The sequence below is a fragment of the Salvelinus alpinus genome, chromosome 33 (assembly GCF_045679555.1).
Source record: "Salvelinus alpinus chromosome 33, SLU_Salpinus.1, whole genome shotgun sequence".
NCBI classification, from domain to species: Eukaryota; Metazoa; Chordata; class Actinopteri; order Salmoniformes; family Salmonidae; genus Salvelinus; species Salvelinus alpinus.
Window position 1 is genome coordinate 17387983 of NC_092118.1, and position 144179 is coordinate 17532161.

General features: G+C 42.4%; 1 protein-coding gene across 2 annotated transcripts; it reads left to right on the forward strand.

Annotated features, from left to right (window-relative positions):
• The first annotated feature begins 22693 nt into the window (after positions 1-22693).
• Positions 22694-105038, forward strand: LOC139562949 (polypeptide N-acetylgalactosaminyltransferase 18-like). Of its 2 annotated transcripts, none has more exons than XM_071381143.1 (11): positions 22694-23348; positions 60754-60949; positions 61699-61865; positions 72175-72358; positions 73588-73785; positions 74270-74384; positions 82875-83060; positions 86064-86201; positions 88272-88367; positions 100121-100285; positions 104343-105038. In XM_071381143.1, exons 1-11 carry the CDS (start codon positions 23111-23113, stop codon positions 104487-104489), a joined length of 1830 nt encoding a protein of 609 aa, XP_071237244.1. In that variant the 5' UTR covers positions 22694-23110; the 3' UTR covers positions 104490-105038. The 2 variants fall into 2 exon arrangements, with proteins under 2 accessions (XP_071237244.1, XP_071237245.1); XM_071381144.1 differs by having other exon boundaries at positions 22830-23348; positions 61810-61865.
• The last annotated feature ends 39141 nt before the right edge of the window (positions 105039-144179 follow it).

Here is a 144179-nt window from a genome sequence, read left to right on the forward strand (position 1 = left end):
GATTAGGCCTACAGATGACTTGTTACTTGTTACTTACCGAGGCCCTTATTCTATAGTTTATGTAACCTAGCACCATGTACAACTATGGCTGACAGCCACTGAAGATCTTTGGCTGACATGAATGGGGTTCTTTTCAGACTTTTCAGGATGGTTTTGATCAGTGTTTACTCCTTGACTCCACCACTTCACTACATAATTCCCTTTTGGTCCCATATATTACCGTCTCCTGTTCAGTTCATAATGTCTATAATACTATCTTCTGGCATTAAATGATGTGTGCGACGCTGATGTGTGATAAGATCTAATGAATTAGCCGTCCCACCTCCTGCACTTGCATACATTTATAGAGAGAAGAACAAAACGACAACACACACAGTGATGTCCTCATTTGATTCCTCCGTGATGACATCTGTCCCCTGTGTTGCTGGAGCTTTTTCAATAATGCAGGTTTGTCGTTCCGCCTCAAAACACACACTCACATACACTAATACGTCAGTGAGTGACAGGAATCACAATGTGATTGACAGGGTAAACATGATGCGCTCGGTGCTCCGTAACAAAGCTGGCAGACGTCAAGGCGTCCAGATGGGCTCGCACAGTCCCCCTGGAGAGAGGATGTCAAGACTAGTTAGCATTTAACAATCCAGGCCCAACACCTGCTGCTACTGCTCATCCAATGATCTTCACTAACTACCCCATCAACTAGCAGAGGGCTTGTCATGTTATACATCACTCTGCATTTGGTCATACCTGCCATTGGAAACGGGGAAGCAGAAGATAAGAACCCACTGGGTACAGACATCAGTTCAACGTCCATTTTGGATTTACATTTGGTTGAGTTGTCAACTAATGTGAATTCAACGAGAATTCACCATGACATTGGATTTAGGTAAAAAATTGGGTGAAGAAAAGGCAAAATGCCCTTATGTTGATGACTTATTGCAAATCCAGTCAGTTTTCCACGTTGATTCAAAGTCATCACATTTAGTTGTTTTTGCTGAAATGACGTGGAAACAATGTTGATTGAACCAGTTTTTTTCAGTGGGAAGTGACCTATGTCTATTCCTAATGAATCGTGATCTTCACTACAGTTACCCCTTTGTCGTCTAGCTACCTCACAAGAAATCCATCTGCCATGAGGAGGGAGCAACTCCGTGTCTCCCAAGAGGGTAGACTTTAACTTTGCTCTGAGACAGTTTGTTTTGTGACCTCAATTTGCACTGCTTGAGCAAATGTTCCTTGTCTAAATAGGTTTGACATTTCAAAGAAATGTGTGTTTATTCTGTCAAAGGGACCTCGTAGAATGGGTTTGTTAAAGCCTCGACATGAAACAAATGCAGACTTCCATAACTGACATATGGCCATTCTACTTCAGAAGATACACTTGATAACTAAGATTCACTTCATGGGTTCATGCATGCAGTCGGCTATCCTCCAAAGTCTGTCTCTACTCCTCTCTACCCCTATCCACATGTAAAGTATACTGTATTACCTCAATTACCTCAATTACCTCAACTACCTCGTACCCCTGCACATTGACTCGGTACTGACTCCTTGTGTATAGCCTCGTTATTGTTTTTATTGTGTTACTATTTCCTTTTTTTATTTTACAAATATTTGTCTTACTTTTTAATTAACTCTGCACTGTTGGGAATGAGCTCATAAGTAAGAATTTCATTGTAAAGTCTATACCTGTTGTATTCAGTGCATGTGACCAATATTTTGATTTGAAAAGGTCTTGTATAGCTACCAAAATGTATCAGATTCAGTTAGTAGCAAAAATCAGAATCAGGTATCATACAATGCCTAATATACACATGATACTGTCAATGTTGTTCACAGTGCTTGACTTGGACTGAAATAGGTTCTGGTACTCATTTTTGGTGCAGGTACTGTTTATATTTAGGGGCAAGAGCTCAACAGTACTTTTGTGCTAATATTCTATAGGAGGAACAGGAGCTCAAGCAGTAGAACATTTGAGGTGCCGGTGAGCTCTGGTGAGCTCCTGCCCAAGTCAAGCACTGGTTGTTCAATTAAATAATATCCCCCACGCACAGGGGCCAGAACACTAATAATCTGTTGATGTAATTCTATCCCTGCTCATGGGTCTATCTTTGTGTTCATAATTCAGAGACTCAAAAAGCATCCATCTAATGGGCTAAATCATTAAATTGTCGAGAGGTCGGAGCCAGGAGAATCTTCACAATTGATTTTCTTCTCAAGTGTTCCTGCTATGCCTGTACTTAGATGCTATTACCGCTCAAACCCATAGGCTATTAGATTATCAAAGACCATGGTGACCTGATCAGGAAATACAGTACATTTCTCAGGAAAATACTAATGTTGTTCAAACCTCCTATAGGCGCTTGGTTACGATATGTATCCTCAAAATTGAATTTTCCTTTAGAATCGCATTTAAATATACTCACCTGTTACATCTACTCCTGCCATGCCCTCTACTGCTCATCCTGTGTCTCCTTGACCTGCCGCCACTCCCCCAGTGCTCTCTTCCTCTCTCTCTCTGTGTGTGTGTGTGTGTGTGTGTGTGTGTGTGTGTGTGTGTGTGTGTGTGTGTGTGTGTGTGTGTGTGTGTGTGTGTGTGTGTGTGTGTGTGTGTGTGTGTGTGTGTGTGTGTGTGTGTGTGTGTGTGTGTGTGTGATTGTGTGGGCAGAGACAGGTGTGCTGGAGTCGGAGCAGATCTCCACCAGCTGCAACTTGTTCCATAATCAAGACCTCTACAAATACTCAGCCCTGCCACTTCCACGGTGCCAGATCGTAGCCTCTACTCCGTCAGTCTGCATTTTAGTCATTGGCTCACGCATAGATCCTGTTTTCATGCTGTGCCCGTTTTCCCTTGCCTGACACTGTTCTCTCTCCGCTACAGTTCCGTCCGCTCTGACTCTGGTCCCTGTCTCCAGCCCCACGACTCGTCAGTCCTGCCACTCTGCCCAGAACACCCACTCCACTGCTTCCTTGGATTCTGCTCCGGACCTACTTACCCAGCCCCAACTCCTCTTGCTCCAGCCTTAGCCTCAGAACCTGGCTTCCTGCAACCCGCCCAAGCTTCGCCTGGCCTGCACCCCATCTTTCCCCTGCTTTTCAATAAATAACCTTGGATACCTTATCCCAATCTCCTCGTCTGAGTCTGCTCTTGGGTTCACCTGCTCCGCTCTGCGTAACACTCACCATTGCTACTGGGTGTTCAGACAAAGTGTTCTCTTCACACACTGATTTGTAAAAGCCTCACTTCAGGGACAGAGTTTCCTTTCGAGTCCTTGTTCTCTGCTGCCCACAGAGAACATGGAGATAAGTGACAGTAACAAATTGATATGAGAGATGAAGTGGCAGACACAAGGACAGGCAGGCGAGCGGCAAGCACCGACTGGTAGGCTGCCCTAAAAGCTTTTGTTTCAAAAAGGCCTGTTGCAGAGTTCTTGGTCACAGTTCTTAAGCTTTACAAATCAAATTAAATCAAATCAAATTTTATTTGTCACATACACATGGTTAGCAGATGTTAATGCGAGTGTAGCGAAATGCTTGTGCTTCTAGTTCCGACAATGCAGTAATAACCAACGAGTAATCTAACCTAACAATTCCACAACTACTACCTTATACACACAAGTGTAAAGGGATAAAGAATATGTACATAAAGATATATGAATGAGTGATGGTACAGAACGGCATAGGCAAGATGCAGTAGATGGTATAGAGAACAGTATATACATATGAGATGAGTAATGTAGGGTATGTAAACATAAAGTGGCATAGTTTAAAGTGGCTAGTGATACATGTATTACATAAAGATGGCAAGATGCTGTAGATGATATAGAGTACAGTATATACATATACATATGAGATGAGTAATGTAGGGTATGTAAACATTATATTAAGTGGCATTGTTTAAAGTGGCTAGTGATACATTTTTACATACATTTCCATCAATTCCCATTATTAAAGTGGCTGGAGTTGAGTCAGTATGTTGGCAGCAGCCACTAAATGTTAGTGGTGGCTGTTTAACAGTTAGTGGTGGCTGTTTAACAGATGGCCTTGAGATAGAAGCTGTTTTTCAGTCTCTCGGTCCCTGCTTTGATGCACCTGTACTGACCTCGCCTTCTGGATGATAGCGGGGTGAACAGGCAGGGGCTCGGGTGGTTGTTGTCCTTGATGATCTTTATGGCCTTCCTGTGACATCGGGTGGTGTAGGTGTCCTGGAGGGCAGGTAGTTTGCCCCCGGTGATGCGTTGTGCAGACCTCACTACCCTCTGGAGAGCCTTACGGTTGTGGGCGGAGCAGTTGCCGTACCAGGCGGTGATACAGCCCGACAGGATGCTCTCGATTGTGCATCTGTAGAAGTTTGTGAGTGCTTTTGGTGACAAGCCAAATTTCTTCAGCCTCCTGAGGTTGAAGAGGCGCTGCTACGCCTTCTTCACCACGCCGTCTGTGTGGGTGGACCATTTCAGTTTGTCCATGATGTGTACACCGAGGAACTTAAAACTTACTACCCTCTCCACTACTGTCCGTCGATGTGGATGGGGGGGTGCTCCCTCTGCTGTTTCCTGAAGTCCACAAGCATCTCCTTTGTTTTGTTGACGTTGAGTGTGAGGTTATTTTCCTGACACCACACTCCGAGGGCCCTCACCTCCTCCCTGTAGGCCGTCTCGTCGTTGTTGGTAATCAAGCCTACCACTGTAGTGTCGTCCGCAAACTTGATGATTGAGTTGGAGGCGTGCATGGCCACGCAGTCGTGGGTGAACAGGGAGTACAGGAGAGGGCTGAGAACGCACCCTTGTGGGCCCCAGTGTTGAGGATCAGCGGGGTGGAGATGTTGTTACCTACCCTCACCACCTGGGGGCGGCCCGTCAGGAAGTCCAGTACCCAGTTGCACAGGGCGGGGTCGAGACCCAGGGTCTCGAGCTTGATGACGAGTTTGGAGGGTACTATGGTGTTAAATGCTGAGCTGTAGTCGATGAACAGCATTCTCACATAGGTATTCCTCTTGTCCAGATGGGTTAGGGCAGTGTGCAGTGGGGTTGCGTTTCCGTCGTCTGTGGACCTATTGGGTCGGTAAGCAAATTGGAGTGGGTCTAGGGTGTCAGGTAGGGTGGAGGTGATATGGTCCTTGACTAGTCTTTCAAAGCACTTCATGATGACGGAAGTGAGTGCTACGGGGCGGTAGTCGTTTAGCTCAGTTACCTTAGCTTTCTTGGGAACAGGAACAATGGTGGCCCTCTTGAAGCATGTGGGAACAGCAGACTGGGATAAGGATTGATTGAATATGTCCGTAAACACACCAGCCAGCTGGTCTGCGCATGCTCTGAGAACACGGCTGGGAATGCCGTCTGGACCTGCAGCCTTGCGAGGGTTAACACGTTTAAATGTTTTACTCACCTCGGCTGCAGTGAAGGAGAGCCCGCAGGTTTTGGTAGCGGGCCGCGCCAGTGGCACTGTATTGTCCTCAAAGCGAGCAAAAAAGTTATTTAGTCTGTCTGGGAGCAAGACATCCTGGTCCGCGACGGGGCTGGTTTTCTTTTTGTAATCCGTGATTGACTGTAGACCCTGCCACATACCTCTTTTGTCTGAGCTGTTGAATTGCAACTCTACTTTGTCTCTATACTGGCACTTAGCTTGTTTGATTGCCTTGCGGAGGGAATAGCTACACTGTTTGTATTCGGTCATGTTTCCGGTCACCTTGCCCTGGTTAAAAGCAGTGGTTCGCGCTTTCAGTTTCGTGCGGATGCTGCCATCAATCCACGGTTTCTGGTTTGGGAATGTTTTAATCGTTGCTGTGGGTATAACGTCTCCGATGCACTTTCTAATGAACTCGCTCACCGAATCAGCGTATTCGTCACTGTTGTTGTTGGACGCAATGCGGAACATATCCCAATCCACGTGATCGAAGCAGTCTTAAAGCGTGGAATCAGATTGGTCGGACCAGCGTTGAACAGACCTGAGCGCGGGAGCCTCTTGTTTTAGTTTCTGTTTGTAGGCTGGAAGCAACAAAATGGAGTCGTGGTCAGCTTTTCCGAAAGGAGGGCGGGGGAGGGCCTTAAATGCGTCACAGAAGTTAGAATAACAATGATCCAGGGTTTTACCAGCCCTGGTAGCACAATCGATATGCTGATAGAATTTAGGGAGTCTTGTTTTCAGATTAGCCTTGTTAAAATACCCAGCTACAATGAATGCTTTCCACAATATGTAAAGAGCTTTTCAACAGCAAGCTAGCTACTCACCATACCGTGGTGATTACAAAGACACACAGTCAAGATAAATGAGTATCATCTGTAGTATTGTCAAACATATGAATATGCTATATTGATCGTATATGTATGTATGTTATTCGTTTTATAGGTCTAGGGAGAAATAAAAACATAAACATAAAAACAAGTTCCGCTGAGAAGGATCTGAGTCACGGTGAATGCAGCAATGACAGTGAGGTACAGCTGTATTAGAACAATTTTACATTTACCCTGACCCCTGGGTGCCTAGAAATGACTGTGGTAAGATTTAGGAGTGAAATAGGGCAAAAGTGACCAGGGGCTTGGAAGATCACTCTCAAATAGGCCTAGAGTACAATATCTAGTATAAATGTAATTCCCCCTTGCAGAGATGATGATGCATTAGGACAGATGCAGCGGTGTTCCTTTCCTGTCTAAATGTCTCTACTCTATAGAAAAACCCCATGCAGTCATTATCACTGACATGATGACCTATCTCCTAAAGAGATCCTCTTGACGATGGTAATTTCCTCAGATGAGGATGAGAGGTCAGGGACTGAGGATCATGGGAGGTCAGGAATTAGACCCTGATCTACTCTGACCACATGATGCCTGGCTGCTCCTTGCACTGCTGATACGTGACTCACTGCTCACCCTGACATGTGAGCGAAAATGTGAGAGGCAAAAGTACATTCAAGAGCAGACTGTGTCCTCTCCTCAGAGTATTGTCAGTGCTCTTCTTACTGTATACACCAGAGAAATGGAGTGGAATTGCTGCCTCCACCTGTAACTCTAACTGAAAAAGTTGGGCAAATGAATTTTCTCCCGGGTGTTAGTCCACTACTGTTATCATGTTATTATTGCTACTTTCTGGTTACTGGGAGAGAGCAGAGCAGAATTTGTACAACATTTGGGAACGCAAATTTCGCATTAACTCATAAAGGGCCATAAACGGTAAAGACCTGCAGTATCAGCAGGAACCACACGCTATAAGTACAGCACTATCTATACATAACATTCCAGTAGCATAGAACTGACATGCAGCTGTCTCGATGCGTCGTTGGCTGGTTACTCGAAGTCTGTTGATCAGGAGGAGAGTTCATTGGATTGGATTAGAATAATTGATTAAACCAAAGCTGTACTTGACAAGCGTTATCAATTGGTTGTTTTTCCTCAGCATAAAAAAGCAGATTAAGGTCAAATAAATACTTCACCCATCCAGCACAGATTAATAACTGGACAAGCATCTTTATATATCTATGTGGGACGAACGAAGTGTGCAGTTGTTCCTACATGATGCAAAGCGACATTCAGTACTAAAACGCCTCAGAGATAAATTGCAGTTTATTTGCCAAGACTTTAGTTTTATTTTGTTTCTATTACAAGAGACCCCTATGATGTATTTAACATTAACATTGCTAAACATGTGCCCTCAGCAAGCGAAGCTTTCTCCTATTTTCTAACCTCATGGATGTAACTTATGTCTCATACTGTAGTTCAAGAACAATGTTTCTCCAAGTCAAAATTATTTGCTTTTCTACTTCATTCAAGCAGACTGTGGTTTGCTTCACAACCCAGGGTATTTTTAAGGATAATCCTGTCAGGTTTAGCCTGGCATCATGTCAACAGACTGGTAGCTAGTGTTATCTCTCTCTCTCTCTCTCTCTCTCTCTCTCTCTCTCTCTCTCTCTCTCTCTCTCTCTCTCTCTCTCTCTCTCTCTCTCTCTCTCTCTCTCTCTCTCTCTCTCTCTCTCTCTCTCTCTCTCTCTCTCTCTCTCTCTCTCTCTCTCTCTCTCTCTCTCTCTCTCTCTCTCTCTCTCTCTCTCTCTCTCTCTCTCTCTCTCTCTCTCTCTCTCTCTCTCTCTCTCTCTCTCTCTCTCCCCTATATCTGGGAGGGCTTCAAAAATGTTCAACTCATTCAACTGTTGGATTAGGGACTTTATGAAATGAAGGAAATTAAAGAGACCATTATGATTCAATGTCCTTTGCTGCAGCATTGTCTCACTAACTCGAGCACAGTGATAAGTTATCCTTATTTGACTCCTGGCTGCCTGCAGAGAGAAAGGCCCCAGACTTTTGTTCCAGGGGACCCAACTGTGCCTGTTAATCTTATTACCTCTCAAATCCCCTTTAACATCACAGACGATTCTCTTCACATTTTTATTTTCCTGCCTGTTGTTTCTCCTTGTTTCCTGATTATTTTCCACAATCTGAAGCAATTATTTTTAAAGGCTCACATCTGGCCCCACTGAGCTTTCCCAGCATGCAGCATGATGAGAAAATTAAAACATGTCCCCTGCTAACTCCCCCTCGTTGGTGACCTACAGTGTCTGTTCCTCCTGTCTGAAGGCCTCTGTTTCCCTCCATTCTCTGTGCTCATTTATTGTGAATTTATCTGATGCCAGCGAAGTCAGAAGAGACTGGCCAAGGGCAGGAAATGTAATATCCCTGTTCCACCTTAATCTCATCTGTGACCACCCATCGGACGGGTCAACAGAATGGGGCACAGACAGTAATGAAAAACAAACAGACATTCTCCTCTGGGTCCATTTACAGCTTAGAACAAGATGACGTAAAATTCTGCGCTCTGCCTCTGATATTATTATAGACGTATGACTTGCATGTGAATTTTGAATAAAAAAAACATATCTCTAAACACTGCAACATCAGTTTAGAAGTTTGCCAGGCTTCCAAAATACAAATACACACACACCACACACACTGAGCTATACTGTCCAAAGAAGAAATTGGAGTCCATCCCCCAAAGACCTACCATGAAGACCAATAAAACTGCTCAGCTATTCAAACACCCTACACAGATCTCTTTCAAAGTGTTAGGGAAGATACTGTATGAAGTCAATTAGTTATAGTTATATATGCCAAACGCAGCGCTGTAATCCCTGCAGACGCACAAAAGGTACACAGAGCACCTGCCTCCTTCCTGTTGCCTTTAAGTTTTGCACGCTGTAATAAGCTGTGAGCTCATTAATGTGGAGCTGTGTGTTTGTGTTTACTATTGAGAGGATCCATTTCAAATTTTTAAAATCCCCTAGTCCACTCTTAATAATTAATATGCACAATGTGGAGACATTTAGAAAAATGACTCAAGCTCCTTGAGGTTATTTATTTCATCTTTGCCTGTGGCCTATAAACTGTGTGGATTGTTCATGCATGCAGAGAGGGGATTAAAAGCATGAATCCCATGAATTATTCCACGAATCACCCGACCACCACATTCCCTAGCTAAGAATCAATCGGTTGATTACTAGAGGGACTCATGGGACCCCAGAGCTTCCATCACAGTGTAGGGGATGCCATAACCCATAATGAATCTGTATGAATCCTATCAGAGTATTGATCATGGAGATTGGTCATCACTGAACATTTTCTGACATGATAACGGAGTATGAGTGTTCTCTGGGGCTCAGACGAAGGAGGGTGCCTGCAGACCAGCAGCCAGAGGAAAACATTTACATCAGCATTGTTCACATCAGTGGGACTTATCAAGTATCGTATTGTCAATAGTGTAATAAGTACGCAATTGTAATACTTGAGTAAAAGTAAAGATACCTTCATAGAAAATGACTCAAGTAAAAGTGAAAGTCACCCAGTAAAAGTCTAAAAGTATTTGGTTTTAAATATTGTTAAGTATCAAAAGTATTTTTTTATTTTGTATTATTTAACCTTTATTCAACTAGGCAAGTCAGTTAAGAACAAATTCTTATTTACAATGACGGCCTACCAAAAGGCAAAAGGCCTCCTGCGGGTCGGGGGCTAGGATTAAAAATAAATCAAATAAAAATATAGCTCAAAACATACATTACGACAAGAGAGACAACACAATAATACATAGAGACCTGAGACAACAACATAGCATGGCAGCAACACATGACAACACAGCATGGTAGCAACACAACAGGACAACAACATGGTAGCAACACAGCACAAAACAGGGTACAAACATTATTGGGCACAGACAACAGCACAAAGGGCAAGAATGTAGAGACAACAATACATCACGCAAAGCAGCCACAACTGTCAGTAAGAGTGTCCATGATTGAGTCTTTGAATGAAGAGATTAAGATAATGTTAAGAGAATTAAGTTCTCATGTTCTTTAACTAATTAAATTAAATTACTCAGTCTGCTATATCAGGATATGTAGGATACTGATAGAAATAAAAACAGACAGAGGCCCAGTCTACAATAGTCAAATGTTTATTTACGGGAACGTTCTGCCTATCATGTCCTGTACATTGGTCTATATACCTCACATTTTGTCATAAATGTCCCTCCTCCTCTCAGAAACAATGACAATATAGTTCACAAGTCTTCCTGTCATACATTGTCTGCCACCTGTTATACAATTTACTACAAGCCCAAGGTCTCTCCCCTCCCTGGGTGGGGACAGAATGTCCTGTAAGGAACACAGTAGTAGAGCTTGTCTGTCGATAGCTCCTCTTATCTCATACATTGTCTCACACTTGCACCCTGCTTACATACTAAAAAGGATCAAAAAGTCATTGTCCTAATTCTGACTAAAACTACACACATCAGATTTATAGAGGTATGATTCTAATAAATGTCATACAATCATACAATGACAGGGTAGTTTTAGTTATAGTTCTACGTTCAATGTATACATCATTTAGTCATTATTCATGAAAATCCCATAACAGATAAAAATGTCAATTTTGAGTGTTTGTTTGCAGCTTGTTCCAGTCGCTAGCTGCAGTGAACTGAAAAGACGAGCAACCCAGGGGTGTGTGTGCTTTGGGGACCTTTAACAAAATGTGACTGGCAGAACGGGTGTTGTATGTGGAGGATGAGGGCTGCAGTATATATCTCAGATAGGGGGGAGTGAGGCCTAAGACGGTTTTATAAATAAGCATCAACCAGTGGGTCTTGCGACGGGTATACAGAGATGACCAGTTTACAGAGGAGTATAGAGTGCAGTGATATGTCCTATAAGGAACATAGGTGGCAAATCTGATGTTCGAATGGTAAAGAACATCTAGCCGCTCGAGAGCACCCTTACCTGACGATCTATAAATTACTACAAATCTAGCATGGGTAGAATGGTCATCTGAATCAGGGTTAGTTTGGCAGCTGGGGTGAAAGAGGAGTGATTACGATAGAGGAAACCAAGTCTAGATTTAACTTTAGCCTGCAGCTTTGATATGTGCTGAGAGAAGGACAGTGTACCGTCTAGCCATACTCCCAAGTACTTGTATGAGGTGACTACCTCAAGCTCTAAACCCTCAGAGGTAGTAATCACACCTGTGGGGAGAGGGGAATTCTTCTTACCAAACCACATTACCTTTGTTTTGGAGGTGTCCAGAACAAGGTTAAGGGCAGAGAAAGCTTGTTGGACACTAATCAAAGGCAGTGGTGACATCATTGAGGATATTTAAGGTTGCAGTGACACATCCGTAACCTGATCAGAAATCAGATTGCATACCAGAGAGAATACTATAGACATCAAGAAAGCCAGTCAGTTGATGATTGACATGTTTTTCCAACACTTTTGTTAAACAGGGCAAAATAGAAATAGGCCTATAACAGTTAGGATCAGCTTGATCTCCCCCTTTAAATAAAGGACAAACCGTGGCTGCCTTCCAAGCAATGGGAACCTCCCCAGAGAGGAGAGACAGGTTAAAAAGGTCAGAGATAGGCTTGGCGATTATAGGGGCAGCAACCTTAAAGAAGAAAAGCTCTAAACCATCTGAACCAGATGTTTTATTGGGGTCAAGTTTAAGGAGCTCCTTCAGCACCTCGGACTCAGTGACTGCCTGCAGGGAGAAACTTTGTAGCGGGGCAGGGGAAGAAGAGGGAGGAGCATCGGGGCTAGTCCCATTAGAAGGGGTGGGAGATCAGGAAATGTTGGAGGCATGGCTGAGTCAAATAGGAATCCTGACTTAATGAAGTGGTTATTAAAAAGCCCAGCCATGTGCTTCGTCAGTAACAACCACATCATCAACTTTAAGGGACATGGGCAGCTGTGAGGAGGAGGGTTTATTCTCCAGGTCTTTAACCGTTTTCCAGAACTTCTTGGGTTTAGACCCACAGAGAGAGAACTGCTCCTTAAAGTAACTAACTTTGGCCCTCCGGATAGCTTGAATGAACTTATTTCTCATTTGCCTGAACGAGAGCCAGTCAGCCTGAGTATGCGTGTGCCAAGCCTTTTCGCCAAATGCAATTCTTGAGGTGGAGTAACTCTGCATGATCACGGTCGCACCAGGGGCTGAATCTGTTTTTAATTCTCATTTTCTTCATGGGGCGTGTTTAAAAAAAATATTACTGAAAATATCAAAAAAGAAGGGCCAAGCGTCTTCGACAGAGGGGATCAACCATTTTACAGAGGCCAGTTCATGGAAGGAAGGCTTGCTCATTAAACATTTTTAGCAAGCGTCTATGACAAATCAGGACAGGTAATTTCACTGAGCAGCCATTACGAACGCAGGCTGTAAAACAGTGATCACTAAGGTTATTACATAAAACACCAGACTGATACCTATCAGGATTATTTGTGGGGATAACATTGAGGAGAGTAGCCTTTTCTGGGTGTTTGGAGTCGTACTTTGTGGGATTGGTAATAATCTGAGAAAGATTTAGCAAGTCCCATTGCTTTAGGACTTGATCAGGTGGTTTAAACATGTCCCAGTTTAGGTCACCTAGCAGGACAAATTCACACTTAGTGTAAGGGGCCAGGAGAGAGCTTAGGGCTGGAAGGGTACAGGCCGGGGCTGATGGAGGACGATAACACCCAGCAACAGTCAACGAAGAGCTTTTTGAAAGTTTAATGCTTAAAACCAGCAAATCAAATTGTTTGGGGACAGACTTTGTGGAGACAACTGAGCACTGAAGGTGATCCTTGTTAAAGATTCCCACTCCCCCAAGATCTGTCTTGCTGAACAAGGTTATAACCAGAAAGGTTAACATCATTATTCAAAACATTCTTTCTTAATATATTTTTTTCTTGTGCATTTTGATATTTGCCTCATGACTCCTGCATGCTTTGTTGACTATGAACTTTCTTGTTTACCCAACTGTGGGACAGAATATGTTTGTTCCCACACTCGGGATTCTGACTCTCTATTGGTTACACAGACTTTTGGCCTTCCATCCTTTTCTAATCACCTCTCGCCGGGTTTGTTTTCATGTTACCTGATGAAATTGCTGTATAATATGATCTTGTTGCCATATAATGCACATTCAAATGTCATAAATCAACACTGCAGAGCTCTCCCTGTCCTCTGCCGTGCCTTGATTGTATTACTGTTGATGATATCTGGAAATGTGCATGTACACCCTGGCCCATCTACTGTTGCTAGCCCCAATTCTGACTTGTGCTCTGATATCTGTTTCACAGACTTGTGCTCTCGTAAAAGCCTGGGTTTTCTGCACGTTAACACTAGAAACGTATTACCTAAAATGGATAAATTGAAAGTGTAGGTTCACAGCTCCAATCCAGATGCGTTGGTCATTACTGAGACGTGGTTAACGACTTGGGGATAGCCATTGTAAGTTCAGAGTCAATCGCCCCAACAGTGCCTGTGTGCTGGAGGCGAACGAAAGCTCGGTAGAGAGGGGGGAGTGCGGTGGGGGTACCTGTACAAGACAGGGGGAGACAACCCGGGCAGACGGTGAACAGATCACCAGGTGGAATCCAAGCAGCAGTGCAGAAGGCAACAGGAGTAGGTGTTACACCCACTTGGGAGAAGCTTTTATTTCTGGAGGCAGATTTATTGTAGAAAATTCCAGTGGATGGTCTCTGAACAGGAGGGGGCTTCAAGGCCTCTGGATTTGGGTGGGGTAGCCTGCCATTTGTTGGCCTCAAAGGCTTCGACACCTCTCACTTCACACCTCTGCACTAATTGAAGTTGTATCTGGTCCGTCTGGTCTGTCTCAGTTCCAGGTTGGATGGTGTATTAATCCTTCCAGGTAATGATGTCCATAAATTAGGTTGTAGGTTTGGAGTTTTGATCTGGAGTGAAGGTTATGCTGTGGAGGGTAGCCTTAAGCTCTCAGAGTGATTAAGTTGATCTAACTCAAAATCTATATTTTTGTAAAAAACATGTTGAAAAATGTGAGAGCTCACATGCAGCTGTGTATCTCTCTCTCTCCCTCCACCTCTGAAGTAAATGTAATTGCCAAAATATACTTAAGTATCAAAAGTAAAAGTTCAAATCATTTCTAATTCCTTATATTAAGCAAACCAGACGTCAACATTTTTTATTTATTTACAGATAGCCAGGGACACATTCCAACACTCAGACATAATTTACAAATGAAGCATTTGTGTTTAGTAGAAGGGCCTTGGTCAGGGAGGTGACTAAGAACCTGATGGTCACTCTGACAGAGCTCCAGAGTTCCTCTGTGGAGATAGGACAACCTTCTGGAAGGTCTCTTCAGCACTCCACCAATCAGGTCTTTATGGTAGAGTGGCCAGAAGGAAGCCACTCCTCATAAAATGCACATGACAGCCCGCTTGGAGTTTGCCAAAAGGGACCTAAAGGACTCTCAGATGATGAGAAACAAGATTCTCTGGTCTGATGAAACCAAGATTGAACTCTTTGGCCTGAATGCAAAGCGTCACGTCTGGAGGAAACCTGGCACCATCCCTACGGTGAAGCATGGTGGTGGCAGCATCATGCTGTGGGGATGTTTTTCAGTGGCAGGGACTGCGAGACAAGTCAAGATCAAGGGAAAGATGAACGGAGCAAAGTACAGAGAGATCCTTGATGAAAACCTGCTCTAGAGCCCTCAGAACCTCATACTGGGGCGAAGGTTCACCTTCCCACAGGACAATGACCCTAAGCACACAGCCAAGACAAGGCAGGAGTAACTTCAGGACAAGTCTCTGAATGTCCTTGAGCGGCCCAGTCAGAGCCCGGACTTGAACCCTATCGACATCTCTGGAGAGACCTGAAAATAGCTGTGCAGCGATACTCAACATCTAACCTGACAGAGCTTGAGAGGATCTGCAGAGAAGAATGGGAGAAACTCCCCAAATAACGGTGTGCCAAGCTTGTAGCGCCATACCCAAGAAGACCCAAGGCTGTAATCGCTGAGTAAAGGGTCTGAAAATTGATGTAAATGTGATATTTCCATTTTTTTATTTTTTTAGGCAATTTTTTTTTACAAATCTGTTTGTGCTCTGTTATTATTGGGTATTTTGTGTAGATTGATGGGGGGGGGGGGGGACAATTAAATTAATTTAGAATAAGTCTGTAATGTCACAAAATGTGGAAAAAGTCATTTCCGAATGCACTGTACCCCAAAAAACTACTTACTTAAGTACTTTACACCACTGCATAATGTAGTTTGACAAGCATAGTTTATTTAAGTACAGTTCTGTGTCTTGCAAGACTTTAGTTTTGTAATATTCCTCTCTAGCAAGTTTTTGCAGAGAGGAAATTAATTTCAAGCCAGAGACACTATGGGTTGAGTCACATCCATGTTTGTAGGCTATAGTTCAGATTGCATCCTTGGTACTTAGACAATAGACATAAAACTCCCTACATCCATTCACAGTGAATTGTTGTTCTCTCTGTAATGTAAAGGTCAGACTCTATAAATATACAGCACCCACTCCAGTGTAAGGTATGTTGATTAATGGACCCTGTCTCTACTGACTTAGGGCAGTTTCTCTGGACCCCTGCAAAGTCCGGGTCCCTGTCGGGCCTGGGAGGCTGCTAGTGCTAGTTGCTGCAAAACTAGGCCTACTAGCTTCCACCTGCGATGGTGTTTCGTCAAACGAGGACAAGGGGGTAGCTTTGCTGATGTGGCAATTTGGCACGAGGTTGATCAGATAAAGCTTTTTTTGCGACGTATTTGTGCACCTCTTGGTCTTGACTATTATTTATCCATCTTGAACAATTCACTCACTCTCCATCCGAGTCCGATCCGATTCACCTAACTTTTTTGAACTTGATAGGCAATTAGGTGATGAGGCCGAGGCGGGCTGCCGCCGGCGTCGTTGTGAAATAGGCTAATTACATTAATGAAAACTATATTGTCTGACTCACCTACTGTAGATTGGACAACACAATAACTCTGCTTGCTACATGTGGAAATTAAAAAGGAGAGTTACTGTCAAAATTATTTATAAGAAATATACAGTATCAAGGCACAAGGCGAGACCCAAATGCAGACACAGGAGGCAGATGGTTGGTGTCTTACAATGTTTATTAATCCAAAGGGGTAGGCAAGAGAATGGTCATGGACAGGCAAAAAGGTCAAAACCAGATCAGAGTCCAGGAGGTACAGAGTGGCAGACATGCTCGTGGTCAAGGCAGGCAGAATGGTCAGGCAGGCGGGTACAAAGTCCAGAAACAGGCAAGAGTTAAAACCGGTAGGACTAGAAAAAGGAGAATGCAAAAAGCAGGAGAACGGGAAAAACGCTGGTTGACTTGGAAACATACAAGACACCTGGAGGGGGTGGAGACAATCACAAGGACAGGTGAAACAGATCAGAGTGTGACAATACAGTATATATACAATTTAGACAGAGGTGTGAGATGACAGGCGCATGAGCCCCAAGCTTAATGACAACACACTGCTCTGTCACTGTGGAAGCAAGGTTTCCATGGTTGGCATCCTCTGCCATTATTATACCTGTAGTCAGAGATTGTTTGAGGATACTTTGACCACAACATGTGAGATAATCCTATGTTGGGAAATGCAGGCATCTACTGTATGCACTGTCAGGACTAGATGTAGTGGGTTAAAGTGGATGGAGTATATTTGCGTCAGCAGCATGGGCTGGAATAAGCATAAAACTATTCAGACTATAGCACTCTCACGATTTAATGGCCTCAAAACCTAAGGGCCATCTGTCAGCCATGTCTGTCATCAGAGTGATTAAAGACAGAGAATATCATATTAATAATATTCTGGTCTAAACCCAAGGAGAGTTGCCATCTGCTTTCTATACACTTTGATTAAAAAGCTAATTCCATAACTTGAAGCAGGAGAGCTTAAGGCCAGTTCTGTACCTTGCGACGAACTGTGCAGGGTTAGAACTTGGTTAAAAAGCACTTCAACTGACCTGGAAATATCCAAGTCAATGTTTTTTAGGACAGTCTGAAAACTCCAAGATTTCCAAGACACATACTGTAGTGTAGATCGTTATGGCAAGGTTAAATGAATGGAATGGAGGCTGGGCTGGAGTGGTGGGGTTGACATTAATTCTGATGTAAGTGATCCCATTAGAATCACATTTGAACATAGAGGGCATTGTTATTTAAATATATTTAATAATCAAGATGGGATCCATTTGTTTTCCATTCCCCCTTCCCTGTGTAAGCCCTGAGGTGACGTGACAAACAACCACTGGTCTCCTATGCTGCTCCATCTCATCAGCTTCACTCTCATGGGAGAATGAGTCAGGCCCTTATACAGTATGATCAGAGCCAGATGAAAATAAGCGCTGCCATTTTACATCACACCCAGGTAGCCCTACAAACCGCTGCCTCCACACTGTAGTAAATCACAGATGTGCAGTGGGATGTATGCCTGTTAGCTGGGAGGAATGGACCACACTGATCATACTGTATAAGGGCCTAACTCATTCTCCCATGAGAGTGAAGCTGATGAGATGGAGCAGCATAGGAGACCAGTGGTTGTTTGTCACGTCACCTCAGGGCTTACACAGGGAAGGGGGAATGGAAAACAAATGGATCCCATCTTGATTATTAAATATGCTTAAATAACACTGCCCTCTATGTTCAAATGTGATTCTAATGGGATTATAAAGGAATACATTTGATATCAAATGGTAAGCAGATGGTATTACATCTTCTAATTGTGTTTGCATAATGTCTTCCCCTACTGATCCTTACAAATTTCCCATCAATGCAATTGTTAAAGCTTTTTAATTCCCACAGATGCTGAGGCTGCTTGGTGCTCTCTACTTGTGACATCCTCTCTCTAATCAAGTTTGTAATCGAGGCCAGCCACACAGGCGTCCAGTAATTCATTCTGTTCTGAAGAGGCAGGGACTGTGAGTGTCCCACAACGAAGGTTGAGAGGGCACCCGCCACCTCCCTGCTGTGACATAAATATGTTTGGTCAAACTCCTTAAGCAGTGCAGACGTCTGTCAGGGGCAAAGATCTGTCATAATTATCCGCCTTTAATCCGGTGTTGAAAACACAACTGGCCTGCTGGGGCAACATTCCCTGCCTCTCTTTCATCACATCTATTGTGAGTCTGGCCCTGCTGCCGTCTTTGACTGGTGCTTGTGATGACTAAGACACTGAGTGCAAATGACCCTCTAGCTCTCCTTCAGATCATATTGAGAAATGTAATTTTAGGTTGAATGCTGATACCAGACTTTGATACTGCCATTTATGCCCATTAGGAATCCTGAGGGAGAGGAGGCTTAGAAACCCGGTGCTTTAGCAATAGGGAGCTACACAAAAGTAATGTTCTGGTCACACTGCAACAAACCTCACAAGAGGACCATGGGGCCAGCGGGATTTATGAATACAATGTATAGAGTGGACTGACCTGTAAAAAGGTATAAATTAGTTCCTCTTGATTGGCGACAGGAAAAGTGCTGTTGGAAGCTGCTGGTATCAGAGGAACACTTGAGGCATTACACAGATGTCGCTCATCTCTAAAAGCAGCCAGCATGAAGAGCGAATCAGAATGGGATTTGGGAACGTTTTGTTCCAACTGGCACACAAACAGAAAATCCATTGGCCCCACTGCACCAAGAACATTATATTCCAGCAGATATGAGGATTACAGCATGGTGCTTTGGACTGAGATTTTTACAAAACCCTCGCCACTCTGACGAGGTTCTGTGGAACAAGACCGGCTTTCTGCTGTGCCCCTTAATTAAGTCTCCACTCTCTCCCACAGCTGCAGTGTGCTTGGCACTTACAAAACTGGCACTGAAGCCATTCACAAAGGGCCTGCACTCTGGGCAGACGCAAATACCAATTTTCAAAATTCTAATTTCATACGACTAGACGATTTGAATTCCATTAACGGCGTCACAACAAAAGGGAGGCCCAGAAAGGCAATTAGTGTACAGTGGGGCGTGTCATTCAGGAAGGAGGATGCATTGTTGGGGTGGAGGATGAGGAATGAAGGGACGTGACGGAAGAGGTGCAGCGTCCCCAACCTTTACCTTTATTAGCCTTTCACCTCTGACCAATGTCATATACATAAAGGTTGGATATACAGTGCATTCTGAAAGTACTCAGACCCCTTGACTTTTTCCACATTTTGTTACGTTACAGCATTTTTCTAAAATTGATTAAATTGTTTTTTCCCTTCATCAATCTACACACAATACCCCATAATGGCAAAACAGATTTTTAGACATTTTTGCAAATGTATTAAAAATAAAAAACTGAAATATGACATTTACAAAACTATTCAGACCCTTTACTCAGTACTTTGTTGAAGCACCTTTGGCAGCGGTTACAGCCTCGAGTCTTCTTGGGTATGACGCCACAAGCTTGGCACACCTGTATTTGTGGAGTTTCTCCCGTTAATCTCTGTAGATCCTCTCAAGCTCTGTCAGGTTGGATGGGGAGCGTCTCTGCACAGCTACTTTCGGGTCTCTCCAGAGATGTTCGATCGGGTTCAAGTCCGGGCTCTGGCTGGGCCACTCAAGGACATTCAGAGACTTGTCCCGAAGCCACTCCTGCATTGTCTTGGCTGTGTGCTTAGGGTTGTTGGCATGTTGGAAGGTGAACCTTTGTCCCTAGTCTGAGGTCCTGAGCAGGTTTTCTTCAAGGATCTCTCTGTACTTTGCTCTGTTCATCTTTACCTCGATACTGACTTGGCTCGCAGTCCCTGCCGCTGAAAAACATCCCCACAGCATGATGCTGCCATCACCATGCTTCACCGTATGGATGGTGCCAGGTTTCCTCCAGACGTGACGCTTGACATTCAGGCCAAAGAGTTCAATCTTGGTTTCATCAGACCAGAGAATCTTGTTTCTCATGGTCTTAGAGTCTTTAGGTCCCTTTTGGCGAACTCCAAACGGGCTGTCATGTGCCTTTTACTGAGGAGTGGCTTCCGTCTGGCGACTCTACCATACAGGCCTGATTGGTGGAGTGCTGCAGAGATGGTCGTCCTTCTGGAAGGTTCTCCCATCTCCACAGAGGAACTCTGGATCTCTTTTAGAGTGACAATCAGGTTCTTGGTCTCCTACCTGACCAAGTCCCTTCTCTCCCGATTGCTCAGTTTGGTGGGGCGGCCAGCTCTAGGGAGAGTCTTGGTGGTTCCAAACTTCTTCCATTTAAGGATGATGGAGGCCACTGTGTTCTTGGGAACATTCAATTCTGCAGAAATGTTTTGGTACGCTTCCGCAGATCTGTGCCTCGACACAATACTGTCTCAGAGCTCTAGCACAATTCCTTCGACTTCCTGGCTTGGTTTTTGCTCTGACATGCACTGTCAACTGTGGGACCTTGTATAGACAGGTGTGTGCCTTTCCAAATCATGTACAAACAGTTGAATATACCACAGGTATACCCCAATCAAGTTGTAGAAACATCTCAAGGATGATCAATGGAAACAGGAAGCGCCTGAGATCAATTTCAAGTCTCATAGCAAAGGGTCTGAATACTTACAGTATGTAAATAAGGTATTTCTGTTTATTATTTGTAATAAATTAGCAAACTTTTCTAAAAACCTGTTTCACTTTGTCATTATGGGGTACTGTGTGTAGATTTATTTTTATTGAATCCATTTTAGAATAAGGCTGTAACGTAGCAAAATGTGGAAAAAGTCAAGGGGTCTGAATATTTTGCGAATGCACTGTCGATAGATGAGTCTCGTAGAAAAAGACAATGCAAAACCATGCATCAATGAATCGCTGTGGTGCTGAATATGTTATCTTTGCTTTACTGTAAAACCATTACCTTACAAAATAATGACGCCATATTGTTCAAGCGCTGAATCACTTGTTAGAGGGGAGGAAATAATGCCTTTCCACCAGTACATTTGCATTCCTACGAGGCATAAAACCAAAGTCTCAATGTTCCACTGAACTCACGCTGGCATCAGAGATCAATAGCCTTCTCAACCTTACAATATAATATTGCATATCCATCTTCCATGATGCCCCCCATTGAACGGCTGCTGAGATGTTTCAGTGCTTATTGTCGTTTTTAGGCCTGAAGAGGTGAAATCGTTTTTAGGCCTGAGGGTTGACATTTCTCTCATGCTTTCATGTTCCAGAGGAATACAGGGGGAGAGGGATCAAGGCCCTATCTGATGCACACAGCAGGAGCAGCTGGGCACACTGGGTTCCCTCCAGAAGGAGCCACTGTGCATGATGGGGTCAGTTCTAAGACCATTGAAGGAAGAACTGGGCCAAATGCTTTCACCATGGTCCCCACTCAAACAGTTGTAGCCTGTTTCAAGTAGGCTTCTCACTCAGGGACACCTAAATGCACACAGCAAAGATAGATTCTGTGCCATTGTGCAATGAAATATGTTGTGCATGCAGGGAAAATGTGTATTCTAAGCGACTTTGATTATAATAATAATGATGATGAAAATGTGTTTCAGCACCTTATTGTTTTGTTTGGCCGTCTGTTTGTCGACTCCACTGTGTCCTTACATAGCGGAACTGTGACGATCAATGGAAATGTAGTAATTGGGTTGTCCAGTGTTCCTCTCTTTGGAGAGAGAATAGGCTTCATCTAGGAGCAACAAGCAGGACACTGTTATGAGATAAACATGTTCATTTTCTAACATGAACCTCTCCTGTCGAACTGATGAAGTAGTGTGTACAAACACTTATAATACACCTTACCATTTAGGTCCCAGTGTCTCTATCTTGTGGCTTGATAAAGTATTGCAAGTGATCTCTCACGCTCTTCTTCAGTGCCACATCCATTGGAAACAAAGTTGAATGTTCAATTTGCAGGGAGACGCGATTAAAAAAATAGGTCAATAATTTATTTGGATACAAAAACCATTAGGTGTCAACCATTACCATAAGCAATATGGGTATACTTTTATCACAAGAACAACACATGACATACCAACATACCAACTGAGTTTTTTTCTCCAAGCCAGTCAGTCTGATTGTCTGTAAAGGTGGCAATATTTAATATGCTGTCATCTCTAGGATATGTTTACTAGGCCTACTCTTAGTATGTGACAGGTTGCAGATGACAAGAATGCATGTGACAAGAAATAATTATTTGACAAGAATGTAAATGTCACATTTCACAATGTAAATTGTATAGGTTTAATCTATTCCTTGATTGGAAAACAGTAAAGTCAAACTTCAGTCATTGTATGACTTATTGGACTGTGCAGTAGCCTACCTTTATGTCAAAATAGGAACATCTTGAAACAATTACAGTTAATAATTGCTGCGACATTTTAAATTAGTAATTACTATCTATTAATTATTAGCGCAATTGAAAACCTTCACAATAAAACGCCCCCACATTCTAATCTAAATGGATAATTGTGGAAGTGAATGCACAGTAGCCTATTACACAATTTCACTATTGTATCTCATTGGACAGCGGTTAAACGCATGTTCCACACGCCTTCTGTCTGTCGGTGAAATCGCGACTGGTGTGGACTTGCAAATGAAGCGAAATAGGGAACGTTCGTCACCAAGACAATAACCTTTACTTTCCAACGTCTGAGATTTTTTCCCATTTTTGACCTACCTATTTGGATTAAATCATAGCCTTCTGCGCGTGAAGGCAGAGTGCGGTTATTGGATCCGGAGGCGCTGGTTGCCCGCATTTGCAGAACGAATTGCATCGTTGTGGAGTTGTAGTAATTTATCCAGGTTGCTCTCAAGTGACGCGCATAGCACATTCTAGGATTTTGGTGGGCGACAGTCGCACTCGTCCTCTGGTGTACTGAATTTCGTTGGCTGTATGGAGGGATGTCGGGATGGCTTGCACCAGGAGAACCAAAACTTTGGTGTCTACATGCGTGATCTTGAGTGGCATGACCAACATCGTGTGTCTGCTCTATGTTGGATGGGTCACTAATTATATCGCGAATGTATACATCAAAGTCCCCATGCCTGTCCCAGAGAAAAAGTTAGAAGGCGACAAGAAGGGGGACACCCTACGGATCATAGAAAGACTTGATCGACTTGAGAATGTGGTCAACCAGCACATACAAGGTAAAGTAACCACCACACTGAGCAAGTATCCTTTTACTTACTGTTTGATAGATTCTGAGTTGCATATGTTCAATTGCATTGAATGTATGGTTTGCGATGTATTAATGATATCGACCTATGTGAATTAGCCTATATCTCCAAACTCAGCAAATAATGACATTGTTGATTTATAACATAAGATGACCCTAACATTTTCCTTTGTGAATAATGTGACCAACATTTGTCATCTCCTTACTTTGAGTGGTCTGTCTGTCTGGACCATGTGACAGAAAGGGAAAAGGACAATGAGATCATTGCAAAAGCCATTTATTCTCTCTGGAGGCAAAATTCCTAGTAGTCTATGTATTATAATTGGAGCAGTGTTGGTGAACTTAATTGCTTCTCCCACAGCGTGAAATATACATATAGTAAATGTGTAGCTGCAGTTATACTCAACCTCATTGTTTGCTGTCTCACATGCTGAAGCTTAAAACCTTATTTTTCAAAACCCGAGTCTGTCTCCTTATACATTTTGGCATAATTGTCTATTTTTTTTGCATCTGCTCATCAGGTGTATTATGACTGCCTATTGTGACACTTGAAGTTTGTTTTTCTGTTAGGCCAATAGTCTCATGAAAACTGTAGTGTAGACTGTGAATGTGAAAACTAGCCCAGCGTACTGTACGTATCTGCTACAATGTCATCTATTTTGAGCTTTAAAACTCAATGTCAAATGTACTGGGACTACATTTTGAAGGATGTTATGTCAATGTAATACGGCACACACAGTATAGACTCTACCCAAACAGAGGTTGGTCTGTTTTCCCCAGACATAGTGTTGGAGATACTGTTGAACTTGCAGTGAGTGAATTTCCACAGACATATTTTTTTTATACTGTTCTTTATAGTATTATCTGACAAGCTCAAATGCTACAGAATGGGGCCATTAATTCAATTAATCTAATGGGAATCTGATCTAAAAAAAAACATTGAATATCCTTTTGACTTTGGATTCCTCTTGTGTTCTTGGGAATGTCTGGAATTCCCTTCTCAAATTCCTTCATGCTTTGCCCCTCGCTACAGCATACAGTTACTCCATACTCATACTGTAATTCTCTCCCTCCCTTTCTGTGTCATGATTTGAGCTTCACTCTTGTCAACACAAGAGAATAATGTTAACCAGGCTCTGATTTGACAGTTAGAGTATGAGTTACAGAGAGACACCCATCCCTAGGTCACGGGCAGAGGTGGACTTCACTGAGCTGTGAGGCACCGTACATAGTCAAGCCTGGCTGGCCAGTTGTGGTGCCAAGACTACATTTCACTATTTGGCACTGACAGAGAGCAGCCTGTTGAACAGCGCTCTGTACGTTTTCTGTGTAAGAGTGTCTGCCTAACTGTCTTATCTCCTCAGGAAATGTTTGGACTATTTGTGTTACTCAAAAGGGGAAATATCGCATTAGGTCAGATTGTAAAGATCAATTCAATGTGGCACAGAACACGGCTGGAAGGACAGAATGCCTTCTGTCTATAGCACTATACTGTATGGAAGGAGGGTGGACTGATAAAACATGCACTGTAACTCAGCTGTACATGCATGTTGATTTGGAATGTATCATCACTCAGCCTATTAGAGATGGGCCTCAGGTTTGAGAGAGGTTTGAAGACACGGTTTGAAGACCGGCATAAAAAAATGTGGATTCCTTTTGTAGAATAGTAAACTAGGAAGACTACTACTCAGAACACATCTAGAGTTTGCTGTCCCTGTAACTGTCACACGATGTACTGACGCACAAATGCACACGTGTGTGCGCGCGCACACACACACACGCACACACATACTTTTGTTTTACTATCCTTGTGGGGACCAACAAATGTATTCCCATTCAAAATCCTATTTTCCCTAACCCTAAATCTAACCCTAACTCCTAAACCTCTAACCCTGACCTTAATTCTATCCCTAATCCTTATTGTAACCATAAACCTAGCCGCTAAGCCTAAAATAGCATTTTTCCTCGTGGGGACTGGCGAAATGTCCCCACTTGTTTGATTTTTCTTGTTTTACTATCCTTGTGAGGACTTCTGGTCCCCGGTGAACATTTTCACCGGTACACAGTAGGCGTGGTATCACCATGTTGGACACAGACAGTCTCTTAAAATGTGTCTGACTGATGTCACCTCCATACTCAATATAATAAGGCTTGAAAACTCCTCATATCAGTATTTGATGATAGAGGGCAGTGGTCTGCATTTGTCTAAAGAGCGCATAAGGCACTGCACACAACCCTTGATTTGTATTAAGCACAGTCACTGAATAAGGCTCGGCTGGGTAGCTGAAAAGTCCACACACGCCCACCATAAGTGCTGTTACTGCACTCTACAGCTTTCCTCGTGCTCCCAAAAGCCTTCATACTGTAAATGCATGTGTGTGAGGGTGCTGCTGTACTAAATGGACAACAACTTACATAGTCCTCTATTAATAAATACGCTGCAATTACACTTGTTTACCCTGAACACATTTAGTATGTGACAACCAAATATGGACAGTGTTCTTGTACAGAGACATAGAAATTAGAGGATGACCGATTAATCGGCATGGCTGATTTAATTAGGGCCGATTTCAAGTTTTCATAACAATCGGTAATCATCATTTTTGGACACCGATTATGGCCGATTACATTGCATTCCACAAGGAAACTGCGTGGCAGGCTGACCACCTGTTAAGCTAGTGTAGCAAGGAGCCAAGGTAAGTTGCTAGCTAGCATTAAACTTATCTTATAAAAAACAATACATCTTCACATAATCACTAGTTAACTAAACATGGTTGATGATATTACTAGGTTAACTAGCTTGTCCTGCATTGCATATAATCAATGCGGTGCCTGTTAATTTATCATTGAATCACAGCCTACTCCGCCAAACGGGATGATATAACAAGAGCGCATTCGCGAAAAAAGCACAATCGTTGTAAGAATGTACCTAACCATAAACATCAATGCCTTTTTTAAAATCAATACACAGAAGTATATATTTTTAAACCTGCATATTAAGTTGAAAAAATTCATGTTAGCAGGCAATATTAACTGCTATTGTGTCACTTCTCTTGTGTTCATTGAACGCAGAGTCAGGGTATATGCAACAGTTTGGGCCGCCTGGCTCGTTGCGAACTAATTTGCCAGATTTGTACATAATTATGACATAACATTGAAGGTTGCGCTATGTAACAGCAATATTTAGACTTAGGGTTGCCACCAGTTAGATAAAATATGGAGCGGTTCCGTATTTCACTGAAAGAATAAACATTTTGATTTCAAAATGATAGTTTACGGATTTGACCATATTAATGACCAAAGGCTTGTATTTCTGTGTTTATTATATTATAATTAAGTCTATGATTTGATATTTGATAGAGCAGTCTGACTGAGCGGTGGTAGGGAGCAGCAGGCTCGTAAGCATTCATTCAAACTTTACTGTGTTTGCCAGCAGCTCTTAGCAATACTTGAGTCACAGCGCTGTTTATGATTTCAGGCCTATCAACTCTTGAGATTAGGCAGGCAATACTAAAGTGCCTATTAGAACATCCAATAGTCAAAGGTATATGAAATACAAATGGTATAGAGAGAAATAGTCATAATTCCTATAATAACTACAACCTAAAACTTCTTAACTGGGAATATTGAAGAACTGGGAATATTGAACCACCAGCTTTCATATGTTCTGAGCAAGGAACTTAAACGTTAGCTTTTTTTACATGGCACATATTGCACTTTTACTTTCTTCTCCAACACTGTGTTTTGCATTATTTAAACATGTTTCATTATATATTTGAGACGAAATAGATTTTATTTATGTATTATATTAAGTTAAAATAAGTGTTCATTGTTCATTCAGTATTGTTGTAATTGTCAATATTACAAATATATACTGTATATATAAAAATCGTCCGATTTTAATCGGTATCGGCTTTTTTTGGTCCTCCAATAATCGGTATCGGCGTTGAAAAATCATAATCGGGCGACCTCTAATAGAATTCACTCAGAATGATGATGTTTGTATTGTAAGTGGGATGTGTCTTTCCTCCTGCAATGTGTTTACCTGGCTTTTTATGAGCCTACCAGCGCTCACATTTTGAGCTGTTCAAGAGTGTTCCTCTACACAGGTAACTGCGAATTCACTTGAGAGGTCTTCCTGAGTTATCAAAAAGGGAATATGAATTTAGACATGACAGAACTCAAAGGAGTTTTCTTCCGTAAAGTACAGCTGTGCCTCAGAGACTTTACTATAGATCTCCCCTCTGAACATGAGGAAAGCAAAGACAAAGTATGGGTGTATTTAATGGTGATTGTTTTTGTGAGAAGGCAGTGGTCCTCTGGTTTATTTTACCTTGGGGGCTGTATATTACCCCTGGGGATAACTCATGCTATGTTGCTGATTCAGAGGGAGATGATGATGCTATTTGATTGGAAGGCCTCAATCAAATCAACCTGTCAAATCAATTGAAAAGCCCTCTAAATCACAATGAGTGTTTACTCTTGAGAAGAGGAGCGAGAGAGGGGACGTGTGTGTGTGTGTGTGTGTTATACACTCCTTGCTGGAGGGCAGGTAATAAATGTTGTATAATGGAAGAAGACAGCCGGTGGTTTTATCTTTTTGCATGGTTTTGGCTACAGAGCACTTATCTGCCTTGTTGCTTCCACTAAAATATCACCCCCCGTGTTCTGCCATGCCAAGTCAGTTTGCCCCAACATCCTTTCAATTAAATATTGAATGACATAATGGCTGCAAGAGGCAGCAGGCGTTGACCAAGTGTCATAATAATACATGATGCTTAACTTGCTGAATATATGTTGAATATGGATTGCAAACAAATGGTTCTCTTGATCTAACATCTAACAGGCCGTGTTCAGCTGATCTGCTGACTGTTGGGAAGCTACCCAAAATATTAATCAAATCATTGGCGATGCCAGGTTACTTTTGTTTTTCTAAACGTTACTTAATGCATCAAAGACTAACACGCAACCCAAACCGGCTGCGCAAATTTATTTTGTCCCCCTACACCAAACGCAATCACGACACGCAGGTTAAAATATCAAAACAAACTCTGAACCAATTACATTAATTTGGGAACAGGTCGAAAAGCAATAAACATGTATGGCAATTTAGCTAGTTAGCTTGCACTTGCTAGCTAATTTGTCCTATTGCGCTAGCTTGCTGTTGCTAGCAAATTTGTCCTGGGATATAAACATTGAATTGTTATTTTACCTGAAATGCACAAGGTCCTCTACTCCGACAATTAATCCACACATAAAACGGCCAACCGAATCGTTTCTAGTCATCTCTCCTCCTTCCAGGCTTTTTCATCTTTGAACTTATATGGTGATTGGCATCTACATTTTCATAGTATTACCACGACAACCGGCAAAACATTTAGTCTTTCAATCACCCACGTGGGTATAACCAATGAGGAGATGGCACGTGGGTACCTGCTTCTATAAACCAATGAGGAGATGGGAGAAGCAGGACTTCCAGCGCCGATCTGCGTCAGTAATAGAAATGACTTCTATTTTAGCCCTTGGCAACGCAGACCAACCACTCCAAAACTATAGTTTGTTAACAATACATTTGTGGTCATTTTTCCAACAATTGTTCACAGACAGATTATTTCACTTATAATTCACTATCACAATTCCAGTGGGTCAGAAGTTTACATGCACTAAGTTGACTGTGCATTTAAACAGCTTGGGAAATTCCAGAAAATGATGTCATGGCTTTAGAAGCTTCTGATAGGCTAATTGACATAATTTGAGTCAATTGGAGGTGTACCTGCGGATTTATTTCAAGACCTACCTTCAAATTCAGTGCCTCTTTGCTTGACATCATGGGAAAATCAAAAGAAATCAGCCAAGACCTCCGAAAATAAATTGTAGACCTCCACAAGTCTGGTTCATCCTTCGGAGCAATTTCCAAACGCCTGAAGATACCACGTTCATCTGTTCAAACAATACTACGCAAGTATAAACACCATGGAACCACACTGTCGTCATACATCTCGGGAAGGAGACGCGTTCTGTCTCCTAGAGATGAACGTACTTTGGTGCGAAAAATGCAAATCAATCCCAAAACAACAGCAAAGGACCTTGTGAAGATGCTGGAGGACACAGGTACAAAAGTATCTACAGTGGGTAGAAGAAGTATTTGATACACTGCCGATTTTGCAGGTTTTCCTACTTACAAAGCATGTAGAGGTCTGGGGCATGGGGCACCTCGTGGGGCATCAATGATCATGAGGAAGGTGAGGGATCAGCCCAGAACTACACGGCAGGACCTGGTCAATGACCTGAAGAAAGCTGGGACCACAATCTCAAAGAAAACCATTAGTAACACACTACGCCGTCATGGATTAAAATCCTGCAGCGCACGCAAGTTCCCCATGCTCAAGCCAGCGCATGTCCAGGCCCATCTGAAGTTTGCCAATGACCATCTGGATGATCCAGAGGAGGAATGGGAGAAGGTCATGTGGTCTGATGAGACAAATAGAGCTTTTTGGTCTAAACTCCACTCGCCGTGTTTGGAGGAAGAAGAAGGATGAGTACAACCCCAAGAACACCATCCCAACCGTGAAGCATGGAGGTGGAAACATCATTCTTTGGAGATGCTTTTCTGCAAAGGGGACAGGACAACTGCACCGTATTGAGGGGAGGATGGATGGGGCCATGTATCGCGAGATCTTGGCCAACAACCTCCTTCCCTCAGTAAGAGCATTGACGATGGGTCGTGGCTGGGTCTTCCAGCATGACAACGACCCGAAACACACAGCCAGGGCAACTAAGGAGTGGCTCCGTAAGAAGCATCTCAAGGTCCTGGAGTGGCCTAGCCAGTCTCCAGACCTGAACCCAATAGAAAATCTTTGGAGGGAGCTGAAAGTCCGTAATGCCCACAGCGACAGCCCTGAAACCTGAAGGATTTGGAGAAGGTCTGTATGGAGGAGTGGGCCAAAATCCCTGCTGCAGTGTGTGCAAACCTGGTCAAGAACTACAGGAAACGTATGATCTCTGTAATTGCAAACAAAGGTTTCTTTACCAAATATTAAGTTCTGCTTTTCTGATGTATCAAATACTTATGTCATGCAATAAAATGCAAATTAATTACTTAAAAATCATACAATATGATTTTCTGGATTTTTGTTTTAGATTCCGTCTCTCACAGTTGAAGTGTACCTATGATAAAAATTACAGACCTCTACATGCTTTGTAAGTAGGAAACACTGCCGATTTTGCAGGTTATCAAATACTTGTTCTCCCCACTGTATATCCACAGTAAAACGAGTCCTATATTGACATAACCTGAAAGTCCGCTCAGCAAGGAAGAAGCCACTGTTCCAAAACCGCCATAAAAAAGCCAGACTACGGTTCGCAACTGCACATGGGGACAAAGATCGTACTTCATGGAGAAATGTCCTCTGGTCTGAAGAAACAAAAATCAAAATGTTTGCCCGAAATGACCATCGTTATGTTTTGGAGGGAAAAGGGGGACGCTTGCAAGCTAAAGAACACCATCCCAACCGTGAAGCATGGGGGTGGCAGCATCATGTTGTGGGGGTGCTTTGCTGCAGGAGGGACTGGTGCACTTCACAAAATAGATGGCATCATGAGGGAGGAAAATTGTCGATATATTGAAGCAACATCTCAAGACATCAGTCAGGACGTTAAAGCTTGGTCGCAAATGGGTCATCCAAATGGACAATGACCCCAAGCATACTTCCAAAGTTGTGGCAAAATGGCTTAAGGACAACAAAGTCAAGGTATTGGAGTGACCATCACAAAGCCCTGACCTCAATCCTATAGAACATTTGTGGACAGAACTGATAAAGCGTGTGCGAGCAAGGAGGCCTACAAACCTGACTCAGTTACACCAGCTCTGTCAGGAGGAATGGGCTAAAATTCACACAACTTATTGTGGGAAGCTTGTGGAAGGGTACCCGAAACGTTTGACCCAAGTTAAACAATTTAAAGGCAATGCTACCAAATACTAATTGAGTGTATGTAAACTTCTGACCCACTGGGAATGTGATGAAAGAAATAAAAGCTGATATCATTCTCTCTACAATTTTTCTGACATTTCACATTCTTAAAATAAAGTGGTGATCCTAACTGACCTAAGACAGGGAATTTTTACTCGGATTAAATGTCAGGAATTGTGAAAAACGGAGTTTAAATATATTTGGCTAAGGTGTATGTAAACTTCCGACTTCAACTGGAAGTACCCTGCTTTGCACTGACAGTCTTTATGTACTATAAAGGGACCAATGAATATCCTAATTTCAGAGCAGAATGCAGAAATGCTGTAACCCTTTTCCCTCAAAGGGAAGTGGAGATACAGTATCTCATTCTCCCATGCTTCCTTTTAACTCTCAGAATGCCTCTTAGCAACTCCCACAGTTAATTACCTTTGCAGGCTATGGAATGGTAGAAGCTGGGTGTCAGGGTAACATTGGTGCCATGGTAATAGAGTAGAAATGTTGTCATTTCTTTACAGAGTACAGCCTCAATATATGTAGTGGTTTTGGGATTGACAATTTACTGGAATGACAATTAAGATCTACCAATCCAAAGGGAATGTGGTGTCAGTGAACGTGTGCTGAAGCAGGGGTGGAGTGTGAGAGTGTGGAAAGGGAGTCTCCAGAACGTTGATTTGCTTTACCAGTAATGGAACGATTATTGAGTTACAGAGAAACAAATGCACTGGAGGATGATTGCTAATGAAAACAATTAATTACCTTGAATCCAGAGGGCAAACGCATCATGAAGAAAATCAAAATAAATTAGAAATTGTAACCTCCCTTGCAAGTATTTCAGTTCAAAGAGTGTCCCTTGACAATTTACTCTAAACTGGAAACTATTTATGGCACTTTTTCAAGGCTGCTGTTCCATGTTTATTTGAATTAACTGATAAAATTGTGTCTTCATGTAATTGTTGTTAGTCACTACTGTGATTCTGAGGTAGATTTATGTCTAATTTCTGGAGGAGGTTATTTTTTACAGTTTACTCCGTATCTGCTAAAATATCTAGAAAGCAACGTACAGATAATTCAGAACAGCGTTTAGAAGTGTCCCACTGAAACAAAAGCGTTTGACAGCCCTCTCTGGCTATACCATGATTAAGATGGTCCCATGCAGACTCTGCCTCTCCTCTATACCCCACCATCATCCCAAGCAATTTGTCTCAGTCCCTCATATCTGCCCGGTCTATTTGCTAAGTGCACACATGGGCACAAAGACAGCTTGTGTTCCACCAGACAGGCTGTTTAGGGAAGACTCATCTCCATGTGGCGAAACGAGAAAGCTGAGTGAAGGTGACAGTAACTTAGACAAATTGGAGTGCTTTGTTTTTACATGCTAGATTGTCTACCCATATTCGTCTGCCATCCTATTTACTTCATAATTCATGCCTCTGAGTAAGAAAGTAACATTTTGGTTTGAGCAGAAAAAGCCCTTTATTTCTGGAGTTCTACAGTCTTTCTAGTTTTCTAATACTGTATTATTCTTTGATGTATTGATTTATGAGTAGGACTGTTTTCTCATAGAGCAGGAAACATACCAGGATGTACTACACAGGGGAAATGCACAAACTCATTTTCTTATTTAGGAATTCATACAGAAACTCGGTGGTGCAAATCGAGGTCGTGCAGAGCATAGCACACTCGATGACTGCATTCGAAAACAGGTCTGGAGAAATTTACAGATGTAGGATCTTAATTTGAGCCATTTCGCGACAGCAGGAAAATAATCCTGCAGCAACAGGAAATGTAAGTATTATGTGGATTATAATGAATGTACATTTTTGTAGGGGTTGATGCATTTTTAAAAGGGAAAATCATGTCTGAAATTTTCAATTTTCAATTACAAACTTCAGAAGCCTTTTTAAACCTTAAATACACTACATTTCCTGCATTTCAGGAAGGTTCAACTGCAACACAGTCAAATTAAGATCCTATATCTGTAATGAAGATATCTTATTCCGTAGGTAGTGTGTGCAGGTTAAGACATTTAAGGTAGGGTATCGCTGGACTCTATTGGCAAAGAGGAAAAGAAGAGTTGTTCTTATTGCATGCCTTATTTCTCTATGCCTCTGCACCTCTCCCTGATGAATCAGCAGACTACAGTTGTAGGATCTTAATTTGATCACCCTGTTGCAGGAGAACTTTCAAACGTAGTGTATTTGAGGTTTAAAAAGGCTTCTGAAGTTTGACATTTCAGACTGAATTTACCCTTGTGAAAAATGTATCAACCTCTACAAAAATGTATATTAATTATAATCCACATAATAATTCACATTTCCTGTTGCTGCAGGATATTTTAACCACTGTAGGAAACTCAAATGAATATCCTACATCTGTATCCTGCTGAAGGTTGGTGTAAACCGTGGATTGATAACCCAGAGACTGAAGGAAGTGAGACAGAGAGAGATGATGACGGGAAGGAAGGAAGAAACTCAGCAGGAGGCTGCATCACCAGTGGCCTGCCTGAGGATTCATCACTGTTAACCCTAATTGGGATGTTAATCAAAATGCATGTCTCATGTCCCTTACTCACTGGCTCCCAGGGCTTATAAAACATTAATAATCCATCACTGATCCAGAAGTGAACTGAATGGACCTAACTATCATACTGTGGGTCATTGTGTGTTATTCTGTGATAGTCTCACAGCTACGCATGTGGCAATGAATAACTATTGAGGTTGTTGCTATGTCATTGTTGTTGAACCGTCAGTGAGTGAAACAACTCCCTCCTGCGTCAGTGTTCTTATTACGGAGTGTACTGAGTGGAGAGGCTTTCTAACTTATACTAACTATTGAGTGAATGAAGCAGCTAATTACAGAGGAGACACTTTTTTGCTCCCATATCTTGAGCAGGGGATTTTAATTAGCGGCAATGGGACCTAATTGCTAGTTAATTAGAGGGAATGAAGAACCTGTGAGGAGCTAGAGTATAGGCCCAATCAGCCAGAGTTGAACATTCCCTGAACCTGACAGAAATTAGCGCTCCATTGCAGACTGGCATTTGTGCTGATGTATTGGGAGAGAGTGCTACTAAGGCATCTCATACCCACAGGATGTTGAAAATCAGCCTCAATTATCACCATGTCTCATTTGATAATTTTTACCCTGGAACTTAATTACTTCGTGCCGCTAAATTCTCCTGTTATCTAATTGTTTTTCAGTATTCCTCACAAACCACCTGACGGCAACACACACACCACACAGGTTTATTGTCAGATGTTCATTAAAATCAGTACAGCAATTAGCATCTGGCCACTTTTGTCCACTGGGCTGCAACACGTCCTGTTATTGATAATAGTTATCACCAATCCATATAATCACAATCTGCCCTGTGCGTATTAAAGACATGCCGTCGTGTTTTCCTATAGTGCACATTAATACTACCAGTTATAGTAATGTGCCTTTCTGTGTAGGCTATCTTTATATTTATTCATTCATCATTATATTGAACATATTGCAAGTACAGTAGGGCTGTGGGGGTCATGAAATTGTCAGACGGTGATTGTCAAGTAAATAACTGCCGGTCTCACGGCAATTGACTGTTAATTAACATAAACACATTTAGCATCTCCTTGCTTCCACGCATAGCGCCCAAGCTACTGATGCGACCTTTGGAACATCTACATTTTAAAAAGTCTAATCCATTTAATATAGCCTACACATCACAATACATCCATGATTTATTTTAGACCGGTCTAAAGAAACATGATATGAAGAAAATATTTATTTCAGAAGAACAGTATAGCATACTGAGTTGTCCTTATATTAGGCCCTGATATGGCTATGGCTGTGGGCTACACTAGTTAATTTAGCAACAAGCGTTGCTTAGATTCCACATTATTTTTATTATTTTATAGTATGAAGAATACAATTGAACATAGCTGAATAAAATTTAAAATATATTTTCTCCAAACGATTTCCAAAGAAGTGCATGCAATTCTGTGTTGAGCGGTTCAAAAAAAAATAGGTCCTCACATATGCTTAATATCAAGCTATTTATGCAACTTTAGTTGTGATATAAACTTTGGGCTATATATTTAGATTTTTAATACATTCTAAAGCTGCATGATGCAACTCTAATGATGATTTGAAAACATTCTCATGAAAGGCATGAGCTGTGATTTGTTTCTTGTGCAGGCTGCACAAACTTCATCAATCACTCATTCACAATTTGACAAGCACTTGATAATATTCTCAACAGACCATGAATTTCCCAGCAGCATCCCCCTTGTGTGGCCATAATGCCCTTGGGCTGAATATAACAATTATAATTCCCTTCACCCGGCTGTGGCACTCCAAAGCGCCTCTCACTCACGTGACTCTCTCATATCTCAATTATTTGCCAATGCCCGTCACATTATCAGGTCCTTCTCACAGGAATCTCAGGTAAGAAGTAGGCTACAAGTGAAGACACATTGGAGACGCAACTGTGCGCATCCCTCTTATCGAGGTCAGAGGCGCATATTGAAGATGTTAGAAGAACTAGGCTTACCGAACAGCTAAAGCACTAGCCTCCCCAATAGTACAAAAGTTGACCTATTCTATTGGTCAACTTGTCCTTCTGTGCAATAAATAAATATTCCAAACATACTCTGGGACAGTTGTGGGATGCAATAGATACCAAATTAATACAACCACTCCCATAATTTTTTTTAAAGAAATTAGGCTGATGCAACAGATTACAACATTTGACTTAAAATGTTGATAAACAATTAGGCTATTTCTTCACATTATAAATGCAGCAATGCGTACACGGCAGTAGGCTATACGCGCGAATGTTCCAAAATGCAATCAATTAGCAGGAAAACACTGTTCTCAAAAGTGACTGCAAATGCATACGTAACATGCAACAATTTCAAAGACTTTACTGAGTGACAGTTTAAATAAGGAAATCAGTCAACTGATATAAATTCACAAGGCCCTAATCTATGGATTTCACATGACTGGGCAGGGATGCACCCTTGGCAGATGGGCCCACCCACTGGGGAGCCAGGCCCAGCCAATCAGAATGAGTTTTTCCCCACAAAAGGACTTCATTGCAGACACAAATACTCACTTTAGTTGTGATTCAAAATGTATTAAACATATAGGCCTATGGACTAAGCTACATGAGGTGTGCGACTGGGATTTTTTTTAAAGTAGCAAAAAAAAGGCATGCACTGTTTCTTGCCTTACTACACACACTGGGAATCATTCACAGCGATAATACATCATTCACAAGTATTGTCACCCATCAGATGATTCTTAACTTATTGTTGTCTTTTCATATTCTCAATAATATATGTGTGAAATTGGTTTTGATTTAGAATAGACCATTATCATGCTCCTGTCTCGAAACATGCACTTAAATAGCGAATGGAGGACACTTTTCCCATGGTTCATTTTCATGCCAGCCAGGAAGGCTATGCTCCTGTTGTTATTAAGCAAAGCAATCTGCTTTAATATTAGGATAAATAAATATAGTAGGCTTAGCCTATAGAAAGCTGATGGGTTCCTCCTCTTTCTAAAAGAGGCCATCAACTGTTTTCTCACACAATTGCATAGCCTATAGAAATGTTGCGCAACATGAGCTCATATGCTCTCATGAAGTGTTTGATTCGATTTTTTGAAAACATTTGCATTGATGTCAGAGTGATTAGAGGGACAATAGAGTGCTGAGTACCAGGCAGTTAGCAAGTTTGGTAGGTTACTAATGACCATCAGCAGCATCAGCGCTTGGAGAAGCCTAGTTACCATGACTAAATGGTCTTGTGGAATTTGACTGCGGTCATGACTCGTGACGCCGGTTTGGTGGTAATACGATCAACGAAACAGCCCTAATCCCAAGCATGTTCAACTGTCACTGGGCATTAGTGATGTCCATCATTAGCCATACTACTGTAGTTGTTAATGATGTGGGCATATAGACATGTTGTAGTAAAACTAGTAATGACTAAAGGATATCTTGTTGTATGATTGCAGTCTAGATGTGAAGTTGTCATATACTGAAAGGGAATGTAAGATAGCACCCTTCTGTCTGTTTCAAGGCCAGACGAGACAGTTGCAGGTGAAGACAAAGAGTCATTCTGGCCTCTGCATCAGGAGTTTTGGCTGAAGCCAAAAACATTTGCAAGCAATGATGTTCTTTGAAATGCTGTTACAGTGGTAAAAGCATGCAGGTACAAAGACTAGAAATGATGATTTGTTTTGAAGCCAGAGGAGTGTGCACGGTTCGGTTGAAACCCATTGAGTGCACCCGCTGTTGTTTTTTTGTTGTAAACCACAGACGACTCAAAAGATTAACTTTGAACAGATGTTATTATGAGGGGGAAATCATCCATGCCTGCACTATCAAACCTCTCCATTCCTGCCAGTGGGCGGAGGGCAGCGGTTTAGTCATCTCTGTCTCATCGACTGACTAATCTCGTATGGAAGAACAGAGCTGTAGAAGCATACAGTGGCCTATCAAGACACTCCTATCAAAATTAAGCGTAGCTCACTCAAGAGACTGTTGTCTTGAAACAAAACGCTGGATTGGGTTTAATAGTTGTGTTTTAAAGATTTTTTTAAGCAGTTTCCCAGGAACGGTTCAGGTATGCTTCAAGGCAAGCCCCTAATCTGCTCTGAACAGAAAGAAGACCCAATGATGTGTAAACCTTCCCACTGTGTTAACTTTGCCACCTGTGTCGGTGTGTTTCGCCTCTGGCATTACCATGTAGGCGCGTCTTGTAACCTTTGAATCGAGAGAAAATTGCTTCAAAGAATATCAACCACTCTCATTATCCCATCCTCTTTTGATAACTTCATTCACCTTACATCAGAGAGAAACCCTAATTATTTTCACTTTAAGTTGTGACATTAGCATGAAAGATAGTAGCTTTAAATTCTAATTTTAAGAGAATGATAATGTATTTACCCTCAAAGTTCAACTCCCTCTTCTCTCCAGTTGAAATTGAAAGCCCCGTGTGACATTTGCATTAGCATACGTCAGATGCGAGGACAGATAGCAGCCTGTCCTCTGCTGTTTCAGTAAACTCTTAGACTCGGGGTGAAGGTGTCAGATGCCTCATGTTGAAGACCACAGCCTGGAGGAGGAGAGCCCTTTTATACGTCTGTTTTCACAGGGACCCAATACAGAGATTTCTGTCTTTCTGTAACTGTAGGGCGTGATGCTAGGTGAAGTTATCAGGCCCTTTGAAGCTCAGAGCTTGCACCTGAGTTGCATCAGTGTCGCAGGGGACATTTTCCACATTGGCTACAGCAGGTGCATCAGCAGAAACAATGTGGGGGTATTTATCATACACAATATTCAGGAGTATAAAATGTTTTCTGTTTTTAAATGTTAAAGGTCTCTTCAACTTGTCAACACTGGTTAAGTCCTGTCCACCTCTCTAGAGCTGTCACTATGTCACTGCAGGCCATACCTGAAGGAATGCCCAGAGATATGAGTGGTGTTCTGAAACATGGTATCTCTACTCCTGAATTAGTCTGAGTGATGTATTACTTGTTCCCACAACTGCCTCTGACACACAGGCATCACACGTGTGTGCTCAATTAACATGAGGTTTTTGTACATTTGAGAGGCATTGATCTGTAAACCTCATTACTGATATCTTTAGCATGTGTGGTTTCTATATTCCACTTCCTCATGAAACCTTCACCTTCTGCAGGCGTTGTTTTTGTTTTTAAACCCTCATCTGTGAATGTTTGGATCTCAAAGAGCTGCTATTCTTTCTATTGATTTAGAATCAAGGCCATCAGCTTGTATAGAGAAGTAGCCCACGCCAGTCAGAGGCTGAAGTGGAGCCAGAATCTTTGGTCATAAAATGAGTTTATGCCAGGAGTGCTCTGCCAGCCTCTCTCCTCTGCCTCTCTGTTCCGCCTCCTCACTGCACAAGTGCAAGCCATCAAATATTCACTGCTGCCTTTAGAATGCAAATGCAAAGTGTTAAAATAGATCCAATATGTTTTAAGGTGGTGATACTGGAAGGAATGAAGTCATTACACATTCTCCCAAAAGATACTTAATGTTGTTTGCATTCGCATCTGACTAACTCCACTGAATTGTGTACAGAACTCTCATGAACTCAGGTTGAGCATTCCAACAGCGGTAGTGTTGGCTCGCTGCAGTCTGATTCTGTTGGACCCACAAGGCTCCTTAAAATGGTAGTGGTGCATTCATCAAAGAGGATAGCCTGAAGTGTATGATGTGCATCAGCTAGTACTTCTCACACTCATGACATGACCCCTCAGATCTCAGGTCACAGGTTCAGCCTCATTAGCTACTCCCGCTCTCTATCAGTTATTCAATAAATTCCCTAAACCGCAATTATTCAGATAAATATCTATGTGAAGACAAATAGCACGCCGTGGAGAAGACTAGAGGAATGTTAACAACAATCCTGATGCAGGTATTACTTTCTAAAGTTAGTTCCACACAGTGTATTGTATTGGCTTATTACATGTTTATATCAACTCTGACAACAATTCCCCATTGTAGAAAGGATAGTACAGTATTGCTCTGTAATAAAATAACTATTTGTCTGATACATCTGCCGCAGAGGGACAAGAGTGAGCCATGGAAATAAAAAAGCTAAAAACAAATTAGCTCCCTATTTAAAAATGAGATGGAGAACAAGCTACGTTGTGGGTGAAATTACAAGATTATGTTATAATACTGTTATTGCATCAAATGGTTGTTTGATGCAATATAATAGGGTTCTTAGAACTATGTTGTGTCTGTGTGAACTGAGAGGAGCTTTTGAGATAAGGGTATCTGGAGCTGACAATTGATTTATGCCATAGAATGAGTTGGTGTTTCTGTACTGCGAAGTACCAGGGACAAGATCAGAGCCTTGTCTTAGGGGACAAACTCTGTGCAATAAGAACAGTCTTCATAGCAAATGCTATCTGTCTGGGGGATATTCCTTTCTCATATATCAAGTCTCACCTTGTGACCCATTCCACACATCTGTCGTTTGTCATGTAGACTAAGGGGGTGTATCTTTGCCATATAAAAGCTTTTGGTATTCTTTGTGTCGGAGCTCTCAACGAATCATCTAAGGCTGGTTCGTCGACCAGCCATCGTTATTGCAGGGCACTCAAGTCATTCACTTGTGTGTGTGTGACCTGCTCTCCTTATTAATAAGTGAATAAAGATTTAGTTTAAGTATAACTCTGACTTGTGTGATAAGTTTGTCTCTCCTCATTTGATAATAAAGAAATAACCACTATAGCTATGAAGGAAAAATACTGGAGTTTTGGTGCAAGTACAGCCAACTAGTGCAAAACTAATATTGCGATATATTCAAACTGATACGATACAATATATTGTAAAAAATAATATCCTGATATTTAACTGTATAAATGTTTTCCCCCATATCTAGTAATAACTCTACAGCAGACATGCAAATAATGCCTATTTAGTAACAAGATATTCTTTCTTCGGTCACAGCTTTGAATGTCTTCATGCTATGGTTGGAGAATATTGTCCTGGCACCAGCAGCTTGAGAAGAACAGAAAAGAGAATGGTCTTGAATTAAAAGGCTACAGGGCATTGTGTGTTACTTCTGAAAGCTCTAAATGGATGCTTCTGAGCTGCCTTTCATAAAATCCCAATTTGAAGCTTTGGAAAACAGATATTCTGACAAAACATGATATGAGGGATATAGCCACCAGGCAGGGCTTTGTCAGTCTGGCACAGAGGGCAATGGTAGCCATCAGCGGCCAACCGCTCTGTCTGACCTTAGGTGTTAGCGAAGCTGCACAGCGAAAACCTTCCCTCATGTGCTGTAGTGGGGCATCTGCGGAGCGGTGATAAGGAGTGGACTGTTTAATTTTTTCCCTCACTGCAGACAGTTTCAAGTCCATTAAATCTCTCTCATAGCACTTTCTGGAATTTAAGTTAGGGCAATTGTTTGGTTCAGAATTTATGAATTTGCAACCCCAGTCGTGATAGAACATGTTGTGAAATGATACCTGGGTTTATTGTCATAAACCCTTCAAACAGTAAGGTAAGCATGGATGTGCTTTACTCTGATTACAGAATTATTGAACATCTAAGCATTTCTTCCTTTCACTGTGCTATATATGCCAGGAGACTGCCATTTTCTTTGAATTAGAGCTACAGTTTAAACTTAATCTTATCACATCTGAGTATCGGTGTTACTGCCAATTCCACATCCTCTAGGCAATTTCAATTCATCAAGTTCACCTCACATGGGAGTTTTACTTCGTTTAATGATTTTGAAGGTAACACTTCTTTTAATAGTATAGGAATGATGGCTCTAGTGTTTTCTATGCCAGGAGACAGAAACAGCATAGATGTGTGTGATGTAGAATGCTTTTTTTTCTCCAAAATGCAGAGACTTCTAGGGACTACATCGTGTCAAAGGTCTCATCAATGAATTAGACTGTAAACCGTAGGTGATTCACCTTAAAGTCAACAATTGAAATGCATTTCCTCCTTGGTTATCTATTGTTCTATTGTTTTCTTGAGACGGAGGTTGTGGATTAATATTTTTAATTGAACCTTTTTAACTAGGCAAGTCAGTTAAGAACAAATTCTTATTTACAATGACAGCCTACCAGGAAACAGTGAGTTAACTGCCTTGTTCAGGGGCAGAACAACAGATTTTTACCATGTCAGCTCGGGGATTCGATCCAGCAACCTGTGTGTTACTGGCCCAACGCTTTAACCACTAGGCTACCTGCCACCCAATATAAGCCTGTTGTTTTCATAACTGTTCACAAACTATTCAGCACTCCCATAATCCAATGCCGCATTCACGTGCTAGTCGCAACTAGGAAACTCGTACATTTCCGACTTGCTAACAGGTTGTAGTTATACATGTGCCGTGTTCAACCAGTTAGCAAGTTGGACATTTCGTAGTTTCCTACGCACATGAACGCGGCATTAACTTGTGGTCCATGCAGCTGCTGTTCCCTGTTGTGATACACTCTAAAGAATGAGAATTTGTTGTGTCTGAGAAACTTTGCTAAGTAGAGAGGCCAAACCCACCAGTTTTGAGAGAAATAAAAGCGCTCTGCTGTAGCAAGGTTGGTGAATGGTAATTATCACAAATGAGAAAGCTTTTACCTTGCCATAAATATTTAGAAAGGAAAAACATCTATGGAAAAAAAATACAAGACATCTGAATGCAGATCTTTGTAGCCTCGTTGAGTTGCCTTCCACCCCAGGCAAACAAAGCGTAATGGTGTTTTTCTGGTACACATAATGCAGTCAGCCAAGCACTTCTCCCTCTGAGAGGAGCCTTAAGCTCCCTGCTGGATGTCTGTCTCCGCAGCACGCAGACTGACTACGCTCAGCAGCCCTGAGCCCCCCAGTCAGTCAGGCCCTGTTTACAGGCCAGTCTCATCCAGTCACCCCCAGCCTCCTCCCTCTTCCTTCCTGCTTCAGCCACTTTCTTGCTGTTCCAGCCTCCCCCAGTCCCCTTCAGTCTTCCTCAGCCTCACCCAGTCTCCTCCAGTCCTGCTCCCTCTGGTTAGAGATCTAAAAGCTTCTGGAGAGGAGGGGAACTGGACCTCATTGAGAAGGGAATGGGGGTAATGGAAGTACTCATGGGTCCACCGGTCCTGTCACAGGGTTTCCACAGTCACCAGAACGCTCCTTAAAGAGGCTCTGTGGTAGAGGGGAGGGGGCAGGTTCATTCTGAGATGGGTAACCATTTCAATCCTGCTCTCCTTGTGCCCATATTACTCCCCCAGAGAGATTGGGAGGATGTGGAGACAGGACTCAAGAGAAAGCTGTTTATTTTCAGACTGCAGTCTAACTGGAGTGGAATGTAAGTGATGAATAAAGGAAAGGGGAGGACAATAGATAACAACAGTTGACTGACTTTCCCTTCACTTCCATTCAGTTGTTTGTCATTTTTCATCATGCATCTATTCTGTCAATGCGTGGGAGGAAAAGGCTGTGACTGTATTTGAGCTGGAGAATAGAAAGATGGTGGACATTTCTTGCTGTTTGCATGTGGGATGGTACGGTACAGAAAATACATCTTATAATAGGGAGGCTCACCATCTATTTTGTATTATTCCCAGGCTCCCATCTTGATGTCTTGAATTTGGTTGGCAGCATGTTTCCATCATGTACCCTTATGGGAGACTTCTTGGGTTCTGGGGCTTGTTTTCCACCTTCAATGGCTGGTGACACATTCAGCCAGCTGGTTCAGTTAAGGAGGCTCTGCCATTAAACAACAACAACACTACTACCTCAGGCTATCATTCCACCCATCCCATCTCTCCCTGATGCAGCACCCCTGTTCACACCGGCAGCAGAACAGAGGAGGCTGGTTCAGTAGAGCTGGGTTAGCAGAATATAATGCCAGACAAATAAATCACATGCTTACTGTACTTCCATCAACTCTGTGCTTTGGTGAAGAAGGGCGGTGTACGTGTGATTCTAGCCTCTACCACAGTGTCATCTATTCCATTCAGAGTTAGGTGCTTATGTTCCTAGGCAAAAGCCAAGCACCAAGCGAGCAGCAGCTTATCTGATTGAAGTACTTGCAAAAGGCTCAGGCTGCACTGACCTGTGCCAGATTCCCATCAACATTCCCTCAGTAAAAATCTGAGCGCTCCCAACTTGAATAATTCATTGAAAACCAACACCAGCTGGAATAACTGTGATGTTATGATGATGAGAGATCCCAGTGATTGGGCCTGCAATCGAAATCTATGTGGACATAGTGTTCTAGCATATAGGCCAGTGAAGTCTGTTTTTAGATGCAGTGAGAAACAACTCAAGTTCAGGTGCACATCACAAGTGGTGGGTGTGACATCTGTAGAATGGCTGTTTAAAAAATATGTAACACAGCAGATAGAAGAAACCTTGAGTCTTCTCAAGTTCCTTTTCACTTTATCTACTGGTGTCTAAATGAGTCTTCTCAAGTTCCTTTTCACTTTATCTACTGGTGTCTAAATGAGTCTTCTCAAGTTCCTTTTCACTTTATCTACTGGTGTCTTCATGGATTGGAGCATGTTTTAGAGATTTTAGATTTTTTGTTCTTTCTGTTCAAAATTTTCTTTAGAAAATATTATGTATCATTTGCTTGATACAATAATTAAGATGTAGTTATGGTTTAGATATCATGGCAGACATGCAGACCCATTATTTGAACAATGTCACTCTCACAAAAAGTTATCTTGCACTTAGATTAACTTTGCTTAAGCAGGCTCCTTTGCAAAATCTTTGTATTATCTTATCTCAGTATTATCTCTGTGATAGAAATATCTAACTTATTAACCTGCATGGCTTTGATCCAAGTTGATGGAAATTCATGTTCTGTAATGGATCAAGTACCATAATGCTGTACTTATCATCGATTTTGACCAGATAACTCTCTATTATCATCAGACAGATCTCATTTCATTTGGCTCAGCCAAGTATTTATTTCCTGAATCTTGTGATCCAATCTAAAAGGGAAGGGAAGGCGAAATGTTATGGGCATGATAATCATTTTCTGTCTCTTTCCAGCTTCAGAGTCTTGTTACCATATTGGAAAATATTCAAAATGCTTAGGGAGGCACATCACGCATCTTTTTCTCTTTCTCTCTCCCTCTCTTTTTCTCTTTCTCTTTCTCTCTGAATGTTATGGTGTGACATTCAGATTTATGTTCTAAATTTTGAAAAAGTGTTGAATTACAATACTTAATTTGTGGCAGAGGAGAAACATTTTCAATTTAGGTGGTGAACAATCAAGGCAAGTAATAGCTTACTGGAAATCAATGTAATCCAACATTAAGGCGCACACACTAGAACTTAATTTGATACAAAGCAAATGTGAGCCATGTTGACTTTTTATAGGTCTTTCATTGAGGAATATTCAGTGCGTCCCTAGAGCTTATTGTATGTCATTGGTGTAATTGCTCTAGCCCTGCCAAACTTGTTAGCTGAGTGATGTGCTGTGAGTCCGACTGTCCGGCAACTGAGGACATTAAATCAGATAGATGATTCCCAACAGGCTAGTATAGATCTGAGCAAATGAGACACAGGATCATTTACATAAGAAATTAGTCTTTTGGGGGATATGCCTGTCCCATAAAGTTAGCAGTGTTTCTTGATACCCCTCTAGGTTTGCAGTTTTGTGGAGTAGCCAAAGGAAATGAGAGTTTAAAATGTAACCACACTTCCATGCTAATTTGCACTCACTAAAGCATGCTCCGTGCACTCCATCTGTGACCATGTGACATTTAACCTAATGAATGATTCAAGGAGATATAAATAGCACCAGTGCAACAGCTTTTTAACATCGCCCACACACATTATCCCACACTATCCATATTTCATTTACATTTTCAATGTACTTCTTTAAATTGTCCTCCTGCATTTAGTAGGTAGTAGTTTGTACCATACTCAACTCCTCGTCTCACAGAATACAATGTGCTTGCTATATGTGATATTAGACATAGATTTTGGGGTTCGAAACTTGAGACCGCTGAATATTTCTTCTTTAGTTTCTAGACTGGATCAATGTATAAGGGTTTTGTAGCAATTTTTTAAGACCGGTCAAATGGTGAAGAAATAGTTGCCTGACTATTTCCTGAAGAATGCATCTATCGCTGTATTTCCTGGTCTTTGTCCTAGAATACTTTTTTTAAATGAAGGACTCTAGGACACTCTAGGAGCTCAGATGCAAAAATGTTTTATGTCCAACGTTTCGACCGTTTTGTCCTAGAATAAACATGTATCGATCTGAAATACATTTCCTTGTTTGAAAAAATACCACTCGCTTGTTGATTTCTATACAAACATTGATCAAGGGATTTTACTGTAAAAACCTTTGCTTAAGTGGCTGCTCTACCATCAAAAACAGACGAGAGGCAATCATCAATGGTACTTGAGACATGTACTGTAAAGATGCCTATGCTTAGATAAGAAGATGCACAGTATTTTCATATTGATTCCTGACTATGTCTTTGCAAGCCTTTGGCAACCACTGTTGTTCGGACACTGTAATATGTTTCTGTGAAATGTTTTGATTCGTTTCCTGCGGTGGTGAGTTTGTTCCTGAGCAGAGGCCATACCCTACACTGAAAATAGAAACCCTTCAGGAGAAATCATGCTCAGAGCGCTGTGCAGATGAGACTCACAAAGCAAACAGAATCTCTTTAAAAATCTCCCTCTTCAGAGAGTGAACGCTAATCCACAGGCACCAAGTGTAGTGGGTGTCAGATCAACATGATAGGAGGCAACAGGAGTCGCACCTCCACTGACTGGTTTAATAGAGTGGCACATCTAACATCTAGTCTCTCAGAGACTGCTGTCTACCTCATTGAAGAGACTGAAACATGTACACAAACACAAGAAACAAAACAGTGTTTTTGTGCTGTTTTTTAACATGTACTTTACTTTGGGGAGAGAATGTCCCCTTCTGATGTTCTCTTGTTTTTTATGTTATCTTTCATTTTCTAGCCTGGAATTGTTGGAATAGGCCATATTTATCATCTGTGAACCACCCATTGGTTTCCTAAGGGATGTCAGGGATGGACATGTGAGTGCCTTCCTGAAGGGCCTAGTGATTGTATTACTTTAATGAGCAGAAAGGAAGAAGGAGCAGGGTTAACAATAGCTTGTGGGGAGCAGAGGCCACCCTACATCCAAACTTTGGCAGTGTGTTTTTCCCCTCAGGAATAAACCCAGAGAGTAGGCCTACTCCCCACCACACCCTTCTTCCTCCCCTACTCCCAGAAAAGAACAATGTCAGGAAGACGTGTCAGCTGCTGATGTGTTCTAATGAGAGAGTGCCCCTTTTACAGACCCAGTCAGAGAACTTCATCAGTCTCCACTGGGGCCCAGTATGACAGGGTACACAGCCTCCCAACCTGTGAACACGTTAATTGGCTATTAGCTGTAATATGTGCTTTCAAGCTAGCGGGCGCTGGCACCAACCAAACTACAGTCGTTGAGAGAGAAGTGATACAGTATGTCATGGCACTGAGCTGAGCTGTGTGGAGTTGGAGAGTAAGCTAATTGTGCATTTATTTTCACAGGAGAAGTCTTGTTCTGTGAAGATGCGAGTTGTAAAGGGCTTTGACTGTTGAAAGGGGAGGGGGGGGTTGATGGCTGGATTGGAGTTATGTAACCTTGTAGCATGAATAGATGAGAGTGGTAGAAGTAGTGGCCATATACACACAGGGAATAACAACATTTCTCCACCTCCTTATCCCACACATTCTAGAGTTTTCCATGTCAAGAGGTGATTATGCAGTACATTAAAATAGCAGCACCATTGGTTCTTTATTTAAGCGGCAATTTTGCATGTTGAAGGTAATGTTTGTGTTCTGGTCCAAGTTTTTGGGGGTAATAATTCTTGGCAGTGTGCATAAGCCAAAGTATTCCATCTGTCTATCCACACGGGATTGTGATGCTGTTCAATGAGCCAGGTGCCTCTCTTGTCTAGGTAGCACACTAGTGTCTATTCAACACCCCAGCTCACCTGAACACTTGCGCAGCCAAACACAAATATTAAAGGAAGAATCCACCCAAAAACACAAATTCCTTTAATTTAGTGTTAAATAACACTAATATGTGAACAAATGTTTCATTTTGAAATCATAATAAGGTTGTTAGGAACATGGAAAATTGTTGTGGAAATCTGTTGCAGCTTAAGTCGACTACAAAGTACACAAATAAAATAAAATTGTATTTGTCACATGCGCCGAATACAACCTTACCATGAAATGATTAATTACAAGCCCTTAACCAACAATGCAGTTCTAGAAATAGAGTTAAGAAAATATTTACTAAATAAACTAAAGTAAAAAATGTTGTAAAAAACACAATAAAATAACAATAACGAGGCTGTATACAGGGGGCACGGGGATCGAGTAAATGTGCGGGAGTACAGGTTAGTCGAGGGAATTTGTCCATGTAGGTAGGGGTAAAGTGACTATGCATAGATAATAAACAGCGGTGTAAAAACAAAGGGGGGGGGGGGGTTGTCAGTCAATGTAAATAGGGTGGCCATTTAATTAATTATTCAGCAGTCTTATGGCTTGGTGGTAGAAGCTGTTAAAGAGCCTTCTGGACCTAGACTTGGTGTTCTGGTACCGCTTGCCATGCGGTAGCAGAGAGAACATTCTATGACTTGGGAGACTGGAGTCTGACTATTTTTGGCCCATCCCCTGACACCGCCTAGTATATAGGTCCTGGATGGCAGGAAGCCTGGCTGTGATGTACTGGGCCGTACGCACTACCCTCTATAGCGCCTTACGGTCGGAGGTCGAGCAGTTGCCATACCAAGCGGTGATGCAACCAGTCAGGATGCTCTCGATTGTGCAGCTGCAGAACTTTTTGAGGATCATCGATTCCATCCCAAATTAGTCACCCGAGGGGGAAAATGTGTTGTCGTGACCTCTTCACAACTGTCTTGGTGTGTTTGGAGCATGATAGTTGGTGATGTGGACACAAAGGAACTTAACTCTCGACCCGCTCCACTACAGCCACATCAATGTTAATGTGCCTGTTCGGCCCTCCTTTTCCTGTAGTCCACAATCAGCTCCTTTGTCTTGCTCACATTGAGGGAGAGGTTGTTGTCCTAGAACCACACGGCCAGGTCTGACTTCCTCCCTATAGGCTGTCTCATTGTGGTTGGTGATCAGGCCTACCACTGTTGTGTCGTCAGCAAACGTAATGATGGTGTTGGAGTCGTGCTTGGCCACGCAGTCGTGGGTGAACAGGTAGTACAGGAGGGGACTAAGCACGTACCTCCAGTGTTGAGGATCAGCGTGGCAGACGTGTTGTTGCCTACCCTTACCACCTGGGGGGCGGCCCGTCAGGAAGTCCAGGATCCAGTTGGAGAGGGAGGTGTTTAGTCCCAGGGTCCTTAGCTTAGTGCCCACAAAGCTCATCACTATGGTGTTGAACGCTGAGCTGTAGGTGGGAAAAGGCAGTGTGGAGTGTGATTTGAGATTGAGTCATCTGTGGATCTGTTGGGGCGGTATGTGAATTGGAGTGGGTCTAGGGTTTCCGGGATGATGGTGTTGATGAGTCATGACCAGCCTTTCAAAGCACTTCATGGCTACCGATGTCAGTGCTACGAGGTGGTAGTCATTTAGGCAGGTTATCCTCGCTTTCTTGGGCACAGGGACTATGGTGGTCTGCATGTAGGTATTACAGACTCGGTCAGGGAGAGGTTGAAAATGTCAGTGAAGACACTTGCCAGTTGGCACGCTCTAAGTACACATCCTGGTAATCCTTCTGTCCCCGCTGCCTTGTGAATGTTGACCTGTTTAAAGGTCTTGCTGACATCGGCTACGGAGAGCGTGATCACACAGTCATCCGGAACAGCTGGTGGTCTCATGTATGCTTCAGTGTTGCTTGCCTCGAAGCGAGCATAAAAGGCATTTAACTCGTCTGGTAGGCTCACGTCACTGGACAGCTCGTGGCTGGATTTCCCTTTGTAGTCCGTGATAGTTTGCAAGCCCTGACGAGAGTCAGAGCTGGTGTAGTAGGATTCAATCTTAGTTCTATATTGACGCTTTGCCTGTTTGATGGTTCGTCTGAGGGCATAGCGGGATTTCTTATCAGCGTCCGGATAAGTGTCCCGCTCCTCTGTGTGTGTGGATTAAAGCAATGCAATGCTCTCTCTATGGACTTGCTGGCTAGGTAACAAATGTAGCTACACACAATAACACCAAAGACAATATCAGCATGTAACGTAGCTGCTGTAGTTAGTGCAGTTTGTTTAGGCGATTTTACAGCTATCAATTTAGTCAAATCATACCATGTTCAACCTGCAGATCGATGTGCATCACAGAGTGGGGTCAACATTTGCAACAGCAGAAATACTTTTGAGAAGATGGGAAACGTCAATGAGCAACGCGGTGCATTCTGGGACAAGGAGTGCTCTCCTCCAAGGAGTGAATGGGAGTCTATTGGGCACTAGCTCAAAAACCCAACATTAGCACGAATTTCGTCAGCAAGACGTCAACAAGAACATTATAAATATTTTCCAACATGTGAGATTAACTTGCAATCTGTAGTATCGTATAGCTTTGGAATCGTGACATAAGGGGCTTTCGAGGCAAATAGGCACGTTTCTTGACATATACACTGACTTTGAGAAGGGATTGTGTGACTTAGCTTAGCAACTGCATGGTGCAGCATGACAACATGAGCGCGATTGGTCGACAGTCTGCTGGGTGGAGTATTATAAGGTCCATCGTTCATTGGATTCCAATCTCCTTTCTATAATATCTCTGGCAATGGCAACATGCAATGCACCCTGAACAAAAGAGGCAGACAAATAGGAACAATGTGCTAAGCCCTCCATTAAATTATACATTTCTCGAGGTTGGAATATCGCAATATCGGCGTTTCGCGATCTAAAAGTCGTATTCCTATTAACTTCCAGTGTAGTGAGAGTGACTTTGTCACAATGTTGCGTCATACCGGATGGATTCTGGGGTAATAAGGTTACACACAAGGGCAATTTATAAGGGGCTAAGGTGTGTACTGAGGGTGTACATTTTTCCTATATTTTCTGTCGACAGGCAAAGATTTACAGTGTTTTTGTCAACACAACTTTGCCTCAGTCAGTTACCATGTATGCAGTGCCTCAACTTGGAGGTGACAAAGACAAACGGCTCCTGGTTGAAATATGTTCTCCCTGTGAGGCCACCAGGAGATGTAATGTGATATCTCTTTTCGTCTTCAGAGTACTCTTATCACAGTGATTTCTTCAGAAAGGATACTGTTAGTGTTTTGTGGGGAAAGTGTAATTGAAAATGATGGCATGATATGATAGCTTTAAAAATATAATAATAATTTGTAGTCCGTCATAATGATTTAATTGGGTTGGAAAGGGGATGTGAAGGGTTAATGTAGACCTTCAGTGTGTTTTCTTCCCTCTGTCTCTGCTGACCTCCCCTCATTCTGTTGGGGAGCAGCTTTAATCCATCATCATGTACATCATCTGATAGTGTTTGATATGGTGCCTCATGGTACAGCAGCACAGATGAGAGCTGTTGAGTCTTAATTACCTATTATACCCCAGACGAGACATTCATCTCACTGAACAACTGAGGAGAACAGTGATCGGCAGGCAAGAGTGGAGCTCTGGTGCAATGTGTCTTATTGTCCTGAAATCCCTGTTTTCCCATAAAACAGCAGAAATCTTCCCTCGTACGGTTCACCCTGGGTTGGTTCTGTGTGTTCTGTCATGGAGGTTAGCATAGGGAACACATGTTTTTCTGCAGCATACAGACCTGCTCACTGTATCTAACTTTCTCTCACTCTGGTGGATCTCCTTTTGTAAACCTCTCCCTCCCCTCTCGTTGCCATAATCCCTTTGCTATATTGTGCTGTTTGCCTTCCTGAACCAGGAATAAAGACACTTTGTGTGTCCTGTTTCCCTCTTCATGTTGTCTCTCAGCCTTCCTCCTCTGTGGATGTGCCACAGTAAGCACATGGCCCTAACTGACTTGTCCTGATGTACACACAATGGAGCGCACTGACTGACTCACTTCACCAGGCTGGGCTGCTGCTGATAAGCTCTGGGCCTATGTTGCTGCTCTCTGTGTCTGGACCAGAGCCATCACAGTTTAAAGCAAAACCCCGCTGGGTCCCCCTTCCTGAGCCCTTCAACCCACCGCATACACAGACACACACTCCCACCCACAGAGAAACAAGCCAGGAGAGAGAGAGAGACAGGCAGGGTGTTCCTCTTCCTATTATAGGAGTTGCAGTTGTAGGTTACTTAAATGGAACCGCTTAGTATTAGCTGAGGAACGCTCAACTCTGTTCTCTTATATTGAGACAGAGTTAAGTTTTGACAACTGGTCTCGCGATTTGCTATCAACAACATTGAGCCACCATCAGTCGATACTTGTAAAAATGTAAATTCTGAAAACACTTACCTGTACCTATGTTTGTCCTGTACAACTGCGGTCCTTCCGACGTGTGCTTACATTCATACTTTTAATAAAAAACTTTTATTGAATTCAACCACCAAATTTTTCCTCATTTGTGTTGCTCATCTCAGTGTGAATGCGCTTGGTAACTCAATGTTGTTGCTAACAAATCGCATGACCAGCTATCAAAACTCAGCGTTCCTCAGCCAGACATGTATTGACATGCATCCTCCTTTCCTTCTACTCTCCCTCTCCTTCTCCTACTGAAACACCAGTTTATCTACTTCGTGTCATGTTTTTGAGATGCATTTCTTCTTCCTTCTACATTTTTTAAAGTCTTGTTTTGTTGAACTGCGATTGGGACTTGTGTGTCAGAAGAAAGTGGGATAAAACGACTAGCTATAAGCATTTATAAATATATTAATGCATTCATTTATAATTCATTACACAGACTTGGTTCATAGTGTTACTGCGTTCTCGACACTCTCCTTTGTCTTAGAGGCGATCATCATTGAATTACTGTACCCTTTTTGTCAGAGAGCACTGAGCATGCAGCAGTTGAGTGGTTCCTCTAATGTGTTCAATAGGCGTATGAGGCTGCCTACATATTTTAGGGGTTTCTGAGTTCTTGTCCCAACAAAAGAGCCTTTGGGATGACACACTGCCCATACTATTACAAGTTGCCTAGGTTACCCTGTCTGCAAAACATCAGCCCCTGACCCAGCCGGCGCTCTAGCCTTTCACTCCTGAGGAAAGCGTCTCACAAGGCCTAATTAATCACCAGCACAAGTAGTCACATGAATGAGCCTGGAGGCATGTTTGCTGGGATTGGCAGACTTTTAGAACATCATCCCGGTCTGAGCCTAATCACTGTGTTCTTCTCCCATCAAGAATGGAGGCATTCCCTTGCTATTCAAAGCAACTGAAACTTTCAATGCTGTATGTTTAATTTACTGTAAGGTTCTGCTTGTCTTTTCTTAGTCAACCTTGTGTTCTTTTTCTTTGTGTTCTGGAACGTAGCCCTGTCTTTCATTTTTGTTCATTGATTTCACCTGTGTTCGTTTCTCACCTGGTCTTATCAGCTCCCTATTTAGTTCAGTTCTTTCTGTTTGTATGGTTGTGAGGTATTGTTTGTTTTTGACTGCCTACCTGTGTTTGACCATTGCCTGCCTACCTGTGTTTGACCATTGCCTGCCTACCTGTGTTTGACCATTGCCTGCCTACCTGTGTTTGACCATTGCCTGCCTACCTGTGTTTGACCATTGCCTGCCTGCGACCATGATTCCTGCCTTCTGTGAAGGCTTAATTAACATCTGCCGCACTCTGCGCGTGAATATACACCTTTTTCTCCCTGAGTATTTGTTACACTTACGCTACCCATCTCCAGGCATTATAGTGCCCTCCACTAATATTGGCACCCTTGGTAAATATGAGCAAAACGGGCTGTGATAAAAAAATGTAAAAAAACATATTTTTTTTATCCTCTTGGTCTTTCATTCAAAATATGAGCAAAAAATCTAACCTTTAATTAAAGTAAAATAATTGAAAGAAAAAATACATTATCATAAAACAAATATTTTTCTCAAATATATGTGTGCCACAATTATAGGCACCCCTTCATTCAATACTTTGTGCAACCTCCCTTTGCCAAGATAACAGCTCTGAGTCTTCTCCTATAATGCATAATGAGGTTGGAGAACACATGGCAAGGGATCTGAGACCATTCCTCCATACAGAATCTCTCCAGATCATTCAGATTCCGAGGTCCACGCTTGTGGACAATCCTCTTCAGCTCATCACACAGGTTTTATATGGGGTTTAGGTCAGGGGACTGGGATGGCCACGGCAAAACCTTGATTCTGTGGTCAGTGAACCATTTTTGTGTTCATTTTGAGGTGTGCTTTGGATCATTGTCCTGCTGGAAGATCCAACCATGGCACAGTTTAAGCTTCCTACCAGAGGCAGTCAGGTTTTACCATGTAAAAAAAAGTCAGGTTTTACCATGTAAAACCATGAGTCCGTAATACCATGTATCCTAACAAGTTATCCAGGGCCTTTGGAAGAAAAACAGCCACACAGCATCAAAGATCCACCACCATAATTCACAGTTGCAATGAGGTACTTTTCTGCATGGCTGTCTTTCTGTCTACACCAAACCCACCTCTGGTGTTTGTTTCCAAAAAGCTCTATTTTGGTCTCATCTGACCATAGAACCCGGTCCCATAGAAAGATTCAGTAACGTTTGGTAAACTGTAGGCGCTTCAGTTTGTTTGATGACAGCAAAGGCTTTTTATGGCAACCCTCCCAAACAACTTGTGGTTATGTAGGTAGTTTCTGATCATAGTTTTGGAGACTTTCTGACCCCAAGACCCAACTAACAGCTGTCTGCAGCTGTGATCCTGAGAGATTTTTGGGCAACTCAAACCATCCTCCTCACTGTGCGTGTGGTCAATATAGACACATGTCCTCTTCCAGGCCGATTGTTAACATCTCCAGTTGCTTTAAACTTCTTAATTATTGCCCTGATAGTAGAAATGTGCATTTTCAACCATTGAGCTATTTTCTTATAGCCATTTCCTGATTTGTGCAGCTCAACAACCTTTTGTCTCACATCATTACTGTATTCTCGGGTCTTTCCCATAGTGGTGGATGACTATGGAAACTTGGCATGTGTGACCTTATATTTACACTACCAGTCGAAAGTTTGGACATACCTAATTTTGACCGGTAGTGTATACCCCAGTGAAACAGGAACTCATGGGTTACCACTTAAGTGTTCCTAATCACGCGGGTGAACTTAAAAAACGTAAAATATGAATGGGAATATACTTCAGTTAGATTTTACTCATAAGAATTTCTAGGGGTGCCAATAATTGTGGCACATGTTTCAGAGAAAAATATTTAACTTTTTTTTCAATCATTTTACTTCAATTTAAAGGTTCGATTCAATTAAAGGTTCGAGACCAAGAGGATAAATAGCAAAGATTTTTTTTCACAGCCCGTTTTGGTCATACAGTATTTACCAAGGATGCCAATATTAGTGAACACTGCACTTTGAGTGAACTCAGATGTTGGTACAACATTTGTTGGCTGACCACATTGTGTTCATTTCTGCTGTTGTTCAAGCGACTCTCGTGATTATTCATAATCATACACCATATTTCACAATGTTCTTTCTAATTAGCATGTGACCAAATACAGTACTTATAGTAGATATTGGCTGCATTGCAAACACGTAAAAGACACACCCTTCCCCTCAGACCTCAAATTACGTGGACACTTCTAATAACGTATGAGGATTTGACACTTGCAGGACAAGGGGCAAGGGAAGAATGAATTCATTTTAAATGAACCGCCCTTGCCTGGAAATTTGTCACTCGTTCGTCCCACGGTTGTGTCTTCAGTCATCATGGAACCACCGGTAGCTGTTGTGTGTGCTTTATATGCGCTAGTCAATTATGATTTGCATTTCATATCTTGGCTGGAAGACAAGCATCTGCAGACATCGAATACTATCCGACGATATCAAGTAAATCGAAAATTACAATGTATGAGTGTGATAGCAGGGAAGTTCTATGCGCTAGCTAACTTTTCCAAAATCTAGCCAAACTAAAACATAATTACTTTTATGATTCGTGTTTTTGCCGTCATGCGCATTAACAGCACAGTTTCTAACTTAAAAAAAAATGATACTTACACTTACAGTGAGGGGAAAAAAGTATTTGATCCCCTGCTGATTTTGTACGTTTGCCCACTGACAAAGAAATGATCAGTCTATAATTTTAATGGTAGGTTTATTTGAACAGTGAGAGACAGAATATCAACAAAAAAATCCAGAAAAACGCATGTCAAAAATGTTATGAATTGATTTGCATTTTAATGAGGGAAATAAGTATTTGACCCCTCTGCAAAACATGACTTAGTACTTGGTGGCAAAACCCTTGTTGGCAATCACAGAGGTCAGACGTTTCTTGTAGTTGGCCACCAGGATTGCACACATCTCAGGAGGGATTTTGTCCCACTCCTCTTTGCAGATCTTCTTCAAGTCATTAAGGTTTCGAGGCTGACATTTGGCAACTCGAACCTTCAGCTCCCTCCACAGATTTTCTATGGGATTAAGGTCTGGAGACTGGCTAGGCCACTCCAGGACCTTAATGTGCTTCTTCTTGAGCCACTCCTTTGTTGCCTTGGCCGTGTGTTTTGGGTCATTGTCATGCTGGAATACCCATCCACGACCCATTTTCAATACCCTGGCTGAGGGAAGGAGGTTTTCACCCAAGATTTGACGGTACATGGCCCCGTCCATCGTCCCTTTGATGCGGTGAAGTTGTCCTGTCCCTTTAGCAGAAAAACACCCCCAAAGCATAATGTTTCCACCTCCATGTTTGACGGTGGGGATGGTTTCTTGGGGTCATAGGCAGCATTCCTCCTCCTCCAAACACGGCAAGTTGGGTTGATGCCAAAGAACTCCATTTTGGTCTCATCTGACCACAACACGTTCACCCAGTTGTCCTCTGAATCATTCAGATGTTCATTGGCAAACTTCAGACGGGCATGTATATGTGCTTTCTTGAGCAGGGGGACCTTGCGGGCGCTGCAGGATTTCAGTCCTTCACGGCATAGTGTGTTACCAATTGTTTTCTTGATGACTATGGTCCCAGCTGCCTTGAGATCATTGACAAGATCCTCCTGTGTAGTTCTGGGCTGATTCCTCACCGTTCTCATGATCATTGCAACTCCACGAGGTGAGATCTTGCATGGAGCCCCAGGCTGAGGGAGATTGACAGTTATTTTGTGTTTCTTCCATTTGCGAATAATCACAGAAACTGTTGTCACCTTCTCACCAAGCTGCTTGGCGATGGTCTTGTAGCCCATTCCAGCCTTGTGTAGGTCTACAATCTTGTCCCTGACATCCTTGGAGAGCTCTTTGGTCTTGGCCATGGTGGAGAGTTTGGAATCTGATTGATTGATTGCTTCTGTGGACAGGTATCTTTTATACAGGTAAGAAACTGAGATTAGGAGCACTCCCTTTAAGAGTGTGCTCCTAATCTCCGTTCGTTACCTGTATGAAAGACACCTGGGAGCCAGAAATCTTTTTGATTGAGAAGGGGTCAAATACTTATTTCCCTCATTAAAATGCAAATCAATTTATAACATTTTTGACATGCATTTTTCTGGATATTTTTGTTGTTATTCTGTCTCTCACTGTTCAAATAAACCTACATTTAAAATTATAGACTGATAATTTCTTTGTCAGTGGGCAAACGTACAAAATCAGCAGGGGATCAAATACTTTTTTCCCTCACTGTATATGTAGATGTTGGTTTTAAGTTTTGGTAGACTTTTCTTAGCGGATCTACAATCATCGCGAATTGAATTATGGGGCGTTTCAGGCCCCAGAGTGAACAGAATTGTACACTCGCACAGTTGCCAACTTCCCTTGCTTGGCTAATTGTTTGGACCGACGGCAAAGATGGTCGTGCGGATTCCACCAAGGGCATAAGGCCAGGGTAAGTGGAGGAGGGTGTGTCTTTTTAATGAGTTTGAAACACAGCCAATAACAAGGTTGTTTGTTTCATAGGAAAGTCCAATGCCTGCATACATACCACTGACTCAAGTAATAAGATGAAATGCTTTACTTTGTCACCATAGCAGGCTAGCAAGGGCAGAGATGCTGCACTGATTTATAATGCAGTACTGTGTTCCTGATAAAGACCTTTACCTACAGATAGACAGACCATTGGAGGTACTGTTTTCTGTCTCTGAAAGTATACCATTCAATCGGAGGTAAACAATAATCAACCATCTGCTATGTTTATTTTGAGTTTTAGATAATTCATTAAAAGCACATATTTCCTTCTGAATTTGTTGGATGGATAACAGTAGCATTACTTGTTAATGTTTATCTATTCTTGGTTTGGAAAACGCATTTTTGATACCTGGAAAAGAAATGGAAATGTTTTTCCCCCCACTGTTTAGCTTCATTTTCTTTTAATCAGTAGCAGTGGGTTTCTGTCAAAGGGTAATGGTTCATCGTCGTGCTGCCATCAAACAGATTCTCATAGTGATGTTTCAACTCGAGTCTAATTCTCACCCCATTTTTTTTTTTTTCACATGACCTCATGTTAGAGGAAATTTAATTTGGCTTGTCAAAGCAATTGGTTTAGTCTGCTGAGTGCCTCCAGCTATTTCCAGATCAAATCTAGATTCGTTGGCCCCTTGACATTGTTTGGTTTCATGTTAATTATCAAATTTTTTTCTTACAGTATGTTGTTACCCAGGTTTCTGAATAAAACACTGTATAATAGTACATTTGGATATGAGTTACCTTATTTTTTCTTCATGTAGTTGTCTGGGGAGTGTGCATCCTATCACATGCCCACATCTGACAGACCATTCAGCCCAGGGACCTCCCTGACCCCTCAGTCTCAGTGTCCTGACCGGTGCCTCTGGAGCTGCTCTCCCTTACTGTTCTGTTACAATGGCCGTGCACACTCTGCCTTGTTTTGTCAAATCAAATGTTATTTGTCACATACACATGGTTAGCAGATGTTAATGCGAGTGTAGCGAAATGCTTGTGCTTCTAGGTCTGACCATGCAGTAATATCTAACAAGTAATCTAACAATTTCACAACAACTACCTTATACACACAAGTGTAAAGGAATGAATATGTACATACAAATATATGGATGGCCGAACGGCATAGGCAAGATGCAGTAGATGGTATAGAGTACAGTATATACATATGAGATGAGTAATGTAGGGTATATAAACATTATATAAAGTAGCATTGTTTTAAAGTGGCTAGTGAAACATTTATTACATAATTTTTTCATTATTAAGTGGCTAGAGATGAGTCAATATGTTGGCAGCAGCCACTCAATGTTAGTGGTGGCTGTTTAACAGTCTGATGGCCTTGAGATAGAAGCTGTTTTTCAGTCTCTCGGTCCCCGCTTTTATGCACCTGTACTGACCTCGCCTTCTGGATGATAGCGGGGTAACAGGCAGTGGCTCGGGTGGTTGTTGTCCTTGACGATCTTTTTGGTCTTCCTGTGACATCGGGTGGTGTAGATGTCCTGGAGGGCAGGTAGTTTGCCCCCAGTGATGCGTTGTGCAGACCTCACTACCCTCTGGAGAGCCTTACGGTTGTAGGCGGAGCAGTTGCCGTACCAGGTGGTAATACAGCCCGACAGGATGCTCTCGATTGTGCATCTGTAAAAGTTTCTGAGGGTCTTAGGGGCCAAGCCAAATTTCTTCAGTCTCCTGAGGTTGAAGAGGCGCTGCTGCGCCTTCTTCACCACGCTGTCTGTGTGGGTGGACCATTTCAGTTTGTCTGTGATGTGTACACCGAAACCAATGACTACTCGGTGACATCCCCAACTCCCTTGTGTTACAAGGTATTGGCTAAACCCCTTAAACAATGACTGTCCTCCTGGTAAACTTGAGCCCACTGTGGTCACCATGTGAGATGTGTATTTGAGAAGAAATGGGAGACCTTGTAGGTTTAAGGTCTTCACAGCGGCCAGAACAAAATGAGGAGATTGAAAACCTACAGCACTTCAGCTTGATTTTCTGCAGTTTTCTCTAGGATCATTCTGGATCTATTGAAAGCTCCTAGATAGACACACTACACTGAACCATCGTAACATAACCTTTTCCACTGATCCCCTTTAGAGTAATTTATGATGAAGCGACATTCAACATTTGCACAAATGTATTGGGTCTTTTTTCCTTGTCTTCACAGCGATCATAAATGTCATCGAGCTGTACAACAATGTCACATTCAAATTACACTGCAGCGTTCAGTTTTACAGAGCTTTCAGATGTATCATTCTGTCCTCACTCTGACAGTGTAGAATCCCTCCACTGGGATTTAAAGGAATGAGTGCATTAAATGACACCCCTGGGGCATACAGTGTGTGGCTATGAGAGTCATAGAGGAAGACGCAGGATCTATTTAAATTCAATTGGATTCCAGGAGTAAACACTGTAATCACATGTACCAACTGTCTGTCTGTTTGATAGCTTTAATGTTTCACTTTATCACGCTCACTGGAGCTTTTATTTTTATTGGCTTCGTTAAATGTGTCTTTGGTTTACAAAACACTAGCCCGTGGCTGCGTTCTCTGAAGGCTCACATCATAATGCTTGACTACATCTTTCTCAGTGACCATGGAAATCTATTATCTTAAAAAGCTGTATAAATGAATACAGTCTATTTTCTATCACAGTATATGAATGTAATACTATACAATTATTTACTCAACATTCAGAACTGTATATTGATATGAATATTGTTACTGCTTTCTAAGGTGTGGTAGCTGTGTGAACATAAGCAGTGTAACATCAATTCATTTATTCATGTGAGAGCTCTACTAAGTGTTCTAATTTACATTGACCTTGTTATTGAGGCGTTGCTCTCACCTCTCATGCACCCTCAGTAACAGACAGGGTCTATGTGTGGCTGGCTTATACAAATATTCATTTTTCTCTCTCTCTGGCTCCCACAGAAACCCCCCTGAAAGGAGAGGATGTTCTAGGAGACAAATCGTTTTCTGACTCGTCCCTGTTTGCCCACTGGGGTCAGGAGCTGAGCGCTGACAGCCGCAGGGTGGCCCTGAAGATGTTCCAGTACTACGGCTACAACGGCTACCTCAGTGACCGCCTCGCCCTGGACAGAGCCATCCCAGACCTCAGACCTGATGGGTAAGCTGAGCTATCTGAATAGAGCACAGAAAACCACTGAGAATATCACCCACTTAAACTTCTGCTGTCCCCCCAAGTCATACCAGTAGCCCAGGGGCTAACAGGACCTTCATATCCAGACTGTCTGATTTCACTATGGTCTGACTATAACACACTAGTTGTGATCGTTTTGGATACAGACTATATGGAAGAGCACACATTAGAGTCCCCACTTGTTTGACTGTCGAGAGCATAAAAAACAAAGCTGCCTAGTGGGTTTTCATGTTGAGAATATGCCTCTGCATTTGACTCAAGCCCTGTTTTGACAGACAACCCAGAAGGAAAGTGTTACTTCAAAACAGTGGGGTGCAATTTTATCTCCCATAATTACCAACTCTTGTCTACCCAGTAGGAGCATAAAAGACCCTCACTCCCCCTCTCTGTCTATCTGCGGTTCTCATACAATAATGTTACATTGTGAAAAGTGTCATATCTTATCCCATTATTTGCTTCACAGATGCTTTTATCTGGATCACACTGAAATACACGAATTGTATTGTTACTGTCACTTCTGCTGTTGGGTTTGGAGGTCTGCCAGGGACATTATCATAACAACCACCTCAACATTGAGACCACAAATTTCCCAGGCGTCTGAGAAACAGACACATCTTTTTAATATAGCTAGAATGTTATTGCTTTGAATGTGCACTTCTCTAAATCAGGTCCCTTCTTTCCACACTCCGCTCACATCAGGTCTGTTTTCTCCCCAGGTGTAAAAACATCACGTATCCTTCTAACCTCCCTCAAGTTAGCATTGTGTTTATCTTTGTGAACGAGGCCTTGTCCGTCATCCTGCGTTCCATCCACTCTGCCATGCACAGGACCCCCTCCCACCTCCTCAAAGAGATCATCCTGGTTGACGACTACAGTGACAACGGTGAGCATCATTAGACTGTATAGAACTGAAATGACCCATGTTGAAAGTGTATTGCAACAAAGTGTTTTGTCTGAAGCAGCCGTAGCTTGCCATATTTTGTTTGATTGCCTTTTCCTTTGAGAACTTGAGCAGCGGTACTTTTCTTTCGCTCTGGGTCTTGGCTCTGTTGGCCTCCAGTTTATCAGTGGGAATCTTCTAGTCTTAGTCTGCAGGAAACAAAGGGGTAATTACTATCTTTCTATATAATCTAGCTCTTTAATGTCCTTAATTATGGGCTGTGCTCACTGGATTTAAAGGATAGGTTAAAGAATACTAATTAGCAGGAAAAGCAGGGAGATCTGCCTGATGGTAGATTACTATCCAGAGGTAATTAAGTATTTTTAATTTTATTATGGCCTCCCAGCTGTGTGAGCCCACTGGTTCTGAGATCTGTCTCAAACTGTGCCTGGTTTAAAACACCAGCTGATCCTATGGAGTCTCACCACAAGCACACAGTCTTTTAAAACAGTGCAGACGTATAGGTGAGCGGCCTGTGTCTACTGTTACTAATGACCACCGTCACACAGTAAGGTGTGGAGGGGAAGGCTGATTTAAAGATGACGGCAGCTGTGAGATGTAGGCAAACATCCTGCTGTTGTAGAGTTTGTGCAGGACTACATCACTAAAAGTAAATAATGCCAGCTATCAGTTGGTGTAGACTGGTGATTGGAGAGAATGCTGATGGGTGGGTCAGTGGGTTGGGTCAGCCAGAAGAACCTCATACTCTCCCTGCTGGGATAAGAACTCATTTAAAGATACCCCTCTTTCCTTTTTTCCCTCGTCTCTTCTCTCCTCTCTATCCGGCTGTGCACTCAACCTTCTGCACCCTTCTGCTAATCCCTAGGTACCCGAGGCACACTTTATTGCCTCAGCGAGCTGACAGCCTTCTGGGACAGTCCATTATTACCTGGGTACGGGGTGTAGGCTGAGTGCCCTTATCTGGAGATGCCATCTGTTTCCCCCCTATGTGAGGTGAAATTCCAAAGGTTGTTGCCGTCCTCTCTCAGCTCAAGTGGATTACCGTGTCCCATGGAATCTTTGATTTTATCATGTAATTGGGAGGCAGAGAGCAACCCCTGAGGTCCCTCAGGAAAGCTAGTCGCGCCGTGACATTTTGCTAATGGCATTGCAACCTGTTCGCCAGAGCATTCTGTCAGATTCACTCTGATAGATTTATCCTTATCATTATCGTCATGATTGCTAATCTTATCTCTACTAAACGTTGTCAGCCTGTTGACCCATGGTGCTGCTTAGGCTGTTTCAGGTGGTCACCATCTAGCTGCTGTCCTCCAGCACCAGGAGCATCATAATGTGAATCTCTGTCTGCAGAGAGAGTTCTCCTCCACCTCCACCCAGCATTAGCATGCAGGAGACACTGTGACCGTTGAGGGGAAGAAGGGCCAATTTACCTGGCTGATTGGATGATGTACCCGGCCTGAGGAAGACATGTCTCCGTGCCACAGGGACTCTGACAGGTGTCCAATCATCTGATTGGTTGGAGGAAGACTCAGGATTTCATTGGAAGCCAAGCAGAATTTGGAATGGCTGCCAATGACTCCTCAATGTTTCAACATTGAACTACACACTACTGTATTTTAAGGATAATTGTAAACAGCATAACTTATATTGTTTGGAATGTTGTCGGTCCTTAGTTGAAGCTGTCATCTTGTGTATTTCTCTGTATTCAAATCAGCATGAGGTCATCTGACAGGGTTGTATCACAGAGTGAGTTTCTAAATTATTATCCTTACGAACAGGCAATGAGAACCCCTTAGGCACATCCTAACAGCCTTGTTATCCAGCTACTCTCCATTGCAGGGAGAAAGGCTGTATATCACAGGGCTAGAGAAAGAAGCATGAAGGAGGATCCATCTTTGTCTGTCCACTCTCTCTGTCTCTCTCTGGTCCCTCATCATCTTCTCTCAGACTCCATACATCAGTCTCTCTAACGTTTGCCTTTTCTCTCTCTCTCGCACTCACTCTCTCTCACTTTATTTTCTCTTTCCCTCGCTGTCTCTTGGTCTGGGCGGAGTGACGAGGATTTGTTCATGTATTACATTCACAGCCCTGACAGAGTTGCCAACCCGAGCTCATTTTGAGTGATGGATGGCAGCCTCTGTCTCTCCAACTCCCAGCTTTTAGCTACAGTACATACAGAAACTTTGACTCAACAACAAGGATTGGGTCCATCCCCCCTGGATTATAAACTCCTCAACTGTGCCCGATTTAGAAAGACACATTTGAAATATAGGAAACGGCTTAACAGTGAGCTCAAAATGTATTGGGACAGTGACAAATTTGTTGTTGTTTTGTCTCTGTACTCCAGCACTTTGGATTTGAAATAATACAATGACTATGAGGTTAAAGTGCAGACTGTCAGCTTTAATTTTAGGGTATTTTCATCAGCATACTAAACAAGCTGACAGTCTGCACTTTAACCTCATGGTCATTGTATCATTTCAAATCCAAAGTGCTGGGGTACAGAGCCAAAGCAACAACAAAATAGTCAGTCCCAAAACTTTTGGAGCTCACTGTATATCATCACCTATTCATTATGCTTCTTATACAGATGTAAGATCTTAATTTGAGCCAGTTTGCTACAGCAGGAAAATAATCCTGCAGCAACAGGAAATGTGAATTATTATGTGTATTATAATTAATGGACATTTTTGTAGGGGTTAATACATTTTTCGTGAGGGAAAATCAATTCTGAAATTTCTAAGTGGAAATTACAAAATTCAGAAGACTTTTTAAACCTCAAAAACAACGACACGTTTTAAAGGAAACGTATCCTGAAACAGGGTGATCAAATTAAGATCCTACATCTGTACTGTGCATTTTGTTGTTATAACAACAATGATTCTGCAGTTTTCTTCATTAGCTTTTTCCACAAATTTACAAAACTGAATAATCTTTATAAAAGGAACTTTGAATCTATATGAAAAACATTTTTCACTTGATGACTTCACAAATCGAGAGAATGTTGCAGTTTTGTGCAGCTGGGTCCTCCCACAACTCTGACTGTAGGACTGTGCCTATTACATTCAAACATGAGCATTTCTTAGGAAGCTTCGGTTAGGATATCAGTCATAAAAGATTGATGTTCTTGGTCATCAGCCGTTCCCAGGGTAATGAACCTGTAACTCCATGTGCTTTATTATGATTCATTAGAAACCATTACACTTCATCATTCTTCTTCTCAATTCACACACATCTGAATCTCTTAATTATTAATTGTATAAAACAAATGACTTAATGCGGCTGATGAAACGTCATCAGCACGTGCCCATAAGGTGCCTATTGCTTTCCTGAGGAGACTGATAAAGGGAATGATCTGAACAGAGAATGTCATTTAGCTACTCCCCATTCCATCACTGAACTGATATGTGCCACTCTGAAAGCATTAACACAATTTGTGAAACATCTAGCAGCTTGTAACCAACGCTCATTTCCTGAAATAGAACAGCACCACCATTCACAGCACGTCCAGTTGGGCTATTGAACTTTACCCAATGATTGATGAGGGACACATTTTGCTCAAGGATAAACAAAACGCTAGGGTGCTCAGCCAAAAAGAACAACTATTTCAAGGGCAAGGTGTTGCGCTTCAAGGCAGCAAACAAGGTTCTCTCAGAACACAATCTACTTGACCTGAACTGGGACTGCATGGTGCTGGAGTGGTTATTATAAACAAATGTAACCATTGTATTAGAAAATAATCTAATTTAATCATGTAGGATTCATATACTTTTTTTCAAATTCTGCTCCATGTATTATTCCTATATGCTGGAAAATGTATGCTGTCCGTGAAACCACAAGTCTCTTAGGTCTAGTAGAGATCTCATGTGCTTTTTTATTCAGTGAGATTCTATGGTACCTGGAGCTCAACTCCCTCAGACAATGTTTAGTATGCTGCTGTTCACAAGAGAAGATTAGAATGGAGACTGCTGCTTGAGGGGAACTACAGCGGCATTATGGAAAACAATGAGGAAGCAAAATGGCCAAGTAAAGATAACACCCTCCATTCTCTACTTACCTCTGCTTGGGTTGTAATGAAATCAATGCCTCTTTGAGTATAATGACACTCAATGCTTTCCCTCTGAACAGGATGACCATCAAAGTGTCTTATAAAATCTTGAGACCTGGTACCTGTGCAGTGTCTACCCAGAATACCAAAATTGGTTCTGTGAAAGTTCCCAGAACATTTGTTAGGGTGCGGCAAAGATTCTCATAACACAAACACTGTCCAGTTGTGCTGATGAGCATACAATGTTTGTATAAAACAATCGCCTGATGTTGCAAGAACGTTCCCAGAACACATTTCTGTGTTATTACATAATCGGGAAACCTAATGAGAATGTTTGGGGAATGTTCTGTGGTGGTGGTTAGACGTTTTAGTGAATGTTAGAACATTCCAAGGATATTTCATTTAAAACATTTTCTGAAGAAAAACAACATTTTGTTATCAAAAACATTCTTTGAATTAATGCTTTTGGGATGTTGTCATTCTAATGTTAGATAAAACATGAACTAGAACTTAATGGGAACCTTAGCTAATGTTCTAGGAAGGTTCCCAGTTTGCTGGGTAGCTACAAATGCTTTCTCAAAGGTTCTTCAGTGTAATGAGTGTACTGACTGAAAGGGAACCACCCCAAAAAATGTAGGCAGGGAGGCCTTCTGTGGATCCATTAGTGTTTACAGTAAGTCATTACTCCCAGGTGGACTGTTTAGTGTGGTGTTACACATGGTGGAATGTGTGATTATTGGATTATGGCTGCCAGCCATACAGAGCACAGCAGCTGTACTGTTTAGGGGTCCCTCTGTTCCTGGCCTGTAGTCGTACCATCTGGTGAATATTGCGAGAGATGACTGATAGCACGTCAGATGCAAACAAGCAGGTGCCTGGTGGGGGTGTGCGAAGTCATTTACCACATCTCTCTGCTTTATAATGATGCAGCAGAACGCTGAGACTTGAACAATAGCACTTTGGAAGAGTCTAACTATCTTCTTCATACTGTAGGCATTTCTCTGGAGGTTTACACAACACAGCTCATAAAAGTGTATTTAATATTCTTTGTAATTGACTGAAATCTTTTGGATTGGCTGGCATTTCATAGGCTGCTATTCCCCAGTGTGTGATTACTCTGAATGTAAAGATTTCCTGTCCTGTAGAGTGAATTGTAATGTCTCAGGTTTTTAAGTCAGTGGTAACACAAAGTTCCAGTTAGTGGTTTCACCTGTGTGCTATCTGTCCGCTGACATCAGTTGATATCAGGTGGTTGACCTCATGTTTCCTTCAGTTGGAGACTTGGCTTGACATTATGTTGATTAGTAGCCCTTTACACTCGTACCCCTATACGAGTTGAAAATGGCAGATTTGGACACTGATAAGTGCCTAAATTGGAACGCAGTGGGTATACAGTTACATGCTATACATGACGTCAGAGCTCAGGGTCTTTACAGCTCATTGTGGGTTTTGAATGACTGCCGTTCTGAACTTGAGCACCGCGCACGACAATAAAAAAAATAATTCTCATTGATGAAAGTTGAAGGAGAGGCAGCGTGATGTTTCAGTTTGCATAATGTTTATTCACTTTTCAATTCACATTAGCAACAGAACGTCATGTGCCGCAAGAAGGTTCGGCGCTCGGCAACGGACATTTACTGTAAATATTCCTATGAACTATCCCAGTAGTCTATAGCCACAACCAGTATGCTTTAACTATGCAAGCGACACATTTGAAAAAGGAACCAAACCACATTACACTCTTGAATAAGGCAACAATTCACAAGCATGTGCAGAAAATAAGTTGGCCAGTAGCAGACAAGTTGGGCCAGGAACCGAAAGGCTGCTGGTTCAACTCCTCGAGCCGGCAAGGTGGAAAAATCAGCAGTTCTGCCCTTAAGCAAGGCAGTTAATACCCAACAAAAACTGCTCCTGGGGCGCCGATTTGGACGGCGATTTAAGGCAGCCCCCCGCACCTCTCCGATTCATGCATTCAGTTGTGCAACTGACTAGGTATCCCCTTTCCCTACACAATACATTTTAGCTTCAAGACATAAGCACAGTTTTTAACAGCATGTCTTTATCACTACCCCCTCTCATACAAATATAAAAGTACAGTAGGCCTACCTTACAACATTACAAGTCAGGCTTAATTGTTATCAATATCATGCAAATAATTTGGTCTATATGTGGTAAAATGGCTCTAGGGTATCATGTTTCAGGTAAGACCCAGATGCAGACCGTGTCGAAGTAACAAAAGTGTATTATTTGAACAGGGGCAGTCAAAATGACAGGTCAAGGGCAGGCAGAGGTCAGTAATCCAGATAGGGTGCAAAAGGTCCAGAACGGCAGGCAGTCTCAGGGTCAGAACAGCCAGGGGTTAATAATCCAGTGTGGTGTGGCAAGGTAAAGAATGGCAGGCAGACTCAGCAGAATGGTCAAAACCGGGAAAAACTAGAAAACAGGAACTAGAACAGACCAGGAGCAAGGGGAAAAACACTGGTAGGTTTCACGAAACAGACAGAGAACACAGGTATAAATACACTGGGGATAATGGGGAAGATTGCACAAAGACATGCAAAACAGAACCCCCTGCCCCGAGGTCGAAATTTCAGGAAACTCCTCACCGTGTACGCCGGTTGGACGTCGATGAGACGGTGGATGGGGTGGGCCTGGAAACAGGAGACAAAGGGCTGTGAGACATGGGTTTAATTCTAGAAACATGAAAAGTGGGAGGTATACGGAGGGTACGGGGCAACAGAAGACGAACAGCAGAAGGGCTAATGACCTTGGAGATGGGGAAAGGGCCGATAAACCGGGTTGGTAGAGTTTGTGGGATTCCACCGGGAGGGGCAGATCCCGGGTGGACAGCCATACCTTCTGCACTAGATGATACCGGGGAGCCGGTCCGGTGGTGAACCACTTGTTGTCGATAGGTGGTCTTGAGAAGGGCCGACCGGGCTCTCTTCCAGGTACGAGAGCCTTCCAGGTGGACAAACATCTGGGGCGAAGGTATGCCGACCTCTTCCTTCTGCTCAGGGAAGAGCGGGGGCTGATATCCCAGGGAACACTCAAAGGGCTATGGAACCTGGGGCAGAGCAAGGAAGGGTGTTGCGGGCATATTCGACCCACACAACTTGCTGACTCCAGGTGGTGGGGTTGGCGGAGACCAGGCTGCGCAGAGTCGTCTCCAGGTCTTGGTTGACTCGCTCCGACTGGCCGTTGGACTGGGGGTCGGAACCCTGTAGGACAGGTTGGCCGACGACCCAGTGAGTGTGCAGGACGCCTTCCAGGACGAGAACTGAGGACCCCGGTCAGAGACATTTTCACAGGCAGTCCATGGATCCGGAAGACGTGCTGCACCATGAGCTGGGCCGTCTCTCTGTCAGAGGGTAGCTTGGGGAGAGGAATGAAGTGGGCGGCGTTGGAAAACCGATCCCCTACAGTCAGGATGGCGGTGTTGCCATCAGACGGGAGCCTGTTACAAAGTCCAGGGATATGTGAGACTAGGGACAGTGAGGGACAGGCAGAGGTTGATGGAGACCAGCCGGAGCCTTGTTCGGTGCACAGATCGTGCATGCAGTGACGGACGCAGAGATGTCAGGAACCATGGTAGGCCACCAAAAATATTGTCGCACAAAGGCCATGGTCCGCCGGGAGCCCAGGTGGCAAAATCGAGGAATGGACCGCATCAGGAATGGACATCCGGTTAAGAAAGCTGTGCTGTGCCTCACAAACATATTTCCCTATTCCCCAGCTGAGTGCCATAGCCAGGCATGAGGTGGGAAGGATGGTCTCGGGTTCCGGGGTTGAAGCCGTGGGGCTATAGTATGTAAACTTCCGACTTCAACGGTAGGCTCCTGCTGCTATGTGCTGTTCCAGCTCACACAAGCCAAGGCTACTAACTTACTCTGGGACCTGTGATCCCACCTCTGAAATCACCACACAATGTTAAAAATGAAAGAAAAAAAAATGATGATGATCTACTATCAACATTATACATTTCTTTTGGTGGTGGGGATGGGCCTCCAGAATTTTAAGTGGCTCAGTGCAGGTAAAAACTCAAGAAAATTAGTGTCAAATTTTAGGAAAATGTCTACACATTTCAGCTGTTTCAAAATTATTGCTCTAGGAGTTCTATTCATACTGGCTTGTTTCAAAGGGGGAAACTGTCGGGCGAGCGTTGTGCGCTACTTCCGAAGGTTGTGGTAGAGAGTTAGCAAGTTCGCATTATTATAAACAGTATAGCCAAAGGGTGTTCTCCCAAAACCTCTAGAGAATCTGTCGTAGTGTGAAAAGGGTCAAACTTGCCTCCACCACTCCCGCTAATTGAGCAACTTGGAACTTTTTTGTTGTTTGAGGGATGGAAATGGTGTGTGTATATGACGAGAACTCAATGTATTTTGAAAGATGAGATGTTGAGGATTATAATAAATACTGCTTTGATGTCATATAAGCAAGCCACGTGCACTTCACATTTCCATATCATAAAACTCATGTAATATACAGTGCGAGAACAATCAGCTGTCCGTACTGTCTCCCTGTAGCGCTGTCTTAGGTGTCTCACAGTACAGACATTGCAATTTATTGCCCTGGCCACATCTACAGTCCTCATGCCTCCTTTCAGCATGCCTAAGGCACGTTCACGCAGATGAGCAGGGACCCTGAGCATCTTTCTTTTTATGTTTTTCAGAGTCAGTAGAAAGGCCGCTTTAGTGTCCTAAGATTTCATAACTGTGATCTTAATTGCCTACCGTCTGTAATCTGTTAGTGTCTTAACGACCGTTCCACAGGTGCATGTTCATTAATTGTTTATGGTTCATTGAACAAGCATGGGAAACAGTGTTTAAACCCTTTACAATGAAGATCTGTGAAGTTATTTGGATTTTTACAAATTATCTTTGAAAGACGGTCCTGAAAATGGGACGATTCTTTTTTTGCTGAGTTTAGAATGGAGTCATGCACTTATGATTCCATTCTATGCCCACACAAATGACAATCTGCTTCTCTGAATTGCCTTGTGAAAACCTAACATTGTAAGATCATATTTTAGAATTTAGCTAGTTATGCTGGAAATAGAACAAGCTTTCAAATTATGCCCACCCTAACCCAGATTGATTTGTAATGGACCGTTTTTGGATTGCGTAAACAACAGTAGTATTTGTGTGAAGACAGGGATGCAGGTCTGTGTTCCAAGCAAAACAACTACAAGTGTGCTTGCTCTAGTTCCTCAACCTCACAGCTAGGAGAGCAAAAAAAATGCACCTTATAATTGAAGACTCTCTTTTTTGAGTCATAAAAGTGCATTGAAATAACTTAGGAACTGTGCACACTTTGGAGAGGTGTGTGGCCATTTTGAGACACCAGATAGATCTCTTACTCAAACCCTTGTAATTATGTTGAATCTACCACAAATTTCCTGTGAATATTCTTATCATATTATTGAATGTATCCAGAGTATTTTCAGATTTTGTTATTAACAAATGCGGCAAAAAGTACAGTAAATGTGAAATGTAAATAAAATCAACAGTGTAATGTTTGGATTGAGTCTTGTGTCAGTTGAACTGTTTAGTCTAATAATTTCCCCATAATCTCCAATCTGTTCCCTTTTAATTGCTACCATGGTTACATACATTATGCTTTCCATATTTCTACTGTAAGAAACATTTTAATTTAGCCCTATAGGCCAATACCCATGAGTGTAAGGGGTTAGAGAAAAACAGTCTTTGGTTGACCCCTATAGCAACACTTTACAAGCCTGTGGCACTATGCCACCATCTTTATTTAGGCCTATTCATTTCCATAAACCTACAGTTTTGTGTGACTCAAAAGCATAATATTGAACTGATTATGAGGTGATTTGTTGGTTTGTCAAAAAGTGAAATGCTGTATTGAGGCCAAAAGCACCCCAACTGTGCCCAATTCCTGCTTTTACTTTCACGCTTTTGATAGAATTGCGGCCTGATTCTTCAGGATTGCAATATCCCCTCATGTACAGCAAGCCCTATGGAGCCCTACAACTGGAGGCAAGTTCTTTGGTCTAGTGATCAAACCAGTGGAGCATGAGTGCTTTTGGCTGCCTCCCCCTACCCTTAAACACCCCAAGGTGGTTAAGATGGAGTCTATTGGGTGTGGTGTCGTCTATGTATCATCAGTAGGATCTCTTACTTACCTCACCAAAGATTATGAGGAAACTCAAGGTTTAACACATTATTGTGTTCATATGCGTGTGTGTGTGCATAATCATGTGTGTTTCTCCTTTAGACGAGCTGAAGGAGAAGCTACAGGACTTTGTGTCTGCGACCAACAGCCAGCGGCCTGGCTTCATCAAGGTGGTGCGCCATGATAAGCAGGAGGGTCTGATCCGCTCCAGGGTGAGTGGGTGGAGGGCGGCCACCGCTCCGGTTGTGGCCCTGTTCGACGCCCACGTGGAGTTCAACATAGGCTGGTGAGTCACATGACATACACACAAAGTACATTAACACACTTCAATACACTGATTTATGAAGCATATGGGTTCTCAGGTACAGCACTCTATGGCCATGCTCAAAGCCACATTTGATTGAAGACTATTGCCTTCTGAGGTATAGCTAAGAGTTGCCAGTGTGTTGGCATGGCATGTTGTCTATGATGACAGTGTGGAAGTGTGTGAGGCCTTCACATAGGCCCTTCCCATACTTCCCTGGGGCACAGCGATCATTGCTCTGACAGTTCTCATACCGTCGAATTGTGGTCTCAACAGCCTGACCCAAATCTGTCAGGGGGGTTTGAACAGCATCCCAAGTATTTCTGTTTTTAATCTGTGCTGATTCGGTATTAAACCTACATAGCACAAATAGCATCTCACAGGAATGCTTTTACCTAGATGTGCACTTGCTACAGGCTGATTCATTGTTTCAGTCTGAATACTTGGCAGGAGTGCCTACGCACATGGTTTGTTCAGAATACAATAGATTCATTTTCCAACTCAGCTTCTACAACCTAATCTGTTTTTATTGTCACACACTAGATAGGTGCAGAGAAATGTGTTGTTTTACAGGGCCAGCCATAGTAGTACAGCATCCCTGGAGCAAACTATGGTTAAGTGCCTTGCTCAAGGGCACATCAACAGAATGTTCACTTTCTTTACTCAGGTATTCGAACTAGCGACCTTTCGTTTACTAGCCCAACGCTCTAACCGCTAGGCTACCTACCACCCAGTAACCTGTAACTATCGGTATGTGGCTAATCCAAGCCATTACTGAGCATGATTGCACAATTATTGTATACTGTTTGCATTGTTTTGTGTATGAATGAATCATTAACACATCTATGCTCTATTCTCACGTTTCTGTTTTCCCAGTGGCTTATATTTTACATATACATTTTAGTCATTTAGCAGACACTCTTATCCTAGAGCGACTTATAATTAGTGCATTCATCTTAAGATAGCTAGGTGAGACAACCACAGATCACAGTCATAGTAATACATGTTCCCTCAATAAAGTAGTTATCAGCAAAGTCAGTGCTAGTAGGAAAATACACATTTTTATATTTTACATTTTTTGGACCCTTAGTTACAATGGACCCTGCAGAGTTTTTATATATTGCACATGGTCCTCGTTTACATGTGTAGGGTAGGTAATTGAGAGCTTCTCACATACTCAAACTTAATTGTGTTCTACTATGTGTTTGAAGGGCTGAGCCTGTTCTCATGAGAATTCAGGAGGACAGAACACGCATAATCTCTCCGTCGTTTGATAACATCAAATACGACACGTTTGAGATTGAAGAGTACCCACTGTCTGCTCAGGGCTTCGACTGGGAGCTGTGGTGCCGCTACCTCAACCCACCCAAGTCCTGGTTTCACCAGGCCAACAACAGTGCTCCAATTAGGTAGGTAGGAATATGGGGACTTCTTTCAGCGCTTTTGTATGCAGGCAGAATGTGATGGTTGTGTTGTTTCATAACACCTGTTAAAACATGCAGTGTGTTTTCCGATTTACAAGGCAAATGCACACATACAGTATACAGGCCAATTAAGCATCCAGGTGTATTAGAATATACTGTAAGTCATGTGAACACAATATTATTTTGATTGATTGATTGATATATTTGGGGTTAAACAGTTTGTACAAATAAAAAAATACAGTATTTAAGTACAAGATACCGAGAAGATGACACATGAAAGCGTAAAAACACTTATTTCCTCGTGTAGGACAAAAACAGGACATAACACATAGGAAAACACATTGAAATACACATTGATTGATTGTGTTCATGACTCCCAAGTTATTATTTTTTAGTTAAGCAAAGTATCCAGTAGGTCGACTAACACATGTAAATACATTTTGTATCTACTCCATGTGTGATGGTGTAGGAGCCCTTCTCTGATTGGCTGCTTCGTGGTGGACAGGCTGTACTTTGAGGAAATTGGCCTGCTTGACGAGGGGATGGAGGTGTACGGGGGCGAGAACGTGGAGCTGGGGGTCAGGGTGAGTAATGACGCCACCTCCAGCAGGCACAGGGCATCGTTCATTTAGGCAATGGCTCGGATCCTGGAGAATTAACAGTGATAATGACCCACACTGTTTTTGGCAGCCCTACCTTTAGAGTTTGGCCTCCCTCTACTTTTTATGTAAAGTGTCCTCTGGCTCAAAGCATTGTGCGGTCTGTAATTAGAACACATTAACAATGTGTAGTAAGAGGACTAGGAGGAGTTATACCACCCCAAAGTCATATTATTTTTTTTCTATTTCAGTCTTTAAAGGCCCCCTTAGTTACTAGCAAAGAAAAATGTCAGATTTTAAATCAACACCTTTTATACACTTCAAAGACTGCTTTGGGTTGTACCAGTTATATTGCTTTGTGTTAATCTTACGTCATATTTCCAGACTGTCGAGCATACCTCCAGTCAAGTATATTCCCTGTATGTGTGAGTGACGGTCCATTCCCCTGCCTCAGCTCTGTCTCCGAGCCAGAGTCAGTGTGATCTCAGCAGTACAATGAGCAGATGGGCCAGAGGAGGCACGACTTCCCCAGGGAGGTCTAATAATAACCCTGCCACACTCACTGTACATATACCGCCACTAAAACAGCAATCAACTCCAACAATAACACCCAGAGACAGGGGACAAACACAGTGTTCCTCCAGCTGTACTCTGTAGATTACAGTACAGCCTCAGACAGAGACAGAGAGAGAGAGAGAGAAAGAAGGCTTACCATGTAATGCCAACGTGGGGAAATATCCATCCTCGGTAATGACAGAGATGTAATCAACAGTCACTCTTTAGGAAAGAGGAGGAGATTAGTCCCATAAGTAATTTTCCTTCAAAAAAGTACATGCTTTCAGGATTTGGGGCTTGATAATGGCCCTGCTGATTGCTTTCTGCTGAAAACATTGGTGATTTTATCACCTACATAATACATCAGTGTCCTGCATACCGCTATGTACAAACAGTTGATGAATCATTTCAGTTAACTCTACCTCTAAAAAATAGAGACAAAGGATATCTGTGCCTCCGGATGTGCTGCTTGAGCCCCGTGCTGTTTTAATGGCTGGGGTCTGTATCTGGACGGAGTCATATAGGAAGTGACCCCTGGTCCCTGGTTGGAGGGTTAATGTGGCGTATCCTGCAGCCCTTGTCTGTCCTGGCTGTGTGGACTGATGGGAGGCGTTGGTCTGACAAGGTGATGCAGTGAACTGAGAGCTGCAGGACTGGAGCCCATAGAGGCCCTGGAACTGGTCCCAGATCAGCAACCCCACTGAGCTCCAGCAGGGCCGGCCTGTTTCAGGATATTGGTCCTGCCTGCAGACCACCTACCTGCACACACTCTGGCTGACACCAGAACAGCGCTAAGGGACATTCACAGAGACACTCACACACAAGGCCAACACTGCTGCACAGCGCAGGGGACCTCTCTGGTCCAGGCTTGGGCTTAATCTGTAGGGGGATGTCCTGGGTGTATCAGGATGACAGCTGCACCATGTTTTCATTATTTCACTGGAAGAAAATATGCAAGGATCATGAAATGTCATGTGAATGGCATTTACAATGAATGGTGTTCATTTATTTATTGTATGTGTTAGAGATTTAACATAACCGTCCCCTGTGTGCTGCTTTAGCTTGCAGAATGTGTTGCTAGGGAATGGAAATATACAGTAGTGCTGACTGGCTGTTGTTGGAGCTAGAAGGCACAACATGTTTCTGTCCTTTCTGATGAAAAACCCAGCTGTAGACGTCGGCCAAATCGAAATTATATTTCTGAAAGCTAATCCCTCAAGTCTAATCCGGTCATAAAACACAAAGCAGAAATGTACTTTGTTTTGCTAGAGGGTGAGAATTAGGGTTCAATATTTTCCCGGTATTTTACAAATGTTCCATCCTGAGTATTTCCCCCCAAAACCGGGAGTGTCATTATAAAGTATATAAATAGGCCTATGTCTGGATTTGATTAGAGCTTTGATCGAAAAATTCAAGCCTGAGCCATTAAATCAATTTTATTACATTAGACATTTAATGAGCCCAAGCCCAAAAAAGCCCACATGATTGTGCCGTTATTCAATACATATTATATAAGCTACTGCACATTACCCACGACAAAAAACATAAAAGCCCATAGATGTAGCTAGCTATATGCTCTCTTAGGTAAATAAATTAAACTAGCTCCAGTAGGCTAATCCTTTTGATTGTGAACTGTATTACTGTATTGTATTATACTGTAGCCTATTATATTGTAGCCTATTTTATGCACATCGTTCAAACCATGATAAAGCATGGACAGGACATCCAATTCTGGTGCAGCACATGCGGCCTACAAAGTTACAAGTATAGGCTAAAGAATTAGATATGAATTTTGAAATATAATAGTGCCTATTTTTCAAATTACTAGGCTGGCACATATATATACCTTTCATAATATTTCCCCTAATGTTATTAGTCTACCTCCTCTTTCTCTCTCTATTGTTGCTTCATTCCTTCCTCGCTTTTAACAGTTAAATGAAATACGTTTTGTTGTCCTTACCTTCATCATTCTAATGACACCCATGAATAATATAGGACTAGAATTAGATGCAGAAGGCTTTCACTTCTCTTCACGAAGATTGAATGATTGTGGGTCTGAGTAAATAACTGCTATAGCCTACCGCCATATCGCGTTCACTCTTCTGGCTGCTGTATTCAACATTCAGCTAACAAGAGCTTCCGTCCCTCTTCAAGTAGTCTATTGGTATAAGAAATGCTAATCCAGCAAACTATTCGAGTCTAGATTTTCCTGCATGGGACTCCAAGAGCTAAGGAGCGTTTTTTAAGGAGAGAGGCCAGCGGAGCACTGGTGCGTGTGTATCGCGCAAGAGACAGACGCTATGAGTTAGAAGCTTATTATGCATAACCCATCATTAATTAGCTAAATATAAGGCTGATACTGCATTTAATGTATTACCTGAAGATGTAGAATATGACATCTTCAGAAAATATTCAGACCCCTTGACTTTTTCCACATTTTGTTAGGTTACAGCCTTGTTCTAAAATTGCTTAAATTATTTTTTTGATCAGTTTGTCTGGTTGGCCAGCTCTAGGAAGAGTCTTGGTGGTTCCAAACTTCTTCCATTTAAGAAGGATGGAGGCCACTGTGTTCTTGGGGACCTTCAATGCTGCAGACATTTTTGGTGCCCTTCCCCAGATCTATGCCTCGACGCAATCCTGTCTCGGAGATCTACAGACAATTCCTTCCACATCATGGCTTGGTTGCAAAAAAATCTTAAAGGGTTTTGAATACTTTCCGAATGCACTGTGGGTGGGTGTGTGTTTGTGTGTGTGTGTGTAGTAGGTGTGTCCAAACTTTTGACTGTGTGTGTGTGTATATATATATATATATATATATACTACCGTTCAAAAGTTTGGGGTCACTTAGAAATGTCCTTGTTTATGAAAGAAAAGCAAAAACATTTGTCCATTTAAAATAACATTCAATTAATCAGAAATACAGTGTAGACATTGTTAATGTTGTAAATGACTATTGTAGCTGGAAACGGCAGATAAAAAAAAAAAGTTGAATATCTACATAGGTGTACAGAGGCCCATTATCAGCCACCATCACTCCTGTGTTCCAATGGCATGTTGTGTTAGCTAATCCAAGTTTATCATTTTAAAAGGCTAATTGATCATTAGAAAACCGTTATGCAATTATGTTAGCACAGCTGAAAACTGTTGTTCTGATTTAAAGAAGCTATAAAACTGGCCTTCTTTAGACTAGTTGAGTATCTGGAGCATCAGCATTTGTGGGTTCGATTCCAGGCTCAAAATGGCCAGAAACAAATAACTTTCTTCTGAAACTCATCAGTCTATTCTTGTTCTGAGAAATGAAGGCTATTCCATGTGAGAAATTGCCAAGAAACTGAAGATCCTGTACTCCCTTCACAGAACAGCGCAAATTGGCTCTAACCAGAATAGAAAGAGGAGTGGGAGGCCCCGGTGCACAATTGAGCGAGAGGACAAGTACATTAGTGTCTAGTTTAAGAAACATATGCCTCACAAGTCCTCAACTGGCAGCTTCTTTAAATAGTACCAGCAAAACACCAGTCTCAACATCAACAGTGAAGAGGCGACTCCGGGATGCTGGCCTTCTAGGATGCAAACAATGTTCTTCCCCAAAAACATAGCAAAATGGCAATCTGTTTCAGTAGCTATAGCTAACTATATAGCTAGGTGTCATCTAAAATAACCCTAATTTATAAGACTGTTCTTATTTGATTAACGGTTGTCGGACCCATCTATGTGAAGCTAGCCACAATAAGGATTAGCCACAATAGTGGACTTTGCGGTTAGCCTTCAAAATAAAAGTATGTCATTGACAGTGATGCAAATGAATACAAATAGTAGAATTATGCCATAATTTAATAGATCATGCTAAACGAGGTTGGAATGTTGTTATATAAAATCAACAAAAGACAATCATTTGTTAATTTGACAAAAATCTATTGAAATCACACTGGATGTATTATACTTTAGAATTGCATTGGGAGCATACTTATTTCACTGTACAGCGTTACCTACCGATTGTGGATCAATGACATGGGGCATCAGTCTACTCAGTGCAGTGACACCCAGAGAGCATTAGCATCGTAGCTCTTATTGCGGGACTCTGAAACAACTGTGAATTGAGCCACATTTGTCAACCTACTATGTCTATTGAACACTATTCCAGAGGAAAAACAATACTGTGTGGATGTTTTGGAGTCAGATAACTCTGAGGAGGATGTTGGGAAAAAATATATTGAGTAGACTGTTACCCCATTTCATTGATCCCCAATCCTTAGGTAAAGCTGTACAGTGCAATATGAATGTCAATACACACAATAGGCTGACTTGGGAGGGGATTTCACACAGTCACATTCCCGCGATATCAAATCAAAGTTTATTTGTCACATGTGCCGAATACAACAGGTGTAGTAGATCTTACAGTGAAATGCAACAATAGGTAAGTAAAGAAATAAAACAACAGTAAAAAGACAGGCTATATACAGGAGCGAGGCTATAAAAGTAGCGAGGCTACATACAGACACCGGTTAGTCAGGCTGATTGAAGCAGTATGTACATGTAGATATGGTTAAAGTGACTATGCATATATGATAAACAGAGAGTAGCAGCAGCGTAAAAAGAGGGGTTGGGGGGGGGGCACAATGCAAATTGTCCCGTTTGCCATTTGATTATCTGTTCAGGGTGATAAACTGTTGATAAGCATTTTTGATAAGAGCTACAATGCTAATATTTGCGTAAACTCTTCAGTTGTGTTCTATGGGTGTCACCGAGTAGACTGATATCCCATTTCATTACTTCACATTCCAACCTTGTTTAACATTACAAAGTCTAAATATGGCATGATTCCACCAATTGTAAACTTCTGCATCACTTTCAAATAGGTACTTTTATTTTGAAGGCAAATTCCGCTATTGTGCCTAATCCTTATTGTGGCTAGCTTCACAACACATAACCCGGTGCGGTCGAGCCTCACTAGCCAGATGAAGCTAGCAGGCTGCTTATAACGTTAGCTTTGGGCAACAGGGTTAAGTAGCTGGTTAGCAATTTATTTTCATGACCTGAAGTTCAGTTTCAATAGGTAGCCACTTGTTGTTCGCCTATCTAATACTTACTCACAAGGATTCCTAAATCATTGCTAAGAATAGTGAAAATGACTGCAGTTTCTACTGGTCATTGTTTTCAGGCTGGTTGTATTGGTGCTATCTCTCTATGTCGAACAAATAATGCTTTATTACCAATGCGGTATTGTAAACACATTGTTCGTAGACGGTGTTTGGTTGTTTGCAGACTTTTTTGTACTGCTTTGTCAGTGTTACTGATAGTAGTGGTGGCGCTTGGATTGCACGTGCAAATTCAGAACACACGTCAAATAACACAGTTCTATTATAGAATGTTGTGTCTAATTAAAACCAGGTTCCTGCCATTCAACCTTATTGAGAATGTATGGCTTTGCATACATATTCTTTCATAACACCTGCACATTTTGGAGATGCAGCCATTGTGACTTCTTTTGGATGGAGAAATTGGGATCATTGAACGCTGTGAAGAAGCTCATAGATCAGTTATGCAAATGTTATATGCTCTCTAAGACTGTTTATGAATAACCCAATGGGACTCCCTGTTAAAATAAAGGTTTTTGAATGAGTATGGATATATATGGAAAGCATGAACATTTTCATAATAAAACATAACTAGCTTTAGACTCATTTATATCCTAGCCCTATAAACACTATACAATACAGTCATATTGTGTAAACAGGAGTCATAGCATGCACCTACAGTATGCTCTGCAACAGGTATCTCTGGTTGATAAGTAGGTGCTGGAACTGCAAATGTAGTTGCAGACTGCATGGAAATTAACACATACTGCATCGAATGACTATTAATGTAGCCTATGTGTCACACAGAAGTAATTTACTGAAAATGTCAGGTAAAACAATTATTGAATTTGTATTCATGTTAAGGTCCATAGGCTTTGAGACTGTTTTACTATATTAGTTATTGTAGGCAGGAAATATTCCATAGATTCCAAAGCCAATTGTACGCTGTATGTTGTGAGGTGCTCCGTTCAACACCCTATTCACAATGTTGACACAATAAGCCAATGGCTGGAAAACTATGTCATAACACATTCTCTGTGATGCTTGGTATACACAGCTCCTGTAACATGAAATACAGTCTTGACATGTGGGAGAGAGAATGAGTGGGTTGTGAAATGGTTTTCCTGAAGAAGGTTCACTGAGGTCATATGTCTGTAATCTGTCTGTATCTGGCGTGTCCATACTCTGCCCCATGCCATAAGTGCCGAGAAGATTGGAGGATGATAATGATGATGAGAGCAGTTTGATGTTCTTGAGGACCTATACTGCACCTCTCCAATCAAAGACTGATGAAGATGTCTGTCTGTTCTCTGTCTGTAGTGTATTAACAACAGTTCACTTGGTTCACTCAGGTCAGGGGAAAATATTGACATGTACGTTACTTTTTCACAGATGCCTGTTTTGCCCCTTCAGTTTGTTTAGTAGAAACTCTGGATGGGGAAATAGGACTGTGGGTGTTGACATTGCCAGTTGGTTAGTTTGCCATGGAGAAATGAGCACAGCAAACAGAGGAGGGGAGGTGACTCTGGAAAGCAAGACTGAACGCCTCTGTGAGAGAATGTGACAGAGTGCCTCATCCTTGGAAGTAGATCACAGCACAGCAGTCACAGACATCATCAATTACAGGACCTGCGTCATTGAGCTGTATCACTCCTGTAACGCTGTCGTCTGACTGTTGTGGTCTGTAATTGTGTTTTGTTCTGTGTGCTCTTGTTTCTCTTTCTGGGTCTGTCTGTGTGTGTGCATGTATGTATGTGTCCTGCTTCGTATCCCCTGATAGACGACTTAGAGCTTTCTGTGTCTGGCCCTGAGTGCTATAGGTAGACAGAGGAAGGAAAACTCCTTGCAGACAGCTGAGGCGGATCTACTCTCCATGCCAGTTCAGGCAGTGCTGTGGGCAGCAATGTAGGAAATGATAACATTGTGGAATGAGCATTACCTCTCCAGAAACTCTGGAAGAACATCAGAGCTTTGTAGTGAGTTTTTGCGCGTTGAACCTGACAAGAGGAGATGTGGAATGAATGTCGGTGTGCAGGAATTCTCAGGATGGAATGTTAGCCCGTTGGAGCCCGGTTGGATGTCAGTTAGTGCTGTGGAGGGAGTCGAGAGGAGAGAGGCTCCTGACTGGAGGCTATGAGCTCTTCAGGGCCGGAGCAGAGATAAAAGCAGGCAGAGCACAGATATACAGAGCCACAGGGGACAAAGAGCAGACAGTTTTATCACAACAGTGATTCACAGCATTACACTACATCTAAGAAAGAGCAGGAGATATGGCCATACTGTAGGAATGTTGTTACTGACACTGAATTCTCCTTCTCCCTTTTTCTCATTCTCTCACACACTCTCTCTCTTCCTCTTCCTCTCTCGCTCTTGCTGTGTGTGTCTCTATCTCTCTCTCTCTCCCTCTCGCTCTCCTAGCAGCCATTAATCATGACATTAAGCATAAGGCACTGGGACTCCAAATGTCATCTCACATCAGCAATTAAAACTGTTACCCCACTAAGTCAGACACAGCATGTCAGATGTCAGTGAAGACATGGTGCTCCTTTTTGATGAGGCTTCTGGCACCCTCAGTACTGTGAGGTGTTATCTGGACCAAGGAGAGGTGTCTCCAGGTTTTCTTCTTCCTGGTTGGATCCGACAGGCTTTTTGGATCAAGTAGAGAGGTGGAGCTCATGTAGCCTTGTCATTCTCAGAGTAAGAGGCTTCAGATCTGAGTCTTTCTACTGGAGCACCCTCTGGAGCTCTAGATCTGCTCTGGGTCTTTTCCTGCCCGGCAACATGATTTTAGCACAACTGATGATTAACCAAGTTTTTCCCTCTGTCTTTTTATGTGTGATACCAGGTGTGGCAGTGTGGGGGCAGTGTGGAAGTCCTGCCCTGTGCCCGTATCGCCCATATAGAGCGTGCCCACAAGCCCTACACTGAGGACCTGACGTCTCACGTGAGACGGAACGCCCTGAGGGTGGCGGAGGTCTGGATGGACGAGTTTAAGAGCCATGTCTACATGGCCTGGAACATCCCCCAGGAGGTGAGAGTCTGTCAGCTGCTAACTGGATGGAGTCTACTGAAACATGTCTACTGAACCATGTCTTTTGGAGGGTGGGCAAGTGGTCAGGGTGGGGAATATTGTCTCGCTAGTGGTAATTTGTAAATAAAGAGTGATGTGTAGTACGTTAGTGTACAGGTTTAGGATCTTCATTTGATCACCCAGGAGAATTTTCCTATAATGCAGGACATTTTAAACTTGTAGAGTATTTGAGGTTTAAAAAGGCTTCCGAAGTTTGTAAATTCCACTTTGAAATGTCAGACTTAATTTTCCCTTATCAAATATGTATCAACCACTAAACAAATGTCCATTAATTATAAACCACATAAATCGGCAGGTAGCCTTGTGGGTGGCAAGTAGCCTAGTGGTTAAAGCTGTTGGAACAGTAACCGAAGGGTTGCCAGATTGAATCCCCGAGCTGACAAGGTAAAAATCTGTTGTTCTGCCCCTGAACAAGGTAGTTAACCCACTGTTCCTACGCTGTCATTGTAAATAAGAATTTGTTATTAACTGACTTGCCTAGTTAAATAAAAAAGAAATAATTCAAATTAACTGTTGCAGAAGGATTATTTTACTGCTGTAGTAAACTGGCTCAAATTAAGATCCTACACCTGTATTGTGAAGAAGTCGGAAGTTTACAAACACTTAGGTTGGAGTCATTAAAACTCGTTTTTCAACCACTCCACAAATTTCTTGTGGACAAACTATAGTTTTGGCAAGTCGGTTAGGACATCTACTCTGACCCACAATTACAGTGGGTCAGAAGTTTACATACACTAAGTTGACTGTGCCTTTAAACAGCTTGGAAAATTCCAGAAAATGATGTCATGGCTTTAGAAGCTTCTGATAGGCTAATTGACATAATTTGAGTCAATTGGAGGTGTACCTGTGGATGTATTTCAAGGCCTACCTTCAAACTCAGTGCCTCTTTGCTTGACATCATGGGAAAATCTAAAGAAATCAGCCAAGACCTCAGAAGAAAATTGTGGACCTCCATAAGTCTGGTTCATCCTTGGGCGCAATTTCCAAACGCCTGAAGGTACCACGTTCATCTGTACAAACAATAGTACGCAAATATAAACACCATAGGACCACACAGCCGTCATACCGCTCAGGAAGGAGACGCGTTCTGTTTCCTAGAGAGTGCAACTCAATCCTAGAACAACAGCAAAGGACCTTGTGAAGATGCTGGAGGAAACGGGTACAAAAGTATCTATATCCATAGTAAAACGAGTCCTATATTGACAACCTGAAAGGCTGCTCTGCAAGGAAGAAGCCACTGCTCCAAAACCGCCATAAAAAAGCCAGACTACGGTTTGCAACTGCACATGGGGACAATTATCGTACTTTTTGGAGAAATGTCCTCTGGTCTGATGAAACAAAAATAGAACTGTTTGGCCATAATGACCATTGTTATGTTTGGAGGAAAAAGGGGAGGCTTGCAAGCCGAAGAACATCATCCCAACCATGAAGCACGGGGGTGGCAGCATCATGTTGTGGGGGTGCTTTGCTGCAGGAGGGACTGGTGCACTTCACAAAATAGATGGCATCATGAGGCAGGGAAATTATGTGGATATATTGAAGCAACATCTCAAGACATCAGTCAGGAAGTTAAAGCTTGGTCGCAAATGGGTCATCCAAATGGACAATGACCCCAGGCATACTTCCAAAGTTGTGGCAAAATGGCTTAAGGACAACAAAGTCAAGGTATTGGAGTGACCATAACAAAGCCCTGACCTCAATCCTATAGAACATTTGTGGACAGAACTGATAAAGCGTGTGCGAGCAAGGAGGCCTACAAACCTGACTCAGTTACACCAGCTCTGTCAGGAGGAATGGGCCAAAATTCACACAACTTATTGTGGGAAGCTTGTGGAAGGCTACCCAAAACGTTTGACCCAAGTTAAACAATTTAAAAGCAATGCTACCAGATACTAATTGAGTGTATGTAAACTTCTGACTCACTGGGAATGTTATGAAAGAAATAAAAGCTGAAATACCATTCTCTCTACTATTATTCTGACATTTCACATTCTTAAAATCAAGTGGTGATCCTAACTGACCTAAAACGGGGCAATTTTACCAGGATTAAATGTCAGGAATTGTGAAAACTGAGTTTAAATGTATTTGGCTAAGGTGTATGTAAACTTCTGACTTCAACTGTATAACATATAGATGTTGTAATACATTAGCAGGGATGCCTGGTGTTTCTTTGAACAAAGGCTGAGTTGATTAGATGCTTAATAGTTTTCCTGTTTGCACTCAATACTGACAATTATGTAAAAACTCCTTTCAAATAGATGAGCAATTAGATGAGCATCAGCAGGCAAATCTCTAAATTGATATCGAATCACTGAGTTCTGCAATTCTACTCAACAAGCTTGGAGGGAAATTTGGTCTCAGGATTAGTCTCGTGAATTTATTTTGTCCGAACGTATTAGAAACCTATTCCATTTCAAGTCACAGCTGTTGCTGTTTTGTCTATTAGACTCTCGTCAGTCCATTTATCGTATCTCAGTAGGCTGCAAGTTGCCTCCATTGCAGTTGATGTTGGATCTATCAGGTCTGCTTCAGCTTTTAAGTTTGTCAGCGAGGCAGCAATTAAGATAATTAGGGTAGAGTGGACAGGAGCGGCAGCTTGCTGCAGAAGGAAGCCTGGGCCAGAGCGTGACTGTGGCAGCGTGAGGACGTGAGCGTGAGGAAATGGCAGATGATGTTAAAGTCAGTCACTTAGTCCTGCGGTTCTTTATACAGGGAACATGAAGGGCTCGCAGGAGTTATGTCACATTGAAACGGACTTAAACTATTCCTCAGTGAGTCTTGCCTCTCTGAAATCAGGGGAAACGGGGAATCTGATTCCTCTTTCCACCTAAGAGCTTGGCACATATGCCCTTTCCTATGCATGATATCTTTATGCATTTGTATCTTTACAGCAATCACGGCCGAACTGTTTATCTCTGTGTTTGCATGCATGTGTGTCTGCAGGACTCAGGAATAGACATTGGAGATATCTCTGAGAGGAAGGCCCTGAGGAAGAGGCTCCAGTGTAAGACGTTTCGGTGGTACCTGGTCAACATCTACCCAGAGATGAGGATGTACACAGACACCATTGCATATGGAGTGGTAAGCAACATGCCCTCTGCAAACATGGAAATGCTATGTCAAGTAAAGCCTCCACAGAATAAACCATGCGGTCCATGCCTGAACAAATAATCATCCATTGAGTTACGATTTGGATGACTGCAGTTAGGAATACATTAATTTCACAGAGAGATGCATTTCTGTGGCAGTTTGGCTCTGAAACACGTGGACATGCCTACCATAGCCTCAGTCTTTGTGTGCACTGCCAGGGTTGGCACGCTAAAGCTTGGGCATGATGTGGGCATGATGTGGAAAAGGTGCAGGAACTCAGACTCTGGGAGAAAACAGAAGCCTCTTTCCATGACATAGACTGACCAGGTGAATCCAGGCGAAAGCTATGATCCCTTATTGATATTACTTGTTAAATCCACTTCAATCAGTGCAGATGACCAGGATGAGACACGTTAGAGAAGGATTTTTAAGCCTTGAGACAATTGAGACGGATTGTGTATGCGTGCCATTCAGAGGATGAATGGGCAAGACAAAATATTTAAGTGCCTTTGAACGGGGTATGGTAGTAGGTGCCGGGTGCACCGTTTTGTGTCAAGAACTGCAACGCTGCTGGGTTTTTGACGCTTAATAGTTTCCTGTGTGTATCAAGAATGGTCAACCACCCAAAGGACATCCAGCCAACTTGACACAACTGTGTGAAGCATTGGAATCAACATGGGCCAGCATCCCTGTGGAACGCTTTCGACACCTTGTAGAGTCCATGCCCCGACAAATTGAGGCTGTTCTGAGGGCATAGTATATAAAAGGTTGTCTATTGTGTAGTCTATGCACACACGAACAGAGCATTGTGCACTGTCATGTAAGAAACAGTGAAATGTGTATTCATGAGGGTATACCATTGAGTATGCACATATTGTTGTGCAGTGGTGGGGCTGGTGAGCAGAGCTTGTTTTATGTCACCTCCTCTCACAGAGATCTACCTGTGTGGCCAAATGGAATTCTCAGCAATGCTAGACAAATGTTTCTGAATTTGTATTCTGGCCATGAGGGCACGCTGGCAGTATTTATATTAGCAATTCATGTTCAACACAAACAGCTTTATTTCTGTGGCCACAGTGCATCAGTGCAATATGCCTGAATCTACAGTGACACACCCAAAAAGTGGTCTCATTGGAGTACAGTCTTCATTTTATGGTTGGTTTCCTTCTCTGTATTTCCATTTATTATGAAAGGTAGAAAGATACAGAGAGGAAAATAGGTCAGCCTTATTAAAATTAATTCAAGGAGTAAGCGGGTTCGAAAATAGCATATCCTCATTACACTGCATTTGCTAGGTGCATTTCATGAACTTGTCAATCATTTTTGTCAGAGAATTCGTTATCCAGAATGCAGACTGTGTTCAGCACAGCATTTGAGGTCAAAGGTTATGCTACACACCACACTGACAAGCAGCCCCAGGTTTTATTCACTCATACATGAACCTTGCACATTATAATTTTTTTCATTTCATGGAACCTCAGTGAAATTTTTATACGTTGTCTGTTAGACTTTATTCCATCATGTTCAGTCCCTGCCTGGCTTTTTAATGATCAGCAGACAGAATGAGACATATCCTGTGCCAGTGGGGAGTTGACAGGCCCAGTCTCTGGCTGTGTCCTTGTAATGTCATATCCGTACCTAATCCTGCCCTCACGGACAGCAAGGCAAACACATCTTAATCCTCCCAGCCACCAATCCCAGTCTCCAGAGTACCTCCCCTCTCCTCACACAAACCTGTTGATTAGATCTTTAAAATAAATGCTGCTACAGATTGAAATAACTGTGCAAACGCAAGGCTTCATGTTTGAATTACAAATCCCAATTATGTTCTATGTCATGTTGTTCTGCAAAGAACAAAGTGTTCCCTCCATGTGTTGTTTTGAAGTTATACCGGAAACCTGCTCTCTGGTTTGATTGAATAGGGCGTTGTGATAGCAGGAATATTTGAATCAATTCAAGGTCTCATTGATTCTCTGTCACACAGCTAACCTCTCACTGAACTAGCCGATTGAGTGACATATCAAATTATGACTCCCTTTTTGTGTGCATTTCCTCCCTCAGCTGAAGAACTCTCTGAAGAGTGACCTGTGTCTGGACCAGGGGCCGGACACCGACAATGTCCCCATCCTGTACCTCTGTCATGGGATGACACCTCAGGTTAGAACCCCCTCGAGCCCTCTTCAGCCCACATCGCTGCTACATCATTTCTGTCTCTGTGTCAAATCTCCCACATGTGTATAGTCCTTTTCTTATCTCTCCTTTTGACCCTTTCTTATCTTGCATGAGGCTTATCAGCGAAGTTCAGTCCACAACTCTGCTACAGTACGACTGGTCCCTTTAAAGAGCTATTCATGTATGAAACATGTGTCTGGTCTCTTTTATGGCTTAGTAATGGCAGCAGCCGTCATGATCTACCAGCTGACCAGCAGGACTCCACTTATAATTCACCTCACTGCCAAGGGCCCCCATCCACCATGGGCTTTATGTTTCTGAACTTCAGCCTAAGCTGCATTTGTGTTGTATTGACAGAATGCAAAGTGGAATCCATTTGTAGATAGTTTCTACTTCAAAAGTGACAAGTCTTCAGGAAGGAGTAAACTTACAGGAAGCTTCCTCAGAGATTAGACAAAACTTGTCTCTTTCTTCACTTTGTGTTTGTATTTGTTATCAGAGAGAGAGAGAGAGAGAGAGAGAGCGAGAGAGAGAAAAAAAACTGAATCCAGTAGTTTTTATAAAAGGTATACTTTCCCGGTTTCCAGACAGGCATTAGCAGATAATTCCAGGAAGCCACTACAGTGCTGTTGAGATAGAAACAGTGTCAGGGGATGCTCTCCATCTGGGTCAGGCTGGCGGGCTGATAGGGCTGTATCTCAGCACAACTGCTGCCTCTGTACTATCAGCCTCACCTTCTCTAACAATTTCCATAATGTTTTGAAAACTGAAATACCTTGGACTATGTAAACGTTAAGCCAAAACCAAAATGGAAACTCATATAACTTTCTACAATGGCTACCTAGTTGTATATTTTTCTGCCATAAATATGCACAGCAGTCATTTCTTGTTAGAGCTTTGGTTCTATTGTTTCTGAATAGATTTCTCTCAAGTTTGCAGAAGGTGAGATTTTAGCCCTGGGCTTAGGGAGATTTTAGCCCGGGCTTAATCAAGTCTTTACACTTGCACATCCTAAAGTGGGCTAGCACCAACCTTAGCCCAGGCCTAGCTAGCCCTGCTCAGTCATTTAGTGTTAGCATCGACTTTTCGGGGCTAGCCCCAGAAAACACAGTGCCATAATAACCAGTGTGAAACAGGGTCAAGAACAACGCCTAGAATGGCTCAAGCTTAGCCCAGGATTAACAAAGGCTAAGCTAGCCCAGGGCCAGTCTAGCATGTGGCTTAGCTAGCCCTGGGCTAAGAACAATGCCTAGAGAGTTTTATGTGATCCTTAACCTGACTAGTATTTGTATTTTGTAAGGATCCCTATAGTCCCAGTCGGTATTCACATAATAATAATAAGGAATATGCCCCTCGACCACATTATTTTCTATTGACCCCAATTGTAAGAGAGGCAACTTAATCATCGATTTTTTTTTGTTGTTATTGTTATACAGCAATAACAAAACATGCCGAAAAGCTGCTGCATTGCTCAATGTACATGTAGCCAGGTCAAAAATCACAACCTACGGTTCGCAATGCTCCCACGTAGGGAAATAGAGCCTGCGAGAAGAGCCCTGTGGATTCAGGCTATTCAGGGTGGGAGAGTGGGAAATGTAATTGGTGTCCAATTAGGCTACACGTAGCTATGTGTGTAAAAAAGCATTTAATCACAGGGAAGACATTTAACTTGTTAAGTACAGTCCACTCACTACTTGTAGCTGTATAGTCTATGTGTTTGTTTTGTTGGTCTTGGCTAGCTTAATGTTTCGGTCATTGGTTGGTAGCTAGCTAGCTAGCTAGCACTAGTGGCTGCTAGCACCGTCATAAAAAGGGACTTGAGGGAAGCCCTATAATATGTTTTTCTAAGTAGTGAGAACACTAGAGAGCAGGCAAAATTGAAAAGTAATCTTTAGACATGTTTTACTTTTCTTAAATGTAGTTTTGTAATTGACTAAAACAGACAACATCAAAACAGTTGTTTTAATAAGGTAAAGTTTTTGCTGTGAGCCAATGGGATCCAAACAAGATTAAGGCAATTACATCACAAAAAAACAGTACATCATACAGCACATTATTACACCACTACTCTACCACTACATATCTACAATACAAAATGTATAATACCACAATACAACAAAATTACAGTGTACGTGTGTAGAGTGCGTGTGTTTTAGTTTTATCTGTTTTTTAAATCTGATTTTACTACTCGCTTGAGTTACTTGATGTGGAATAGAGTTCCATGTAGTTATGGCTCTATGTAGTACTGTGCGTTTCCCAGAGTCTGTTCTGGACTTGGGGACAGTGAAGAGACCCTTGGTTGCATCTCTTGTGGGGTATGTATGGGTGGCTGAGCTATGTGCTAGTTGTTTAAACAGATAGCTCGGTGCTTTCAACATGTCAATACCTCTCACAAAGACTAGTGATGCAGTCAATCTCTACACTACTTTGAGCCAGGAGAGATTGGCATGCATGTTATTGATGTTAGCTCTCCGTGAAAAAAGGCCAGCCGTGCTGCTCTGTTCCGGGTCAACTGTAATTTGCCTATTTCCCTCTTTGTGGAACTTTACTATATGACTGGGCAGTAGTCCAGGTGCGATAAAACTAGGGCCTGTAGGACTTGTTTTGTTGATAGCAATGTCAAGAAAGCAGAGCAGCGCTTTATTACAGACAGACCTCTCCCCATCTTAGCTACCATTGCATCAATATGTTTTGACCATGACAGTTGTACAATCCAGGGTTACACCAAGCAGTTTAGTCTCCTCAACTTGCTCAATTTCCACATTATTCATTACAAGATATAGTTGAGGTTTAAGGTTTAGTCAATGATTTGTCCCAAATTCAATGCTTTCAGTTTTTGAAATATTTATGACTAGCATATTACTTGCCACCCATTCTAAAACTGTCTGCAGCTCTAAGTGTTGCAATGATTTAACTTGCTGTGGTATCTGACATGTATAATGTTCAGTCATCAGCATAAACAGACACACAGGCTTTACTCGGTGCAAGTGGCAGGTCATTAGTGAAAATAGAAAAAGGTAAGTGGCCTAGACAGCTGCCCTGTGGTATTCGCGACTCTACCTGGACTATGTGGGAGAGGCTTTAATTAAAGATGATGTAAAGCCATAACACATACAGTACCAGTCAAAAGTTTGGACACACCTACTCATTCAGGAGTTTCTTTATTTTTACTATTTTCTACATTGTAGAATAGTAGTGAAGAAATCAAAACTATGAAATAACACATATGGAATCATGTAGTAACCAAAAAAGTGTTTAACAAATCAAAATAGATTTGAGATTTGAGATTCTTCAAAGTAGCCACCCTTTGCCTTGATGACAGCTTTGCACACTCTAGGCATTCTCTCAACTAGCTTCACCAGGAATGCTTTTCCAACTTTCTTGAAGGAGTTCCCACATATGCTGAGCACATGTTGTTTGCTTTTCCTTCTGCGGTCCAACTCATCCCAAACCATCTAAATTGGGTTGCAGTCCGGTGATTGTGGAGGCCAGGTCATCTGATACAGCACTCCATCACTCCTCTTCTTGGTCAAATAGCCCTTACATAGCTTGGAGGTGTGTACAGCTGGTGCTCTCATGCATGCTTCAGTGTTACTTGCCTTGAAGCAAGCATAAAAGGCATTTAGCCCGTCTGGTTGGCTCGAGTCACTGGGCAGCTCGTGACTGGGTTTCCCTTTGTAGTCCGTAATAGTTTGCAAGCCCTGCCACATCAGACGAGCATCAGAGCCGGTTTTTGTAGGATTCAATCTTAGTCCTGTATTGACGCTTTGCCTGTTTGACGGTTCGTCTGAGGGCATAGCGTAATTTCTTACAAGTGTACGGATTAGTGTCCCACTCCTTGGAAGCGGCAGCTCTAGCCTTTAGCTCGGTGCGGATATTGCCTGTAATCCATGGCTTCTGGTTGGGATATGTACGTACGGTCACTGTGGGGATGATGTTGTTGATGCACTTATTGATGAAGCTGGTGACTGAGGTGGTATACTCCTCAATGCCATTGGATGAATCCCGGGACATGTTCCAGTCTGTGCTAGCAAAACAGTCCTGTAGTGTAGCATCCGCATCATCTGACCACTTCTGTATTGAACGAGTCACTGGTTCTTCCTGCTTTAGTTTTTGCTTGTAAGCAGGAATCAGGAGGATATAATTATGGTCAGATTTGCCAAATGGAGGGCGAGGGAGAGTTTTGTATGGGTCTCTGTGTGTGGAGTAAAGGTGGTCTAGAGTTTTTTTCCCCTCTAGTTGCACATGTGGCATGCTGGTAGAAATTAGGTAAAACGGATTTAAGTTTGCCTGCATTAAATTCCCCGGACACTAGGAGCGACGCTTCTGGATGAGCATTTTCTTGTTTGCTTTTGGCCTTATACAGCTCTTTGAGTGCGGTCTTAGTGCCAGTATCGGTTTGTGGTGGTAAATAGACGGCTACGAAAAATATAGATGCAAACTCTCTTGGTAGATTGTGTGGTCTACAGCTTATCATGAAGTACCCTACCTAAGGTGCGCAATACCTCGAGACTTCCTTAATATTAAACATTGTGCACCAGCTGTTATCGACAAATCGACACACCACCCCATTCATCTTACCGGACGTAGCTGTTCTGTCCTGCCAATGCACGGAAAACCCAGCCAACTGTATATTATCCGTGTTGTCATTCAGCCACGACTCGGTGAAGCATAAGATATTATAATTTAATGTCCCGTTGGTAGGATAGTCTCGGAATAGAGCTCATCCAGTTTATTCTCCAGTGATTGCACGTTGGCCAATAGAACGGATGGTAGAGGTGGATTATCCATTCGCCAATGAATTTTCACAAGGCACCCCCGATCTCTGCCCCTTGTACCTCTGTCTTTTCTTCATACAAATGACTGGGATTTGGGCCTGGTCTCGGAGAAACAGTGTATCCTTCGCGTCGGACTCATTAAATAAAAAATATTCGTCCACTTCGAGGTGAGTAATCGCTGTTCTGATATCCTGAAACTCTTTTCTGTAATAAGAGACGGTAGCAATGGTAGCAACATTATGTACAAAATAAGTTTCAAACAATGTGAAAAACACACAAAATAGCACAGCTGGTTAAGAGCCGGTAAAACGGCAGCCATCCCCTCCAACGCCATTCTAAAAGTCTTTCATAATTTGGTAAGTTATGCATGGATGTGTAGGTTCAGAGTTTGTTTTTGGCATGTTATGCCTAATTTTGCTAATCTTGACAATTAAAAAATCATTAAAGTAGTTGGCAATATCAGTGGGTTTTTGTGATGATTGAGCCATCTGATTCAATGAATGGTTCGACTTTTTGCCCAAAATTTTATTTAACTTCTAGTTCCTCCCAATCCCGGATCCGGGAGCACCCCCCACAGTAAAAAAGCTGACTAGCATAGCCTAGCATAGCGTCACAAGTAAATACTAGCATCTAAATATCATTAAATCACAAGTCCAAGACACCAGATGAAAGATACAGATCTTGTGAATTTCTGATTTTTAAAATGTTTTACAGGGAAGACACAATATGTAAATCTATTAGCTAACCACGATAGCAAAAGACACCACTTTTTTTACTCCAACAGTTTTTTACTCCATCAGTAGCTATCACTAATTCGACTAAATAAAGATATATATAGCCACTAACCAAGAAACAACTTCATAAGATGACAGTCTGATAACATATTTATGGTATAGCATATGTTTTTTTAGAAAAATTTGCATTTTTCAGGTATAAATCATAGTTTACCATTGCAGCCACTATAACAAAACTCACCAAAGCGACTAGAATAACTACAGAGAGCAACATGTATTACCTAATTAATCATCATAAAACATTTCTTAAAAATACACAGCGTGCAGCAATTGAAATACACAGATCTTGTGAATCCAGACAATATTTCAGATTTTCTAAGTGTTTTACAGCGAAAACACAATATATCGTTATATTAGCATACCACATGAGCTAACATCACCCCAGCATTGATTCAAGGCAAAAAGCGCGATCACCACCAAAATATATTAATTTTTTCACTAACCTTCTCAGAATTCTTCAGATGACAGTCCTGTAACATATTACACAATGCATATAGAGTTTGTTCGAAAATGTGCATATTTAGCATCACAAATCGTGGTTATGCAATGTAATCAGTCAAAACATGGCATGCATTCTGGCCGGCGCCATCTTGGAAAGGCACCTAAGTTTACGATTATTTATCGATTAGATTGACTAAAAAAATACAGGTTGGACAGCTAATGAAAGATGCATTAGTTATTAATGCAACCGCTGAGTTAGATTTTTAAAATTAACGTTACTAGACATACAGTGTGCGTTACAGCCAGACTAGTGCCGCAACAATGGCCGACAAATGCGTTTACATTTTTCCACATAAATACGGAATAAAATCATAAATAGCTCTTACTTTTGGACAAGCTTCCATCAGTATCTTGGGCAAGGTGTCCTTTGTCCAAAAGAATCGTTGCTTTGTTGTAAAACGTCCTCTTCAACTTCGGAACTAGACGCTAACAATAGCTACGTGGCACACACATGTCCAAATCCTCAAACGCAATACTACGAAAATTCCGAAAATAGCAATATACTCGCATAAACTGATATAAATCGGTTTCAAATAACTTCGTTATGATGTTTCTAACACCTATATCGAATTAAATCACAGACGGATATATCTTAGGCCGATAACAAGAGCTTTTCAACATGCCATTCTGATGTCCTCTCTTGCGCCTTGGCGAGCGTCCAAAAGAACGGACATGTCACTCCATTGCCTTTTATAAACTCTGAAAAATACGTAGAGACTCCATTCCACTTCTCATTGGTTACTGACATCCAGGGGAAGGCGGGTGCAGTTCATTTCGATCCATATGGCACACACAGAGCTTTAAACTGATCTGAGAACAGAGACTATTTTTCTGACCTTCGCATGTCCTGTCATGATTTTCGCTGTAGAAAGAGTTCTGGTTCACCCACAGACATAATTCAAACGGTTTTAGAAACTAGAGATTGTTTTCTATCCAATAGTAATAATAATATGCATATTGTACGAGCAAGAATTGAGTATGAGGCAGTTTAATTTGGAGACGATATTTTCCAAAGTGGAAACAGCATCCTTTATGTTTTTGTTTCATGGTACAGTTTCTTCTTCTTTTTGTTTATTTTAGTCACATGATTTCTCAATTTACAGTATGTTTGCCAATTGGCTGTGCAGCCAGCCAGACTTATTTGCCATTCCCTATGTCTCGTCCCTGTCAACCATACAATTTTTTAATTCCTCATTTAGCTGTTTTAGCTGTTTTTACAGTCATTTCTTAATAGATGCATGCTTATTAGTAAATGGAATAAGCAATTTCATAAATTATTAAAGTTCAGTGTCTGGCTGCTCCTCATTAAAAACCACAGACCAGTAAATATTATTTACATCTTCAACATAGAAATCAGTACAAAACCTCTTGTATGATCTCTTAAACGCTATATTAGGCCCACACTTTGGTTTTCTTAGATATGCCTACTACTGTATGATCACTACATTCCATTTAGAGCAGATTTCTGTAAATAGCCTGGTAGGTTGACTGATAACCTGAACCAGGTTGCAGGCACTGGTTAGTTTGAAGCTTTTTTTTCAGTGGACAGCTTGATGAAAGTCAATATTTAGGTCACTCAGAAAATATAGTATCTTTCTGTTGATATCACACACATCATCAAGCATTTCACACATATTATACAGATACTGACTATTAGCACTTAGTGGTCTACAGAAACTTCCCACAAGAATAGACATTAGGTGAGGCAAGTGAACCTGTAGCCATCTTACTTCAACAGCATTTGACATGAGATTCTCTCTAAGTTTTAAAGGAATATGACTCTAAATATAAACAGCAACACCTCCCCCATTGGTATTCCTGTCTCTTCTGTAGATTTTATAGCTATGTATTGCTACCACTGTATCATCAAATAATTATCTAAGTGCGTTTCAGAGATCCAGTATATGAATGTTATCTGTTACTAGCAAGGTACTGATTTCATCAACCTTGTTTCTTTGGCTACATACAGTATGGTAATGTGGGCTATTTTCAGCACTTTTCTGTGTTGCGTTATTGTTTTTATTGCTTTACTGGGAGGCTTATCAGAGGTAGACATGACAGTGATGTTTATATTTGAGCTGATAGTGCAGGGTGAACTACTCCCAGTGGGCTTCCTACTAGGGCAAACCGTATCAGTGCTAACAGCATAACTCAGGTTCATAGGCGCATGATTACTGCTGACAATAGCTGTCGGATTGACAGAGGCATTCAGGGGAGTTAGAGGAACATAAATTAGGTTACTTACATTATGACTGATAACTCTCCTGGGAAACTGTACATTTGCAGCAGCACGACGACAACTCAGCAACACAATGGTAGGGATTATCTGAGCAGGGCTTGGGTCACCGGTATGTCATTGTCTCAACGCGGCCTTGAAATGGGAGGACAGGGTCCAAGCACCAAAATGATTTAGATGGACTCCATCATTCCTGTAGAGTATCTTCTGTTTCCAAAAGGTATCAACGTTATTTATAAAAGTTATGCCAACAGAGCTACAGTAATCTTTTAGCCAGATGTGTCGTAAAAAGTGGTATAATCCTTGAAAGTGAAGCAAAAAGTTGCATCCACTGTCATCCTTGCCTATTCAAACATCTCCATGGTAAACCATTCACACTCATTGCACCTGTATTGATGTTTACGCTAGTTTACAAAATAAAACTCTGGAGGAATCTCCTGTGATCTCTTACAAGAAAGAAAGACAGTCGGAGCTGATCTTTCCCAAGATGCCTTGCACACTTTTTTTAACAGATAACTCCAGAGAAAACATACTGTAACACCCAATCTCACATCCCGAGAGCAGGCTAATTGAAGAACTCATTAATGTTAGAAATCTGTTCAAATGTCGGGTTACAGTGCTGTTACTCCTTTTAGAATCCGTTTTAATTTCACACCACTACAGATGTCGTTTTCTTCCTGCTTTACCTCCTACTGATAGTGAGGGACTGGAGGATAGTTTTCACTTTTTTTATTATATTTAATTTTCCCTTTTTTAAAAAGTATTTTTTTAAACAAACTTATACATATGATCATCAACTTACAGACACACACAACAAATGGCTACATCTCATCTATCGAGACCCGCATGCTCACACCCCCATTCTTAGTGCCTGCATTATTGTTTGCCACTTGGCTTTAAATTGTACCAATTCGTTTTTCTCGGTCACCCATGCTATTTCAATAATAAATCTGTTTATTTTTTCCATTGTGTCTATACATTTTTTCAAGATGAGTGATGAGAAAATGATCGTCCAGTAAAGAACCTGAAGGCCCGCACACTGTTTCTGCTCCTAATTCACCACTTTATGGACTACGTTTCGATCCAAAACTGATCTTCGTCACGTCAAACAGACGTATACAGACGTATACACATTTCACCTCACATGGCCATCACATGGTGGGTGTGGAAACAATTAAATTCCCTTTTGCGCATAGTCAATCATAATTAATCACAGAAGTACTATACATATGGTCATAAAGTATTATATACATACAAATGGGTCCAAGTTAAAACCTAGGCAACGGTAAAAAAATTAGATTATGTTGGAAACTGTTGGAATACCCGCCCATATGACCATTACATGCGGAACGCGCAGTGGCCATAGGTCACTAATTATATCTAATTATATCTATTTCAAAAACAACTTGTGTACCTCTAATCATTTGGTATCAGTAGTTACAAAAAATTGAATATATTTACAAAATGACCAAGTTGAGACCAATATGGCAGGACAAATCAACGTGACATATTCATGGAATGGTCTGATATCAAACTCTTGGTTTAGACCTTTAGGAGACATGGCCGACAAATAGTGAATCCAATACAATTCTCTTCTTAGTAATAGATGATCACTATCTCCCCCCTCCTAAGAGTCTTAACATGTTCGATACCAATGTATCTCAGAGAGCAATCCATGAAATCCGTAGCCACAGGGTTTCTCTGATCAAGAGTCCTGATATTACTCCTGTGTTATGCTATCCTTGTCTCAAATTTTTGGTGGAACACGTAATGATGCCCTTAATCTTAATGGCCTTGCCCATGATAGGGTGATTGAACATTGTGTGCATTGTTCGTGAAGTTACACTGGGTACATCGGCCACATCTGTAATTACCGTCCGGCACATTGTCTAGGAAGGTGCTACGTGGCACCGGTGGAAGATCAGACGTCACCACCATTTGACTGATGTTGGGGGCGCGTCAAAAGACTACCTGCGGGGGTTCTTTAAATGTATTTTCCATTTGTGAATCAGGCCTCAAGATGTGCCTGTGTTTTTTTATGATATGGTCAAACTGTTTGCCAAGTGGGGAGAATTGAAGGAATACTGAACTCGTTGGTCAGGGGGGAGGGGTGATTTGGGTGTGAGGATGTCATTCTTGGTCATATTTTTTTAATGATCCCTTGCATCATGCAGCCATTCCTCTGGGTAACCCTGCTGTCTGCAAAGCTCATCCAGACAGTCGGCTACTCTGTCATAGTCACTCTGTGTACTACAGATCCTGTGTATGCGAATGTATTGGATGATAGGGATGTGAGCACTCGGTCTGTTTGGTTTGGATCTTGTAAAATCCTTTTTATTTTCTTCCATATCGTTAGTGTTTTTAACTATGAAGTTGTTAGTGTTCATAGCTTTATCCTTTGAAAATAGACACGTAAAAATATTCTGGAGATGAGCATGCACATCTTCAATGTGTATCCCATTGTTCCTCTTTAATACATTTAACTATACGTCGCAAGGAAAAGCCTTGGGTAGCGAGTTGATACAGTTCCAAGTCTGGAAGGTTAAAACCACCCTCGGACTTAGGAAGATGTAACACTTTGATTTGTATTTTATGAATTTTATTTGCCCATATAAAGTCTTATGACCGAGTATACTTTTTTAAAGAATGTCATCGGTGGGTTAATTGGTATTACCGAAAATAAATACAAAAACATTGGCAGCCTTGTAATTCTAAAGAGATTTATTCTACCTGTAAGATTGATGGGATAGTTTAAGGTGACATACACAGTGTATTTATGACAACTGTTTGCTAACGACAAGGTAGCAATAAACCCCTCCTAATGTAACCCTGTGCTACCTACCACCTTTATCCCCACCCCTATCCAGCTGTGATGTCCTCCCTCCCCTCCAGCTGTTACATTCCCCCGCCTCTCCCAGGCTTCTAGCTACCCAACATGTCTAGCTACCCCACATGTGCAGACAAGCCTCCTCATCCCTCATATGCACGGCGATGGAGTCAGAGCACAGATGCAGCTGCCATCTGTAGTACACACCACTACCTCTGCTGCTCCACTCAGTTCAAACAGATGCTTTTTCCTTCCAGTGGTGTTTTACGGCCTGTTAGCTAAATATGGGCACTCAAGGGCCCTTGGAAAATACGGTCTGGAAGGACCGCATCAGAGAGTGCAATTAGAAGTGTTTGGGTTTAGCTGGTCGATTTGTATTGTTTATGGAGAGCGCTCCTCTCCATAAACAATAAGCCATTTCCCACACTATGCCATTTCCTGCCCTGTGCTTCAGTTCAGTGAGGGTAGCTGCATGAATAGACATGCCTATGGGTGAAGTAAGTCCTAGTGAAAAGCCTAAAACAAATCAACATTTTGTGAAATGCTTGAATGCCTCCAGCTCTCAGTAGCTTATGTATGTGCTGTCTCTTCTGTCATTCCAGAATGTGTACTACACCAGCACTCAGGAGTTACATGTAGGGGTGCTCAGTCCCACCATCGATGACGATGACAACAAGTGCCTGGTGGATGTGAACAGCCGACCGCGCCTCATCGAGTGTAGCTACGCCACAGCCAAGCGCATGAAGCTCCACTGGCTATTTACTCAGGTAAGAAACCATACAGACCTGACCAACACACTCAGACTGCTCACTGAAAATAGACCAGCAAGCGATAGAAAATGGTAAGTCAATGATCTAAATTAATACTTTGTTGTCAGGGAGTTGGATCATTAGTAAATGTGGCACCAGTGGAGGTAGGTATCTTGGGTACATTTTAGGGGGTAATATTGGCGGAAATCAATGGCTCGGTGTGGTTGGATTGGTCTCCATTTAAGGAGTGTCACAGATATAACAGAGTTTTACGGTCCACAGACCTCTCCACATTCCTCCAAACCATTTAGACGTGAACAGTAAATGCATCATAATGACTCTCTCTGTCTTCATTATTGGACTGGCTCACTGAGCACAATGGCCTGTAATGAGGGCTACATCAACATGGTCTGAAGAGTGCGTCACCCACTTCACCCAGTTTTGAAGGCGCAATTAAAATCGTTCTGATTATGTGTCATCATAATGTATGCGCTCAAAATATCCACTCAAAATAGTGGGGTGCTAACCTTGAATTCAACTTCTAGGAATTGTGTTTTCAGATAAAGACGTATTTTTCTCTCCATTGGTGGATCACTTATTTATTTTGAGTGGATGCCCGCACAAGTTAGAAACTTGTAGGTTCTGTACCGTATCCCCCCAAAAAATGATAACAAGGAGTGAGACATTGAAAACATATATATATATATATATATGTACTGTATGTCATATGCCTGGATTGGTTGAATCTCTATCACTAAAACTCCTAAAAGTCAAGGTATTGTCAATTATGGATTCAACCTATTTGCGTCTATAGCTTTGACATTAGTGTGATGCCTTGTGAACTTTGGTTAGGGGAGGGTTTGGTCGGCAGGGATGTCCTTGTCCCATTGTGCACTAGCGACTCCTGTGGCGGGCTGGGCGCAGTGCACGCTGACACGGTGGCCAGGTGTACGGTGTTCCCTCCGACACGTTGGTGCAGCTGGCTTCCGGGTTAAGCGGGCGTTGTGTCAAGAAGCAGTGCGGCTTGGTTGGGTTGTGTTTTGGAGGACGTATGGCTCTTGACCTTCATCTCTCCCGAGTCCGTACGGGAGTTGCAGCGATGAGACAAGACTGTAACTACCAATTGGACACTACGAAATTGGGGAGAAAAAGGGGTGAAGTATAGGTAGCTCTGGAGTGTAAAAGGATTGAAATGCTTGATCTCACGTTTCACATATCTACATGGCTCTTCTGTAGGTGGTTTCTTGGTTTAGCATTGTATAATTTAAAAGGGAATAGTCAGACACCATGCATTATTGATCACATTTCTGCTAGACATAGTGTGAAATGTGTTTTACCTCAAAAGGAAATGCATCGATACAACTCAAGCATAGGGTTGTACAGTACTGTAGCGAGGAGGAATGTTCCTATTCCCATTCTAGCTTAAGCGTTACCACACTTAAATTCTACGAGATGGAGAGGAGGAGAATAGCAGCAATCAATGAATCTCTCTGGTTGAATGTGCCTGACAATTTTGACTTTTCTTCGCTTTAAAGCCTTATAGTGGAAATTCAACATGCTCTCTCCTCAAGTTAAATAATTTTGATGTATCTTGGGAAGCAGAAGAAAAGAAGTGGGTGTTTGTATTTGTAAAGATTTTGTCAGCAGTTAAGGTGGCTGTAGCGTGGGCTGTAGTATGGAGACACAGAGGGTTTAGGTGTAAAGAGCCCTGCTTGGGAGACAATCTTAACACGCCGATTAAACACATCTAATTAGCTTTCTGTTCATCCTCAGTGCTTTCACTGACTCAATGACGTCACCTTCCCAAGTGCTCCTGTTTTCTACTATCCTTTGTGTTTTTCTACTACATGGTGTATCTTCTACCTCATGTCGGCCTACACACTGCAAACGCTTCCTATGTCCTTATGTAACACAACACGTAAACACATGCATGCACACACATTCACCTGCATGCACACACAGACTCCCAAACTGTTCACTCAAAAATTATCAATTAGATGAAAGAACACAGGAGAGTTGGTTAACTTTTCACCGCTGCTTGTGAACCCAGGACCATTATCATTCTGGCTCGCTGGTTCACTCTCTATAGCAAATCAATATGTTGATTTGGCAGCAGCCCACAGGATCAAGCACAGGGAACAAACAGGACTGGTCTTCTGCCAGTACAGAATTCAACCTCAGGACTTACGTACTGTAATGCAGTCTCTCCTGGAGAGAACGCAGGCCTTTTAAGCACCCTGAAGGTTATAATGGTTATTGGTGTTTAGCATCTTTTGATGTTGACTTCCCAGATAGAGAAAGGCTGAGTAATGCTGATATTTTTTATTGTGTGAAATTGTTCTGAAGTGTTCAGTGACCCACTGGAATTCAACTGCCTCAGAAAATGTTTGCTATTTAGCCATGTATAGCCGAAACATCAGGTTAAGAACATTATGCCGAAGCCCTGAGGTTACTTGGCAGGCTTCCTGCTGCAAGATGGTAATCTTGCAAATATGAATAGAATCAGGATGAAATTATGATTATTTTCTGTAAATAAATACGTGTTTTAGCTGCTTGGTAGATGCCTCGTAAATATTTCAGGATGCGCCTCTGGCAAAGTATGATAATGACAGAATGAAAAACAAATGTATTATTGTTTTATATTTTGAAACAACTTCAGATGTCTAGACATAGTCTTAACAATTGATGAGCTGAAATAAATTAATCAGCAATGATAACATAAAGTACATGTACAACTTTTTTCATATGGGACTTTTTGGTTCTACTGCATTGTGTAGCTCTATTTGTTTTCTTTGTCATATCTTATTTGCAGGTAATGTTGATTTCCTTGTACTCATTCCAGGCTATATGCACCATGTGGCCAATGAGGTGTATCTAATGGCTAATGGTTCTTTCATTTGGTTGAACATATGGAATCCACCATGTTATATTTCATGCTACATCTGACAACCATTACTACACGTGGAGATGTTGATTACTGATGAAAAACTATTAGTGAATATGTAAACTGTATCCATCCCCCATGTATTTTGCAGAATGCACTCAAGCAGATAATTGTTTCATTCCATAGCTTTTAGGCATGCAAGACCTGACAAGCACTCTTAACTTAACAGACAGTATTCTATTCTAATGAAAACTTATCATATCCTGAATCAGAGTGACATCGACTAGACTTCTTGTCATTTTGATTAATTCACTTTCAAATTAACCTGACCAAATCATCCGTATGCTGTATGTGCAACAAAACATTGATGACAAGTTGACAATGAGATTGCTTAGAGGTGGTTGTTGACTCCACATATAAAGATTAATCCCTCATAAAAAGTGATGTTAATTATCAATTGGTTAGTGCAAATCTTAATGATGTGTATTGGTCTGAATTTCTGAACCTTAACATGCCCTTGCATCTTTCTTTATAGAGCATCTAGTCTTGAACCAAAATTAAAGCCCATTTTAAAACGATTGCCTTTCCAGCTTGAGTCGTCGTTCTCCTGACTGAGAGATGACACGGGAGATTCTCTGATCCCAGTTACAGAGATAGTGAGCTTATCTGATCTGTGCAGTGACTCCCATCACACTGGTCCCAACAGTTGAGTCCAACCCAAAGCTTTAAGGCCTCCACGTACATGTGAGAGACTCTCCGCTCTAACAAATGGGAAAGAGAGATGAGATGGAGAGACACTTCGAAGCACACGATTCCTTAGGTGACAAAGATTGAGTTTCTTCCTGTAAGTGTGAGGGTTGTTTTCTCAGGTGATGTGTGAAAAATGTTTTCTTCTCATCTAATGTTATCACATAATCTTGCCATTCCTACTGAGAGTGCTACTGAGTATAATGGTAGATAGCATCAGCATGCTCACGAAGCAAGAACAACAATATCTGGGAAGGCCCCAGTGCTGGCGCCGAAGGGAAATCAGTACAAAACAGTGCTGCGGGTGCTTGTTAAGCTATACACATCAACCCCATCCATTAATTCATAGCGCTGCGGGGTTAAGGTGACACAGCAATCAACGTCATGCACACCAATGATGCTGTCGCATCCCACTGTCTTAGATCTACCTGTTTTTTCTTTCAGGGAGGTTCCATTCAGAACAGGAAATCGAAGCGATGCCTTGAGCTGGTGGCCAGCAATGACAACGAGTTTGGGTACCAGCTGGCCCTTCAAAAATGCACTGGACAGAAATGGTCCATCACCAACACACTGCCTGGCAGTGCCCTATAATGGGCTCCTCTGAGAGAACACTGGTCAAATATACTGGAGCACACTGGACTGGATGGGGTGCTTACTCTGTTGCTCCTCTGGACTTTCTGTTGTGGATAAAGGAGAATGGTGTATGGTTAATGACAGTCATTGGAGCACCATGATGTCTTTTTGTTCACCAGTTGACATCACATGATAAATGTTAAACATTTTCTTTAGCCTATGGATCAGCCATAGATGGTTGATATTGTTCATTATGAGATACTATGAAACATATTTTGTGAAGAGTGTAGTTGGTTTTCTGTTGACTTGAAGGTTGTACTGGGTTCTATATGTTCATTGTTGTACTTGGTACATAACTGCTACTGTGTAGCAAGCATTACGAAAAGTTCTCTGCTGTTTTCTTTTCTTCTAGTGTCTCAGGTTTGTAGGATAAGTTTATTATGCGATTAAGCTGTACAGTTTTGGCGAAATGCTGGATATATATATGAAAATAATATACTATTTTCTAAGTGTAAATATTCAAAATATTTATAATATATGCCAGTAAAAGAACTGATGCTACGTGAATGTGTGGTAGTGTGTTTTTTTCCAATGGTACAATATTGAGTGTGCCCTTTCCATGTAAACTGCCACCAGCTGTCCCATATGTGCGTCTGGTCCCATGTGACACAAGGCAAATGTCATGTTATCAAAATGAATGTGTGTTTTTCCCCTAAAGCTCATGCCTTTAAGGTTATAGCTCTCTCAACATACAGAAGTTAATAATTTATGTTCACTATTTAATGGTAGCTGATTACACAAATTATATTAATGATCACATACAGATGTAGGATCTTAATTTGATCACTCTTTTGTTGCTGAGAATTTTCCTGCACAGCAGGAACTTGTAGTGTATTCAAGGTATAAAAAGGCTTCTAAAGTGTGTAATTGCCTCTTTAAAATGTCAGACTTGATTTGCCCTAATGAAAAATAATCCACTTAACAATTCACATTTTCTGTTGCTGCAGGATTATTTTCAAATGAATATCCTACATGTTTCTTTATTTTTATGGTTTTGTACAGTAATGTATCAAAAACATTTTGGGAGCACACACACACACACACACACACACACACACACACAGGGAGAACATTTGAGAAATGGCATCTAATCAGTTTCTCACAGAAGCAGACAGCAGTCTAGAATCCGGGCTTGTTTCTGTCGAAGCCTTTCTCTTCTGACTGTTGTGTGTACCAGGGGAGGAGAGGAGTGGCACATTCGGTTTTCAACATGCCAGTCCTCATTAGCATCCACATTCATGCTGGGCCAGGGGAGGCATGCCATTAAATATACACACTACTGTTCAAAAGTTTGCGGTCACTTAGAAATGTCATTTTTTTTAAAGAAAAGTTCATTTTGTTGCCCATAAAAATAACATCAAATTGATCAGAAATACAGTGTAGACATTGTTAATGTTGTAAATGGCAATTTCTCGCATGGAATAGCCTTAATTTCTCAGAAGAAGAATAGACTGACGAGTTTCAGAATAAAGTTATTTGTTTCTGGCTATTTTGAGCCTGTAATCAAACCCACAAATGCTGATGCTCTAGATACTCAACTAGTCTAAAGAAGACCAGTTTTATTGTTTCTTTAATCCGAACAACAGTTTTCAGCTGTGCTAACAGAATTGCAAAATGGTTTTCTAATGATCAATTAGCCTTTTAAAATGATAAACTTGGATTAGCTAACATAACGTGACATTGAAACACAGGAGTGATGGTTGCTGATAATAGGCCTCTGTACGCCTATGCAGATATTCCATTAAAAAATCTGCCTTTTCCAGCTCCAATACTAATTTACAACATTAACAATGTCTACACTGTATTTCTGATCAATTTGATATTTTAATGGACAAAAAATGTGCTTTTCTTTCAAAAACAAGGGCATTTCTATGTGACCCCAAACTTTCGAACGGTAGTGTACATGTAAACCCACTTCCTTCGCCAACAGATTTAAATCTGGAAAATATTTTTCAAATTCAAAACGGAATTGATTTCCCAAAGGTTGGGAATTGATATGCACAAACCTTCTCATATGTGGAATACCATAATCATCATCTCAAATTTTGTCACAGTAGTTGTATTGCTCTAAATTCATAAAATAATGCGGAACCACATACTGTGAACTCTTCAAACAGATCTCACAAAGTGAGATATTCAAATCTTTGAATCTCAGCGTGACATTGAGTTATTTATGCCACTGGAGCTCTTCTTGTTAACGCATACAGTAGGTGGCTTTTTTGCATAATGTTAATCATGAATGATTAAAACCTTTCAGATGAGCATAATGGTGAGATACCACCTGCTTTGAAATGGCCTCTTCATACTCACAGTAAAAGCATTAGGATTCACATACCATTTCATGAATTAAAGCCAAAGAAATGGAAGTGTGATTTATTACATGACAATAACATGGACCTGTTCAATCAATCCCAGTAACAGTGTTTCTAAGATGACTAAAAAACATGTGCGTCATATGAGAAATGGTATTGTTATCGTACAAACTTTACATAAAGATACTGATTGCATTCCTGGATACGTCACTGAGTAATAACCATCTTGCTTTGAACACTGAAAAATTCTTCCAATATCTGAAATGCGGGTTTGATGATTCTATGAATGGCATCGCTCCTTGTTTTTTTATTTCATCTGAAAACCAGAGCTTTCTGAGAAATCTAGAATGCCTAACCCAATAAAGCAGTGGTGTCCTTGGCCTGTGTGCGTGAGACGGTCCCATTACCCTTGCCCACATTTATAATTCAGGTTTCTGCCTCTTGGGAGAAAGGCAATGAGAGAGTGCACCTCGATAATCATGCACACTCGCAGTTACTGCTGCCCCTGACACAGCCGCAATAAAACAGACTGAGAAGAGATATATTCTTGGCACAAAACAAGCCCACTATGATAGGGGAATCAGAAAAGGTTTGGGTAGCATATGGAGGGAGTCGGAGCCTTGTCTGAATTGAGAATGAATAAATGTCCCACAGGACTCACTGGAGGAGAGAGTTTATCAGTTGTGGATCCTGCAGGTAAGCTACAGGTGGCTAAGTGAAGCAGAAGAACCACCACAGGAGGGCCCAGGGGATACGAGAACTGGGGCTGGTAATGGGGAGCCAACTTTCAATTGAAAATTCAATTAAATCCTGCTCAAAGTAAAGTCATTTGTCATCTCTATTTCGCATATAATTCCGTCTCTCACAGTTGAAGTGTACCTATGATAAAAATTACAGACCTCTACATGCTTTGTAAGTTGGAAAACCTGCAAAATCGGCAGTGTATCAAATACTTGTTCTCCCCACTGTATATCGCAAGCTTACTGAGCTGTAAAAGAGACGGATTTATAGTCAAATAGCTTTACTCTGGTTTAGTGTGACCCTACATCCAACACATAGTGAAATGTCCCTGTTAGTTGTTTTCCAAATCTAAAGTGCATTTTATCCATACCATCTCTTCGAGGATGTTTCATGTTGCCAGTGGTGTAAAGTACTTAAGTAGTACTTTAAAGTATTTTTACTTAAGTCGTTTTTTGAGATATCAACTTTACTTTGCTATTTATATTTTTGACAACTTTTACTTTTACTTCACTACATTCCTAAAGAAAATATAGTACTTTTTACTCCATACATTTTCCCTGACAACCCAAAGCACTCGTTACATTTCGAATGCTTAGCTGGACAGGAAAATTGTCTATTCACGCACTTATCAAGAGAACACATGGTCATCCCTACTGCCTATGGTCTGGTGGACTCACTAAACACACATGCATCTTTTGTAAATAATGTGTGAGTGTTGTAATGTTTTAAAACAAGAAAATGGTTCCGCCTGCTTTGCTTAACATAAGGAATTTGAAATTATTTATACTTGTACTTCTACATTTGATACTTAAGTATATTTTAGCAATTGCATTTACTTTTGATACTTAAGTATATTTAAAACCAAGTACTTTTACTCAAGTAGTATTTTACTCACTTACTTGAGTAACTTTCTATGAAGGTATCTTTACTTTTACTCAGGTATGACAATTGGGTACTTTTTCAACCACTGCATGTTGCCATAGTAATGTTGCTTAATTTAAGTCACCTATTTTCAGATCCCAAGCCGTCACACCAGAGGTGAACATACAAACTCAACAAATCCATATTTCCTGTTGATACAAGATGAATCTCTGACCTTTTAATATTACGCTTGAATGCCTTGAGCTATGCACAGGAACTGACTGACAAACATCTTATATCTGCATAGTCTGTGTGTGGTACAAAAGGGACATGGAGATAGTGAAAGAGCATTCACGAGGCGTTCTGTGTGTTATGCACTGATGGATAGCTTTCCGGAGGTTCACACGTATTAAAAAGACAACCACAATAGCATGCAGTACCATCAGCTTGTTTGATGTTAGGCCCCTTGCACATCTCAGACCAGACACAAACCATATCTGAAGTGAATTGAAGCCATGCAACTCATCCATGAACTACTCTGAAGTCTTTTTCTAGTCCTTTCCCATTTCCTCACTGTTTTGACAGTGCTTATTTCGATTGGACATCCACTAGTGCAACCAAAGCTCCTCCAAAGCAAATGTCAGATTGTCTGTCTATCAGTAGATTGATACAGCAAGTTATTGAAGCAGTCAGTGTAAGTTTCTCTGCTCCAAACAGAGCAATGAAGCTGAATATTACGGCTTTCTGTATTTGTCAGACTGCTGGATCATCACAGAGGCAGAGGGAGCCCTGATAAATGATAAGGCTAATTTCCTGTGCCGCACTTTATTTATGCTTATGGATTACAGCAGTATGATGGATGACAGTGTACATGTACACAAGGTACACATACAGTATGTCTGTACACCTCAATTACTGCCTAACAACCATTTGGCTGTTTGCCGGCGCCTGCAGTAACGGATTGTGCCATTGCCCAATGGAATGGTGTTTAAATAAAGAGTTCCAATCCTCTAAATAAAGGTTGGCTTGTCTTTTTATACCAGTGCATTTTGCTTTTGTTCTTTTGCCAAGTCTTACTGTATACATTTCTATAGTTACTGTACCAGCCCTCCAATTGCACCAAACCCTCCTATGGACTGTTGTGAAATTACTTTTCTCTTGTATATAACCACACCTTGTGTTAAGCTGTGCGTGAATAAATCAAGCTGTAAATTACCCAGGTATCTTGGCGTCATGAAGCAGACAGATTTGGAGCAAGTCTGCAAATGAATTCGTTACATACTGAGAGGAGAGAGAACCTTTTAAAGAGTCAGCGTTTCTCTGTATGAGCTCATCACTTGGAGAGACTATCCTGGGAGGCAATATAAAGAGTGAGTGGATCTTTATTGAAATAAATAGACATGCACACAGCTCAGAAAACCTCTCAACACAACCAAATATCAATTGAAATTAGTGTGAAGGAATATCTTAAAAAGTGCTATCAAATACGCTGACCCGAAATTCAAAATTAATCATAGATTACCTCTTAGGCAAACGGCACCTTTCAAGTTGGAGTTCAATATTTCAATGGTATTTACTTTACAGGGATAAAGACCCATTTTATGACCCCCTGGTGGTGAACTTCTCTCAGCGGTGCACACAATACAATAAGCCCTAATCCTCTGTATATTGCAGTTGCAAACCCATCAATACTTCTGAAAGGCTTTGTGACTCAATTATCAGCTTCATAAAAGACATTGCTTATGGCATTGAAACTCATAATGTGCTTCCTGGCAATGCATATTGGGTTTAGAGTCCTAGTTTGCGCAATGATTTGTAAATGTCTGAGTCATTTCTCATTTTAAGAGTTTTAATATGAACCTCATCCTTAAAGTCTGCAAACACAGAAGCCGTTCCTAGTTTAGTTAATATACTTTTGAACAACATCTCAAATTAGTTTTCCGTGCAATTTTTTTAACCTTTATTTAACTAGGCAAGTCAGTTAAGAACAAATTCTTATTTTCAATGACAGCCTAGGAACAGTGGGTTAACTGCCTTGTTCAGGGGCAGAACAACAGATTTTTAACTTGTCAGCTCAGAGATTCAATCTTGCAACCTTTCGGTTACTAGTCCAACAGCTCTAACCACTAGGCTACCTGCTGCTTTACCGGTCTGTGTAATGCAAACAACAAGCTGCACAAGAACTCACTACTGTAATGGTCCAGGTTACAAAGTGGCTCAGTGACTCGTGTTTGCATCTCAATGTGAAAAGACTGTTTGCATGTTCTTCACAAAGAGGGCAACAGATTCTACTGAGCCAGATGTCTATGTGTCAGGGGAGAAGCTCCAGGTGCTACCTGATTTTAAGTACCTTGGCATCATACTTGATTCCAACCTCTCTTTTAAAAAGCATGTAAAAAAGGTAATTCAGATAACCAAATTCAACCTAGCTAATTTCCGATTTATGCGAAATTGTTTGACACAGAGGTAGCAAAACTGTACTTCAAATCTATGATACTCCTCACTTAACATACTGCTTGACTAGTTGGGCCCAGGCTTGCTGTACAACATTAAAACCTATTCAGTCTGTCTACAAACAGGCTCTCAAAGTGCTTGATAGGAAGCCCAATAGCCATCATCACTGTTACATTCTCAGAAAGCATGAGCTCCTGAGTTGGGAAAATCTTGTGCAATACATGTCTTGTATTCCAGATCCTAAATGGCCTGGCTCCCCCTCCACTCAGTATTTTTGTTAAACAGAAAACCCAAACATATGGCAGCAGATCCACAAGGTCTGCCATGAATGGTGACTGTATAGTCCCCTTAAGGAAAAGCACCTTTAGTAAATCCGCTTTCTCTGTGAGAGCTTCCCATGTCTGGAATACACTGCCATCAGACACACATAACTGCACCATATATCACACTTTCACAAAATGCATGAAGACATGGCTAAAGGTCAATCAGATTTGTGAACATGATCCCTAGCTGTGTATTGCCGCTTTCCATGTTGTCTGTTGTCTGTAGCTTGTGAGGTGTGGAAACACTTTGTTGCTTTTATGAATTTTGCTAGGACAAAATGTGACGCCACAGTGAGTAACGTGTTAGCAACATGTGCTAGGACAAAATGTGATGCCACAGTGAGTAACGTGTTAGCACCATGGGCTAGGACAAAATGTGATGCCACAGTGAGTAACGTGTGTACCTCCCGGGTGGCGCAGTGGTCTAGGACACAGGCTGGGCTGGGTTCGCGCCCAGGCTCTGTCGCAGCCGGCCGCAACCGGGAGGTCCGTGGGGCGACGCACAATTGGCATAGCGTCGTCCGGGTTAGGGAGGGTTTGGCCGGTAGGGATATCCTTGTCTCAGTATGTAAAAATGTAAAAATGTAATAAAATGTATGCACTCTACTGTAAGTCGCTCTGGATAAGAGCGTCTGCTAAATGACTAAAATGTAAAATGTAATGAATTTTGTCTTGCTGCTTTTGTTCTATGTTGCTCTGTCTGTATGCTAAGTCTTGCTTGTCCTATGTTGCTCTGTCTGTATGCTATGTCTTGCTTGTCCTATGTTGCTCTGCGTCTGCTCACTGCTCAATGATTGTCTATATTGTAATTGTTTTTAATAACCTGCCCAGGGACTGCGGTTGAAAATTAGCCGGCTGGCTAAAACCGGCACTTTTACTGAAACGTTGATTAATGTGCACTGTCCCTGTAAAAATAAAAATAAACTCAACTCAACTCAATGAAATCATCTACATATGAGAGATGAACTTCTCATTTATAGGCAAGGTTGATATTTTATGTAGGCTACTGATCTTCCTATAAAGTAAAAGTTCATGCAATGACAATATTTACTTCTTTATTTACGTCTCTGCCTTGCATGATCAGTAATCTTCTCACTTGAGCTGTAATTCTTAAAGTTAAAGACACTTTGACATTACCTAATTTATGAGCAGGTTAATGTTTTTCATCATTAATCTTGCACTGGAGGCAGCTCTGCAGAGTGGTCACTACAGCCACAATGTCATAAAATCTGATTTTAAACCTATACCTAACCTTAATCACACTGCTAACCTTAATGCCTAACATTAAATTAGGATCAAAAAGCACATTTTAGTTTTCATACATTTTTACAATATAGCCAATTTTATCTTTGCAGCTGGCCCATCTGGCAGAAATCGCTCAGTTCTGCCTCCAGGACAAGACTATGAAAGTAAACATCAACCTGCAATTTACGAGGGAATGAAAAACAGGCTTTTATCATGGATAGATGATAACTGAAAGCCATACACTGCAACTTCAAAGAAATCCATTAGTTTATTCATTCAGAGTACAGGGGAGGTCTAGCCCCCCATTAGAAGACTGACAGTTCTCATAGTGGTGGTGGTGGTGGAGGTAGATTTTTTGTATTTATTTCACCTTTATTTAACCAGGTAGGCTAGTTGAGAACAAGTTCTCATTTGCAACTGCGACCTGGCCAAGATAAAGCATAGCAGTGTGAACAGACAACACAGAGTTACACATGGAGTAAACAATAAACAAGTCAATAACATGGTAGAAAAAAAAAAGAGAATCTATATACAATGTGTGCAAAAGGCATGAGGTAGGCAATAAATCGAATAATTACAATTTAGCAGATTAACACTGGAGTGATAAATCATCAGATGATCATGTGCAAGAAGAGATACTGGTGTGCAAAAGAGCAGAAAAGTAAATAAATAAAAGCAGTATGGGGGGTGAGGTAGGTAAATTGGGTGGGTAGTTTACAGATGGACTATGTACAGCTGCAGCGATCGGTTAGCTGCTCGGATAGCAGATTTTTAAAGTTGTTGAGGGAGATAAAAGTCTCCAACTTCAGAGATTTTTGCAATTCGTTCCAGTCGCAGGCAGCAGAGAACTGGAAGGAAAGGCGTCCAAATGAGGTTTTGGCTTTAGGGATGATCAGTGAGATACACCTGCTGGAGCGCGTGTTGCGGGTGGGTGTAGCCATCGTGACCAGTGAACTGAGATAAGGCGGCACTTTACCTAGCATAGCCTTGTAGATGACCTGGAGCCAGTGGGTCTGACGACGAACATGTAGCGAGGGCCAGCCGACTAGGGCATACAGGTCGCAGTGGTGGGTCGTATATGGTGCTTTAGTAACAAAACGAATGGCACTGTGATAAACTGCATCCAGTTTGCTGAGTAGAGTATTGGAAGCTATTTTGTAGATGACATCGCCGAAGTCGAGGATCGGTAGGATAGTCAGTTTTACTAGGGTAAGTTTGGCGGCGTGAGTGAAGGAGGCTTTGTTGCGGAATAGAAAGCCGATTCTTGCTTTGATTTTGGATTGGAGATGTTTGATATGAGTCTGGAAGGAGAGTTTGCAGTCTAGCCAGACACCTAGGTACTTATAGATGTCCACATATTCTAGGTCGGAACCGTCCAGGGTGGTGATGCTAGTCGGGCGTGCGGGTGCAGGCAGCGAACGGTTGAAAAGCATGCATTTGGTTTTACTAGCGTTTAAGAGCAGTTGGAGGCCACGGAAGGAGTGTTGTATGGCATTGAAGCTCGTTTGGAGGTTAGATAGTACAGTGTCCAAGGAAGGGCCGGAAGTATATAGAATGGTGTCGTCTGCGTAGAGGTGGATCAGGGAATCGCCCGCAGCAAGAGCAACATCATTGATGTATACAGAGAAAAGAGTCGGCCCGAGAATTGAACCCTGTGGTACCCCCATAGAGACTGCCAGAGGACCGGACAACATGCCCTCCGATTTGACACACTGAACTCTGTCTGCAAAGTAGTTGGTGAACCAGGCAAGGCAGTCATTAGAAAAACCGAGGCTACTGAGTCTGCCGATAAGAATATGGTGATTGACAGAGTCGAAAGCCTTGGCCAGGTCGATGAAGACGGCTGCACAGTAATGTCTTTTATCGATGGCGGTTATGATATCGTTTAGTACCTTGAGCGTGGCTGAGGTGCACCCATGACCGGCTCGGAAACCGGATTGCACAGCGGAGAAGGTACGGTGGGATTCGAGATGGTCAGTGATCTGTTTGTTGACTTGGCTTTCGAAGACCTTAGATAGGCAGGGCAGGATGGATATAGGTCTGTAACAGTTTGGGTCCAGGGTGTCTCCCCCTTTGAAGAGGGGGATGACCGCGGCAGCTTTCCAATCCTTGGGGATCTCAGATGATACGAAGGAGAGGTTGAACAGGCTGGTGATAGGGGGTGCGACAATGGCGGCGGACAGTTTCAGAAATAGGGGGTCCAGATTGTCAAGCCCAGCTGATTTGTATGGGTCCAGGTTTTCCAGCTCTTTCAGAACATCTGCTATCTGGATTTGGGTAAAGGAGAAGCTGGGGAGGCTTGGGCGAGTAGCAGCGGAGGGGGCGGGGCTGTTGGCCAAGGTTGGAGTCGCCAGGAGGAAGGCATGGCCAGCCATTGAGAAATGCTTGTTGAAGTCTTCGATTATCACGGATTTATCGGTGGTGACCGTGTTACCTAGCCTCAGTGCAGTGGGCAGCTGGGAGGAGGTGCTCTTGTTCTCCATGGACTTTACAGTATCCCAGAACTTTTTGGAGTTAGAGCTACAGGATGCAAATTTCTGCTTGAAAAAGCTGGCCTTTGCTTTCCTGACTGACTGCGTGTATTGGTTCCTGACTTCCCTGAACAGTTGCATATCGCGGGGGCTCTTCGATGCTATTGCAGTTCGCCACAGGATGTTTTTGTGCTGGTCGAGGGCAGTCAGGTCTGGAGTGAACCAAGGGCTATATCTGTTCTTGGTTCTGCATTTTTTGAACGGAGCATGCTTGTCTAATATGGTGAGGAAGTAACATTTAAAGAATGACCAGGCATCCTCAACTGACGGGATGAGGTCAATATCCTTCCAGGGTACCCGGGCCAGGTCGATTAGAAAGGCCTGCTCGCAGAAGTGTTTTAGGGAGCGTTTGACAGTGATGAGGGGTGGTCGTTTGACCGCGGACCCGTGGCGGATACAGGCAATGAGGCAGTGATCACTGAGATCTTGATTGAAGACAGCAGAGGTGTATTTGGAGGGCAGGTTGGTCAGGATAATGTCTATTAGGGTGCCCATGTTTACGGATTTAGGGTTGTACCTGGTGGGTTCCTTGATGATTTGTGTGAGATTGAGGGCATCAAGCTTGGATTGTAGGACTGCCGGGGTGTTAACCTCTAACGAGCCTCTACCCCGGGTCCGGGATCACCCCCCACCCCCCCACACACTGATTAGCATAGCTAGCATAGCTTCACAAGTAGATAGTAGCATCTAAATATCATTAAATCACAAGTCCAAGACACCAGATGAAAGATACAGATCTTGTGAATAAAGCCACCATTTCAGATTTTTAAAATGTTTTACAGGGAAGACAAAATATGTAAATCTATTAGCTAAACACGTTAGCAAAATACACCACTTTTCTAACTCCATCAGTTTCTTACTACTTCAGGTGCTATCACCAATTCGGCTAAACTAAGATATTGATAGCCACTAACCAAGAAAAAACCTCTTCAGATGACAGTCTGATAACATATTTATGGTATAGGATAGGTTTTGTTAGAAAAAAGTGCATATTTCAGGTAGAAATCACAGTTTACAATTGCACCGACCATCACAAGACGACTAGAATTACTATAGAGAGCAACGTGTATGACCAATTTACTCTTAATAAAACATTTCATAAGAATAGACAAAGCATAGCAATGGAAAGACCCAGATCTTGTGATTCCAGACAATATTTCAGATTTTCTAAGCGTTTTACAGCGAAAACACAATAAATCGATAAGTTAGCATACCACATGTGAAAACGTTACCAGAGCATCGATTCCAGCCAAAGAGCGCTATAACGTAATCACCGCCAAAATATATTAATTTTTTCACTAACCTTCTCAGAATTCTTCCGATGACACTCCTGTAACATCATTTTACAACATACATATACAGTTTGTTCGAAAATGTGCATATTTAGCCATACAAAACCGTGGTTATACAATGGAAATAGTCACAACTCAAGCATCAAAATGAGGGACGTCAGCTTTCAGAGTGATCTAGTTTAATCGAAAGCTAATCATATACTTGACTAAAAAATACAGGGTTGACAGGAATCGAAAGACAAATTAGTTCTTAATGCAACCGCTGACTTACATTTTTTAAATTATCCTTACTTTTCAATACAGGGTTCGCCAAGTGAAGCTATACCAAACAAAATGGCGAAATATGCGTTTAAAATATTTCGACAGAACAACGATTTATCATATTAAATATTGCTTACTTTGAGCTGTTCTTCCATCAGATTCTTGGGCAATGTATCCTTTCTATGTTATAAACTTCTTTTGGTCGATAGATGTCCTCTGTCCTTCGAAATGTCCACTAACAACGACCGAGACCCCAAAACGTTCCCAAAGCTTAAAAGTGCACGACAAAGAAATTCCTCAGAATCGCACTAAACGGATATAAATTGCTATAAAACGGTTCAAATTAACTACATTATGATGTTTTTAACAACTATAACGAGTAAAAACATGACCAGACAAATATTACTGGTTAAACAACGATTTGGAATGAGGCAAGTCCGATGTCCATCCTGCTTGTGACGCGCGAAGAAAAGAGAGTGGTACTTCCACGTTTTCTTGTTTTATAGTGGCTGTGATTGTGCAATCGACTCCATTCAAAACGTGATGACGTACAGACACCCAGAGGAAGACGTAGGCAGTGTCGGTTTCTTCATAGCATTCACTGTCGCCTTAAAAACAGACTCCAGATCAGGGGTAAAAATTTCTGAAATCTGACCCCTGTCATGAAAAGTGCTGTAGATATAGTTCTGTACCACTCAGAGACAAAATTCCAACGGCTATAGAAACTAGAAAGTGTTTTCTATCCAATAATAACAATAATATGCATATTGTACGATCAAGAATTTAGCACGAGGCAGTTTAATTTGGAGACCCAAATATGCTAATGCGGAACAGCACCCCCTATAGTTCCAAGAAGTTAAGCATATCCCAGTTTAGGTCACCTAACAGAACAAACTCTGAAGCTAGATGGGGAGCGATCAATTCACAGATGGTGTCCAGGGCACAGCTGGGAGCTGAGGGGGGTCGGTAGCAGGCGGCAACAGTGAGAGACTTATTTCTGGAGAGATTAATTTTTAAAATTAGAAGTTCGAACTGTTTGGGCATAGACCTGGAAAGTATGACAGAACTTTGCAGGCTATCTCTGCAGTAGATTGCAACTCCTCCCCCTTTGGCAGTTCTATCTTGACGGAAAGTGTTATAGTTGGGTATGGAAATCTCAGAATTTTTGGTGGTCTTCCTAAGCCAGGATTCGGACACGGCAAGGACATCAGGGTTGGCAGAGTGTGCTAAAGCGGTGAGTAAGGCAAACTTAGGGAGGAGGCTTCTGATGTTGACATGCATGAGGCCAAGGCTTTTTCGATCACAGAAGTCAACAAATGAGGGTGACTGGGGACATGCAGGGCCTGGGTTTACCTCCACATCACCCGAGGAACAGAGGAGTAGTAGGATGAGGGTGCGGCTAAAGGCTATCAAAACTGGTCGCCTAGAGCGTTGGGGACAAAGAATAAAAGGAGCAGATTTATGGGCGTGGTAGAATAGATTCTGGGCATAATGTGCAGACAGGGGTATGGTGGGGCGTGGGTACAGCGGAGGCAAGCCCAGGCACTGGGTGATGATAAGAGAGGTTGTATCTCTGGACATGCTGGTCTCAATGGGTGAGGTCACCGCATGTGTGGGGGGTGGGACAAAGGAGGTATCGGAGGTACGGAGAGTGGAACTACGGGGTCCATTGCAAACCAAAACAATGATAACTAGCCTGAACAATAGTATGCAAGGCATATTGATATTTGAGGGAGACATACAATAAGGCATAAAGTGATTGCAGGTCTTGATTGGGAGAGCTAGCTAAAACAACAGGTGAGATAACAGCAGCTAGTCAGTTAACACAGCAGCAGCAGGTAAAAATGGCGACGGCTAGGCAGAGAGGGTCGGATTAACTACACACAGATCCTGAGTTAAAGCACAGAGCCGACAGATAAAACACAAATAAACGGAATGGAGTACCGTGAATTAATGGACAGTCAAGCAAGCATCAGCTATGTAGCCAAGTGATCATAGTGTCCAGGGGGCAGCCGTAGATGGAGCAGTGAGGCCTCCACTAAGCTAGCCCGCGGCGTAAGATTGTTCGATAGACCTGTTCAGATAGCAGCCGATATGCTCAAGACAGCTAACGATTAGCGGGCCGCAGTTAGCATATGGGCGTTCAGGTTACGTCGCGATGGAGGGGCCAGTTGAATAACTCCCTCGGGCAGATAACGTCGGTATCCCAGTCGTGAAGGCCCGGTGGGGCTCCGCATCGGCAGTAAAACGGGTCCGGATAGGTGATTGTAGCCCAGGAGTGGCTGATGGAACTCTTCAGCTGGCTAGCTCCGGGATAATTGGTGTTTGCTCCGGAATTGATGTTAGCCAATAGTCACTCGGATAGCAGCTAGTTAGCTGCAAGATCCAGGTGTAAATGTCCAGAGCTTGCGGTAAAAATCCGGGGATATGGAGAGAAAATAGGTCTGGTATGCTCTGGTCTGAGTCGCGTTGTACAAAACTGGCAATAGTTTTCCGAGCTAAAGGATAGCTGATAAGCGCTAGCTGTGGTTAGCTGAACTACTCACGTTAGCTTGTGAGCTGGCTAACTTCTGGCTAGATGAATAACTCCCTCGGGCAGATAACGTCGGTATCCCAGTCGTGAAGGCCCGGTGGGGCTCCGCATCGGCAGTAAAACGGGTCCGGATAGGTGATTGTAGCCCAGGAGTGGCTGATGGAACTCTTCAGCTGGCTAGCTCCGGGATAATTGGTGTTTGCTCCGGAATTGATGTTAGCCAATAGTCACTCGGATAGCAGCTAGTTAGCTGCAAGATCCAGGTGTAAATGTCCAGAGCTTGCGGTAAAAATCCGGGGATATGGAGAGAAAATAGGTCTGGTATGCTCTGGTCTGAGTCGCGTTGTACAAAACTGGCAATAGTTTTCCGAGCTAAAGGATAGCTGATAAGCGCTAGCTGTGGTTAGCTGAACTACTCACGTTAGCTTGTGAGCTGGCTAACTTCTGGCTAGCTTCTGTTGTAGATTTCGGATACGAGGTGAATAATACCTTTGAGGAGAAAAAAAACACATCCGCACCACATTTGGTGAGGTAGGTTGCAGGAGAGTGTTTTGAAGTTGAGTTTTTAAGAAGAAAAAATATATATATAAAAAGAAATGCGAAGAAAAATATATAAAAAATATATACACGGGACAGGACGAGGACAAAGGACATCTGACTGCTACGCCATCTTGGATTCATGATAGATAGGGGGGACAGGTCAGCTCAATCACTGAGGCAGTGTTTTCATACAGCTGAGCTAAGGTTTGCTTTAATTGGATAGGTCAGGAATACATTTGTTAGCACATCCCCATGCTTGTGTCAAGTAGGGATCACATAACAGTGATATGGGGTGAATAGATACAAACAGAAGGCAACACTAAATGAGGCCTCCTACTAGGCTGGCCTTCTAAGGCTGACCAGACCCGGCGCCAAAAGATTTAAACAGAGGTTAGACACTTAGCCTACAATAGAAATTGGCTGCCTGTGTACTGTATGTATGATATGATTTGATTTAGGTTTAATCTTGGACAGATATTGTAACCTGAGTAGCATGCTCACTGTGTATGCTAGACAAGGACCAAACCTCACCACAGCATTAATCACATTCATATTGTGGTTTGTATTGTCAAACAATATGAACAATTCCACAGAGACAGATGACTCAGTAGGAGCGAGGAGGTGTGTGTTATGAGTAAGTGTCTATATGTGTAATTTCACGTGTGATGACCCCAGGTTCTCTTTCATCCCTTCTCCTGACTTTCGATGATTGTCTGATGGCTGGGATCCAAAACACAATAGGGGAAACTGGGGCATGGAGGAAGGAGCGTTACCTTTGCATTAATATGCTGATAGAACTATGTGTGATAACAAGCTCCATGCCTCATAGACGCTGCAGTATTACCCTCTGCGGTGCAGGTTTTATCATCCTCATCCCGCTAATGCAACCTGGCTGCAGAACTGATTAGGCTGCCTGCAGACAAACCTGCCCTCTGACACATTGCTTCAGATTAGCAGTTACCCAGGGAGCAAAGTGCCCACAAGCCTGAAGATGATAGCTTTTGATATGACAAAAAAAGGTTCAGGTCTTAAACTATTTGTTGCCCATTGTTACCCATAAATACAATTAGATTATAGAATATAATAGCTATTGAGATTTTCAGTGTGTGAGATTGTGTTTTATCACCTCCGCTGAACAAAACATACAGTATACAGTATATATTGGAAGTGTATGACTGTACATTGCTGCACTCGGGGTTAACAATGCAATTGTATTGATTATGAAAAGGATTTATGGTTTGACAATGTTAAAGAAACCAGAAATGGCACTCTCTAAACATTAATTTACAGACATGCCGATCATTTTAGTGTTGGGTAGAAGAATAGAGTCAAATGGGAGAATCCAAACAGACAGCCTCTAGGTCAAAACCATACAAACACTAGGCATAGATTTAATATGCCTCTCACTCCTCCTTCCCCACTGAAACCATTTGACCTGAGTAGCATGAAACACAGAGGCATTAACAGTGAGCAGCTCTGATGTTGTTTCCTTGGCCGGAACAAGGGATGCGACAGATGCTGAGATAGTTTGATATGCTAATGATATCTGCCAGGAGAAAACTGTAAGCAGAGGAGGGTGTTTGATACTGCACAACAGTGGGCAAGGTCACACACGCACGCACGCACGCACGCACGCACGCACGCACACACACACACACACACACACACACACACACACACACACACACACACACACACACACACACACACACACACACACACACACACACACACACACACACACACACACACACACACACACACACACACACACACACACACACACACACACACACAAATATGCAAGTACAAAATATTGATCCATGCCAGCACTCTACCCAGAGAGACAAAGAATGTGTGAGACAGGAAGAACAAGAGGGGGGGGGGGGGGAGTTACAGAGAGTGAGAGAGGGGAGAAAAGAAGAAGTCATTACTGCAATTCATTTGGGATGATGTGCTCATATCAGCGCTAAGCCACAGTAATGGAAGCCCTTGAAGTTTGGACTGTGGAATGACCACAGAAGGAGTGCCAGCCAGGGAAGGATGAAGTGCAAGGCCAAGTGCTGTGAGGTCATTCAGAGTGGTGCTCACATTGACAGCATGGGCTTTGATTTTACCCTGATGATTTTACCCAGCAGTTTATCAAACATATTGATCACTGAGCCACGTATTGAGCTGCACATTGTGTCCTTGTCACTTCTCATGAGAGAGCTCGTTTGGATGGGCCAGGAATATTTCTTCGCCTGTTGTAGTATTGTGAGATAGATATTGTGACAGGCATCGCCAGCCTTGCAAAACCCTGTGTGTGTGTGTGTGTGTGTGTGTGTGTGTGTGTGTGTGTGTGTGTGTGTGTGTGTGTGTGTGTGTGTGTGTGTGTGTGTGTGTGTGTGTGTGTGTGTGTGTGGACATGTTTAACTATTCTTGTGGGGACCAGAAGTCCTGACAAGAATAGTAAACGAACAAAAAGTTGACCAGTTGGGGACATTTTGTTAGTCCCCACAAGGTCAAATGCTATTATGATTAACGAGAAGTGGTGTGATCATCATAACAACACACAGGAACTCAAGTCATTCTGTTCACCTGATCTAGAACTCCTCACAATCAAATGTCGACCGCATTATCTACCAAGGGAATTCTCTTCAATCATAATCACAGCCGTATATATTCCCCCCCAAGCAGACACATCGATGGCCCTGAACGAACTTTATCTGACTCTTTGTAAACTGGAAACCACACACCCTGAGGCTGCATTCATCGTAGCTGGGGATTTTAACAAGGCTAATCTAAAAACAAAACTCCCTAAATTCTATCAGCATATCGATTGTGCTACCAGGGCTGGAAAAACCCTAGATCATTGTTATACTAATTTCCGCGACGCATATAAGGCCCTCCCCCGCCCCCCTTTCGGAAAAGCTGACCACGACTCCATTTTGTTGATTCCAGCCTACAAACAGAAACTCAAACAACAAGCTCCCGCGCTCAGGTCTGTTCAACGCTGGTCCGACCAATCTGAATCCACGCTTCAAGACTGCTTCGATCACGCGGATTGGAATATGTTCCGCATCGCGTCCAACAACAATATTGACGAATATGCTGATTCGGTGAGCGAGTTCATTAGGAAGTGCATTGACGATGTCGTACCCACAGCAACGATTAAAACATTCCCAAACCAGAAACCGTGGATTGACGGCAGCATTCGCGTGAAACTGAAAGCGCGAACCACTGCTTTTAACCAGGGCAAGGTGACCGGAAGCATGACCGAATACAAACAGTGTAGCTATTCTCTCCGCAAGGCAATCAAACAGGCTAAGTCCCAGTACAGAGACAAAATCGAGTCGCAATTCAACAGCTCAGACACAAGAGGTATGTGGCAGGGTCTACAGTCAATCACGGATTACAAAAAGAAAACCAGCCCCGTCGCGGACCAGGATGTCTTGCTCCCAGACAGGCTAAACAACTTTTTTGCCCGCTTTGAGGACAATACAGTGCCACTGACACGGCCCCCTACCAAAACCTGCGGGCTCTCCTTCACTGCAGCCGAGGTGAGTAAAACATTTAAACGTGTTAACCCTCGCAAGGCTGCAGGCCCAGACGGCATTCCCAGCCGCGTCCTCAGAGCATGCGCAGACCAGCTGGCTGGTGTGTTTACGGACATATTCAATCAATCCTTATCCCAGTCTGCTGTTCCCACATGCTTCAAGAGGGCCACCATTGTTCCTGTTCCCAAGAAAGCTAAGGTAACTGAGCTAAACGACTACCGCCCCGTAGCACTCACTTCCGTCATCATGAAGTGCTTTGAGAGACTAGTCAAGGACCATATCACCTCCACCCTACCGGACACCCTAGACCCACTCCAATTTGCTTACCGACCCAATAGGTCCACAGACGACGCAATCGCAACCACACTGCACACTGCCATAACCCATCTGGACAAGAGGAATACCCATGTGAGAATGCTGTTCATCGATTACAGCTCAGCATTCAACACCATAGTACCCTCCAAACTCGTCATCAAGCTCGAGACCCTGGGTCTCGACCCCGCCCTGTGCAACTGGGTCCTGGACTTCCTGACGGGCCGCCCCCAGGTGGTGAGGGTAGGTAACAACATCTCCACCCCGCTGATCCTCAACACTGGGGCCCCACAAGGGTGCGTTCTGAGCCCTCTCCTGTACTCCCTGTTCACCCACGACTGCGTGGCCATGCACGCCTCCAACTCAATCATCAAGTTTGCGGATGACACTACAGTGGTAGGCTTGATTACCAACAACGACGAGACGGCCTACAGGGAGGAGGTGAGGGCCCTCGGAGTGTGGTGTCAGGAAAATAACCTCACACTCAACGTCAACAAAACAAAGGAGATGATTGTGGACTTCAGGAAACAGCAGAGGGAGCACCCCCCTATCCACATCGACGGGTCAGTAGTGGAGAAGGTGGAAAGTTTTAAGTTCCTCGGTGTACACATCACGGACAAACTGAATTGGTCCACCCACACAGACAGCGTTGTGAAGAAGGCGCAGCAGCGCCTCTTCAACCTCAGGAGGCTGAAGAAATTCGGCTTGTCACCAAAAGCACTCACAAACTTCTACAGATGCACAATCGAGAGCATCCTGTCGGGCTGTATCACCGCCTGGTACGGCAACTGCTCCGCCCACAACCGTAAGGCTCTCCAGAGGGTAGTGAGGTCTGCAGAACGCATCACCGGGGGCAAACTACCTGCCCTCCAGGACACCTACACCACCCGATGTCACAGGAAGGCCATAAAGATCATCAAGGACAACAACCACCCAAGCCACTGCCTGTTCACCCCGCTATCATCCAGAAGGCGAGGTCAGTACAGGTGCATCAAAGCAGGGACCGAGAGACTGAAAAACAGCTTCTATCTCAAGGCCATCAGACTGTTAAACAGCCACCACTAACATTTAGCGGCCGCTGCCAACATACTGACTCAACTCCAGCCACTTTAAAAATGGGAATTGATGGAAATTATGTAAAAATGTACCACTAGCCACTTTAAACAATGCCACTTAATATAATGTTTACATACCCTACATTACCCATCTCATATGTATATACTGTACTCTATATCATCTACTGCATCTTGCCATCTTTATGTAATACATGTACCACTAGCCACTTTAAACTATGCCACTTTATGTTTACATACCCTACAGTACTCATCTCATATGTATATACCGTACTCTATACCATCTACTGCATCTGCCATGCCGTTCTGTACCACCACTCATTCATATATCTTTATGTACATATTCTTTATCCCTTTACACTTGTGTGTGTGTGTAAGGTAGTAGTTGTGGAATTGTTAGGTTAGATTACTTGTTGGTTATTACTGCATTGTCGGAACTAGAAGCACAAGCATTTCGCTACACTCGCATTAACATCTGCTAACCATGTGTATGTGACTAATAAAATTTGATTTGATTTGATTTGATTTGATATTTCTAGGGGGTTTAGGGTTAAGGTTAGAATTAGTGTTAGGGTTAGAATTAAGTTAAATATTAAGGTTAGGAGCTAGGGTTAGTTGTAGGGTTAGGGTTAGGAGCTAGGGTTAGGTTTAGGGTTAGGATAAAGTTTGGGTTAGGGTTAGGGTTAAGGTTAGGGTTAGGGTAAGAGTACGGGTTAGGATTAGGGTTAGGTTTAGGGTTAGGGGTTAGGGAAAATAGGATTTTGAATGGGACTGAATTGTATGTCCCCACAAGGTTAGCTGTACAAGACTGTGTGTGTGTGTGTGTGTGTGTGTGTGTGTGTGTGTGTGTGTGTGTGTGTGTGTGTGTGTGTGTGTGTGTGTGTGTGTGTGTGTGTGTGTGTGTGTGTGTGTGTGTGTGTGTGTGTGTGTGTGTGTGTGTGTGTGTGTGTGTGTGTGAAGTGGCTGTTTGAGGAGGCAGACAGACAAGGTGGTCCCTCTGCGTCTGCCTCCTACACCGCCTGTCTGTCTACAGGAATGGAGGAATGGAGCACCCAGAGAATTAGGCCACTGCCAGGGGGATGACAGCTCAGTGACACACCACTCCAACAGCATAACACCACGTCTGAAAATGTCTTATTCTGTCAAATAATCTGTGTATTGTACTTGAATGAACTCTAATATGCGATAAATGGTGGTGTCTTTTGAGTTGAGTAATAATCAAGGTAACAAACACATCTCCGTTTTTGTTGTTGTTGTAGAGTTAGGTACATACATACAGTATCACTAAGTGCACAGAGTATCAAATATTAGGGTAGACTAAAGTGTATTATAACGCTTTATTCATCCCTTCTCTACTCTTCCTCAGTTTAACATCATGAGTCTTGTCATTATTTGCTGCCTGTTCAATTCACATTTGCTTAAAACATTTGTTCCCTACTGCAATGCATCTTTTTTAAATTATCCAGGAGTCACTCAAAATAGAATCTGAAACAATATATTTAATGACACGAGAAAAGTCACTTATTTGTTGGAGAAAAAAGCCTAAGCCGCAGTAAATTGTTTCCTAAAGGCAAACACACTGAGCAAAATTAATTATACAGTGACTGCACAGAGCCCAGAAGAAAGTGAGAGACAAGCCACCCAGGGAATGAGTACACAAAACTTTCCACATCTCATTTCAATGTAACCTTAGTGCCCATCAGTCTCAATCTCGAGGAAACAAAATCAATAGGAACTGGGCCAAGCAAATTGAACCAGAGGAAAGAGGAGTGTTAAATTGTCTTAAAGCTTTGTTTCTCTTACATAGTACTTCACCAAACTGGATACGTGTTTAAAGTGTTGTGGATGTCTCTGACTGTGAGTAAGGTACCCGAATCAGAGGGTGCAGATTTGTAATTGACTTCATTAGATAAGGAATTAGGTAAAATCTTAAATGTTTTCCACATCTAATTGGGAATATGAATTTCAACATATTTTATCTACCCAGAAATTACTTTATTCCATTTTTCATTGTAATGCATCCCAGAAATGTCAACTGATGGCCACTAGAGGCAGGAGTTATCCACTAGATTATTCTTTTTTACTCATTTTCCATTACACAGTCTGTGTATTCTTCATTATAATTGGATTAAGCTACTGATGTCTATGTTACCCCAGCATTGTAAGATGAGGGAATATTGGGATCACTTACTCAGGCAACAGGGGGGAGAAACATGTTAATGAATACATAAACATGAGACTAGAATTGGAATAAACCTAATATTCTCTCGCAAAAGTTTGTCATTTCCTGTTTTACTTCTGGGAGAATACCATTAACAATTGTGATTACCTTTGTGCTAAGGAAGGAAGCGAAGTCTCCTTCCTCGCAAACGGAAACTCTCGACCAAACCTCTCCCTTCCGCTAATTCCCCCGTATGTATCATGGTCAAAAAGGAAATGTTTGTTTTCATGAATTTTTACGATATAGCCAATTTTGACTTTGTGGCTATGGAATTTAGTGGGAAACATTTATCATCCACACACAGGCTTGAACATCACTGCACCAGTTTAATTCAACGTGAGCCATGACAGATTCTCACCGTTTCATCTGTCCACGAGAATCTGTCCTTGAGAGGTTATAATAAACTAACAAAAAAACACTACAAAGTACTGTACTTTAAGTGTTCATCAGTATAGTGGCTGGGGGCACATCACTGTATATCGGCAAGAGCTAAGAGAAACAATCCACCCTTTTAATGATCTAAAACCAATATATTGATTTGAAATACAATGTAACTCTCTAACACAGAAAACGGATAGCCAGTGTTTAGATGCACCAATCAAGCTTGGCCTCCTGGGTGCCTACTATGCTGGGCAGCTGTCTATGGTCCCTTGGCAACCATTGCTCTGATTGTTCAGGTACCTACTTGGAGGGGATACTAAATAATTTGCATTCTGTTTATGCATATAATCTTCCATAAAGAAGCCTATATGTTGTCCTCAATGGAATCAGATGTTAAAAAGTAACAACTTGTAAGCCCACCAATAAAGGCATGGAACATAGAGCATCTTCCCCTATATGTAAAATGTACCTTGTTTTGACATAGAAAGCACATATACAGTTGGAGGGGAGAGTAGCATTCTGATTCCAAGAATGAGTACATGTCAGTAGCTATCACAATATAAAAGTGACCTTGTCCTTGATGAGACAGTAGGAAAGGTGAGAGAGTTTGATTTTACTCAGAAATACAGTTCATTATAGCTGTGGATCAGCTTATCGTAAACAATCTTTTGTAATAAAAGTATGCATGCACTTGACTGCTAGTGCAGTTTAGAAAGGGACAAGGACAAGATTAGATGCTGCTATGGGACTGAAGGACAACTCGTCCCAAAAGACAATCAGTCATCCATGATAGTCACACCTCCGTGGCAGGCAGATAACGAGGGAGAGGAGCATGGCTGGGTAGAGTTCGCAGGAGGAGGAAAGCTCTCTGACAGGACAGAGATAGTGGTCAATAGAGGGGTTGCAGTGATAACAGTGGGCATGTGGCCAAAGGAGTGTTTTCTTTGTGTTGCAACTGCTCTGATTGACTCTAATAGTTGTTGTGAGGCTCAATACAATGCTGAATAGTAACTTCTTGTGAATGTCTCAGTGTGAAGCAAACAATTCCCGTTCAATGACAAACATTACTGGCAACCAGGGGCGCAACTTTGGTTTTAGAAGTGGGGGGGACATATCCTGTCAGAGGGTCTGGGGGTCCTCCCTCAGAATTGTTTCCTGCATTTCTACACAATTTAATATGATCATTTTGGGGTCGTTTTCAACACTTCTACATGAATGTGGATGATAATCGTGAATGAATCGTGAATAATGATGAGTGAGAAAGTTATAAACACACAAATATCAACCCCCCCTCCTCCTCCACCCCTCTGCAATTGTAATCATGAGAGGTTATCATGTCTTTGGGGTATGATATTTGTGTGTCTCTAACTTTCTCACTCATCATTATTAACGATTCTTTCAGGATTATCCGTAATCATGGTATCCTCCACATTAATGTAGAAGTGTTTATAGATATATTATATTCTTATTTACAATAAAAGTGACTCCAAAATGACACAATACATTATTTACCATTCATTTCTATTGGGCACAAAATAATCTGAAACACAAACAAAATAAACAGTAAATGCATCCAACACGTGTAGTCACAAGCTTGATGTAGTCATTGCGTGCTATGAATGTCGGACCAAATACTTAACTTTTTACTTCTTTAATGCACGTATAAGTGAATTTGTCCTAATACTTTTTCTCCCCTAAAATGGGGGGACTATGTACAAAAAGAGCTGTAATTTCTAAACGGTTCACCCGATATGAATGAAAATACCCTCAAAAGAAAGCTGACAGTCTGCACTTTAACGTCATAGTCATTCTTTGATTTCAATACTTCACTGTCCCAATAATTACGGAGGGCACTGTAATTCATACCATAGACCTGTAACGGCTTTCGTCGGTGGAAGGAGAGGACCAAAGCGCAGCGTAGTTAGTGTTCATCTTAAATTTAATAAACCAAAGACTGAACACTTCAAATACAAAACAACAAACGTGAAAACCGAAACAGTTCTATCTGGTGCAGACACACAAAGACTGAAGACAACCACTCACAAAACCCAACAGAAAACAGGCTACCTAAATATTGTTCCCAATCAGGGACAACGATTGACAGCTGCCTCTGATTGAGAACCATATCAGGCCAAACACAGAAAACCAACACAGAAATAGAAAACATAGATTACCACCCAACTCACGCCCTGACCACACTAAAACAAAGAAAATACAAAAGAACTATGGTCAGAACGTGACAAGACCTAATAGTACTGTACATGTAGAGCTTATTTTACTTGCACACACTATAGCTGGATCGTTCCGTCCTGCACCCTAGTGGTCACCACCCCGCAGCGCCCCAACCCAACACACCCCACTCAGCTTTAGGATCTAAGTGAAACATTCATTATGGTTTCAGGTGTGTTAGGCCAAGGCCAGAGTGACAACCACCGATACGACAGGCGCCCAGGGCCAGGACTGAGGAGCCCAGCAGCTAGGGATTGTCTAAATACTGTAGGTATCTCCCCTGATGTGGGCATGTTTTCAATGCAGACTCTTTTTGTCATACACTATTCCATATAAGGCATCCAGACCTTATGAAAGTTGCACAGTATACCCTTAATCTTGTAATAAATCAAATCTAGTGATACATAACTTGACATTCCTGCCATCCATTGTGACATTGTGGAAGGATGAACAAGCTTCCAATTAATGGCAATGCATTTCTTAGCCGCTTTAAATGCTATGCTACACATTTTCTTCTGATAACAGTCTCCAGTATCAACATTTCCAAACAAACAAAAACAGGGAGAAGGGAGAATCTGTAGACATGCAGAGATAAAACAGACTCTTTGCCAGAATTCAGCCAGCCTTCACAAGAGCACAACATATGAAAATACCTTTTGTGTTTTGCACCTCCAGCAGAGGAATTAAATTTCTGAGTGCATGATATTCAGTTTCACTGGCATATAGTATGTTCTATGGATGGTCTTAAACTTCACTCATTTATGTCTTAGATTAAATGAACGACTGGGCATTCAAACATCTGTATCCATTCATCATCATCATCAATAGTGTCTCCCAGGTATTCCTCACATTTTTGTTTTACATGTTTTGTGTCATTGGGAAAAGCCTCTATCAACCCTTGATACAGTTTGGAAATCAACAGTAGGGGTTTGTCAGACTGCCTTAAAATACTTTCAATCTTTGAAGCTTCTGGCTTGTCCAGTGTTTGCTGCACAGAGAGAATAAAGTGTTGCATCTGCAAACGTTCACCATCACACACCATCATAGACTGGTCTTCCCTGGCTGCATGACCCTGCTAAGACCCGTCACCATCTGATCCTGCTCAGATGAGGCACGACAAATAATTACCACGGTGTACATTTATACATTATATTATTCAAGAATAGAATCAATGGTTCAATAATTGAAATAACCATTATTCCCAGGTCCCAGACTGTAGCTTTAAACTGCTGTCCTGTAGCTACTGTAGGTCTACCCATCAATTCAAGATGGAACTTGATTGTTAACTGATTGTTATAATATACTACACATTTCTGCTCCATAGACTGGTCTTCCCTGGCTGTCTGACCCTGCTGGGAACACCTGTCATCATCTGATCCTGCTAAGGCATGATGAGCATAGTGTTGTGTACTGACTGTGCACCATGACAGTGAAGCCTGTAGAGCTGTTTAGACCGTATCAGTGTGAAAGTAGGGAATTAGCTAAGGAAACTGACAGATCAATAACATTACATTGCTATACCGACCCCCAAAAAACTCACATCGTGCTGTCAAAAAACATAATTTGGCTGTTGGTTTCATCATTTGATTCAGGTTTAGTGTGATTGAGGCAAAAATAATAGCTAACCGTAGCCATCTTTTGGCTAGCTCTAATGGTACATTAACTGGCAAAAATGAGCCAAGTTAATTTACTTCTGTTGAAATGGAACTGTCACGCGGAGCGGAACAGGTGAACCCAAGAGCAGACTCAGACGAGGAGACTGGGATATGGTAACCAAGGTATTTATTGAAACACAGGGGGAAGATGGGGTGCAGGCCAGGGGTGCAGGTCAGGGGAAGCTCGGGCAGATTGCAGGAAGCCAGGTGCGGAGGCTGAGGCTGGAGCGAGGGGAGTTGGGACTGGGTAAGCAGGTCCGGAGAGGAATCCAAGGACGCAGTAGAGTGGGGGGTCCAGGACAGAGTAGCAGGACTGATGAGACATGGGACTGGAGACAGGGGCCAAAGTCAGAGCGGGCAGAACTGTAGTGGAGAGGAAACAGTGTCAGGCAAGGGAAAACAGGCATAACGGTAAAACAGGATCTAAGCAGGAACAAACAGCAAAAACGCAGACTGACTGAGCAGACGTTACGATCTGGCAGCATGGAAGTGGCAGGGTTGAGTATTTGTAGAGGTCTTGATTATGGAACAGGTTGCAGCTGGTGGGGATCTGCTCTGCCTCCAGCACACCTGTCTCCGCCCACACAATCACACACACACAGAGGAAGAGGGAGAGAGCACTGGGGCAGTGGCGGCAGGTTAGGGAGACACAGGATGAGAAGTAGAGGGCGTGGCAGGAGCAGATGTAACAGGGACAAAATAAAGGCTACAAAACATTTCCATACACACAACAAGCTGTTACATACTGCTACCTGATAGATAGCTAGAGCCCAGAAATTAACTGGCTGTGGTAGCTGTGGTAACTACTAGCTAGCGAGTTCATTCACTTCAGACAGAACTTCAGTCGAGAGGGGATTAAACATTAGCTAACCAATCAAATATGTTTATAAAAATACCTTTTTACATCAGCCGATGTCACAAAGTGCTATACAGAAACACAGTCTAAAACCCCAAAGAGCAAGCAATGCAGATGTAGAAGCACGGTGGCTAGGAAAAAACCCCTAGAAAGGCAGGAACCAACCCGGTCACTTCCGGGTTGGAGCGAGTAGTCGCATTTCGCTTCGCTCCACAGGTAGTATTACATTTCATTTCATTTCATTACAGTACAACGGTTTGATTTGTTTGATCTTAGCAATTTTTTCTTAGCTAGCTACATAGCCGTCTTTGTATCAAAGATAATTGTGTAGTTTAGAGTAATTATCGAGGTTAGCTAGCCAGCTATTTTCGTCCTTCTAACGTAGTCAACACTGCTAGCTAGCCAGCTAGCCAACTTCTACCGAATAGCAGCACTGTAGAAACTATTACATTACAACGGAACGACTTGATTAGTGTAGTGTTAGCTAGCTACATAGTTGTCTTTGCTGTCCTTGTATCTAAGATAATTGTGTAGTTTAGAGTAATTATCGAGGTTAGCTAGCCAGCTATTTTCGTCCGCCGCGCCGCCGTTCTCCTACCTAGTCAACACTGCTAGCTAGCCAGCTAGCCAACTTCTACCGAATAGCAGCACTGTAGAAACTATTACATTACAACGGAACGACTTGATTAGTGTAGTGTTAGCTAGCTACATAGTTGTCTTTGCTGTCTTTGTATCCAAGATAATTGTGTAGTTTAGAGTAATTATCGAGGTTATCGAGGTTACCTAGCCAGTTATCGAGGTTACCTAGCCAGCTATACTTTCAAACAAAGTCAACAACGCAGCCACTGCTTGCTAGCCTACTTCACCAGCCAGCAGTACTGTATCATTTTAGTCAATAAGATTTTTTGCAACGTAAGCTTAACTTTCTGAACATTCGAGACGTGTAGTCCACTTGTCATTCCAATCTCCTTTGCATTAGCGTAGCCTCTTCTGTAGCCTGTCAACTATGTGTCTGTCTATCCCTCTTCTCTCCTCTCTGCACAGACCATACAAACGCTTCACACCGCGTGGCCGCTGCCACTCTAACCTGGTGGTCCCAGCGCGCACGACCCACGTGGAGTTCCAGGTCTCCGGCAGCCTCTGGAACTGCCGATCTGCGGCCAACAAGGCAGAGTTCATCTCAGCCTATGCTTCCCTCCAGTCCCTCGACTTCTTGGCACTGACGGAAACATGGATTACCACAGATAACACTGCTACTCCTACTGCTCTCTCCTCGTCTGCCCACGTGTTCTCGCACACCCCGAGAGCTTCTGGTCAGCGGGGTGGTGGCACTGGGATCCTCATCTCTCCCAAGTGGACATTCTCTCTTTCTCCCCTGACCCATCTGTCTATCGCCTCCTTTGAATTCCATGCTGTCACAGTTACCAGCCCTTTCAAGCTTAACATCCTTATCATTTATCGCCCTCCAGGTTCCCTTGGAGAGTTCATCAATGAGCTTGACGCCTTGATAAGTTCCTTTCCTGAGGATGGCTCACCTCTCACAGTTCTGGGTGACTTTAACCTCCCCACGTCTACCTTTGACTCATTCCTCTCTGCCTCCTTCTTTCCACTCCTCTCCTCTTTTGACCTCACCCTCTCACCTTCCCCCCCTACTCACAAGGCAGGCAATACGCTTGACCTCATCTTTACTAGATGCTGTTCTTCCACTAATCTCATTGCAACTCCCCTCCAAGTCTCCGACCACTACCTTGTATCCTTTTCCCTCTCGCTCTCATCCAACACTTCCCACACTGCCCCTACTCGGATGGTATCGCGCCGTCCCAACCTTCGCTCTCTCTCCCCCGCTACTCTCTCCTCTTCCATCCTATCATCTCTTCCCTCTGCTCAAACCTTCTCCAACCTATCTCCTGATTCTGCCTCCTCAACCCTCCTCTCCTCCCTTTCTGCATCCTTTGACTCTCTATGTCCCCTATCCTCCAGGCCGGCTCGGTCCTCCCCTCCTGCTCCGTGGCTCGACGACTCATTGCGAGCTCACAGAACAGGGCTCCGGGCAGCCGAGCGGAAATGGAGGAAAACTCGCCTCCCTGCGGACCTGGCATCCTTTCACTCCCTCCTCTCTACAATCTCCTCTTCTGTCTCTGCTGCTAAAGCCACTTTCTACCACTCTAAATTCCAAGCATCTGCCTCTAACCCTAGGAAGCTCTTTGCCACCTTCTCCTCCCTCCTGAATCCTCCTCCCCCTCACCCCCCCTCCTCCCTCTCTGCGGATGACTTCGTCAACCATTTTGAAAAGAAGGTCGACGACATCCGATCCTTGTTTGCTAAGTCAAACGACACCGCTGGTTCTGCTCACACTGCCCTACCCTGTGCTTTGACCTCTTTCTCCCCTCTCTCTCCAGATGAAATCTCGCGTCTTGTGACGGCCGGCCGCCCAACAACCTGCCCGCTTGACCCTATCCCCTCCTCTCTTCTCCAGACCATTTCCGGAGACCTTCTCCCTTACCTCACCTCGCTCATCAACTCATCCTTGACCGCTGGCTACGTCCCTTCCGTCTTCAAGAGAGCGAGAGTTGCCCCCCTTCTGAAAAAACGCTCTTATCCAGAGCGGCTTACAAATTGGTGCATTCACCTTATGATATTTACATTTACATTTACATTTAAGTCATTTAGCAGACGCTCTTATCCAGAGCGACTTACAAGTGCCTTCCCGTTCACCTTCACACCCCTTGACCAGACTACACTCATTCAAACATCATTCAAACATAAAGACTTAAAGGTCGAGACCGAGTCTGCATCTATCACATGGATAGGCAGACCAATCCATAAAAATTGAGCTCTATAGGAGAAAGCCCTGCCTTCAGGTGTTTGCTTAGAAATTCTATGGACAATAAGGAGGCTTGAAATGAAGCCCCTAAATAAGATCTGGTGCAACCAATTACCTTCACAAGTCACATAATTAGTTAAATAAAGTCCACCTGTGTGCAATCTAAATGTCACATGATCTGTCACATGATCTCAGTATACATACACCTTCTGAAAGGCACTAAAGTCTGCAACACCACTAAGCAAGGTTCACCACCAAGCAAGCGGCACTATGAAGACCAATGAGCTCTCCAAACAGGTCAGGGACAAAGTTGTGGAGAAGTACAGATCAGGGTTAGATTATAAAAAAATATCAGAAACTTTGAACATCCTACGGAGAAGCATTAAATCCATTGTTAAAAAATTTAAAGAATATGGCACCACAATAAACCTGCCAAGAGAAGGCTGCCCGCCAAAACTCACGGACCTGGCAAGGAGGGCATTAACTTCTCTAGGATAGGGGCAGCATTTTCACTTTTGGATAAATAGCGTACCCAATTTCAACTTCCTTCTACTCATCCCCAGAATATAAGATATGCATATTATTAGTAGATTTGGATAGAAAACACTCTGAAGTTTCTAAAACTGTTTGAATCATGTCTGTGAGTATAACAGAACTTATGTAGCAGGCAAAACCCCGAGGACAAACCATTCAGATTTTTTCTTTTTGAGGTCACTGTTTGTTCAATGAGTTTTCATTGGGATACAAGTGACTTGTTTGCAGTTCCTACCGCTTCCACTGGATGTCACCAGTCTTTGGAAATTGGTTGAGGTTATTCCTTTGTGTAATGAAGAAGTACGGCCATCTTGAATGAGTGTTAGTTGAAGTGTACTTTTTGAAAGAGGCGCATGACTCGAAAAGTAGCGTCAGTTTGTTGTCTTCCTATATTGAACACAGATAGTCCCGTCTTCAATTTGATCGATTATTAACGTTTAAAAATACCTACAGTTGTATTACAAAAGTAGTTTGAAATGTTTTGGCAAAGTTTACATGTAAGTTTTGAGATATTTTGTAGTGACGTTGCGCAAATTGGAAGCTGTGTTTTTCTGGATCAAACGCGCCAAATAAATGGACATTTTGGATATATATGGACGGAATTAATCGAACAAAAGGACCATTTGTGATGTTTATGGGACATATTGGAGTGCCAACAAAAGAAGCTCGTCAAAGGTAAGGCATGATTTATATTTTATTTCTGCGTTTTGTTTTGCGCCTGCAGGGTTGAAATATGCTACTCTCTTTGTCTACTGTTGTGCTATCATCAGATAATATTTGACATGGCTCTCTGTAATTACTCCGGATATTTTGGAGGCATTTCTGAACATGGCACCAATGTAAACCGAGATTTGTGGATATAAATATGCACATTATCGAACAAAACATAAATGTATTGTGTAACATGATGTCATATGAGTGTCATCTGATGAAGATGTTCAAAGGTTAGTGATTCATTTTATCTCTATTTCTGTTTTTTGTTACTACTATCTTTTGCTGGGAAAATGGCTGTGTTTTTCTGTGGCTATGTACTGAGCTAACATAATTGTTTGGTGTGCTTTCCCCGTAAGTCCTTTTTGAAATCAGACATGTTGGCTGGATTCACAACATGTGTAGCTTTAATTTGGTGTCTTTCATGTGTGATTTCATGAAAGATTGATTTTTATAGTAATATATTTGAATTTGGCGCGCTACATTTTTTCTGGATTTTGGCCAAGTGGGACCCTATCCTAGAGAAGTTAATCAGAGAGGCAACAGAGACCAAGATAACCCTGAAGGAGCTGCAAAGCTCCACAGCGGAGATTGGAGTATCTGTCCATAGGACCACTAAGCCGTACAATCCACAGAGCAGGGCTTTATGGAAGAGTGGCCAGAAAAAAAATAAGCAAACATGTTTGGTGTTCGCCAAAAGGCATATAGGAGACTCTCCAAACATATAGAAGAAGGTACTCTGGTCAGATGAGACTAAAATTGAGCGTTTTGGCCATCAAGGAAAACACTATGTCTGGCGCAAAAACACCTCTCATCCCCCCAGAGAATCCCATCCCCACAGTGAAGCATGGTGGTGGCAGCATCATGCTGTGGGGATGTTTTTCATCGGCAGGGACTGGGAAACTGGTCAGAATTGAAGGAATGATGGAGGGCGCTAAATACCGGGAAATTATTGAGGGAAACCTGCTTCAGTCTTCAAGAGATTTGAGACTGGGACGGAGGTTCACCTTCCAGCAGGACAATGACCCTAAGCATACTGCTAAAGCAACACTTGAGTGGTCTAAGGGGAAATATTTAAATGTCTTGGAATGGCCTAGTCGAAGCCCAGACCTCAATCCAATTGAGAATCTGTGGTATGACTTAAAGATTGCTGTACACCAGCGGAACCCATCCAACTTGAAGAAGCTGGAGCAGTTTTGCCTTGAAGAATGGGCAAAAATTGCAGTAGCTACATGTGCCAAACTTATAGAGACATACTCCAAGATACTTGCAGCTGTATTTGCTGCAAAAGCCTCTACAAAGTATTGACTTTGGGGGAGGGTGATTCCAGGTTGTAAGGCAACAAAATAGGAAAAATGCCAAGGGGGTGAATACTTTTGCAAGCCACTGTTGGTATGTATGACAGGACCAAATCGGAGAGATTTGTAGTTACATGTCAGTTACACTACTAGCTCAGCACTGGGAATAAATACTTTTTTTCTGTTAAATCAAACAGCAGTTACCTTGCCAGCTACATCAGTCAAATAAAGAGTAGCCAGCTTCTGCTCTGCTTGGTTTTACATCTCGGAGAAAAAGCACCACACGCACAGACAACAGCTGCCTCTGTGGTGTCTGCAAGGTCCTAAATCCAGCCAACTACCAAAACAGCCTACCCGACCGCTCTGCTACGTCTGCATGGTCCTATAGCACACCGATGCTGCTTTTTGTATCATAGTGCAATGATACAACTGGGGGGGGGGGTGTGAAAGTTGCTCCCCTGTTGGCAACAATTGTTTGTTTCACACTGCCTGCATGGTTGTTTTATCTTGTTTTACCTTATTACTTTGAAAAGCAGGAGATAAATAGGCATTGTAGTTGAAGAATATCACCGGCCCAGCCTGACAGGAGCTCTAATCACAGTCTCAGAGTACAGAGACAATGGAATCCCACACAGAGCGAGGGGGATTTGACAAAACCTTGTTTTGCTTCCTCTGTTTAGAAAAGGTTGACACTGAACATCCAGCAGAGCAATTGCCTTTGTGTTCTCTCATACTCTCTCAAGTCTCATACTTTGTGTTAACACCACCTGTGATTTAATATGTTTCTCTCACCAGGCGATGTTTGACTGGAGCTTCAGCTCTACTGTCTCGACAGTGAGTTATGGTACTAAAGGAAATAATTAAGCAAGTGCCTCTCCTCTACTTCTCATTCCCGGATATTGAATCGGCACAGCCCAACCACAGTGAACATCAAAGGAGCCTTTTCCAGCAGGCAGGGAGTGGAACCTCCGTCTCAGTATCTGAAGATGTGGGTTTGATTTGATTATCAGAGCCTCCCCATCTCTTTGATTATCCACCACTCAAGCTGTGTTTGGCCTTGATGACTCAACCAATTAATGATGACAGGAAATAATTTGACACAGAGCTGTCATAACCTTAAAGGAATACCATGGGGAGTAAACATTTCTGATATGTATATGTCATTACAGCTCTACCGGAGATGAATTCTGTCAAACTGAAAGTAGTCTTACCAGACTTTCCCTTGATTTAGTTTTTATTTTTGTAACTTCTTAAATCATCAGGGTACATCATTGTAACGATGTGCGCTGAGAGTCGGGAAGCAAGTTCAGGGAATTAGTGTTTTTATAAATAACACAACAAGAGACAAACAACGCACAGACTTAACACTGGAACAGAAAAAATAACATCTGGGGAAGGAACCAAAGGGAGTGAAATATATAGGGACAGTAATCAGGGAGGTGATGGAGTCCAGGTGAGTCTGATGATGCGCAGGTGCGCGTAATGATGGTGACAGGTGTGCGCCATAACGAGCAGCCTGGTGACCTAGAGGCCGGAGAGTGAGCACATGTGACAATCATTATAGTTTTCCGCTTCTTAGCCCTTAAAGCAGTTGTTGTTTGGTATTGTGAGGTAGAAAAAGTGAATTTGACTTCACTCTTATGTGAGGCAGGTCAGGTTGCCTGTAGGGATGTAGTCGCTTTGCTGAATTAGTGAGTGAGCGTCAGAGTTTCAGGGCACGTTTGAGTCTGATTTCTCCTGACGGTCTACAATAGCAGGCAGGGCTACACACAGTGTACAATCTCTGCAACATCAAACTGAGGGAGCTGAACACACAGGCACACAGGCACATCCAATGGATGTCTGACATCCCTTGTTCTGCGCAGAAGGTCTGAAACACAGTCACATTACTGTAGCTCAACTGGAACCTGTCCCCAAGTCGCTCAGCTGATCCCTCACCCAGCCGCTGTGGGGATATATCCCTTTCTGTGCCTATGCTGTGTGACATCTGTCAGCATGTGTAGCAAACTCCTGGAACAAAACTTAGCTGCATGCCATGAGGGAGCAAGCTATCAATGTCTTTGTCAATGCAGTTCAACCAGACACAGGCCTGCCAGGACACAGCAATGAGAGCGAGAGAGAGCATCACCAGTCACACCCTAACCAGCTAAGACCACCCCAAGCATACCCTGGCCAAACTCTATATAGCCTCCTCCCCCACATCAGACCTATGCCCCTTCTGCCCACCCCATGCCCCCCTCCCCTGTGGCAAGGACCTCAAGATGACAGCAGGACATACAGTGGGGAGAACAAGTATTTGATACACTGCCGATTTTGCAGGTTTTCCTACTTACAAAGCATGTGGAGGTCTGTAATTTTTATCATAGGTACACTTCAACTGTGAGAGACGGAATCTAAAACAAAAATCCAGAAAATCACATTGTATGATTTTTAAGTAATTAATTTGCATTTTATTGCATGACATAAGTATTTGATACATCAGAAAAGCAGACCTTAATATTTGGTACAGAAACCTTTGTTTGCAATTACAGAGATCATACGTTTCCTGTAGTTCTTGACCAGGTTTGCACACACTGCAGCAGGGATTTTGGCCCACTCCTCCATACAGACCTTCTCCAGATCCTTCAGGTTTCGGGGCTGTCGCTGGGCAATACGGACTATCAGCTCCCTCCAAAGATTTTCTATTGGGTTCAGGTCTGGAGACTGGCTAGGCCACTCCAGGACCTTGAGATGCTTCTTACGGAGCCACTCCTTAGTTGCCCTGGCTGTGTGTTTCGGGTTGTTGTCATGCTGGAAGACCCAGCCACGACCCATCTTCAATGCTCTTACTGAGGGAAGGAGGTTGTTGGCCAAGATCTCGCGATACATGGCCCCATCCATCCTCCCCTCAATACGGTGAAGTCGCCCTGTCCCCTTTGCAGAAAAGCATCCCCAAAGAATGATGTTTCCACCTCCATGCTTCACGGTTGGGATGGTGTTCTTGGGGTTGTCCTCATCGTTCTTCTTCCTCCAAACACGGCGAGTGGAGTTTAGACCAAAAAGCTCTATTTTTGTCTTATCAGACCACATGACCTTCTCCCATTCCTCCTCTGGATCATCCAGATGGTCATTGGCAAACTTCAGACAGGCCTGGACATGCGCTGGCTTGAGCAGGGGGACCTTGCGTGCGCTGCAGGATTTTAATCCATGACGGCGTAGTGTGTTACTAATGGTTTTCTTTGAGACTGTGGTCCCAGCTCTCTTCAGGTCATTGACCAGGTCCTGCAGTGTAGTTCTGGGCTGATCCCTCACCTTCCTCATGATCATTGATGCCCCACGAGGTGAGATCTTGCATGGAGCCCCAGACCGAGGGTGATTGACCGTCATCTTGAACTTCTACCATTTTCTAATAATTGCGCCAACAGTTGTTGCCTTCTCACCAAGCTGCTTGCCTATTGTCCTGTAGCCCATCCCAGCCTTGTGCAGGTCTACAATTTTATCCCTGATGTCCTTACACAGCTCTCTGGTCTTGGCCATTGTGGAGAGGTTGGAGTCTGTTTGATTGAGTGTGTGGACAGGTGTCTTTTATACAGGTAACGAGTTCAAACAGGTGAAGTTAATACAGGTAATGAGTGGAGAACAGGAGGGCTTCTTAAAGAAAAACTAACAGGTCTGTGAGAGCCGGAATTCTTACTGGTTGGTAGGTGATCAAATACTTATGTCATGCAATAAAATGCAAATTAATTACTTAAAAATCATACAATGTGATTTTCTGGATTTTTGTTTTAGATTCCGTCTCTCACAGTTGAAGTGTACCTATGATAAAAATTACAGACCTCTACATGCTTTGTAAGTAGGAAAACCTGCAAAATCGGCAGTGTATCAAATACTTGTTCTCCCCACTGTATGTCCAGGCCATGAGCAGAGCAACAGGCCCAACCCCCATTATTACACCCGCCCAAGCTCCGTCCTACAATCTAAGAGGTACAGTTGAAGTCATAAGTTTACATACACCTTAGCCAAATACATTTAAACTCAGTTTTCACAATTCCTGACATTTAATCCCAGTAAAAAATTCCCTGTCTTAGGTCAATTAGGATCACCACTTTATTTTAAGAATGTGAAATGTCAGAATAATAGTAGAGAGATTGATTTATTTCAGCTTTTATTTCTTTCATCACATTCCCAGTGGGTCAGACGTTTACATACACTCAATTAGTATTTGGTAGCATTGCATTTAAATTGTTTAACTTGGGTCAAACGTTTTGGGTAGCCTTCCACAAGCTTCCCACAATAAGTTGGCTGAATTTTGGCCCATTCCTCCTGACAGAGGTGATGTAACAGAGTCAGGTTTGTAGGCCTCCTTGCTCGCACACGCTTTTCAGTTCTGCTCACAAATGTTCTATAGGATTGAGGTTGTTGTACAGATGAGCGTGGTACCTTCAGGCGTTTGGAAATTGCTCCCAAGGATGAACCAGACTTGTGGAGGTCTACAAATGTTTTTCTGAGGTCTTGCTGATTTCTTTTGTATTTTCCCATGATGTCAAGCAAAGAGGCACTGAGTTTGAAGGTAGGCCTTGAAATACATCCACAGGTACACCTCCAATTGACTCAAATTATGTCAATTAGCCTATTAGAAGCTTCTAAAGCCATGACATCATTTTCTGGAAGCAGCACAGGTATAGGAGTAAATCTGTATGTAAACTTCCGACTTCAACTGTATGTATCAGATGCTCAACGTGCTCTGCTCACACCAACTGTGATTGTCCGGGCCTAAACCACACAAAAACAACACTAGACAGTATGGAACACAAAGCTTTTACTCTCATCCTGGAATATACAAGGTCTGAGGTCATCTGCCTTTGGCCTAAAGAGCAGGAACCCAGACTTCATCAAAGAAATTGGAAATATAGACATTGTCATCCTACAAGAAACATGTTATAAAGGAGACGGACCCACTGGTTGCCCTCTAGGTTACAGAGAGCTGGTAGTACCATCCACCAAACTACCAGGTGTGAAACAGGGAAGAGACTCAGGGGTATGCTAATGTCATATAGAGCAGACCTAACCCACTCTATTAAATTAGTCAAAACAGGAACATCTGGCTAGAAATTAATAAGGAAATTATCTCATGTGTGCTACCTATATCCCCGCCAGTAGAATCCCAATACCTTAACGATGACAGCTTCTCCATCCTAGAGGGGGAGATCAACCATTTCCAGGCCCAGGGACATGTACTAGTCTGTGGCGACCTAAATGCCAGAACTGGACAAGAACCTGACACCCTCAGCACACAGGGGGACAAACACCTACCTGGAGGTGACAGCATTCCCTCCCCTATATGCCCCCCTAGACACAACTACGACAACATAACCAACAAAAACGGGTCACAACTCCTGCAGCTCTGTCCGAAGCTGGGTATGTACATAGTCAATGGTAGGCTTTGAGGGGACTCCTATGGTAGGTACACCTATAGTTCATCTCTGGCAGTAGTACTGTAGACTACTTTATCACTGACCTCAACCCAGAGTCGCTTAGAGCATTCACAGTCAGTCCACTGACACCCCTATCAGATCACAGCAAAATCACACTCTACTTGAACAGAGCTTTGCTCAATCATGAGGCATCAAAGCCAAAGGAACTGAATAATATTAATAAATGCTATAGATAGAAGGAAAGTAGTGTGGAAATCTACCAAAAAACAATTAGGCAACAACAAATTCAATCCCTTCTAGACAATTTCCTGGACAATTTCCTGTACAAAACGGAGATGTGTGGATAAACCACTTCTCCAAACTTTTTGGCTCTATAACAAAGAACAAACAGCAAAAACATATACTGTACATGATAAAATACAAATCTTAGAATCATCTATTAAAGACAACCAGAACCCACTGGATTCTCCAATTACATTGAATGAACTACAGGACAAAATACAAACCCTCCAACCCAAAAAGGCCTGTGTGGTTGATGGTATCCTAAATGAAATGATAAAATATACAGACCACAAATTCCAATTGGCTATACTAAAACTCTTTAACATCATCCTCAGCTCTGGCATATTCCACAATATTTGGAACCAAGGACTGATCACCCCAATCCACAAAAGTGGAGACAAATTTGACCCCAATAACTACCGTGGGATATGCATCAACAGCAACCTTGGGAAATCATCTGCATTACCATTCACAGCAGACTCATACATTTCCTCAGCGAAAACAATGTACTGAGCAAATGTCAAATTGGCTTTTTAACAAATTACCGTACGACAGACCACGTATTCACCCTGCACACCCTAATTGACAAACAAACAAACCAAAACAAAGGCAAAGTCTTCTCATGCTTTGTTGATTTCAAAAAAGCTTTTGACTCAATTTGGCATGAGGGCATGCTATACAAATTGATGGAAAGTGGTGTTTTGGAAAAAATATACGACATTATAAAATCCATGTACGCAAACAACAAACTGGCAAAAAACACACACATTTATTTTCACAGGGTCGGGCGGTGAGACAGGGATGCAGCCTACTATAATCTGAAGTGAAACGTCACCTGTTTGCTGATGATCTGGTGCTTCTGTCCCCAACCAAGGAAGGCCTACAGCAGCACCTAGAACTTCTGTACAGATTTGGAATGTCTTTATTCTTTGGAACTTTAGTAAGTGTAATGTTTACTGTAAATGTTTTATTGTTTATTTTATTTGACCTTTATTTAACTAGACATTTTCACTGTTGTTTATTATCTATTTCACTTGCTTTTCCCATGCCAATAAAGCCCTTTTAGGATACAAAGATAAGGAATGAAGCTAAACTGCTTAGTTTTCCTCTGAGTATTTGGCAGGCATTGCTATCTGAGGTGGTGCCTTTACAGCAAGGTCAGAGGGTACTCTAGCCTACTAATTCAAACTGAACTTTGAGACGAGAATGGGATCAAAATGTTTGAA

Coding starts and splice junctions, on each gene's coding strand:
- LOC139562949 (XM_071381143.1), top strand. CDS start 23,111: ATGGCTTGCACCAGGAGAACCAAAACTTTGGTGTCTACATGCGTGATC. Junction 61,866..72,174: donor TGACGACTACAGTGACAACG/GTGAGCATCATT, acceptor TTTCTCCTTTAG/ACGAGCTGAAGGAGAAGCTA. Junction 72,359..73,587: donor GTGGAGTTCAACATAGGCTG/GTGAGTCACATG, acceptor ATGTGTTTGAAG/GGCTGAGCCTGTTCTCATGA.